Genomic DNA, 144,179 nt, shown 5'->3' on the forward strand with positions numbered 1-144,179 from the left:
ACATTCTGAGCATCCCCGAGGAAGTACCATTTGTCTAAATCTGGAATTGTTATTGGTAGAGCTTTGGGATCCGTTTTTTACTTAATATTGGTCCTTTTCTGCGTGTTTTGATTTGGAAGTATCCTGGTTGGGGAGGCGGAGGAGGCTCTGGGGGGCACCTGGTATTCAGAGTTCAGAGGAGAGGAGGGCCTTGAGGTTGCTAAGAAGCTAAGAGACCTGTCCTGAACTGACCAGAGGAAGCCTAAAGCCATGCATCCCAGGGCTCTAGAAAAGCATTTCTGGAACCTTCTCTAACCGGTCGACAGTCTGAACTTGGCCTGGCTAGTTGCCCGGCAGAAGTGCTGTAAGAGGTAAAGGGACCTAATGAAGAAAGATGCCATATTCTGCTTTGTCCACTGGGTGGAGCATTTTAGCCAAAGAAGGACCTCTGTGATGCAGTCGCGTCCTAGGAGGAGCTGCTCAGCTTGGAGAACTGGCAAGCTTGGACGTGTTCAAAGGGCACACCCTTCAAAACCCTCCTCTGCAAATAAGACACCAAGCTTCCTCAAGCCTGAGGGCTGTGCCAAGGCCTATTCTAGTAAAACAAAATTCTCTATGGGGGTAACAAACTTTCAAACTTTTAAGTCCAGAATGGAGCCTTAGGACATCAGCGGTTCTGACTCCCTTTTTCACAAGTTGGAAATGTGAGGGCAGAAGAGGTGAGTGAACGGGGTAGCACAGGGAGGCTGTGCCAGCGTCAGCCCAGGGGCCGGGTCTCCTGGCCTCAAAGCCGACCAGGTGGATTCCTGTGCTTTAATGCTCCACGGATCGGTCTGAGCACATGCGTTTTATCAAAAAAATAAGAGTCCAAGTGCGCAAGCCACTCTTGACAGGAAGAAACAGTGAAATCCCCTCGGAAGCAGAAGCACCCGCCACTTCTCGCTGGGACCTGCGTCTCTAAGCAGCTTGCTCTCAGCCTTCTCCTTTGCATCCTTTGCATCTCAGCTGCAAAATCCCCGCCTCACAGAGGCTTTCCTCAACCACCACCCAAGAGGGCCGCCCACCCGCTGCCCCTCAGCCTCCCCTCCCCTGCCCAACTGGTCGTGGGAATGCGTTCCTCAACTTGACATCGTCTCTCACACACACACGGATTTTCTGTTTGTCTTATTATTGTTTTTCTCCCCTTTAGGGCATAAGTTCGAAGTTTGCAATGTAGGCCTGGTGTTCCCAGAAGAGCCTCTGGTACCTAGAAGATGCTCAATACATATTTGTTTACTTGATAAGCAAATGAAAGATTGTGCCTGCATATCCTGGTTCATATGTAAATTGGATTTTTTGGTTTTTTTTTTTTGTGATGGTCAAATTAAATAATACACACAAAATCGTTCTGCTCATCAAAGATAAATAGATGAAAGGGGCTAGGCTCAATTAAGGGACCTCAGGGGGTGCCGACTCACTGAGTGAGGACTGGAAATTATTAGCAAATCAAGGGGCCTATATCATACGTCACGATAAAAATGAACATTCATTTGTATGATTTGTTTTTGTTTTATACCTTCTTGCTCAACAGAACAACACAAAAAAAGTCCTGATAGTGGCACATAAAGACACATACGCTTCGGCAAGACGACAAAAATTGGAAGCACATGACACACGGGCTCGGGCAACAGCTAAAACTAGAATGAGACAACAATTCACAAGACGCAGCGAAAGATGACTCAAAAATGTGTGAAGCTTTCACTGTTCACACACAAAAAGTGGCAAGCAATAAGGCAAAGAAAAGACAAAAACCAGAAAATAAAAGGCCACCAGAGAGAAGGCTGGTACCTAGGAAGTTGACCATGGAAAACTATCTCCTGGTAAGAATAGGGCACCCACTTAGACTTTCACATCTACCGGTGGACGCACAGAGGGAATCCTGGTCACAGCATATGGCAGTGGCCAGACCATCTCAAGGCTGGGCCACAGGGCCCCATCTAGGGTCTGGACACAGGACATTGCCACACGTGGACTGTTTCGTGTTGTTCTTAATGCACTTTTTTGGTTGTAAGCTAGACTTGGAGATTAAACCAAGTCTTAAAAAATTATGCCTTTCCCTGGTTGTTTTCTTCAGTTGTAAGTCAGTAGGAAATTTATAGACTCTGACTTTAAATATCTCCTAGGTTTTCAGTAATAGCAACAACAACAACAAAAAATTTAAATATTAAGAAAGGTGGAGCACATTCTAAAATAACCCAATGAGATTGAGACAGCTGGGAACAGTTTTGGGAAGCTGACCTTGAAAAGACAAGACATATCGTTCTTTCACTTGAAATTTTTTTTTTCCTTAAATTTTCTGGAGAAAGCTAAGATCTTGCATGCTTGCCGGTGACCTAGAAAGCTCATTGCACCTCAGGATGGCTCTTCTTGGCTCCATCTTTAAAAAATATAGTCTACACCATTAGAAAGAACTAAATGCATCAAGGCTTCAGGTGATGGACTCTTCAAATTTCCTGGGACCTGAAAATGTCCTGGGAGGCCAACCCCTTATCAGCCTAATCTCAGCATAAGGCCTTCTGGCTGCAGTGGAGGGTCCTTGCCTCACTTAAGTAGGCCTCTGAGCTTCTCTTCTTCTGTTGCCTACAAAACCTCTGAGTGACAGATACTCTCTTTCTCCAAAGGTGATTTATCAACTGAAGGAAGATTCATAAGATAGCCATAGCCAACTCTAAACAGCAAAAAGACACAGCTGAGCAATTATTGGCCAGGAGATGAGATGGTCAGGGACCCACTTAAGAAAAGGGGTGTGTGCAGGGGAAATTGCCCAGACTTGGAGGCAAAGCAACCAGGAGTACCAGGTCTAGAGGTGGAGTTGGATTCTCATGGTGGCAGTTAGTAACCCTGCAAACTTAGACAAGTTTCTAAATCTCACTGAATCTGTTACTTCATCTGCAAAGCAAGCACTAATCACTTCAGTCCCAACTGCCTGCTGGACTCAAGGAGAAATGAACAGAAAAGGCTTCACAAACTGTAAATATTAGATACTACCAAGTAATTACTATAATAAACAATATTTCACCATCGCCAGTGAGAATGAAATATACTACTGTTTTTGAGCACCTACTTTGTTATAAACAGTATAACTATTTATAACATATAATAGTATAACCATAGTATAACTGTTGTGTAATGGAGCACATTCTACCATTCATATGCTCCATTACACAATAGTTACAATTTCTCCCATTTTATATAGGAGATAACAAGGAATCAGAGAAGGTGATTAACCCTCCAAAGTTCATTCAGCTACTAAAAGATAGAGCGGAAATTTGCACTATGATCTGTTCGGCTTTGAGATTCTCTATACCACTTGTCTCTAATGAAGAGGAAAGGGGCAAAAATGACCACGTTAGGGGTTAAAGTTAAAAAAGCAGTATATCAGGGATGGTAGCAGAAAAGCTAGAAGGTTTCTGAACGAGGCTGTCAAAGTTTTATTCCATTTAAAAATAGGGAGGATTCTTTACCGGCATAGAGTGCAGCTGTGGGCGCCGGTGGCAGGGAGGCAGCGGCCCTGGGCAGGCTGGGACCCCCTGGAGCCCTTTATGTGCTGGACTCGTGGAAAAAGGTGTCCTTACGTTCCCCCTGCAGACTGGCACAGCCGCGTGGGCAGCACGCAGCACAGCCGTCAGGAAGGTTTCTAAGTAAAGAGGACTCAAGGCTGGGAACGGCAGGTACAGATCATACCGTCCACCTCGGGGCTCCCTTTTGTTCTCATGTCAGCCGCAAGCAGGTAGGGGACAGGCTGAATGCCTGCGTCAAGTAATTTAGCCATTCAATAATATGTCAGTGGCATGGCGTCTGTTCTCACCTCTCCTTTGGCTTATTGGCATCACAGACCCTCATCTCTCTCTCCTCTCCTTTTCTCTTCTTCCCTGTCCAGTTTATGTCTCTCCTGTGACCTTTCCAGCCCCCTTAGCGCTCGTGTACTTACTTCACAAGCTCTTCTTTTCCCTCCGCCTCCTCCCGCTCCGCCACTCTGACAGACTGTATCCGAGATTCCCTCAACAGTGTCCTATCTATCTTTTTTTTTAATTCGTTGCATGATTTATTTTTAGCCTGAAACAACTGCCTCCTAAAAATGGAGTTCCTAATGAGCCAGGGGCTGGGCAGAGCTATGTAAGGTATCTGGGGCTTGGCCTCCCAGCTCCCGCACGCCTGCCTCCCATCCTACACGCGCATGTGTGCACGAGCCTCTTTTCTCTTTGTCCTGAGCCCACGATTACAGAGTTGGCTGGACCCAAGGAGGTGAAGAGTCAATTCTCAGATTTGGGGAGGGCCAAGGGGAGAGAGACCCAGCCTCGTTCTGCTCCCCGCCCGGCTCGACAGGGACTTGTTGAACTGTCCTCCGTCCTCTCGGCGCCCGTATTTCTGAGACAGAAAAACAACTTTTCCCAAATGACGAGAACTCACCTGTTTGTGGCGGGGGTCTTCTTGCTGGCCTGTTGCAGGGCGGAAGAGGGTCTGAGCTTCCCCACCTACGACGGGAAGGACCGAGTGGGGAGTCTGACCGAGAAGAACTTCAAGCAGATTTCGAAGAAGTATGACTTGTTGTGCCTCTACTACCACGAGTCCATGTCTTCGGATAAGGTCGCACAGAAACAGTTCCAGCTGAAGGAAATCGTTCTGGAGGTGAGCAGAGGGGCGCGGTTGCCGCATTGCCTGAGTGGACGTGGGCGCGGGAGAGGCATATGTCTTTGGTAAGGAGCGGTCAGGCATTGGGATAGAAGCATGAGCGTGCAGAGAATATATCCCAAAGTCTGTAAATCTGAGAATATTCTTATTGCAAAACTGGGATGTGTCAACCAGGAGAGGTGGGTCCCACTCTTAAAAATGGAGATAATGAAAAGTGTTCCATTGTGAGTGGATCTAATTTAAAGTCTTTCACACTGCAGCCCTCTTGCTTTGACAAGAGCTTGCCCCCTGCCCGCCCCCCCCCCCCCCCCCATTGCTAGTTTTTCTGAGAAGATTAGAATTCTGGGCTGAAATAAAATTGAGGGATTCTTTGTGGATTTCATTCAGTGTGCTCACTCTCCACTCTTCACCCTTAAATCCCCCCATGATCCTGGAGAAACAGGAGTCGTCTGACCTTGCATTCGTTTTTTCATGGCTATTGGGGGTTAGCGCTAAATGTTCTTCCTGTCTCTTGATCTGGTTTTGGTCATCATTATACACATAGCTGGGTGAAGAGGTTGGCTGCACATTCATTAATGGGAATTTTCTTTTTCTCTCTCAGAAAGTTCTTGATGTGAGTTTAGGGCAGATGTTGAAGTCAGTTCCTATTCTATCTACAATACATGGCCTGGTTATCACTTGACCCGGAGGCCCACTTTCTTAACCTTTGAGAATGACTCAGGAACTGTCCCTGCAGCTCTTCCTGGACAGTTTCAAGATCACTTACATTTTATGATCACCTGTGGGTGCCAAGAATTCTAATAGGCACCAGGATCCCTCATCTGTCCCTGTGCCCAGCCCAGTCCAGGCAGAGACTCTGCAAAGGGCTCCTTGAACCTTACAGCCATCTATTCACCAGCACGAAGAGCTCAGGCTAATCAAATACCTTGATTAACAGAAAAATCATATTAAATTTACGTGGATTTGGAGTCTCAGAAAAAAATCTTGACCATAATAAAATCCAGGCAAACTAGAGCGAACACATTAAAATGTCTTTGATGATTTTAAAAGCACTTCAGGGGTGGGCCACAATGGCTCAGCAGGCAGGGTTCTCGCCTGCCATGCTGGAGATGCGGGTTCGATTCCTGGTGCCTGCCCATGTGAAAAAAAAAAAAAGCACTTCAGAATCCTAGGTGTCTTTGATGATCATACAAGTACCTATGTTTAAAAGATTTGCAGATGGACGTGTGGTCATTGCAGAGAAGCTTGGATAACAAAATGCTAAGCATTTAAAAAATGTCACCAGGATGGTTACATTTTTCCTCAAGCTCCGCCTTGGGGGCTGGATGTGAAAGTTCGGTTCCCTCTGTAGGTTGCAAGAGAAAGCAGGGACACTTTATAGGTCTTTGCAATAAATAAATGGGAAAACCTCATATCCATCTTAAACCACAATACTCAATTATTGAAAGGTATTTACATGAAAAGTTAACTGAAGACATTAGGACTTTATCCCATATACTCATTACTGTCCAGTTAGTCAAGGTTTCAAAACTATGGATTTGGATGGCCAATATAATGGCACAATTACCCAGTCTCTGATTCCCTGTCATATGTATATATCCAACCCAAAGACTAAGTTCTGGGCCCCGAGCAAAATCATGGGAGGAGATGTTCCCCTGAGCTCACCAAGCCTTCAGACAGTCTAAGAACACTTTTCCCTTGTGGGTGCCTGAGAGTTCAGTACAGGACATTGTCCAGTGCCCCACAGGCTCCTAAAGTTGGAATGGAGAATCATTAATGGGAAAAGAACAGGGAATTTGGAGCCAGGAGATCTGGACTTAAGTTCTGGCTCTGCCTCTTCTAGGCACATGGTCTAGACTACTTAATTTCTCTGAACCTTATTTTTTAAATCTACAAATAAGATGATATGATAACTATCATACAGACTTATTGGATGATTAAATAGTAACTGACATTTATTGAAGGCTCACTATGCACAGGCTCTGTTTTAAGCACTTTAGATAATAGCTGGTTTAATTCTTACAAGAATTTTTGTGGAGTACATAGAAATACCATCTCCATTTTACACTTGGGTAAACTGAGGCACAGAGAGACTGCATTGCCCATGGTCACACATCCAGTGCTGGTGAAGGCATTCTTAGCTCCAACAGACATTGCGCTACTCCTGGAATCAAATGAGACACTGTGCAAGAGGCTGCTGGGGGCCCTGTTTAGGGGCATTGTGAGAGTCGTGATTAAATAGAGTCCCTCAGCTCTGGACACAATGATACCAGCACTAAGAGGACAGAGAAGCAGAGCGCTCTGGAGGTACTGCTCCAGCAACGTCCATACCAGGGAGGAAGCATGGGCAGGGGGGTATTTGTCCAGCTGCCTGTCCAAGGTACAAGCTCTGTTTCTTAGAATCCAGGACATAAATGGCTCCTGGCATCCCATGGGTAGAGAGAGAGTATGGGTATGAGCCATGGTGAAAAACAACAATTTTCTTCATGGTGAAAAACAACAATTTTCATCCTCTTACTCCCCTGGGCCCTGCACTAAGAAAACTATTCTACCGGTTCCAGGGGCTGTGGTTGTGCGGTGGGTACAGACAGAAGAGCTGCTATCCCCGGTGCACAGCCGCAGCCAAGGTTGGGGCTCCTCTCCTAGTCGTTGAGGGAGGTGGCTTTTGACAACTGTTTTTATCGTAACACACTGTGACCCAGTGCACATGCACACACACTCACACATACACACATACACAACAAAAGTTTCATTGGGCAAGACTCATCATTATTACGTGGGGAATGCTAGATTAAAAAAAATTCTTTTCTATTTTATTCAGTTCTGTTCTATATTGGTTTCAACCCATCAGATTGGTTTCACTCTCCAATGATGATTTGCCACCTTCAGTTTGAAAAACATTGCTTTAGGGGTTAGAAGTTCCTAGCGAGGGCGATCCCATCCCGATAAAAATCCAAAGACATCTATGGTCAGTTAGGTCTCTATTATCTCATCTAAGGGACGTTAACGAAAAGACCCAGACAGAGCCCCGTCCACAGTACACGGAGGTCACTGTCACACTAGGAGGCCTCGACATCCTATCCAGTTAGTCATACATTTATTTGTCAGGCATTTACCTAATGCTAGGCCTTGGGGCAGATGGTGTGGATACAGGGAAAATGAGGGTCCAGTGGCTCGTAGCCTAATATGGAAGAAGATGCACAAACAAAAAGCTATGGTGCAAAGGGGTCACTGTAATAGCAGAGCTATTTATAAGATTCTCTGGGAGTGCAGAGGAAAGAGGCAGTGAGGTGGAAGGCATGTCAGGGAAGAGCTGATCTGTGAACCTGAGTAGGAATTTACCAGGCAAGAAAGCAAGGGGAGGGGAGGGAACTGCATGAGCAGAGATTCTGAGACCTCTAAAATGTTTATGCTTTCCCACTAATTAGCATCTTCTCCAAATTTAGCCATGAGGGCCTTTTTCCTCTAGGATAGGATATGAGCCCTCTGTGGGGAATAGTACCATACTATACTATACTATACTGCACTGTACTATACTATACCATACTATACTATACTGTACTGTACTGTACCGTACCGTACCGTACCATACCATACCATACCAGGCTGTCATTCACACCTCCACGTGACTGAGTTTGAATTCTGTGGTGAGTTCTGTGGACAGGTGGAAGGGGATAAGGGAGAAGATGTAAGTTCACTAAAACTTTAGCAGAAAAGGGGCATGTATGTTAGCTCCAGGAGGCACAAAACTCACACTTTGCTTTTCGATTTGGCCTGGATCTGTCTCGGGGGCTGGTTTATGGTATACGGTCTTCTCCAAATGTTCTATAAATGCTGGTGGAATGGATGATTGAGGGTTAGAGCTCATCAAAGCCTTGGGAATCATCTGGTTTGTTCTGACCCCACCCTCCACCCCATCTCATTGATATGGTCTGTGATGGCATGACTTGCCTGAGATTACATCACTGGTAATCATGATCCCTGCTTGAGCAACCTTCAGCCACAAAATAGTGCATTCTCATTTAGAAATTTTAGAATATATGGACAGGAATAAGGAGGGGAATAAAAATAACCCTCCAGAAATAAACATGTTTAATGTTCCAATAGATTTCTTTCCAGTATTTTTTTCTACACATAACATACATTTTTCAATTGGGATTATAGCATTTATACAGCTTTGCTTCCTGCTTTTTTTCATTTCCATTGTATTGTAGGTGCTCCTATGCCATGACATAGTCTTATTTTCTTTGCATATGTGATTTTAATGCTAGGATGTTATTCTAGTGGCTGACCATACATATTTTCAAAATAGTTTCTCTATTTTTGGGTATTGGCACAATTCCTCAGATTTATTGCATGTCTCTGCTTATTTAGATTTTCATTGTTGTTTTATTGAACATTTCTTTGATGAACTAACTACATTTTTTTTTCATAAATTATTTGCCATTTACATTTTTTCTTGAATGAGTTATTTTTCCATGTCTTTCTCCCATTTTTCAATCAGGGTGTCAACACAGATTATAAAAGGAGTTGCAATTTTGCATGCCATCTCCTATAGCTTCAGCTAAGACAGTAAATTTAGTCACACCACAGTGGCCAAATCCTATTAGCAAAACCAGCCTCAGAGATACAAGATGAGGTATGGGCAATGAATTCAATTCCTCTTTTCTCCTTTGTTTCCTGTTTCCTCTTTCCCTTTGACATGAGCCACTGCTTGTGTCAGGTTCTATGACTACTGTCAGAGAAAGTTTTCCAACATCACCAATGTTTTCTCTGGTTGAATGTTTGAAAGATGGTGTATTCTGAAATGAGTTTCCAAATCTGATAGACCTGGGTTCAATTCCCAAGTAATTCCCGAGTTACATCCAGTTTCTTTATTTGTAAAGAGGAGCTAATAGTTGTGAAGACTAAATGAGGTAGCGTGGTAAGAGCATAGCATTTAACATGTAGAAGGAACTCAACAAATTTGGCCCCTTCCCATCCCACACTCCCCATTTCAGTCTGGATTTTAGATACCACCCAGCCTATCCCCTCCTTTTCCCTTTTCTTCTAGAGATCATTTTATGGATGATGCAGATGCCATCTTGCTTATTCATAGCCAGCTGTGCCCCTTAGAGGGGGAGTAAACTTCTCCACAATCACTGCTTCTTAACGCCCCCAGCCTCAGCTCTTCAGTCCTCCAAGGTTTTGCTCAGTTTGTGCTTGGTACGTTCAACCATCTCATTAACACCATTTTTAAAATTAGGTCCCTTCCATATTTTCAATCACAGTTCAGTCTCACTTCCTTTGAGAAGTTTTTCTCTTTTTCTTCAGGTTCCTTCTAACTTACTTTCTCCCAATGGAGTCATGTGTGTGATTCCCCTCCCCACCCAGAGATTGGACGCCTCCTGAAGGCAACCAGAATTTAAAGCAAACTTGGTGATAGGAGAAGTGAAAAAAAACACCAAAAAACTCAGACTGAATCAAGTGCACATTGGGCAAGTGTCCACTAACTGCGTGTAGAGCAAAAATACAGCTGAATGAATGAACTGGTGATGTGAAAAGGTGGCAGGAAGCTACCTTGATGTCAGAAGGACACTGAGCTGGCTGCACATAAATAATGTTGCATCCACATTATCAGTTGCTGAGATCTCTGGAAATGGCATCACCACTCTCCAGAACATCTAAGCAGGAGATGGGGGATCAATAACTCCTTCCACTTCCCTCCCACCTTCACACAGATCTTATCTTTAACTCCAAGGCTCATATTCTTTCCTCAGCAGCTATCTTCCTCTAGGAAATCAGCATTCCAACCAGAAAAAGAAGGCAAGAAAAAGAGGAAGGTATCTCCATATTCAGTTTCACACTTACATAGAAATAATTTCATGGCAACTTAAGCCATCTCCAGAAGAAAAGGGGAAAGGAGGAATGCATGGCCTTCAGAACTCAGTTTTAGAATCTCTAGCAATATACATCACATTTCACATTAAAAATTAATGCTGCTTACTATGTTTGTGTGTTTGTGGGGTTGGAAGGTGGGAAACAATTAAATAGACCAACTTGTTGCCAATATATATGTTAGATTAAGGAAAGTTACAAAGTTTTTTTTTTCAGGATCAAGTTGGTGAGTGTTTTATAACATGAAAATACTATTGTGAATCCATGAATAGACACATGCATTCTTTCATTCATTCATCAAATATTCATTGCTCTTTGCTAACACTCAATAATTTTAGCATGAATAAACAATGGAACAAAGCTTTCCACATTGTGACCAGAAACAGCATTATCTGCTTAGATGATGCTTTATAATGTTTACTAGGGCAGATGAGGCAGTTCCTTGGACTGGCAAGCAATCTGGGTCCTTGGCACAAAAATAGCCACATCATAGTTGCATGCCAGGCTGACCTGCTGCTGCTGTTGTTTTTCAGTGGCACTCAGCTGGAGTGCAAGGTCTGAGGCTGCTCCTTGGTATCTCCCCAAAGGGTACCTTCTATTCTTTCTGCTTAAGAAGCTCCCACTTTAGCTCACCAGATATGAGCTGTGGGGATACTCTTCTGTCATCCACACATGACTTGCCTTGCCTAGGGGTTTCCTGCCAAGCCCTCTTGGACATTAAATGACAGGACCACCACCTAAAAACTCTTGGCCTGTGTATCTGCAGGAAGGGTGATTCTTAGGATCAACTTTCCAGTACTGTAGTAAGGTTTGTTTTTTTTTTTTACACTAGTTTTTAGGTGGTATTCCCAGCATGGCTCATCCATTGGAGGGGAGAGTGCTGGTTTCCATCATCTGTGACAGAAGAGGTCTGCAAGGCCCCTAAAAGGCTGTAGTCTCTTATTTGTTTAGGTCTTAGTCTCCTAATCGATTTGTATATCAAGTAATCTTTGGCTGGGAGTGATTTCAGCCCCCTCAGATTCAGCAATGTGCCCCAGCGTCGTAAGCAGCATGGCTGTTGTGTGCTGTGCAAGGTCACGGCCATCCTTACACACTCATCCTCAGATGAGGGAGCAGTGTCGGGAATAGCCAAGGACTGGAAGTCAGAGAACCTGAATCGAGGTGTTTCTCTTCTACTGGCCCACTATTTGATGCTGAGCCACTCACAGAGATTCAGTTCATTTTACTCGTCTATAAAATCAGCTGTGTAGTTTCTATTTTAATGAGTTGACGTAATTAAATGAAAAGTGGATGAATAAGAATTCTTCGTAAAATTAAAGGTGTTGTAGAAGTGTCAGGTGTTATTATTTTAATTATGTTGGTTGCTATTTGAGAAGTGAATGTATGTGAAATGCCCAACTGAGTGCCTGAAATATAGCTGATGTTTGAAAATTGCTAATTTCATTCACCTGACCCTTGAAAAGTAATATAGCAGTTCTCAACCCTGGCTGCATATTAAAACCACCTAGGGAGTTTTTGTTTCGTTTTTCTTAAACTTTATATTTTGAAATAATTTCAAAATTACAAAGCAGTTGCAAAAACAGCACAAAACTCATACACAGAGCACCAACATATCTCCTTGCCCAGCTACTCACATCTACCGATTTTAACATTTTGCCACATTTGCCATATCATTCTCTCCATCTACCTGTCTATTTATCTATTTTCTAAACATTTCAGAGTAGATTGTATGCATCAGACTCCTTGAGCACTTAATAGTTTCTGTGCATTTCCTAAGAATAAGGATCTTTGCTTATGTAACCACCTTATAGTTTAAGAAACTTCACATTGATATAAAGCTTAGAGTCTATATTCTATTTTTTTCATATGTCCCAGTAATGTCCTTGTGAGCCATCTATCTTCCAATTTAAGATCATGTATTGCATTTAATTGCCATTATCTCTTGAGTTGTTCTTTTTTTAAAAAAAAATTGTGGAAATACATATGTAGATAGATAGATAGATAGATAGATAGATAGATAGATAGATACAGCATAAATTTCCCCATTTCAACTAATCCCATGCACACCATTCAGTGAGATTGGTCACATTCACAATATTGCGCTACCCTCACCGCTATCCATTACCGGAACTTTCCTGTCACTTCAAATCGAAGCCCTGCACACAATGTACATTAACTATTTTCATTCTTCCTCCCCATCTGCTACGTCTGGCCTTAGGTACTGTATTTTGCGTCTCTATGAATTTGCATAGTCTAGCTATTTCATATACGCGAAATCAGACGACATCTGTCCCTGTGTGTCTCACTTCTTTCACTCAACATCATGTCTTCAAGGCTCCTCTGTGCAGTGGCATGTATCAGAGCTTCATTCCCTCTTCAGGCTGAGCAATACTCCATTGTATGTTGGAGTATTTCCTTTGTTGCTCAAACAAATACCATGCAAGGATTGGCTTAAGCAATGAGAATTTAATGCTTCACAATTTTGAGGGCAGGTAAAAAGTCCAAATCAAGACATCAACTCCCTCAAAGGTGCTCTGCGCTGGCTGCCAGTCATCCTTGGTCCTGGGCTTCTCTGTCGCATGGCACTGCACGGGGCAGCATCCCCTGGGCTCTCCCTGTTAACCTTCAGCCTCTTGCTCCCTGAGTCTTTTTCTCTCTCTGTCTGAATTTTATTACGCTTATAAAGAACACCAACTAATAGGCTTAAGACCCACCTGATTGAGCTGGGCCACACCTTAGCTTAAGCAACCTCAGGTTCTACTTAGGATGGGTTCAACCACACAGGAAGGAATTAAATTTAAGAACATGTTTTTCTGGGGTACATAGAGTTCCAACCCACCACATAGGTATATACCATATTTTGTTTATCCATTCATGTGCTGATAGATGTTTGGGTTGCTTCCACTTTTTGGCTATTATGAATAATGCTGCTATGAGCATTGCTGCACAAATACCCTGTCCAAGTCTTCTTAGGGAATTTTAAAAACCCTGATGTCTGGGCCCCATCCCCCCACACTCTGATTCAGTCGGTCTTAGAGTGAAGTGGGGAGGTCCAAATATTGCAATTCTTAAAAGCCTTCTGGATGATTCTAATGAACAGCCCAGTTTGAGAACACAATAGACTGCAGAACAGCTGCAGTGGTTTCAACTGGGTGCTTGCAGAGGTGCAGAATCTCTGCATCTCAATCCAGACTCTACATTTAATCCAGATGGCCAGGTGATTCGTAGGCATGTTAAAGTTTGAGAACCAATGCACTTGTCTATTAGGTTGGAAAATGTTTCCATATCATCAGAACCATGTGGCACCTGTTTGATCTTTGGTCCATTGAACCACCTAAATGATATTTGACCAGCCAGCATACCTCTGATTGGGAGAACTGCTGTGATATGAAGTTGGTTCTGGGGCTGTAGGATTTCAAGTCAGCCAGATTTCCTGGGGTCCTTTCCGCTGACAACTCACTTACACAGTCAGAGATTAATATCTTGGATCTCCTTAGAGGAGGATGAGCTGGGGCATTGGGAAGTGTGAACCTACTTGAGAGATTTCCAGTTGAGCTGCCCACTTTTCTGAGGTCAGACCAGAAGGTTCCTTTATAAGTACCATTAGGAGCCAGGATTTACCTTCAGACAGGAGGAAATGCATCTGTTTGGTTGCTGCATCACACTGTCCCTCTCCCCAGAGGAGATGGTGAAGCTGAGAGTCCTGAAGGTATATGAATGTGGGATGCTAAGATGTTACCATATTTAAAGGGAAGCTGTAGGAAAGTGTCTCAGAGCATTTTATAATGTGAAACCAAGTCCTTGTGACAATCTGAACAGAAATATCCGTTCTTTCACTTATTCATCAAATATTCACACACTGCTTACTTAAAAAAAAAATGCAGATGTCTCCTGATATCTAAAGAACATTTCTTTTTTAAGGATGATAGAAAACTACTTCCCTCAGATCTATGCCTAAATATCACCTTATCAAAGAGTTTATCCCTGACATCTGTGTAAATCAACTCTCCAAGCACTCCCTTTATCCACGCTGCCCTCCTTTATTTTTCTCCGTAGCACTTAGCAGACCTGACATTGCATACTTTCTGACACACTCCTATAGAATATAAAATCCACAAAGGTAAGAATTTTGTTTTATTCATTGCACCAACATCAGTGTCTCACTCACAATGGGCACTCAATGGCATTCGTTGAATGAATGTTGAACGAACACAAGGAGAAGGAGGCAAAGGAAAAGAGCACTTATTACAGATTAATCACAAACCCTGCCCAATATGGACACTTTACATATGTTATTTTATTTGATTCTTACAACATATTCTTACATTATAGACTAAGAAATGAACCCAGAGAATTAAGTAAAATTTTCCCAATGAGCAAAGCTACAAAATGGCAGACCATGAAACAGGATTTGAACCCACATTTATTTGGTTCCAAATATCATGTTCTTTTCAAGAAACAGCTAAAATGGATTGTTTCATGTTTGAAAAGCAATGCCAATTTATGAAGGGACAAGCATCTTCCGTTTGTATTCTGGATTTTCATTCATACTTCAGCAGAGTTTAATTGTATAGCTGGACTAACTATGTGAACAGAGTGAGTAAATGGACTAATGTTTAGCATGTTTTGGTATTTAATAATGCTTGTTGGATGGATAGATGAATGGAAAGATGTCTGGATGGAAAAAGAAGGAAAGGCAAAGAGGTACAATAAATACAGTCTATTTTGGAAAAATATTTCTCCTTGATCTCTTTTTAAAATTAAATTAATTTTTTAAATTAAAGAACAGTTCTTTTTACTACTGGGTAGAATAGTAAAGAGTTAGGGCGAATCTCTCAAGTTCAGACACTTGTTTATGATCCTTTCTTAAGCTCAATGAAATGGAAGTAAAACTGTGTTTTTTGTTGTTGCTGTCATGGACCTCTCAGTCGGAAACGTCTTCACAGCCTGGGTAGAAATCTCTGGGCTCCAGGAGGCTAACCCTGCATTCCAAACTATTTAGCACTGGCGAAGTTCCCAGTGGTTGCCGCTCAAATCCTCAGGAGAGGGAGGCAAAATGGAGCTGCTGGACTCAAGTAAATCTACAGATGGAATGATGTGGGAACACTGAGCAGAAAATAGAACTCAAACATGATTTCAGGTATTTTTCTCCAACTGGTCACTGCCCAAACATGGCCCTCTCCAAATCTGCACCTGCTTCGTTCTGAAAAATCAGATGAGGTCAGGCTTATTTTGGTTTGGCTTTGAGAACTAATCCTACATAAAGCCAGTATTCTCTGAGAGAATGTATATTCAGACGCGTTCTTTTTTTTTCTTTTCAGACCTACTCTTAAGTTGCAGTTCTCCATAGAACCCAAGGGCCACTCAACAATCTGATGAGGGTTTGCTATGCATATTATTTTTTAGTAAAAAACAAAAACGAAAAACTGGTGCTTGGGGGTGACACGGTCAAAGGACAAGGAGTGTTGTTGGAAGAGCGCGGATTGAGTTGATAGTAGCTGAATTCTTCCTTCTTCCTATCAAACTAATAGGGAAATAGAGATGTTACAAAGTAGAAATACACTCTTGATACAGAAGCTTCTAGACCACTGGAGCCTTCTTTTCTCACTACTCCTATTCCAAAATGCCCTGCATAGTATTCTAGCCCAAATAGGATATCTAGTCATCATATCCCAGAAAATCTCCCTTCCAAAGTTGTGCATTTTTAAATGGGGACATGAAATACCATGAAATTACTATTATACATCATTATAAGGACTATTATAATGTAAAGCAGTAAAACAAAAGTAAAGTTAAAAAAAAAAAGATTAAAAACAAAGATTAAAAACAATTTTTTTTTCCAGAATCACACTTTTCTTTAAAAACATTAGCCTTGCTCTCTGGCAATTTCAGCTTTACTGAAGGGTACAGGATATTTCTGTATAATTATCAGGTCAGCTTTTGCACACCTCTAAAACGGTTTGTTCCACCAACAAAGGCATCCCTCCAAAGTCCTGAGACTATTCAAAGAAAGCTCTGAGTCCCCCCTCTCCTACAAACTGGATGTGGTGGGCCAGGATCACGGAGATTGGCTGTTTCTGTTTGGAGAGCCACACAGGAAAATGGCCAGCATGCCATCTTGCAGCGTGATGAGCTGGGTGAGCCAGAACCGCTTCTGCATGCCCAGAGTGCCGATTCCAGGAGCGCCCGCCTGCTGCCTGGGTGCCCCTGCCAAGCAGGCTTCTTCACCATCTGCTACATGCTGGACAAGGAGATGGGCCAGGAAGGGCAACAGGTGCCCCTTGCACACTCACCTGCCTCTGCCTTACACAACTCACATAACCACCCTGGCCAAGGATACCAAATCTTTGTAAGTCAGACCATGATCCCCTGATTTCTTTATGAAGGAAATGGAAGCATACCCAGGACTCAGAAGAATAAGTGAAAATAATACATAAATGTGCATGTGCAATATTTCATAGCAGTGTGAGTAGCATGGGTTTTGGAAGGTAGACCAACCTGTTTCTGAATCCTTGTGCTGTCACTAGCTGTGTGAGTGCAGGCAGTTCCCTCACTTCTTGAGGCTGAGTGCTTTCCTTTTTTGAAATGGAAACCAGAATCCCTTCCTCACAAGGTTCTTATGAAGATAAAAGAGACGACTTCTAAAGTGACTGGCCCATGTTTAGTACTCAGTAATGAAAGGGCCATTCTTGAAATTAGCCTTATGTGAAAGCACGTGGACACTCTCAGATCTCCATGCATGCTAGTGATGCATGATATTTGTTGTCATCTTAAGATGGCGTAAGAATAAACACTAGTCAGTCATTTTATAAAGTTCACCCACTGGTGGGAGAGAAGTCCAACCTTGTCTTCTAGTCTTCGTGATCTCGGTTTAGGAGTTCTCTCCATGAGCAGAGCCACCCCTCTGCTTTTTTTTCAAAATGAAGTGCACCAACCTATGGGAGACTGAGCAGTTAGAAAAGGGATGGTCTCTGCAGCTCCAGGAAGGCAGTGACTACTGTGTGAGATTCCTTTCCTGGAGAGGGTAGGGCTTACTAGAGGGTGCTGGGGTTTGGACTGCCAGACTGCATATTTACAGGCAGTCAAACATAGAACTCTGTTGAGAAAAATTAGAAAACGACATGGCCTAGCCCCATATCGGTCAAATCCATTTTTGTGAAATCCTTTTGCAATGATATTTTTAGTATTCGTGTATAAATATATAAAACCTCAGCAACAGCCTCCCTCATTTAGTCTGTTTGGAGCCCACCAAACACTGCATTACAAAAGAGTGTGGATCATATGTTAGAGGCAGTGGTAAAGCAGCGGTTCTCAAAGTGTGGTCCCAGGACCAGGAACAACAGCACCACCGGGAACTTGTCAGAATGCAAATTCTTAAAGCCCACCCAGACCGGCTGAGTCAGAACCTCTGGGAGTGGGCCCAGCAATCTGTGTTCTCACAAGCCTCCCTCCGGGTAACACTGAGGTTCCACAACTGCTGCCTTAACATACCGGGGTTTGCCTGTGAAGAATTTATAAGGAACATTCATTCACTAAGTAATGGAGTATATGATACTCCTGCAAAAGAGAGACTTTATTTTTCACATTAGGAAATTGAGGCAGGAGAAGTTGTGACCTGCTCAGAGTCTCACAATTGATAAGTAGTAGAGCCAGCTTATGAGCTTGGGCTGTGGAGCCAGAGTACCTGGGCTGGAATCCTAGCTTTGTCACTTCTGCACTGTGTGATCCTGGCTAAGTTGGTTAACTTCTCTGTGCCTCCTTTGCCTCATCAGTAAATCTTCATGTGAAGGTTCAGTAAGTTACTCTAAGTAAAGTTGTTCAGCAAGTGCCCAATATTTGCTGATTTTTATTGTTATTGTCGTCTTTCTTGTTATCAATCACTACTGAAGTCAGATCACCTTCGACCAGTTAAAAGTCCCAAAAATGCCTATAAAAACAATCAAAGGCCTCCTTCTCCCTTCCCCACAGGCCCTTTCAAAGGTCGCCCACTCCAGCCTCAAGCAGACCCAATATTCACTTGGATATCATACAAGAGCCATTCTGTTCCCTCAGCTCGCCTCCTTCATAGCCACGTCACGTGCCAGCCCCCAGCTCTATATATAGCCCAGGCCTGACTTGAGGGCAGTGGAAAGTGACAGGAGATTACCGGAGATAAAGTCTGTCAGCTCTCCCATTTCAGCGGAGGGCATACAGTTGTTGAATCGCTTGATGTGTCACCAGACGGTAACAGGGACAGTGGGTAATACTCCCGTTTGACTCTTGGCTTACCTGCAGACAGCAGGATTGCAGCCAGAGTATTTTTAATGACTGGCCTGAGGGACGTTCACTTTGAGCAAAAAAATCGGTGACATTTTCTCCCAGGCTCCTCAGATGTCATTTTTTTCAGATTCTTGACCTTGCAGAATGTAAGTCCCGCTTACCTCCTTTCAATAAGAAAACCACTCCTTTTTATTTCTCCATCTCACCCCTTCTCCACTGACCGTGAAGTAGCCTCATCACTTCCATAAAGGTAGTTCTTAAGAAATGGTACGAATTTATCTTTCTTCCTATCTTTCCCTAAATTGGGGCTGATCATTCCAGAGGACGGGACTAGACTTAGGAAAGACATACAATAGACATGTGGGCCCCTGGCATAGTTGATGTGCTGTCCTCTCAGGCCCAGGAGGCAGTTAAGCTGCATGGAGACCGTGCCACCATCCCTGCTGTATTAGCTTACCTCCTCCCACCACTTTGTGGGCAAACTCCTCAAACAACTGATCCACACCTGCTCTGACGTGTCCTTGCCAGCCACTCGAATGTTTAACTTCCAGTGCTCTGGCTTCTGTCCCAGTTCTTCTCTAAAAGGTCACCCACGACTTTCCAGCCCTGAAATGTGAGAACTCATGGTGGTCCCACCCCTCCTTGACTCCCAGGAACATATAATATGACTACCCTCTTCTTCTTGAGGCTGTCTCCTCGCATAATTTTGGAGTCATGGCATCACAATCCTACTTGCAATAGCTTGTTTACTGCCCCTCTGTGCAAGCTCTGCTTCTCCCCCTGTGCAAGCTCCACTTCTTCTACAACAAAGCCAGTCCTTGACCCTATGGTTTTCTCTGTACACCCTCCCCCTTGAAGATCACCCACTCTCATTCCTTCACCTCTCATTTCTACAGCTCTTTCCCCCAACACAAGGTTGGCACCTCCAGTTCTTGGCTAGGCTTGCATTTACCATGAACTCATTGCTTGAGAATCTTGGCCCCAGTTCTGAAATGTCCTCCCAATGCCAGTTTTGTCCTTTACTCTGTTCCCTGGCTGGAGACCCTTCAATCATCTTGCCTCCTCTCCCTCAGCTGTCTTCCCTCCTCTCACCAAGGCTAATGAGGGGTTCACCAAGTCTGACTGACTCTCTCTTTATAACATCACCAGCATAAATTATTTCTTCTCCACCCACAGCTACTGCCTTTGTCTGAGACCAGAGTCATCTTCTACTCTGACAATGACATCAGTCCCTAACTGGCCTCCTTTCCTTTCCATTCTTTTTTCTACCTGTCTGGGATTTGCTATGAGATCAACCATGCCAAAACTCAAATTAATCATATCACTCTTCTACTAATATATCTCCCACAGCAGAACTTCAAGTCCTAACATTCAAAGTTCTTCTACCTTAAACACACTAGTACTTTCAGCCCCCAAAATAAACCCTCTGCTCACGGGAGCCAGCCTGTTCTTCCACACCCACCTTGCACATTTGCACGGTCAAACCTTTGCTTATGCCATTTCCCCCTCCTGGGAGGCCGTTGCTGCTTTCCTCTGCCATCCATATGCTCCTCTTTCAAGGAGTCCCCTTTCTCGCTGGCTGCCCCTCTTCATACCGCCTTCCTCTCATGTGTTCATTTATTCAGGTAACTAATATTTTTTTTTAGATCTACTCTGCCCAGGTTCTATGTTGGGTGCTAGAGATTTCCTGGAGAGAAAAGTAGATGTAGACCCTACCCTCATGGAGCTGATAGACTATTAAATGGATGGTTGATAGACAAATAATCATAATCATATGAGCGGATATCTAATTATGAACTACAAGCAGTGTGCTCTGAGCAAGTGTAAGAAGGGATTCTGATTTAGATTGGGAACCAGCGAGTGACTTTTGAGGAAGTGACATTTAAGTGAAGACCTCGAGGGCAATAGGAGTTGTCAAAGAACGGAGGAAAGGTCTTGAAAATACAGGGAATGGCATATGTGGAAGTAGAGCATGCGTGGTGTCTTCATGTGAATTACAGTAAGCTGCTCTCTTCAGGCAGCTGTAACCTGTAGCAGGGCCCAGGGCTTGGGAGAAGTGCAGAGACTGACTCTCACCTTTCTCTTGGTTAGGGACCTGTGCAACTGAATGAGGTGATCTTGTGCAAAGAAAAGGCAGGAAAGAGCTCAATGTTTTGAGGAACTAAAGAGTATATTGAGTAAGAGGGAGAGTGGTACTAAATCAGGTTGGATAGGTGAGTGGGGCATGGTCAGCCCTATTGGAGAATTGAGACTTCATCTGGAGTGCAATGGAAATTAAAGCCCTGGTACTTAGTACAGTCTTCTGGACTCTGCATGATCTCACTTACCTGCCCATGGGGCGCACTCTCTCTCTCCCCATAGCACGTATTTTCTGTCTTAAATCCTTTAGTACTTACCAAAACCACTTTGCATTATTGTAATTTTTCATTTGTTCCCCAGATGTCCATGTCATACCTCCCTAATTCAACCATAAGTTCCTTGAAACTGGGACGTGTTTTCTACATTTTTATTTAGCACATTATCTTGTATGTAGTAGGCCCTCAACTGATAATTCTTGTTCTCTTTCCATTCCAGCCCTTTAAGCTTTAGTATATTGAATTGGCATAAGCTCCAGAACCCTATCCAGTTGTCATAATATTAAGAACAACATCTAACATTTATTAAGTGCCTACCACATAGCAAGAACTGTGCCAAACACGTTACATGCATTAACTGATTTAATCTTTAAAGAGCTCTATGAAATAGATATTGTAACTGCCCACATTTTGCAGCTGAGTTACAGTACAAGCTTATGAACAAGTCAGGAATTGAGGTCTCTGATTCCAAGACATGTGCTTTCAATAATTGGAATATACTTACTACCTCTGGGTCATTTACTCATTTAAAGATGAGATATACCTGGAGCCCATCACCACAGAGGTAGCTGTCAAGTGAAAATACATACACAGTGCAATATAAAAAAGAGAGAGTGAGGATGTGCTACAAATATCCTCTCCATTACTATTTGAATTATGCATATTAGCCACATAACTTTTTTTTTTCAAAAAAGCTGTTTAATCCAGGCAGTAGAAATTCATATTTTGTTCAATTGATTTGGAACCCCTAACCACCTAGCTTTATTTATTTATTTATTTATTTATTTATTTTTTATTAATTAAAAAAAATAACTAACACAACATTTAGAAATCATTCCATTCTACACATACAATCAGTAATTCTTAATATCATCACATAGATGCATATTCATCGTTTCTTAGTACATTTGCATCAATTTAGAAAAAGAAATAGAAAGACAACAAAAAAAGAAATAAAATGATAATAGTGAGAAAAATATAAAAAAAATTAAAAAAGAAAAAAGAAAAAAAGAAAAAAACAAGAAAAAAAAACTATACCTCAGATGCAGCTTCATTCAGTGTTTTAACCTAATTACATTACAATTAGGTAGTACTGTGCTGTCCATTTCTGAGTTTTTGTATCCAGTCTTGTTGCACAGTCTGTATCCCTTCAGCTCCAATTACCCATTATCTTACCCTATTTCTATCTCCTGATGGTCTCTGTTACCAATGACGTATTCCAAGTTTATTCTCTAATGTCGGTTCACATCAGTGGGACCATACAGTATTTGTCATTTAGTTTTTGGCTAGTTTCACTCAGCATAGTGTTCTCTAGGTCCATCCATGTTGTTACATGCTTCATAAGTTTACTGTGTCTTAAAGCTGCATAATATTCCATCGTATGTATATACCACAGTTTGTTTAGCCACTCATCTGTTGATGGACATTTTGGCTGTTTCCATCTCTTTGCAATTGTAAATAATGCTGCTATAAACACTGGTGTGCAAATGTCCGTTTGAGTCTTTGCCCTTAAGTCCTCTGGGTAGATACCTAGCAATGGTATTGCTGGGTCATATGGCAATTCTATATTCAGCTTTTTGAGGAACCGCCAAACTGCTTTCCACAGTGGTTGCACCATTTGACATTCCCACCAACAGTGAATAAGTGTGCCTCTTTCTCCACATCCTCTCCAGCACTTGTCATTTTCTGTTTTGTTGATAATGGCCATTCTGGTGGGTGTGAAATGATATCTCATTGTGGTTTTGATTTGCATTTCTCTAATGGCCAGGGACATTGAGCATCTCTTCATGTGCCTTTTGTCCATTTGTATTTCCTCTTCTGCGAGGTGTCTGCTCAAGTCTTTTTCCCATTTTGTAATTGGATTGGCTGTCTTTTTGCTGTTGAGTTGAACAATCTCTTTATAAATTCTGGATACTAGACCTTTATCTGATATGTCGTTTCCAAATATTTTCTCCCATTGTGTAGGCTGTCTTTCTACTTTCTTGATGAAGTTCTTTGATGCACAAAAGTGTTTAATTTTGAGGAGCTCCCATTTCTTTCTTTCTTTCTTCAGTGCTCTTGCTTTAGGTTTAAGGTCCATAAAACTGCCTCCAATTGTAAGATTCATAAGATATCTCCCTACATTTTCCTCTAACTGTTTTATGGTCTTAGACCTAATGTTTAGATCTTTGATTCATTTTGAGTTAACTTTTGTATAGGGTTAAGATACGGGTCCTCTTTCATTCTTTTGCATATGGATATCCAGTTCTCTAGGCACCATTTATTGAAGAGACTGTTCTGTCCCAGGTGAGTTGGCTTGACTGCCTTATCAAAGATCAAATGTCCATAGATGAGAGGGGTCTATATCTGAGCACTCTATTCGATTCCATTGGTCGATATATCTATCTTTATGCCAATACCATGCTGTTTTGACCACTGTGGCTTCATAATATGCCTTAAAGTCCGGCAGCGTGAGACCTCCAGCTTCGTTTTTTTCCCTCAAGATACTTTTAGCAATTCGGGGCACCCTGCCCTTTCAGATAAATTTGCTCATTGGTTTTTCTATTTCTGAAAAATAAGTTGTTGGGATTTTGATTGGTATTGCGTTGAATCTGTAAATCAATTTAGGTAGAATTGACATCTTAACTGTATTTAGTCTTCCAATCCATGAACATGGTATGCACTTCCATCTATTTAGGTCTTCTGTGATTTCTTTTAACAGTTTTTTGTAGTTTTCTTTGTATAGGTCTTTTGTCCCTTTAGTTAAATTTATTCCTAAGTATTTTATTCTTTTAGTTGCAATTGTAAATGGAATTTGTTTCTTGATTTCTCCCTCAGCTTGTTCATTGCTAGTGTATAGAAACACTACAGATTTTTGAATGTTGATCTTGTAACCTGCTACTTTGCTGTACTCATTTATTAGCTCTAGTAGTTTTGCTGTGGATTTTTCAGGGTTTTCGATGTATAGTATCATATCATCTGCAAACAGTGATAGTTTTACTTCTTCCTTTCCAATTTTGATGCCTTGTATTTCTTTTTCTTGTCTAATTGCTCTGGCTAGAACTTCCAACACGATGTTGAATAACAGTGGTGATAGTGGACATCCTTGTCTTGTTCCTGATCTTAGGGGGAAAGTTTTCAATTTTTCCCCATTGAGGATGATATTAGCTGTGGGTTTTTCATATATTCCCTCTATCATTTTAAGGAAGTTCCCTTGTATTCCTATCTTTTGAAGTGTTTTCAACAGGAAAGGATGTTGAATCTTGTCAAATGCCTTCTCTGCATCAATTGAGATGATCATGTGATTTTTCTGCTTTGATTTGTTGATATGGTGTATTACATTAATTGATTTTCTTATGTTGAACCATCCTTGCGTACCTGGGATGAATCCTACTTGGTCATGATGTATAATTCTTTTAATGTGTTGCTGGATTCTATTTTCTAGAATTTTGTTGAGGATTTTTGCATCTATATTCATTAGAGAGATTGGTCTGTAGTTTTCTTTTTTTGTAATATCTTTGCCTGGTTTTGGTATGAGGGTGATGTTGGCTTCATAGAATGAATTAGGTAGCTTTCCCTCCACTTCAATTTTTTTGAAGAGTTTGAGCAGGGTTGGTGCTAATTCTTTCTGGAATGTTTGGTAGAATTCACATGTGAAGCCATCTGGTCCTGGACTTTTCTATTTGGGAAGTTTTTGAATGACTGATTCAATTTCTTTACTTGTGATTGGTTTGTTGAGGTCATCTATTTCTTCTTGAGTCAAAGTTGGTTGTTCATGCCTTTCTAGGAACTTGTCCATTTCATCTACATTGTTGTATTTATTAGCATAGAGTTGTTCATCGTATCCTGTTATTACCTCTTTTATTTCTGTGAGGTCAGTGGTTATGTCTCCTCTTCCATTTCTGATCCTATTTATTTGCATCCTCTCTCTTCTTCTTTTTGTCAGTCTTGCTAAGGGCCCATCAATCTTGTTGATTTTCTCATAGAACCAACTTCTGGTCTTACTGATTTTCTCTATTGTTTTCATGTTTTCAATTTCATTTGTTTCTGCTCTAATCTTTGTTATTTCTTTTCTTTTGCTTGCTTTGGGATTAGTTTGCTGTTCTTTCTCCAGTTCTTCCAAGTGGACAGTTAATTCCCGAATTTTTGCCCTTTCTTCTTTTTTGATATAGGCATTTAGGGCAATAAATTTCCCTCTTAGCACTGCCTTTGCTGCGTCCCATAGGTTTTGATATGTTGTGTTTTCATTTTCATTCACCTGGAGATATTTACTAATTTCTCTTGTAATTTCTTCCTTGACCCACTGGTTGTTTAAGAGTGTGTTGTTGAGCCTCCACGTATTTGTGAATTTTCTGGCACTCTGCCTATTGTTGATTTCCAACTTCATTCCTTTATGATCTGAGAAAGTGTTGTGTATGATTTCAATCTTTTTAAATTTGTTGAGACTTGCTTTGTGACCCAGCATATGGTCTATCTTTGAGAATGATCCATGAGCACTTGAGAAAAAGGTGTATCCTGCTGTTGTGAGGTGTAATGTCCTATAAATGTCTGTTAAGTCTAGCTCATTTATTGTAATATTCAAATTCTCTGTTTCTTTATTGATCCTCTGTCCAGATGTTTTGTCCATTGATGAGAGTGGGGAATTAAAGTCTCCAACTATTATGGTAGATGTGTCTATTTCCCTTTTCAGTATTTGTAGTGTATTCCTCACATATTTTGGGGCATTCTGATTCGCTGCGTAAATATTTATGATTGTTATGTCTTCTTGTTGAATTGTTCCTTTTATTAGTAGATAGTATCCTTCTTTGTCTCTTTTAACTGTTTTACATTTGAAGTCTACTTTGTTGGATATTAGTATAGCTACTCCTGCTCTTTTCTGGTTGTTATTTGCATGAAATATCTTTTCCCAACCTTTCACTTTCAGCCTATGTTTATCTTTGGATCCAAGATGTGTTTCCTGTAGACAGCATATAGAAGGATCCTGTTTTTTAATCCATTCTGCCAGTCTATGTCTTTTGATTGGGGAATTCAGTCCATTAACATTTAGTGTTATTACTGTTTGGGTAATACTTTCCTCTACCATTTTGCCTTTTGTATTATATATATCATATCTAATTTTCCTTCTTTCTACACTCTTCTCCATACCTCTCTCTTCTGTCTTTTCGTATCTGACTCTAGTGCTCCCTTTAGTATTTCTTGCAGAGCTGGTCTCTTGGTCACAAATTCTCTCAGTGACTTTTTGTCTGAAAATGTTTTAATTTCTCCCTCATTTTTGAAGGACAATTTTGCTGGATATAGAAGTCTTGGTTGGCAGTTTTTCTCTTTTAGTAATTTAAATATATCATCCCACTGTCTTCTTGCCTCCATGGTTTCTGCTGAGAAATCTACACATAGTCTGGGTTTCCCTTGTATGTGATGGATTGTTTTTCTCTTGCTGCTTTCAAGATCCTCTCTTTCTCTTTGACCTCTGAAATTCTAACTAGTAAGTGTCTTGGAGAATGCCTATTTGGATCTATTCTCTTTGGGGTGTGCTGCACTTCTTGGATCTGTAATTTTAGGTCTTTCTTAAGAGTTGGGAAATTTTCAGTGATAATTTCTTCCATTAGTTTTTCTCCTCCTTTTCCCTTCTCTTCTCCTTCTGGGACACCCACAACACATATATTTGTGCACTTCATATTATTCAATTCCCTGAGCCCCTGCTCAAAATTTTCCATTCTTTTCCCTATAGTTTCTGTTTCTTTTTGGATTTCAGATGTTCCACCCTCCAGTTCACTAATTCTAACCTCTGTCTCTTGAAATCTAACATTGTAGGTTTCCATTTTTTTTCATCTCTTCTACTGTATCTTTCATTCCCATAAGTTCTGTGATTTGTTTTTTCAGATTTTCCATTTCTTCTTTTTGTTCATCCCTTGCCTTCTTCATGTCCTCCCTCAATTTATTGATTTGGTTTTTGAAGAGGTTTTCCATTTCTGTTCGTATATTCAGATTAGTTGTCTCAGCTCCTGTATCTCATTTGAATTATTGGTTTGTTCCTTTCACTGGGCCATATCTTCAATTTTCCTGGTGTGATTTGTTATTTTTTGCTGGTGTCTGGACATTTAATCAGATTTCCCTGAGTGTAAGACCCAGCAGGTTGAAAGATTTTCCTGTGAAGTCTCTGGGCTCTGTTTTTTTTATCCTGCCCAGTAGGTGGTGCTTGTCTGTCTGTGGGTCCCACCAGCAAAAGATGTTGTGGCTCCTTTATTAATGCCACTATTGGTGTTTGGTTGGACCCAATCCTTGCCACTGTCGGAAACTCCCTCCTCTCCCTCCAGGCAGCCGCCTGTGGGGGGGGGGTGGCGCTGGTCGCCGGCCGCCGCAGCCCGGGGAACTCGCCACCGGACCGGGAAGCCGCCTGTGGGGGAGGGGCGCCGGGCACCGGGCGCCGGCCACCGCGGCTTGGGGAGCCTGCTGATCCGAGACTCGTAGCCAGTCCAGGAAGCCCCCCACAAAAGAGGGGCGCCGGCCGCCACGGCTTGGGAAACTTGCCTCTCCGAGACTCTCAGCTGGTCCGGGAAGGAGGGAGGGAGGGGCCCCGGCCGCCAGCCGCCACGGCCTGGGGAAGTGCGTGCCGCTGGGGGAGCTTGCCACAGTGGAGTCTCGCTGATGGTCTAGCCAGTCCAGACTGGGGTACGCTGTGTGTCCGTTCCCTGCCGTGGCCCCGGGAGCTGTTCTGCACTGTTTCTGGTCACCTAGTAGTTGCTCTGGAGGAGGAGCCACATAACTTTTTAAAGGTTCTTTTTGTATTTGAAAGAATCAACAATGATCAAAGCAAATCCTAATGTTTCTGGAAAGAATGAGCACTGTGCCAATGCCCAGGAACCACCCCATACCCATCCATAAGAAATGAACCTCATTCCGTAAGAGGGAATGACCACAAGTAAGAACATCTTGGAAGTAACCAACTAACCAAACAAGCAAAATCAGCAGTGGAAAGATTAAAGTCAATAGAAGAAAATCGCAATCAGATCTGAAAAGAGTATTTCAATTTTCTGGGAGTTCAGGATGCTGATAATGACTCTACCTTTTCTTCACCTCCTCATATTTGCAACTCTTAAGTCTCTGTAATTGGTTGCAATTGCAACATCAGCTTTTGGCTCATATGCCCTTGGAGTGTGTGAAGTACTCAGGGTAGTCCATCCATTTGTCCACAAGTATGCTGAATGTCTCCAAGAAACTGTGAAAGACACAAAAGAAGCACAAAATGGGGCCCTCCTCCTTAAGAGAGGAAAGATTCAAAATGGAAGGACTTAATTCACATCTATAGAGATTGCAAAACAAATGCCAGGGTGCTGTGTCCCTTTTGACAGGCTATTGGAATTCACAGAAAGGAGAAATCCTTGGAGCCTGCATAAAACATGAGCTGGAGCTGGGCTTTTGCAGGGTTTGGATTGCAGGAGAGAGGAGAAGAGAACATTTGGGTCGGAGGATCAGGGCTGGAGCACGGGCAGGAGGCAAGTGTGAGAGGCTGATGATATGATGCCTGCAGCACTGGCCCAGCAGGGGATCCTGGTCCTGAGGATGCTGGAAAATGTCTGGCATCAGCCCAGCAGGCCCCAGGCTTTCATCACAGTCCTTTTGCTCCCACACAGTCTCAATGCACTCTCTGGTCGTAGGCTGCCCTGGCCACCCCTGGCTTAAGCCCATGAAGGGTGCTTGCTAGGGCTGCTGAAAGTGATGACAGAGCTCAAGTAGGCAGGCTTCGGCCTGGTCAGGGTGGGAGACCAGAGTGACGGGGGTGCTGCAGTGGTTGTAAGAGTGCCAAGGAGGCAGGCAGGTCTCCACTAGCCTCAGCTCGGCCAAGCCAACCGTAACGGAAGACAGCAAATGGTTGTACTGAAACAGGAAATCAGGGAAACAGAATTGAGTTCATCTGAGCTAGTGCCTTCCACGCATATATCTTCAAAAGTCACATAAATATCAATAAGGTAACTAGCAAGGTCATGCTTTATGTGCCTACAGGAGGCACACAGTTCGCATCTACCTAAAACCAAACAAAGCATGGCTGTGCATGCCTAGGAGACGTCAGGGTTAAAGCCTCTGTTTACTTATCAGAGTTAACTTCTTACTTTCCCTTTCATTTCTTATATTTTTACTGTTATTCATACTTCTATGCCAAAGGTCAAGGGGTCAAGAAAGCCAAGAGGTTCCATGGTTCGCAGTTAGAAGAACACTAGACCATATTACTCTTGGATGAAGTCATAGTATTTATAGCTGTGTTTTCCAGAATGGGGTATGAGATCTGCTGCTTCAGAATCATGGGGTGGGGTAGTGTGGCTTATAAAAACATAGATTCTTGAGCCCCACCCAGATTTTCTCTCAACTCTCTGATGCCAAAGCCCAAGAATCTCCATTTTAACCAGTGCCCCGCTGAAGTTTCCGCTGTTAGAAGATCATACCCTGGAGTAGGAAAACTTATCAATAACTCAAAGTTAATAGATAGCATCACTGACTTAGAATGATATACCAGGGAATGTTTAAGTTTTTGACAACACTAAAGAGGACAGAGTGGCTTACATTGGAAATCAGAAAGCTCATTTGAAAATGACCTTGTTTGATAAGTTATCTAGATTAAAACCAAAGGAGTTTGCAGAAAGACTGGCATGTATAGGCATTGCAGGAAAGCCCAAGATGAGTCACAACATAAACACTGATGAAATGCCTTTCATCCTAAGCCTTCCCTAGTCCCTACTGGAATCCAAGAAGGGAGGGAAAACTGCAGGGGACAGGGGTGTTTGTCATGTGTTATCTGTGCTCTCTCCCCCAGCCACCAGAGATACTCTGCAGAGCCGGTCTCTGGGCTCTGTCTGGTACTCTTAGCCTTAGGGGAAGGAGGGTGGAAAGGAGCCTGAGAGAAAGAACCAGCAGGGGCAGGTAAGAGGGCAAAGAAGAGAAGAATGAATAAGAGAAGGAAGACCTCAGAGAAGTTACAACAGGGGAAGAAATCCAAGGGGAAAACTCACCAATATAGAGAAAATGAAGGAAAACATGGGAATGAGAGGGATGAATGGAGTAACTATGGAAGAGAAAAGGAAAAGAATTTATAGCAAGGGTTGTAGGACCAATAGACCCAGTCTCTAATGCTGGTTCTACCATTATCTACAAATTCACAATCTTTTATCCACAATTCCAAAGCCCAAAATGTCCTGGAAACCAAAAGTCATTTAATAAGTTTGCAGGAAGCTTATTTGGTGGCGAAAACTAACCTGAATTTTTAATTTTCATATATCTGCTTAGTGTGAATATGAGTAAGTTTTGCTTTAGAAATGTTAGTGTGCTTGAGAATTCCTTCTCAGACCATGACCAGAGCTATGTAAAGTTTGATATTTGTATCCTATTACCTTTGTAAAATCTGAAAAAATAAAAAAATAAAAAAATAAAACCAAACTCTGAATTCCGATATACTTTGGATTCTGAAGGTTTTGGATAAGAAATTGTGCCTCTGAACTTGCATGGTGTTGAGCCATAATTTTACCCTCTATTCTGTAATTTTCTTTTCTGTAAAATGGGAATAATAATACCAACTCTAGGGCTGGGGCTCAAGTGTGGCAAGCAAGAAAGACAGGATATTCAGCTTAAGGAGGCACTCACTCTCAGGTGTCACTCCTGCACTTAATTTTGCACCCTGGGGACCTAGCTTGCTTTACCTTAAGTCCCAGCCCTGCCTAACTTAATAGGATTATTGCAGTGTTAAATGAAATGATGCATACCAAATGCTGGACATAGCAGCAGAGGGACTTGACTGTGATAGTTATTATCGTCATTCTTCTAAAAGCAGGCACACATACGCTCTCTGCAAGATCAAGAGAATGCCTTCCACTCATAGTGGGTCTGTCCCTAGCCATAATCAGAACCCTTTCATGGCAGCTCATTTTGCTTGCCTGTCATCATGACTGCCCAGCCTTTTCCCTCCACTTACATCCATACTGAGCACGCACCTGCTCCAGAGCCCAACCAACACCTATCTCTAAAACTTCTCATGCTTAAGTCAGAGAGCCAGAGTTGCTGACTACAGTTAGTTGCAGAGCATCAGAACTTGGAGAAGTTATAAAGTTCTCTCCCTCACTTCCCAAACAAGGGCAATGAAGGACACAGATTTTGCCCAGGGTAGCTCACTTAGGTCCAGGCTGCACTGATGATCTTTGACTCTGTCTGCAAGCTGAGGGAAAGAGCAAGAGGCTCTAAGTGAAAGCTAGTGCCACTCAGTCCCAAATGCTGCCCAACCAGATGGGCTTCGCTGACATGGAAACCAGCTGATTCAATTTTCTCAACCCTTACTTTGCCTAATCTCTAATTTCCACAGCTAATAAATGAGGGTTCCCTTCAAATTAAGAAACTATTCATTAATTTAGTACATATTTTCTAAGCACCAACTAAGTACCAGGCAATTTCTCAGGGAACAAAACAGACATGATATGGTACTCAAAAAGCTAATATTATAGTGGAGAGAGACAGATAATAAATTTTTAAAAACCAATAAATAAAACTATTTTACTTATAAATAAAAGTTATAAATAAATTTTATGATGTAGTACATATAGAAAAGTATGTACTAAGAAGAACAAAGCAGGAGTAAAGAGTAACTTCAAAGAAAGTGTCATTTTATATGAAGTGATAAGGGATGGCCTCTCTAATAAGGGACCTTTGAGCAGAGGTCTGAAGAAAGTGGAAGGGAGAGCTAGGTAGATATCTCGGAGAAGAGTGTTCAGGCTAGAACAAGTAGTGCAAACACCTCGAAGTAGGAGCACGCTTGGCATTTTGAAGGAACAACGGGGAGGCTAGAATGGCAGCAGCAACGCGTGCGTGATCAGTGCGTGTGGTAGAGAGATCAGCCTGGCAAGACATTATTACCGGCATAACTTGCCAAACCCTAACCAAAACCATTCCTGCCAATCCTAAAGAATACCTAGGGCAATAAATAAGATTCTGCATAGGTTCCATGCATTAGGGTAACTTTCCAGAAATCTACAACCTCCAGATGGGTCCTTGGGCCAGAGAAGTCCTGAAATGCAGAGGGACCAACCTTTCCAGAACATCAACTAGTTCCATCCCCTATCCCATACTATTGACAGCCCCTTCCAACATGAAAAATTTAGAATGGGTATAGGCCAAATACACCTAAAGAGTGGGAGAAAGATCGAAGGTGATGGTGGAGATATACATGTCGATACCCTGGTTATGATATTGTACTATAGTTTTGCAAGATGTTACTATTGGGAGAACCTGGGTAAAGTGTACAAGGGATCTTTCTGTGTTATTTCTTACAACTGCATATTAATCTACAATTATCTTAAAAATGTTTAATAAAAAAGGGCAATATTAGTATCTCATTATCTCTCTAGTAGGTTCTCCATTCTATTTCAAGCCCCATTCAACCAGATGGAAGGAAGTAGATCTCAGTTATTGAGGGTCTTCCTACCTCCTCGTGTCTAAGTTTCAATTCAATCTTGTGCTTGATGTCTCATCTACACTGGTGTCTACCCAGAGAAGTTTTCAGCCATCTGTTCATGGAGGACATTGCTGTGTCTTCACCTTTGGGGCCAATGGCTCTCAATCCCCTCCTGCCCCCACCCCCTACGCTGAGACTACATTCCCTAGATATGTCACTCTTGGTCACCAGGGAGATCTTTTGCTATCTCTTCTTTTCAGAGGGTACAGAAATCCTTGAGAAGCCACGTCAGGTCTGCCCGTGAGAGACACACAATGGGCATTCCTCCTCCACAGGCATAGGGGCAGCAGGACTTGAGGACTATGCTGAGATATCAGGAACACAAGCCTTCATTATTCTAAGATCCCTCAGCCTATCTCATATCCTCTCATGCCCCACCCCATTCCAGGCTCATCAGGTGGTTGGAGCAGGACTTAGGGCCACTTCTCAGGTGTCCATGGGTGTCCAAGTATTCTTTGCTTCTAGTCAGGTCCAGACCAAGCTCACACAGAACCCAGGAGGGTGAGGTTGCTAGACCAAAACCACACCAGCACAGAAGTGAACATGGGTTTATTGGAACTTATGGACAAGAGAAGTTTTCTGGTGACAGCTGGCCAGATGTCAAGCACCCCACAAAGGGAACAGAAATGTACAAGGCAGTATATGATTTCAGAACAAAGACATTCCATAGAGGACATCGAATCTCTAGTATAACAGTCATTAAAGGGGCCTAAGACCTGACGGTTACTAAGGTTAGTGCTTAAGATTAAGATATAATCAATGCTGTTTTTTAAATCTGTAAATACACTCTTCCCCCTCTGAGAAAATTGCTTACTTTCTTGACCTTTGTCCTTGGCTAAAGCAGGTCTGTTATGGGTTTTTAGCGGGGGGCTTGGGCATCGGGCCACCACATTCTATCACCCCCTTGTAAAAGGCTGTGTTAACTATAGGACAGACATTGCATCTATATACCACAGCAATATAGAAGACAACAGAATAGTAATAATCCAACACACCGGGTGGACAATCCTATAAAGAAATGCCACTAAGGTTGAGTAAGAGAATTAAACCAAGTTGAAAGGGGGGTCAGCAGATAATTGATCAATACTGTGTATGTGCTCTTGCATATGATTTAAAGCTTGTGAAATATTACTTGAATGATCAGGAATATACACACAATTTTGTATGTTTAAAAGGGCACAGGTTCCGCCTTGTGCCTCAGTTAAAATATCTAAAGCCTCCTATTTTGTGAAAAGACTGTGCTGGTTTGAAACTATTATGTATCTCAGAAAAACCATGTTTTAATCCTCATCAAATCTGTGGGGCCAGATCTATTGTTTAGGCAAGAAACTGTGACAGGATTGTTCCCATGCGGATATGACACGCCCAATTGTGGTGTAACCTTTTGATTACATGGAGATGTGACTCCACTCAAAGTGGGTCTTGATTAGTTTACCAGAGTCCTTTAAAAGGGGAAACATTTTGGAAAAACCTCAGATGCAGATGCTTGGAGAACAGAGCTGACAGAGCCAACATAAGACCCAGATATTTGGAAATGCAGTGCCCAGCAGATGTGGCCATGTGCCCTCCCACAAGGTGCTAACCAAGCCAGAACCTGGAGAGAGCCAAGAGATGAGACCCAGTCCCAGAGAAGCCAAGTGAGGAGCCCCACAGGACACAGAGGCTGAAAGCAAAAGAGCCCAGGAGCAAGGGACCAGCAGTTGTCAGCCACGTGCCTTCCCAGCTGACAGAGCTGTTCTAGATGGCATCAGCCTTTCCTGAGTGAAGGTGACTCCTCATGGGTGCCTTAATTTGGACACATTCATAGCCTTAGAACTGTAAATTTGCAATTTAATAAATTCCCTTTTAAAAAGCCATTTGCGCTGGTTTGAAAGGAAGTATGCCCCCTAGAAAAGCCATGTTTTAATCAAAATCCCATTTCATAAAGGTAGAATGATCCCTGTTCAATACTCTATGTTTGAAACTGTAATCGGATCATATCCCTGGATGATGTGATTTAGCCAAGAGTGGTTGTTAAACTGGATTAGGTGATGACATGTCTCCACCCATTTGGGTGGGTCTTGATAAATTTCTTGATAAGAGTCCTATAAAAGAGGAAACATTTTGGAGAATAGAGATTCAGAGAGAGCAGAGAATGCTGCAGCACCACAAAGCAGAGAGTCTGCGAGCCAGTGATCTTTGGAGATGAAGAAGGAAGACGCTTCGTGGAGAGCTTCAGGAAACCAGAAGCCAGGAGAGAAAGCTAGCAGATGATGCTGTGTTCGCCATGTGCCCTTCCAGCTGAGAGAGGAACCCTGACTGTGTTCGCCATGTGCCTTCTCACTTGAGAGAGAAACCCTGAACTTCATCAGCCTTCTTGAACCAAGGTATCTTTCCCTGGATGGATACTTTTGATTGGACATTTCTATTGACTTGTTCTAATTGGGACATTTTTTCAACCTTAGAACTGTAAACTAGCAACTTATTAAATTCCCCTTTTTAAAAGCCATTCCGTTTCTGGTATATTGCATTTCAGCAGCTAGCAAACTAGAACACCATTCCATTTCTGGTATATTGCATTCTGGCTGCTTTTAGCAAACCAAAACAATTATTTTCTGTAATTGAGTGGTCTTGTCATTTAACAATGATACTGCCAATCTAGATTCATTAAGTGCCTGAGCTGTGTGGTTAATTAAGGCTGTTATATGCTTTTCAGTAACCATTGCAGCTCCTCGTGGGACAAAAATAGCTAAAGGATAGGAGGATGTAGTAAAGAATCATATAATGTGTCAGGACGTATAGCTGTCCCCATGTATAGCATCCTGTCCAATTGTAAGGCAATTAGGGCCATCCATATTGCCTACAGGTCCATAGCCACTCCACAGGGGAGGCATATGCTTCATGTCTGTTCATTTTGTAGTTTAATGGTAAAATTACATGCTTCTGAGGGTAACCATCCCGTATCTTGGTTCCCATTAAGATGTTCAATGCAGACAGGGGTAACATGGTCTAAAGTTACTGCTTCCACAGCTAGCCATCTTATTCCATCAGGTACAGCATGCTCTGCTACAGGCTGGAGTTTATTGTTCCCTCCCAAGGGAAAAGATGTAAGCCTGCATCTCATTATGAGATGGTAATAGGATTTAAGTCTTAGTAGAGAAAGTATCACTCCAGATTTTTTGGTGTGTTAAATTCTGCCACGCCATCAGGGTGTTCCATGTAGTCCAGTAAGCAGGAGCTATGGTCCAAGGAAGGCTGGTATCACCTGAAAATGGCAAGTCTGTGCAAACCCAACAATGGGCTCAACTGTCGGCATTAGCTACCACTGAAGCCCACTGTAGAAAGGTGCTACCAGGGTGTTATGGGAGAAAAGGAAGATGTTTATGGGGAACAATAAGTGGTAAAACTTGTTGATCTAGTAACATACATGCAAGAGTTCCATTGGTAGATAGTAAGGTACAAGGCAGAGGGAATTGTGGGGAAGTTTTATATACCAGATATTCTTCGCCTGTAAATCCTGAGAGTCCTTCACTGTGACAGCCATCATTAGTCTAGGCATAAGAAGAGTCCACATAGTTATATAGAAGATTCCCGTGGGAATAGGATTGGTGATAAAACTTTAACAGGCTTTTTTTTGTATAAATGATGATCAAATTATTTTGGATAACTCCTATTCCCCAAGGCTTAAGATTCCCAACCAACATGGCTGAAAAGGCCAGCACCAAGGCCAAAGGACCTCATTCTCCCCCGTTTGGCATAGGCAACAATAAATTATTATCATTCCCTTGTTTAGGCTATAAAACAGCTGGCCATTTAAATTTGTATTCTCAGCACCTGCATTGGTCCTCCTGTTAGCATTTCAATAGGCGCTGGGGCTGAAGCTTGAGGTGCAGCATTTAAAGACACCCAATAGTGGGCAGCCTCCTGTATGGACAGCTGTAGCAGTACAACCCAGTACTGACACCATAGGGTAGGAGATTAGTGGTAAGCAAAGCAGTTGATGGACTGAGTTAAGAACTATGTGGATTGCAGTAGTGCATGAGACAGGAAACATGCTAACTGTCTATGTCAACAGTTGGGCTGTTCATATCAGGTTAGGGCCTGATATATCCTTTTAGTACATTGTGATAGGGATTTCTTATACTCTTTCAAATGTTCCTTTTATAGGCCATTCATTCTTTCTATAATGCCTGTGAGTGGGGGGTTATGGGAAGATGAAAAGACCACATTATATCATAGTCCATAGCCTATGCTTGGGTTATTTGTTCAGTGAAAGGGATTCCCCATTCACTGTCTATTTGTGTAGGTATTCGGTGGAGGGTGGTCACCCTTTCTAAACAGTGTAAAGTGACTCTCCAATTAGCTTTCCCCACTGGAAAGGCTATCAGAAGTCCCATGGTAGTATCTACTGCAGTGAATGCATACTTACCTCTTCCAAGAGTGAAAGAGGTCTTATGTAGGCCACTCGCCACCAGGTTAATGGAGTCTGTGGTCAGCAGATATTTCCCATCTGATGAGGAAATTGGTGTGGACATCATAGGGAGGACGATGGGTGCTCTAGTATGATGTCTATATGTTGTTGGCATATGATGGGTAGCTGGAACTGCTGGGCTAAACACCGTAAAGTTTGATATCCTTGGTGTCCACTTTTTTGATGAAACCATATCATCAAAATGCTTCTTGATTTTCAGTAGTGTGGCTCCAGATGTGAGTGAGGGCAACTGCCTCAACACTGCCAGGTAGTGTGCTAGGAATGTGGATGGAGACATGATAGATAGTTACCTTTTGTTACTGGCAGGTGTCCCAGCTCTCATCCCCACAGGGGTTGACCTATGACTGTCCATTGTTCTTTTTCCAAGTAGCCATCCAGATTGTGAGGCCTTTGTAAACAGTCCAGCTGTTGACATAGACAATTAGCATGTTTCCTGACTCATGCACTACTACAATCCACATAGTTCTTAATTCAGCCCATTGACTGCTTCTCATACCACTAGTCTGCTATCCGTGGTGTCAGCTGAACTGCCCCAGCTGTCCATATAGGAGGCTGCCCACTATTGGATACATCAATGCACCAAGCATACTTGGGAATTGTTCCTGGGCCCTTTGTAGTGGGCAGTTCAACAGCTATTTCAGGTGCAGCAATTTTAGCTATTGAATCTTCTACATGTGACACTAGTCTTAAAATTCTGTGCACTTTGGCACTAACAAGGCTGGTATTGAAAACACTTCATTGCAGCAAGGAAGCTTTTCACTTGCTAAGGTACTTGTGCACTGTCCGAGTGTGGCTTATTGGCTGTGGCCATAATCTACCCCTGTGTAGGGAGGGCAATCCTCAAGGTGAAGGACATTTCTGAATCACATCTTCCACTTATAATAGAGTGTTATATGTAGAACAGTTACTTTTCTAAGAAGCTGTATCTTAATTCTGCATCTTTCCAATATTGTGACCAGAACTGTAGGATGCTCATCTAGAATGTTGCCTCTGCAATAAATCCCACCCAAAGCCAATGTCGATGCTCAGCTATATTCAATTCACAAGAATAATTCAGAATCTACCCCCTCAGTGCTTGTGCCTATGCTACTTCCCTTTTTGCTTTTCAAAAGCAACCTGCGGTAGGCCCTCCCATTCTCAAGTGCTACCTTTTCTAATTATCATATACAATGGCTTTAATATTTGAGTCAAATGGGGAATGAAAGTTCTCCAATATCCTAGTAGTCCTAGAAAGGCCATTAATTGCTTTGGTATATGTGGTGTAGGAAAACATTGTACCTTATCAATTACTGCAGAAAGAATAATTTTTGCCTTACATTGTACCTTGACCATTCAACACCCAAGAATTTGACAGAGCAGCCAGGGCCTTGCAATTTGTCAAAATTGATTGCTCATCCTCAGCTCAGGCTATTAACATTTCTGACACCTCTTTTAGTTCTGAAAGAGAATTTCTGGTTAACATTAATGTCATTAATATAATGAAACAAAAGCCACAGATTTGGGTTTCTCCCAACTGGCCAAGTATTTTGCTGCTAGGCCCTGGCAAATGGTTGAGCTATGTAAATAGCATTGTGGGAACATAGCAAAAATCCTGTTATCCTTCCTGGGTGAAGATGACAGCAGGTTAACTGGCCTTATCTAAGGGACTATCAAAGAAAGCATTAGCTAAATCTAAAATAAAGTGATAATGACATAATTGAGTGCTAATCTCTTGTAGTGAAGAGGCAATGTTTGGAACTGCTGCGTACAAAGATGATGCTACTTTATTTAATTTGTGGTAACCCATTGTCTTGTACCAGTTTTCATCAAATTTCCTTATAGGACTCACAGAACTATTAAAGGGACTATGGGTTGATATTAATATCCCCATTCTTTCTAGTTCCTTAATGGTTGCAGAAATCTCTTGATGTCCTTCCCCCTCCCCCCTCCTCAGAAGCTTATATTATTTATGGCTGCAGTCCTCCAAGATTACTGTACTTCTTCAGGGGACCATTTTGCTTGCCCCTTTTAAACCACTTTCAGTATTCTATACCAGAGGTGGAATTCTCCTATGGTCATCTGAAATGTGAAATTTAAGAGAAGATCAATTCCTAATATATATTCAGGTACAGGGGGAGTATATAGGTGGGGGTGGGAAGTCTCCCAATTTGCAAGATCAAATTATGCTGTTGGCTCTGATTGTCTTTTCCCCATACCACCTATGGCCAGCATGGGTCCATTAAATCAGGCTATGTTTCCATAAATTAAAGTATAGTCATCTCCCATATCCACTAGTGCCAACATTATCTGCTTGTTAGTAGGGGACCAAAAAATAGTTAATTCTACATATGGTCTCTGATCCCCAGGGTCCCCAGTAATGCTTGACCCCTCCCATAGGGGAGGGGAAAGGGAGATTACAAATTATCCTCCAGAGGTGCAGAGGGTTCTTGTGTTTTGAAAGGGGGTTTCTTAGCCAGTTTATTTTCTCCTTCAGCTTTTAGGGGATTTATTAGTAAATCTTTTGCCTTTTGGTAATTTGCTACACAATTTAACTAAAACAGCATTTGGTTGTTATCTATGGTTTCTAGTCTCCATGGCAATTAGATCAGCCCACATTTGCTTATGTTCACTGAAACCTGATTAGGGGAGTTGTTCTCTTGGTTTTTTTCCCATGGCCCTCACCCCTCTTTTTTCAGAGCCTCTCAGATTCTCCAATGTCTGCTTTGCCTTGAGTATCTCTCAACATGAGCTGTCCCACTAGAGGATCCAAAATGGACATGAGGGGTCCATACAAATGGTTACGAGTGGTGCGCAGGATGGTGTCTTTCATCCCTGCTGTAAAAGTTACCTTGTCAGGCCTGCAAACATTTGCAGACTATATTGCATGTTTCATCCCAAGATCCTGTAAACCATCTTGAAGTTCCTCCATAGATTGCCACTGCAAAGTAGAGTGTGGAATATCTCCCTCATTGGACTAGGAAGTCTTGCATGCAGCTATTAACCAGACTAACAAAGATACAGTTTCTACAGTATCTTTATTGTAGATTTAGGATGGCATATAAGTGCTAGCACAAGGATGGGTATGTTGTGATAAATGCTAATTTACTCATTTCCATCCCAGTTAATATTATACCCTCAGCTATTGTGTCCCATAATTGTAAAAGCTAATCAGGTAATGACTCCCTGGCTTTCTGTCTACAATACTGTCCAAGGTCCCCTAATTCCCCTGTGGTATAATCTCTCATGATAACATGGAGTTTCTGCACAGAAGGTTGTAAATTCTGAAGATCCATGCTAGCAGGTCTTTCCTGTGGTGTTTTTTACTTTTTTACTGGAGCCTTGGGCATACCTGCCGGGAGTTGCTTCTCTTCCTCTGATTCCCAAACCTCTTCCTTTTCCTCATCAGATGAAGAATCTCTGAGATCCCAAGCTTTGGGTCTCACCTCAGATTAGTAAATATTCTCTGGACTTATACTTTGGGTAATTTTCTACTATGGGCTTGAGCATATCTACAAGTTAATGTTTCTAATTGATCATCCAGATGATGCAAGCACTTGGTTAAGGCATCTTTCATGTCCAATTGAGCAAGCCATGTGTCCCTCCCTAATTTTAATTCTTCTTTTAGGTGACAGGCTATTGTTCATGCCATCTGTTCTACCTCTGTGGCCACACATAAACTCCTAAAAGGGGCTATAGCTGCCACTACTTGTTGTCCTGTTTTCCTTTTTCTAAGGTTTAGTTCTCCTGGTTTCTATTGCAAAGGAATTAGCAACCCCACCAAGGGTTGGCATCCCCATATTCTCATGGTGATCTCCATTCATTCAGGAGGGCAGCCACCCTCTCCACATGCATGATATAGGCCAATTTTAGATTCCCACTGTGAATTCTTCCATCCCCAGACCCATGCCTACTGCTGCTGGCAGTGTTTCGGTCTCCTGCCTGGCTCGCCAATTGTTTGGGCCCAGACCGAGCTGACATATAGTCTGAGAGAGTGAGGCTGCTAGACCAAAAAACAAAACAGGCACAGATGTAGATATGGCTTTACCAGGACTTACAAACAAGAGAAAATTTCTGGTGATGGCCAGCCAGACATTTAGCATCCCACAAAAGGAAAAGAAATGCAAAGGCAATATATGATTTCAGACAAAAACATTCCATATAGTATGAGAACATTGGGTCTCTAGTATAATCATTAAAGGGGCCCAAGACCTGATGTTTACTAAGGTTAATGTTTAAGACTAAGACAATCAATGCCATCTTTTACATCTGTAATTAATCCCTTCCTCCTTTGGGGAGACTGTTTACCTTCTCGACCTTTGTCCGTGGCTAAAGCAGATCTGTTATGGGCTTTTAGGAGGAGATCTGGGCATCAGGCCACCACAGTTTCTTTTCTGGTTCTGTTCTCTATCAATTCAAATTTTATCTACCCCAAGGGTAGAACAGTAGACAATGTATGTGACAGTGAACATATTCTCCCAAATCTATTATCTTTGGTTTCATTCTCAAATTTTCTCTTCTTGGTGCTCAGCATTCTCCTAAGTTATCCTTCTCTGAGGCAATAAGCATAGAATTCCTTAACTGATGTTTGACTTGGTCACAGAATTAATAGGAAGTATGGAGAAAAACCCTCCCATTAACATCAAAATATTGTCTTATGATATTTTCTACTATCTTTCTACCTCAGCCACTTACCCTTCTTTATGTCTTTCCCTTCAGCTTGTGGCCCAGGTTCTAGAACATAAAGACATAGGCTTTGCAATGGTGGATGCCAAGAAAGAAGCCAAACTTGCCAAGAAACTGGGTAAGTGTAAATTTTTTTTTTTTTTAGATATATCAGTAAGAAACAAAAGTCTTTTTTGCAAAAAAAGTACAATTGCATTTATTCCTGCATGATAACTGGACTATTTTCAGTAAGTATAAAATCATCCTGCATATCTTAGCATGGGATGGGGAAAGAGTTTCATAAAAGTAAATATAGACCTGAATTGACACAGCTTCACATGAATTATCTGATGTATTTTGGCATCAGTACAACAAAGAGCATTTCTTCCTATAGAAACTGATGCTAAAGATCCCAGCTTTATTTCCATTTCCCAAAGCAGGCTGTAAAGGCAACCTTTACTGTGATGACCTCCTGAAAGAGGTAAAATCTCTTCTTCCAGCACCTACTATTTCCTTGCCTCTTGGCTGAAGCAGCTAACCAAGATAGCATTAACTGTAGTAACTCCAGAGTCCCAGTAGCTTCTAAAGTTAAGGCTAAACCCCAGCTGGGCACTATCACCAATGATGACAGAGAGGATTTAGGTGAGGCATGGTTAAATGACTGCACAGTTGAAGTTATAATCTCCTGTGTCAATATGCCATGCTCGACTGAAAGTGCACATTAAGGTTCTTACATCTGTAATCACTAACAGTGAGAATATGTGTAACTCCTCTAGTTCCAAACACCCCCACATGAGTACTGGTCAATGGGCTTTTCTGCATGGCTAGCAAAGAATGGACATTTAAAAATAGCAGGAGGTTATAAAACAGGACCTTTGAAGAAAGGTTAATTGGATCTGGAATCGTAAGCACCAAAAAAAATATCATTAGTGGTGGTTCAATAAATACCTCCAGGTACATGAAAGTTCATTATCCTAGAGAATTACAGACAAACTGCTTTCTATTTTATTTTCAGGAAGATGAATTTTTAAAAAATATTTAAATTATGAGACACAATATTTAAATTAGACAAGGAAGAACTCATAGCTATAAAATGATAATGAATTATTAAGAATGTCTGGTTATCTCATTCCCTAGAGATAAATTAAGGACTATTTTTCCTGGGGGTGGGGGAGAAAAGTATGTTAAATTCTTTCCCTAGCATCCAAAGCAATTTAATGAGTTCTGCCTCTTCCCCTAGCAGTCTATTGATTCCCTCATCTTCTCTTTTCCCATCATCTTAATGAGAAATTGAATTTGGGAAAATTTCTAGTAAATTTTATTGGAGGAAAACCTAGTCTTCCAGTGACCTAAGAGTTTAGGGAGGACAACCTAGGGTAAGCATTCATAGGAATGGAACAGGGATGTTCTCCCAGCAGAGGGTGTGATGGGGCTACATATCAATGAAACTTTTTCCAGGCACAGCTTGGAAGAATTGAGGCAGGTTCTTTCTGTTTTTTTTGATCTTCACATTTACAGTAGAGTAATTGTATTTTGTGAACCTGTTCTTCCATCTTCATCCCCTCTCCTATTTGCCTTAGTTTGGCCTTCATCAGGTTCTGCCTAAACTAGTTCAATAGCCTCCTAATTGGTTTTACTCAGAACAAAATCAAATAGCAGAACACTGGCTGATGTTCTCTATGGTACCTTTTGAGAACAGTATCCCTGATTTTAAGGATACCTGGCACATCACTCCTTTTGATTTACTAATGATGCTCCCCAGTGTGCTAAGGACTCCTCCTCAGACATTCCTGGGGACGCAGCAGACAGTAGTCCAGGAGTCTCCCTTTCCCTGGAAGTTCTGCCTAAGAGTTCAATTGGAGGAGGCATTCTCCAGCTAATAGAGAGGTAAAGCAATCTAAGGAATTACAGGTCCAGTCCTTTGAACTAAATGCCTATTTAGCATTCCTGAAGGGGGGAATGCAGTTTTCCAGCAAACATTTCTTAAAGTACACAACATTGTGCCATGGGAAATGGAGAGTAGAAAAGGAGAAGAGACAGAACCTGTTCTTGTAGTGTTTACCAGCTAACTGGGAAAGGAAGACATGCAGAACTCACATGAATAGGAAAACAAGCTATTCATTCTGTTGACAAACATATATGGAGTGTCCCTTGAGTCCAGGCTCTGTGCAAGGCACTGGAGTACCATGAAGACAGTGGTCCTACCTTCAGAGAGCTTGCTGTTATAGTGAACACCCGTAAATGGAGCTGAGGGGATTCCAATTAAGACAGGAGTCCAGTGGGATTGGAGTAGCCTTCTTAGGAAAAATAAGTCCTAGGCTGAGACTTGAAGGAACTGACCAAGATGGGAGGGAAAGAGAGGTATCACTCCAGATGTGGGGAACACAACATAAGTGTAAAGAATCATGCTCTGTGACTTTTCCTTTACTTGCCCTTCATGTGAACATATGGACAAGAAGTAAAAGGAATGACACAAGGGATTAAGAGTGTAGTTCTCAGAGGAGTGCTGGTCTACCCAAGGGAGCATACAAGAGATAAAGTTGAAACTAGATTGTGGAGGAACTTGAACACCAGGCTAAGGTGTCATGTGGGCAGTAGAGCCATCATAACTTTTAATAAGGAGAATGACATGGCATCAGCAGTGCTTTTGGAAAATTGAAGCAGTGGCAGAATGGACAATATATTTTTTAAAATTGAAGCTCAGTGAAATTGTTGTTTCTTGACTATTTCAAGTTCAATTTCTACTCTAGGAGCTCCTCAGAGGTATTTTTTGAGGAAAATGGTCCCTAGGTTAATACTAGCTCCACTGATCCTGACCTCATTGTCACCTGGGAACTCTCAATCAGATTTTGTTGAACATGATGGCACTTCCTACATCAGGGGTCTCATTGTTTCTTCCAGGTTTTGATGAAGAAGGAAGCCTATATATTCTTAAGGGTGATCGCACAATTGAGTTTGATGGCGAGTTTGCAGCCGATGTCCTGGTGGAGTTTCTCTTGGATGTAAGCATATATGCACAGTGGCCCTAAATTGGAATGATTTGGGTTCAAATATAAGGGGAGATAAAACTGCAAATTAAGAATGCAGAAGCTGGAGGATCTAACAGGATCTAAGACAGATTTCTCGGACTTCACATAAAAGCAAAAGCACACCTACATCACAGTATTATTTACTTGTACTGGGAGGCAATTTTATTTTAAAACAATCAGATTTACATTGTATTGAATATAGCTATTGACATTCTTTCTCAATATTCTTGGCTTTTTTCTTTACTCATTCTTTTCTTAAATTGGTTTTATTGACAAATCTTCACACACATACCAGTCTATGCATAGTATACAATCAATGGCTCAAAATATTGTCACATAGCTGTGTGTTCATCACCATGATCATTTTTAGAACATTTGCATCATTCCAGAAAAAGAGATAAAAAGAAAAAAACTCATACATTCCATACCTCTTATCCCTCCCTCTCATTGACCACTAGTATTTCCATCCACCCAATTTATTTTACCTCTTATTCCTCCTATTATTTGTTTATTTTATCCATATTTTTTACTCATCTGTCCATACCCCGAATAAAAGGAGCATCAGACACAAAATTTTCACAATCACACAGCACATTGTAAAAAGTATATCATTATACAATCGACTTCAAGAATCAAGGCTACTGGAACAGCCATATTTCTTGATGATGATTGTATAATGATACAGCTTTCACAATGTGACTGTGTGATTGTGAAAACCTTGTGTCTGATGCTCCTTTTATCTACCTTGTCAACAGATGAGTAGAATATATGGAATAAAAATAAATAATGGGGGAACAAATGTTAAAATAAATTTAGTTTGAAATGCTAGTGATAAATGAAAGCAAGGGGTAAGGGGTATGGCATGTATAATTTTTTTTTCTGTTATCATTTTCTTTTTCTGTTGCATTTTTATTTCTTTTTCTGAATTGATGCAAATGTTCGAAGAAATGATGAATAGGCAACTATGTGATGATATTGAGAATTACTGATTATATATGTAGAATGGAATGATATGTTAATGTTTTTGTTTGTTTGTTGTTAATCTTTTTAAATTAATAAATAAAAAATAGCTTATTAAAAGGCAACAGAGGGCGGGCCGCGGTGGCTCAGCGGGCAAAGCGCTTGCCTGCTATGCCGGAGGACCTCGGTTCGATCCCCGGCCCCAGCCCATGTACCAAAAACGGAGAAACAGAATACAATAAAAACAAGAAAATGTTTAAAAATGTTTCCCTTTCTTCCTTCCTTCCTTCCTTCCTTCTCTCTGTCTTTCCTTTAAAAAAAAAAAAAAAAAAAAAAAAAAAAAAAAAAAAAAAAAAAAGGCAACAGAAAAAAAAGAATTAAGGCTACTGGAACATAGTGCAACAATTTCAGATACTTCCCTCCAGCTACTCCAATACACCATAAACTAAAAAAAGCTATCTAGATAATGCATGTGAATAACCTCCAGGATAACCTCTTGACTCTGAAATCTCTCAGCCACTGACACTTTATTTTGTCTCATCTCTCTCCTCCCCTTTCTGGTCAAGAAGTCTTCCTCAATCCTATGATGATGGGTTCCAGCTCATCCTGGGAGTTCTGTCCCACATTGTCAGGGAGATTTACACCCCAGGGAGTCACGTCCCATGTAGAGAGGGAGAGGGCAGTGAGTTCACCCACAGAGTTGGCTTAGAGAGAGAGACCACGTCTGAGCAACAAAAGAAGTTCCCTGAGGGTGACTCTTAGGCATAATTTTAAGTAAGGTTAGCCTATCCTTTGCAGGAATAAGTTTCATAGGGGTAAACTCCAAGCTCACAGGCTCAGCCTACTGATTTGGTTGACCCCTCTGCTTGTGAAAATATCAGGAATTCTCCAAATGGGGAAGTAGAATATTTTCTCCTTTCTCCCACATCTCCCAATGGGACTTTGCAAATACTTCTTTATACACTGCCCAAATTATTCTGGGATATATCAGGGCATCACACTAACCTAGACCAACAAGATCTCATGCACTTTTCAAGATTCCATGTACTTAATGGTGTTCAAATAAATTGACCACACAAATTAAATTAGGTAATGTGCTACCAAAATATAAATTTTGCACCAACTAAACATCTTTCCTTTTGGTCTCACATAGAAGTTGAAGTTTTAAAATATGGACCAAAACATCCTTTTGCCTATATTCTGAATCAGCTTCATTCATGTATCTAGTTGAAGTCTGATCCATTTTTCAACTTTTTAAACAGTTCCTATATGGGGTACTGCTGACTTTCATAGCTTCAGAGCTCTGACTCTGAGTCTCAGGTGTCACATAAATACCAAAAGTTTCTGGGAATGGCCAGGTTTTATACAAATAGTTCAGCATGTCAAAATTTACAGTTACAACTCCTGAACTGTAAGCTTACAATCTAGGACCCTTTACAGCAGACCTTAACCTGATAACCCATGCTCTCAACTTTAATTCACCAAGTTTTTATATTATAGTTAGTCCATATGAGTGAGGCAGGATAGTATTTGTCTTTTTGTTCCTGACATTTCATTCATCACACCATCCTTGAGGCTCATACACCTGACACATGCCTCACAACTTCATTCCTCCCTGGGGCTGCTCAGCAGTCCACGTATGTATATAACACAGTTCCCCCTTCCATTCCTCAGATGTTGTACCCTTAGGCCACCTCCATCGATTGTGAATTGCCTTAGAAACTATTAGTCACCTTTGAAACTATTTTATTAATGACAAATTCCTTTGGCTGTGTTCCAGTGCTGCTGAAGAGGAACTAGGAAGTGTGAGAGGTAGATAATCACCTGAAGATAGAGTAGGGAGAGGAGTAACCATTAACTGGGTGACCCTGAGTCACCTTCAGAGGGAGATAAAGAAGAGGCAGGGCTAAAGAACCCTCCAATATCACATTGTCTCTCAGCAGTGGAGATACATACACCCTCCAATCCACAGACACAGAGAACAACACTTTAAATTAATTTATCCATAGATAAACTCACACTTTCAGTAATAGCTGTGAAGCCAAATGCTTGTGGACACAGAACTCTGCACAAATAAAGAACCTACTGTTGAACATCCACATTGATTATTCTTTATTTACCAGCCAGTAGCCAGTGATCTATTGCCTTTTCTCTATAGCACTTAAAACCCAGAAGGGGGTCAAGAGTGAGTTTAAGATGGTCTTTTACAAAAAAGTGCCCATAGACTCTGCTTGGCCATCTCAGTGACCCAACCCTGAGCCAATGTGGTGCTGTCTCAACCTGATTAGCTAAGAGGAGACTTTTAGATGCAAGTAGCAGAAACAAAACTCTAAGTGCTTAAACCATAAACAATATGATTACCCACTTAAATGGGGGATCTGAATTAGAGTAGTTTTAGATTTGATCATATCAGTGCCATAGCTCCAGTTCTCTATGGAAATCACAGAAAATTCTATTTTCAATATGTTGCCTTTGTTTTCATGCTGTATTCTCAAGTTGGTTCCAAATGGTCAGAAGCAGCAGCTAGTACTTTACTATATCCTCATTCATACAGTGGGAGGAAAAACACAAACAAAACCTGGTTACCAAATTCCTTCTTAAGAATAATGAAGCACTTTCCCAAGGCTTTCAGCAAATCTAGCCTAAAGTCTCATTGGCCAGAATTGGGTCAAAAGCCTGTTCCTGAATCTGAAACTGGCAGGAGTATAACTCACTGACCAATCAGCCCAACCCCTGAATTATGGTTGATTCCTGAAAAGATGCTACTGCTCAGTAGGGGAAGGCAGGGATGGAGGCTGTGACACCAACCATGAAATCCACAACTTCCCTCCAAAGCATTCTATTTATGTGCCTGGCTTCCCCTCTGGGGAAGGGATAGTTCCTTTAATTTAATATGTGTGTGTGTGGCATTTCAGCTAATTGAAGACCCAGTGGAGATCATCAATAACAAATTGGAAGTCCAAGCTTTTGAACGCATTGAGGACCAGATCAAACTCATTGGTTTTTTCAAGAGTGTGGATTCAGAATGTAAGTTGTCTGTCAAGTCCAGTCTATAAGTCTAAAGCCAGATTCCCAATGAGGTATATTATGTTATCCCTAAAGAGGAAGGGTCATCAGCATATTCTGGGCTGGATAGAATGGAGAGAATCCTCCCTGTACCTGTGCCATGAAAACCAGGTGAAGAAATTATGCAAAACAGGTGGGGGGGAGAGGGTGCACCAAATGAACATTAAAGGTGGGCCATGTTCTCTGATCTTTAAGCGAGGTGAGTATTTTACAGAAAACAGAAAAGCTCTCCCTTCACTTTTCCCACCTGCCCACCTCCCATGAGAGCTGACATTGGCAGCTTCTGTGGTCACTAGCTGGAGAGCATCTCAGTTACTTGGAAAGTATTTGAGGAAAATTTGGGTAGAGATGGGCTCAGCAGCTGCCGCACAATATGGAAAATTGTTGGCCAAGACCACAGCTGACCCCCAAGGCTGCCTGCCATATCCAGGCACACCCTTTGGCATACTCCCTTTGAAAGCTTTGTGGTCAGGTTTTGGGTGTACACAGAAACATATCATAGCATCACCAGATCCTTTGTTAGAGGCTAGTGGTGGGAGTCAAGAAGAGCGAAGAGAAGGGATCAGTAAGGGTAATTACTTAGTCCATTTTTAGAAACTGCTTGGGCAGCATGTGTCCAATGAGTAAATCTTTTGCTGGTTGAGAGAGGACAGTCTTAGAGGAAAAGGTATAAATATAATATAAAATAGATATAAAAGGGAATCTGGTAGCATGAGTACATGTGGGAGGAACAAATATGGGCTGCTTATGACTATTTCTGGAAACTCCAAAATATTTTGAATTATCTTGCAAAGCTGTTTCTTTACCCCATCTGCTAACTAGCAACATTAGTTGACTTACCAACAACCCACCAGTTCACTCTCTTTCATGCCCCAACTTGACCATCTTTTCATTTGCTTCAACAAGACCTCCATTCATAGTGGTTAAAATAGGTATGCTGCGGGGTTGTAGCTAGCCAAGGAATTTTGTCTCATTTCAACTTTAGGTGCCTTAGTTTCAATTAGTACATTTCTATATAAATGCTGATGAATCTAGGGTGCTTCTCCTGCCCCTCTCTACTTTCTCCTCTTTTATTTCTTCTGTTTCAGTCTCCACCTGTCAATTTGTTTCCATTCTTTCCCAACCTTAGGTTTCTCTCTCTTCCCCATTAAACTCAGGATGACAGATAAGAAGGAAGACAGAGCCAGGATCAGAAGAGAAAAACCCTTTCAGTTCCTTTTTCCTTCTACCCTAAACTGAAAATAATAGTTCCATTTAATTAGCATATGTCATATACCAGAAACCATGCTTGAACTTTATGTGAGCGCCTTAATTTAATTCTCACAAGTCTGTGGGGTAGTTACCATCATTGTCACCATTTTAATGATGAGGAAATGAAAAAACAGAAGATTAAAAATAGGTTACCCATTATCACAAGGCTAATAAATGGGAGTCAAGATTTAAATCCCAGGAATCTCACTTAAGAATTCTTACACTTAACTATAGTGCTATACTGCCAATACTTTACTTACTTTGTGAGATTGAGACATGCATAAAATGTGATAATGTTTTTACAGGTCATGGTAGTAAACTAGAAGCAATTTGGGCTTGGTGAAAAATAAATTAAAAAATTTCTTTATTATGTAATAATGTACAGACACATATATTGTTATATAATAATAAAATACAAAAATAATAGAAAAGATATCAAACATTGCATCGCAAAAAACTTCCAAATAAAGTAATTTTAGATTTTGTAGTGAGAATCTTGTGCTTACATCCAAGAATGCATCTTTTTTAGATTAGATTTCAAATAGCAACATGCAATTCTTGATCAAGCAACTTTACTTGCACATCTAGATGGTGGGAAATTTCGGGACAGGACAGCATACACCACTTTTTCCTTGATTAATTCACATGCTTTTTTTTTTTTCACCTTTGAACAGACTTCAGATAATTCACTCTGAATTGTTCTTCATGAGTGTGATTATTCTTTCAGTCTTGCAACTATTACTGTTCTTTTCATAGACAAATGTGATGCTGATATTTCTTATGATAATTTGAATGTCTTAAAAATCCAATTAAACTTTTGCACCTTCCGAGGAAGTTGAGCATGAAAGTTCATATCTAAGTCGAGCAGATAGCTATGAATGCAAGTACTGAGAGAACATGACAAAGGACTTCTTGGGGGAACTATATTCATCATTAAGGATACACGAAACTGGGGGAATTTGGAGCTACATGAAAAACCTGGAGAGATGGAGAAGAGGATGAGGAAATGCAAAGATAAGTCTATAGTGGCTAGAAGTTGGGGACTAGAATGTACACGAGTCTATTTCCAAAGAGGAAAACGGCATCAAGGGAGCTGGCAGGTCAGGCTGGGGAGAACCAAGAAGGAGCTGGTCAGCATCAAAACAGGACATGGGGGCTAGAACAATTTGGAGACCACATGAGATTAGACAGAAGAGAAGATAAGACCAGTTTCGTAGAGGGCAACTGCAAGCTTTAGTGAAACTAAAGAGCAATCACATGTTGAAGCACTAATCTGGGGAGTCACCTTTTCCACTCTTCTTCACCTTAATAGGGATGCAGACTGGCTGCCCAAGAGAAGAGGGGAGGCTCTTTAAATAGAACTAACTACTCTTACCATCAGGTCAGAGTTTGTGAAAGTGGAGGGAAAGTCATCATAGACCTGGAGGACAGGGAAGGGGGGTGTGGAGGGTGGAAAGGAGCCTCAGACAGAGCCCACTGTTGCTTTGGGCAGGAAGGGCTTAGGTGATGCTTTCACCATTCTTCCTCTACTCTTCCCCCTTCTCTCTATTCTCCAGAATTTCCCATCAAGCACCACTGTGTTCCCCTCCACTCCACCCTCTACCCCAACTATTAGGCTATGTGATATATTTTCTGACTACCCAATTACATTCATGAGGATGAGTTTGTGTAAGTGTATACCAGTATGTGCGGGTTTCTCATTAATTCTAACCCTCTTGTCACCTGGGCGAGTTCCCTCGCCACTCTCATAGTAACGGTCACATTGCACTGAGATCCTTTTGAGATCAGTATCCTTGTCTTACTCATCTTGGGATCCACTTAATGAAAAATACTATTCGTTAAATATTTTTTGATAGAATATTAGAAAAGTTTACATGCCACCAGAATTCTAGCACCTAAGATGATGAAAGATAAGGAATTTTATAAAGTGGGAAAAAAAAACACTAGTCTGTTAAAAAATGAATGATGGGTCATTGACTCTTGGGATTATGGAATTTATTCAGAACAAAGCCTTCCCTCTCCCAACCATTACTGCCACCATTACCTTTACATCTGAAGCTTAAATATGAATATCTTTACAGGCACCTATCTAGGTGTACCAAAGCACTGCATTGCCACACTCACGTGGTCTCATGCCTATCTTGGCCAATGAGGGCTCAAGTTTGGGACTAACATTAAGCTTAGGTTTGATTAACATTGAGTCATCCTCCTAAGGGTTGAGAATTTAAAAATACAACTTAAAAAGAGGAAGGGAAAAACTAGAATTCACCAATAGGAATATTGCTGCGAAAAAGTGTAAAATACTTCCGTGGTGTAATTCTGATTGTGGTTAGTTTGCATACTAAAGTGAATTTTCTTCTTACTAAGGTCTCCTTTATGTAGCAAATTATACTGTCTCTGCAGGGCACAATTATAATTAGCACGAGTTTGAGTGAAAGGGGTCTTTTCTTTTGGTTTGGTGTTTCATACTTCTTTTTCTCTCCTTTGTCCTCTCTTGCTTTTCTCAGTAGACTCCTTTCTCTCTCCATTTCCTTAGTTTTCTCTTTTCTGTCTACCAGCTTCAAAAAAGTGTGGTAAAGAGTTCTTTTCTTGGGTAAATGAATGAGTCAACTCAAATTCCTTGGGGGAAACTGTGGGTTTAAACAATAATAAATAATTATCCATCCTGAATAGTATCTACTAAATAATTATCCAGTCAGGATTAATTGGCTTTTGAGTCTCTCTACATTATTTAAAAAGAGAAATTTCTGGAGTATGCGTATTGAAAATGTTTCCTACTCTCATCTTTTCCCTTAGATTATAAGGCTTTTGAAGAGGCAGCTGAACACTTCCAGCCTTACATCAAATTTTTTGCCACCTTTGACAAAGGGGTAAGTACCTATGAGACTCAAATTTAAATACTTTAGTAAGCAAAAATTATTAAATTTTGGAGAATTTCCTGTCACATTTTCCATTTTCTTTTAGCAATATAAATCATCTCCTTTGACTTTTTCCCCAGATGTTTTTGAAATAAGGCAATAAATCACTGTTGAATGAGATAGAACAAAGATGATTAATTCAGACAATGTAGGGATATTTCTAAAAAAAAAAAAAAAAAATTCGACGAAAACTCATGACCCATCCTTAATCTTTGCATACACTAAGAATGGGAAGTGTTTGAGCCCAGAGGATGCCAAGCCACTGAGCCACAGCTCCCGTTTCTCTTAGGAGGCACCCTCTCCCTCTCTGGGCTTTCCTCCCTCTACTGGATTTAGATGGGTGATGGTATGAGGACGGGTGTTCTAGTTTGCTAGCTGCCGGAATGTGATATAACAGAAACGGAACAGCTTTTAACAGTGGCAATTTATTAAGTTGCTAGTTTATAGTTCTAAGGCCATGAAAATGTCCCAATTAAAGCAAGTCTATAAAAATGTTCAAAATAAGTCACCAACAAAAGATTACCTTCACTTAAGAAAGGTCATTAAGGTTCAGGGTTTCTCACGCAACTGGAAAGGCATATGGAGAACAAGGCGAGGTCTGCTAGCTTTCTCTCGTCATGAAGCTCTCCTGGAGGTGTTTTCCTTCTTCATCTCCAAAGGTCTCTGGCTGCGTGGGCTCTGGTAGCTCTCGTGGTTATCTTGTCCTTCTGAAACTTTCTCCAAAATGCTTCCCTTTTAAAGGATTCCAGTAAACTAATCAAAACCTACTTGGAATGGGTGGGGTCACATCTCCCTCGAATCCAAGGTTAATACCCACAATTGGACAACCCACATCTCCATGGAGATAACCTAATCAGGTTTCCAACCTTTAGTACTGAATAGGAATGAAAAGCAATGGTTACTCCCACAAGATTGGATCAGGATTAAAACATGGGTTTTCTAGCCATAATCCTTTCAAACCAGCACTAGGAATGCTTGCTGTCTTACCTTGGGTACTTCAGAAGGGTACCTAACCTTCCGAAGATGTCACTGACGTTCTCCTCTGTAATTCAAATGCTCTTTATTTTCTGGTTGTAGCAAGTGCTTTTTAAGCCACAATTTAGCAGAATAGAAGAATCTTGCATCAATGGGTAATTTATTTGGAGCTACTTTCTCTCCTGTTACTATTGAAATGATTATTATTCATTGAGTACTTTCTGTGTGTTGGGCACAATTCAATATATTGCATCTATGTTATCTCTAATCTTTTAAATAACTGTGAGAGAGAAAAAGTCTCACTTTCCAGATGAGAAAACAGTCTTAGGTTAAGAAACATCCAAAGTCTCCAGAAAATTAATGGCAATCTGGGCCCCAAACTCATGCCTTTCCCTCCATATCACATTAAGTAGTAGACCCTGTCCCTGCCCTTGAGAGTCAGAGTACACACACACACCAACTGGAGAGCCCCAAATCACTATATTTTTCTGGAACAAATTAATCTAGGACAAAGTAAGTCCTTAATCAAAGTCAGGCAAAGGCTAATTGGAGAGTGGCCTATTGAAGAGCCAGCAGATGGCCAGCAGTGCTACGGGCCTTTATTCTAAGAATTCAGGTATTCTGTGACAAACAGGAGGAAACCTCTAGGGGCTATAGCAGGAAAAGGGCACAATGAAAAGAGTTCATATTCAATTCACCTATATATACTGAACCCCTTTCATGAATATGTTCCCTGTTCTTAAATCTGTAATCCAGAATAGAGGTCTGTAAATTAAGTACTGTTGAAGAAAGTTTACCCTAATTGGTTGGATCAGAGTTGAGAGATATCTTTAGCGAGAATACCTAAATGAATAATATCAATAATTTATTAAGTACTTATTATGCACCGGGTTCTATGCTAAGAGCTTTACATAGGTTTCTCATTTTTCCTCCCAACACCTCTGTAAGAGAGGGATTAGTATCCTCATTCTATGGAGGATAAAACTGAAAGCACTGAGAGATTGAGTGATTTGCTCATGGTCACAGTTAGCAAGTAGGGAAATGAGTTAATCCTAGGTCATCCTTACTCCAAAGCTAATGTATAAGCACTCAGTAAATGTTTGCTGGCAATTATTAGAATTGTTATTAATAAGAAGGCAGTCATCTAGGTCTGGTGGGGTGGAGGGTTGGGTTAGGGTATCAGTAGAGAAGGGGAGGTCCAGAGAAACCTAAACCAAGTCCATCACTGACGTTTAGTCATGATAGGCCAGGAGTGACCAAGTTTGCTTCTGCTTATGAGCTCATCTGAAGGGAAGAGAATGTTAAGCTGACCCACTTGGTCAAGCAACAAAGCCTTAGTTTTCAGAGGGGTGGTCCAATTCTGAGTTCAGGGTGGTGTCTACTTTCTGGAAAGCTCCCCAGCCCAACCATATGGCTTCATGTCTGTGGCCTATGACGAAGGTGAGGTCAAGCTATAATTAAAAACTCAAAAAGCAGCTTCACTAAAAACTCTGTAAGACACTGAGTCATAAGTGCCAATGTGCATGTAGCCTTGTGGGATTTCATAACATTTTGAAAGAGAAAAATGCACCTTTTCTACCTCTATATGGAACACAGAGGGAGGGGTTGTTGCATAGGGAGGATTCCGGTACCATTTTGGAACTTAAGAACTTGCACTGACTGGGGAGGGGGAGGCCAATAGTGCCCAATGGGGGATGGTGAGATCTGGAAGGCTAATTGGAGAGTGGCCTATTGAAGAGCCAGCAGATGGCCAGCAGTGTTTACGGGCCTTTATTCTAAGAATTCAGGTATTCTGTGACAAACAGGAGGAAACCTCTAGCAGGAGGTGCTAGAGCAAAGAAGGAAATAAGCAATGGAAGCCAGGAGATGACTGGGAGGACCCGTTTGAGGGATATTTCCTAAGGAATCCCAGAAGGACTTCGTGGAGGGGAGGTGCTCGGTAGAGGTTTGAAACCAGGTGCAGCAAGGACCAAGGAAGTATTAGTTACAGTGACAAAGATCAGAAAAAAAAAGCAACCAGCAGAGAATGAGATGGTGAGAGGATCTGACATTGGTGAGATGAAAGAGGAGAGAACATTAAAAAATTACTTAACATTGCAAATCTCACTTTCAAAACAGCAGAGATATGAAGCTAATATAAGCATCAGGAAATCTAGGGAGAAGAAGACTGTCTGGAAGAAAGCAAGATAGTTTGATAACTCCTATTTTCTACAAGTTAAGAGGATATTCAACTGAAGGTATCTTTCATTTATTTATTCGTTTGCCCAAAAACATTTAGCAAGTGCCTTTTGTATACCAGGCAGTCCTGTAGATGCCCCACAACACTGAACAAACCCGATTCCTCCCCTTTTAGAATTTAGAGTTTTATGGTGGGGCAGGGAGGAGAGAAGGAGGGGCAGAGAGGAGGGGAGAGACAGAAAGTTACTAAGTAAACAAACCAATAAACTGTATCATACAAATTGGAGGACCGTGAATGGAGTAAGATGTCAGGGCTGCTGTGGATTTGGGAATTAGATTCCAGCCACCATCCCTACTGCTGTCCCTCAGGGAGCTTTTAAATTGGGGAGCCCTGGGACCCACCCCGGAAACGTGGGAACCTTAGGGTTGTGACAGAGCCCAGGAATCTGTATTTTCTAAAAGCTCTTCCAAGCACTTTTATCAGGTGCACAGGACTGGCACAGCGCTGATCTCCTGATCCTCATTCTAAGTAAAGCCACACAGAGGCCCTCCCTCCCTGAAGACGCGATTGGAGCAAGAGAAGCTCAGAGGGCCAAGGAGGGTGCCCCTCTGCTGCACCTTACAGCTTGAATCATGTTGGCTGTAACTATAATGCCATCGCCCACTGGCCCATTTCTTTCTCTGTCTGAGTAAACTGTGAGAAGCACAATACTTTTCTCTTTTGAACCACATTGGGGGTAAAGGAAGCAATGATAATCAAACCAAAGTTATGGGGAGATAAATGTTGAGCTGGCCTAAATTCATCTGAGTGGGTTCCATTTGTAAAAACTGAAATGGTTTGTCAACTTGTAGGGGGACAAACATGAGTATCAAAAGTCTTAACATGTGCAAATGTCAGAAAAAAGGGTCTTTGTGGTTTTCTTCTATTTACCAAAATCTATCCCATCAAGTTAAAAAAAAAAAAAAAGTTGGAAGGCCTAATTTATAAGGACCTATTCATCTTCAATAGAATAATCGATTCTAACATAATTATAACACCCGTGAGTCAGATCTGCTTGTAGAACAGCAGGATACAGTAGGAAACAGTAGTTCCCACTAAATATATTTTGAATAAATAGCTCAATCAAATCTCCTTCAGTCATCAACTTCAGTTCCCTACCATCCAGGACTCAATTAAAAGAAGGAAAGAGGGCTGTGCAAGGGTAGTTCAGTGGCAAGAATTCTTGCCTCCCATGCGGGAGACCCAGGTTCGATTCCCAGCCCATGCACTTACCAAAAACAAACAAACAAGCAAACAAACAAACCAAAAAATTCAACAAATGGTGCTGCAATAATGGGCTATTCACATGGAAAAAGAAAGAAATGTGACCCCACCATTCAGCATATTTAAAAACAAAAAGAATGAAAGGAAAGATCCAAGATGAGGGCAATCTGGAATGTTAGTGATGGGGTATAAGGGAAGAAGCCTTTGGAAAATCGTACTCAGGATTTCCAAGTCCTAAGCCCCAAAATGTGCAATTGAACTTTACATTCATGTACTTAACACTGCAGATTCTGGTATTCAGGGACCAGAGACCACTCTACACACCCATGCTCACAGGCACGGGCACACTGCTTTCCTTGATATATGGTTCCAATGAGCTCATTCTCAACCTCAGAAAGAACCTTAATTATAGCAGGCTCTGATGGGGATGAATTGATGAGAGCAGGTCACGTTACAAGAGGAAAAAGGAAATACCACTGAAACATGGTGGAGTGTCAGCATCTTATTTTCAGGGACAGATATTCCCTTCTTTACGGTGTCAAGGAAAATGTAATTTTCAAATGAAAGGGAAGCTGGAATCCAAGGAATTGGTAAGAGAATGCTCCACTGCCTGGGTCTGAATGCTAGCTCTACTCCTTCTAAGTATATGATCCTGACAAATTACATACCCAAATTGTGCCTGGGGTTCATCATTTGTAAAATAAGTATAATAGTAGTTCTTACTTCATGTAATCAAAGTAGTAATTAATTAATTAACTAATTACATGACATACATTATATTACAGAAAACAATACACCTGAGACACTTTGCACCTGTGTCTGGCTTATAGTAAAGACTCTCTATGTGTTATTATTATTGTTTTTGTTTATTCAGACACCCTCCACCACTTTATACAAGCACAGTTTCCTGGTTTCTAGAATATGCAGTAAGTCAATTTAAAAAAAAGTCAGAATCCACTGTCATTTTTAAGCCCACTCTGCTATAGACCCAGCTTTCCATAGAAATACGTGTAAATCCGGACTGTGCCTGCATGCGTTTCCTTTCCCTACTTTCAGTGCCTTTGCCCACAGTCCCCTCCCCCTAACAGAAGACAGACAAAAAGAAAGAAGAAAAACCACACCTCCTTGTCCCTCAAAACAAAATCAGTATGACAATGAACTCTCTTTTTTTCAAAGATAGCTCTTAAACATGACCTGTTTTCTTTAACTCTGAGTTGGATGCTGGAATCTCTGTAAGAAATGCTGTTTTTTAAAGTGTTGTAACCGGGCATTAGTAATAGCTGATGACAGAAACCAGGGGGATATCAGGGTTTCATAGGAATGGACCTCTTTTGTAACTGCTGTGTAACACCTAGCCTCCTCCCCCTTCCAATTAGTCATGGTCCTGCTGGGTCACTGCACCTTTGGTTGCCACCACAAGGCCTCAGCTCTTAGGCAATTCCTTTTTAGCTTCAAGGGAACCACTGTTCATCTCTGTGCTTTCTTGGCCCACAGCTCTGCACTAGAGAAGAATGGCATTTGGTTTTTTATAGAGCTTTGCACATTCCAAGCCTCTCAGATCACTCCACAAAGAGAGGTCCTGAGTTCAGCAGCTCTGCAGGCAAACACAGCAACAATTCTGCCCTGACAGGACAGCGTGGTCACTTTAATCAAGAGAAGAAAGGTCTTCCAGGCTATGGGGCTGGTTCCCCAAGCCTTTCATCTGGTGTAGGTTGACCAATTGATCTAAGACTTCCCTAGTTTTAGCACTGAAAGTTCTTTGTCCTGGGAAATTCTTCAGCTCTGAGCAAATTGGGACTGTTGGCCACCTTATGACTAGTAACCAGAGTTGTTCAGCTGCAAACTAGGTGGTTCCCAAGGCTGACAAACCACCAAGCAAGGGAGGTCCTAGGAGATTTCACCCTCAGGCCAGGGCTTCAACCTCAAAAACAATTAGGATCTACGGGCTAGTCAAGGACAGTTTAATGATTTAACCTTTGCTTTGAATACCTGTGTGCTTTAAACGGTCTCCATCAGTTGCCTCTTCTATCAAAATTGGTTCTATCAGTTCTACACATCCCAGGACACTGAGCATGCTCTGTTAACATTTGCTTCCTCCTTCAGCCCTGGCATATATAATGGAGTGGTGGTGATTTCTCAGTCTCCATTCTGACTGCTCTTTTCCCATGCATAACCTTCCTTGCCAACTATATCTTTTTCTCCCTGTCTCCTTCCTTGTTCACAAAAGGAGATTGATCCAGTCCAGGCCTCAGGTGGTGAGTTCCTAACACTTCAACATTTGAGTCAAAACTGTCCATACTTTCTCATGGCTTTGCTAGAGAACACACATACTTCTCTTAGATAGGCAACCCATTGATATGTAAACTACCATTCAGGATACTTATTTGTAATCATTACAGGTTGCAAAGAAACTGTCGCTGAAGATGAATGAAGTTGATTTCTATGAGCCATTTATGGATGAGCCCATTGCCATTCCAGACAAACCTTACACAGAAGAGGAGCTTGTGGAGTTTGTGAAGGAACACCAAAGGTGCCCAAGATGGCATGCAGGGGCTTGGGTGGTCCAGGGTTTAGAGAATGAAGAAGAGCCTTAGTCCTGACATCTCACACTCACCAAGAGCAGAGTTACTATAATTAGTACCCCAGCAGGACCAAAGTTAGTACTATGGCATTGTTGGTCATTGATAAATGTCAGAGATGTTGCTAATTCTGATTATGGATCTATGACTGCCGACCTTGTTAGAACACCTCCTAACAATTGGCAAATCCCCTTGGTGGTGGTTGGATTTCTTAAATCTTGGATCTACTAGTTTCACTTGACTCCCCATTCTAGTAGAGTACTGTGAAGGGTGGTTGCCTGCTGGGCCTGCAAGGGTCTTGGAAGTGGGTTGACATGATAGGCAGGTGAGAAGGCCTGAGGATCTTCACATATGAGTATTCAGCATGCAGCAAAATCATGGTTCCAAGCTCTACCTACAATAAAGCTATCCACTATCCCTTGGCTCAAAGTCAGAGCCAGATATGAGCAAAATTCTGCCATAACTAGGGATGGCCTCCTATACCCCAAGTGCCATGCTGGTGCTTTCTGGAAGCTATTTTATCTAATCCTTAGACTTATGGGATAGTTACTATTATCCCAATTTTAAAGATTAAGCAAGTGGGCTCAGAGAAATTAAGTAACTTATCCAAGGATAGGCATTCTATTCATAAAACTTCTGGGAGAAGAAAGTTCAATACTACTTAGAATAGTTGTAGCCTGGGTAAGCAAACATTATTGTTAAGGACTGAAGAGTAAATATTTCAGGTATTAGGGATCAGATGGTATCTGTTGCAGCTACTCAACAAATGGGCATGGCTGTCTGAAAAAAAAAAAAAAGCTTTATTTACACAAACAGGAGAGGCTGGCCAGATGTGGTCCATGGGCTATTGTTTGCCAACTCTTGTTCTAGAGGGAGGGACAACATTGGAACATGGAACATGGTAATAGGTTCACTAACCCATCCATCCACAGTCCCGTGCATACGCACACATATGTTCACTGAGCCTAGAGCACTAGGATCCTATCACCAGGACAGTCCTGCCCCCTGCAGGGAGTCAGAATTTGGAGGAACAAATGTCAACTCTTCTTTGAATGAAGAGCTTCAAGCAAAACTTACTGCCATTCGGAAGGAAATGAAAATTTGGGCCAACTATAGATCCTACCTATTCCAACAAACATCCTCAAGGGGGTTTGATGAATGACCCTGCAGCTCTGTTCTCATTCTGACCTTGCTCTGGGCTCTCAGCAGTGGCGTTAGTCTGGCTTCTTTACCCTTGCCCTATGACCCATTGTATATAATACATTGTATAATCCTTGGATCAAATGGATCTCTGAAAAGGCTGAGAAGAGGAATTCTGCAGCCTGAGTGTTTGTAGGCCCAATACTGTGTGATGCAACAGAACAGAGCAGCTCCAACCCTTGGGGGTGGGGGTGGAGTGGGGGGGTGGGGGGGTGGGAAGTAGGTTTCTGGGGGTCTTCTTACACATATAAATGAACCATCTGGTTTTGCATATTACTATGCTGAGGCTGTGAAGTTTGTCTTGGTGATGCCTGCTAAAGGAAGTTTCTCCTTTTGTTTTTTAGACCCACTCTACGTCGTCTGCGCCCAGAAGATATGTTCGAAATATGGGTAAGAAAGTTTCTTATTTTTTCTGCCTTGGAGAGATAGATGTATTCCCCAAGAGGAGTGTTTCATTGACTAAATCCCAAATTAAGTCTTATTCTATTGGGGTGAACGTCTGGATAGTGGAGTATTTGAAACATGGACATCATACTCAAAACCCAATTCTCCATGGAGCCAACCTCTTTGGTACTACCCATTAGGCAAAATGACTCCATCTCTGAGTTCATTTCCCAAAGTGACTACTATCTTCAGTTCATTGGCGATTCTGGGCATAGTAGAAGGAGCTCAGGCTGTGTAGTTATAGGAATTTGGGCTCAAATGCAGAATCTGCCACCTTACCTTATGTTCTACATCAAGTCATACCATCATTCTGGGTTTTAGTTTCTCATCTAAAATTGGAGCTTTTTATAAGGATGAGTGGTATAGAGAGCCCAGGACATGGTAGATACTCAATTAATGAATATTAGCTGTTTTATAAATATCAATTGAAGTTACTAGAAAGCTGCTGAGTCAGTTGTCCTCTAGGTTTATATCAGGGAGATTGATTGGTACAGGGAAAGAAGGCCTTGGAGACATCACCTCTTCCAACCTTCATACAAAATCCTATAAACAATAGCAATCAAAGTCTGTGGAGCCATTTTCAAAGCATTTCATATGTCCTTCTACTTGGATCTTTCAATAACTCTAGGAAGTGATGTACAACAAGTACTATTTTAGCCTTATTTCACAGATGGGGAAACTGATGGTCATATGGATTTGGTTAATTACTCAGGGATTCATAGTTGATAAGTATTAGATCTTGGGATGTAAATTCAGTTCATGGGGCATCAGATCTCCTGCTCTTTCCAGTATGTCTCATTAGAGTGGGCCTGGTTCCCAAAAGGTATCATTTATCAAGAAAGGAAAGAGATTGACATGGAAGCATTTACTTGTTAATTCTTTCATTCAGACTCTGAAGTGATGAATGAATGAAACCGTAACCTGACACTGTTTTACTGTCTTGTCTCTTACTTGGATGTCTGAAGGTAGAGCAAGCCTTTCACAGACATGGAAGGGCAAATCTATTCTAAGCAGGGGACTACTTAAGAACAACTCAGCACAATAGAAATAAAGTTTCTTAACATTTAAATCTTTCAAAAAATTAACCTTTAAAGGGTCTTGTCATTATACTTGAAAATAATAGTAAACGGTATTACAGTGCTTTAAAAATAATATTCTTTTTTATTTTTAATTTTTTACTTGGAAATAATCTCAGACTTACAAAAACAGTAAAAGGAATTCATTGTATCTCTACCCAGTTTCCCCAATTGTTAACATTTTATTACCTTTGCTTTGTCTTGCTCTTTTTCTTTATCTATATTCTCTGAATTGTTTGAGAGTAAGTGGCAGATACAATTCCTCTTTATCACTCAATAAATCAGTATTACCTAAAAAGAAAGACTTTCTCCTCATAACCACAGTACAATAGCCAAAATGATCAAAATCAGAATATTAACACTGACACAATTCTACTGTGTAATCTATAGACTTTATTCAGATTTGCCAGTTGTTCCACTAATGTCCTTTATAACAAGGGAAAAGGTTTGTTGTTTTTTCCTGGCTCAAGATCCTATTCTGGATGGCCCAGTTACATTTGGTTATTGTGTTACTTTAGTCTCCCTTAACCTGGAGCAGTTTCTTGTTCTTTCTCTGTCTTTCACGACTCAGTGTCTTAATCTTCCATCTTCTATTGTCAATACCACACAATGGGTTGGCTTTACGAAAAGAATTTATTCTCTCACGGTCTCAGAGGCTGGAAGGCTTGCTTCTTCCCCGGGTCATAGCAGTCTGGCCAGCCAAATTCCTTGGGTTCCTTGGCTTTCCGCATCACACGGCAAAGTCCTCTGCTTTCTCTCCCAGGCCCTGGTTCCGCATCACACGGCAAAGTCCTCTGCTTTCTCTCCCAGGCCCTGGTTCCACATCACACGGCAAAGTCCTCTGCTTTCTCTCCCAGGCCCTGGTTCCGCATCACACGGCAAAGTCCTCTGCTTTCTCTCCCAGGCCCTGGTTCCATAGACTCTCTCTCTCCTGGCTCCTCCCTGTAGCTTTCTTTACAAGTCTCCAGTACTAGGATTAAGATCCATTCTAATTGAGCTGGTCATACTTTAACTAAACTAAATCTTCGAGAGATCCTATTTACAATGGGTTCATACAACAGGAATGTGGGTTAAGAACACGCTTTCCTCTGCAGTACATATCTCAATCTGCCACATGCAGGCACCGTTTTAAATTGAAACGGATTATGGCTGTTCTGCAATTTCTTAATCCTTGGTTCTTTTCATTTTTCTTTTCCTCCCTAAAAGATAGCTTTCAGTTTTCTTGGCTCCTGGAAGGGAGAGGATACAAAATTGTGGACTTGTTCACCTAGGATTTTTCCCACTGACACAGCAGTCTCATACCCAAGGCCAAGATCTGATAGCTAGAGAACCTATGTCCTGTCTCCCTTGCTCCCCACCACACCCCCACCCCCGCCACCCCACATCGTACTGTAGAAATGTTCCCTCACATCATCTCACAGCAGCACTGCCAATTGCATTGAGAACAGATGTTCAAAAAGAGAGCTTGTCGTCTGGCTTCATTGCAACTCCTCTGTTTGCTTTTCACTTAATGAATAAGATAAGTTACAGCCTTCTGCGATAATGTGAAATAGCAATAATGGCTCATATTTTCCACATTATTAAATATTCAAAAATTTCTTTTCTAACTGTAGAAGGACCATGTACTGAATTTAAACAAGTAAAGAAAAGGGCAACTGGAATGGTTTACTCCTTCCCCACATCCCAGCTAAAGCACCCACATGACTTCCAGATGTCGTAACCAGACCACACAAACCCCCTCATCCAAGGCTCCAACTAGAAGGGAAGGTAATATAGCCTCTCCAGGGCCATCTTCACATCTTTAAGAAGAAGTAGCAGAAATTGATCTTTCTGAAGGACGGTTGAGGAGCCATGCTTCATGATCCCTCCCCATTCTCCCAAGTCCACGTAGGAGGGCAGTTCTCCAAAGACCACACTCTCTGTGGGTTGCTGGGGCCGCAGCAACTCAGAGCACAGATGTGAAGAAAGTAACCGGTCAATGAACTTAAGAATCTTTATCTTCAACACCCACTTCCCAGACATTGCAAAATATTTAAATAAGATAAGAAAGCTAGCTAGGACTAAAACAACTATTTACCTTTTCCTCTCCCCAATTGTGCAGTTTCTTAAAGCACCAAACCATAGAAAAGGTGTCATTATTACTGGAGAAATCAATGCATAGAAATATTTGCTGCGTGCAAATTAAATAGCTTTTTATTTTGCTTTTTAGTAGAATATTCAAAGAATGTAAAGGTGGGGCTAGGCCTCGTGCCAACCTGTCATTCCCCTTGAGACTCTACCTTCCAACCCAGTCTGCATCCCAGCAAGCAGTCAGCCAGGGTCCTGGGCAAAACCCACAGGGGATGGGAGTTGGCAATTCCTTCTCAAATAATCCTGTCTGGTTGCAACAGCAGAGTAGTTTCAGGAAAGGGTAGGACACACCCAGACAAGCCCTGGGGTCATTCCATTGCATCTTAATCTGGGAGTCTGCTAGTTTTAGCTGCATTTCTTTTCTTTGTATCAGGAACAAACATTTAACAGACACTGGAAGGAACTAAAGCAAAATATTAACAGTGGTTATAGCTGGATAGTGGCTAACTGATAAATTTAGTTTCTTTTCTCATTTTTTTCACTGAGTATGTAATGTTTTTTATCTTCACACTCCTTTTCTTTAAGTCAATAAGCAATAATTGTGCTGAGCACTGAGGTTATGAAAATGGAAGTTGCTATCCTAGGAGATCAGGTTGAGTAAATGGTCTCAAAACAAGTACTGCCAGCCAGAATACTTGTTGCTCTGACAGAGGAACACCAAAAAGCTGGGGAATCTGGAGGAAGTAACTTCCAGCTCTTCAGTTCTTTTGGGGGATCTGGTGCTTGGTCACTTTATATATCAGTCTCTGCTCAGTCTCTTTCAGCTTAAATAAGAGCCACTGACCTGAGTTTGCAACATCTTCTGCAAACCCTGCAGAGTGACAGGAGCCTGTTAGGCTGCTACTAGTGAAAGATAAAGAGGCTTTGCAGGCTTTGGGGCCAGGCAAAGCTGGTATAAATCCCATTTAGGTCACTAACTAGCGCTGTAGTTTTATGTAAGTCATTGTAAGCATTAAATAGGAATAGGGCTTTCATTTGAGATTTAGGAATACTGTACCTACAAATGGCAGATATGGTTATTCTAAAGCAAACCTCTTTCCTTAGAGAGCTTACCATCTAGGTGAGGAGGAGAGATTCATGCAATTAAAAAGGCACTTTCCAAGGCAATATGATCTAAAAACGAAACGGGTGGTCTGGGCAGTAAAGCCTGTGGGTTCAGAGAAAGCCCCCAGGGCTGTGCTTAGTTTGGACAGTCAGCTCTGCTTTTCCTCACCTGCGCACATTTGATTCTCATCCCCACTTGCGGGCTCACCTGTGGATTCTCCGCTCTGAGTTTATTACATGAAAGAACTTGGCCCCTCGCAAACGTCTACTTCTTAGCAGGTGCTCAATAAAAGTTTGTGGGTGGGCCACGGTGGCTCAGCAGGCAAGAATGCTCGCCTGCCATGCCAGAGGACCCGGGTTCGATTCCCGGTGCCTGCCCATGTTAAAAAAAAATAAAATAAAAGTTTGTGCGCTGACCCTCTAAGACACGTAAAGAGAGAGTCTCTTTCCCTTGGTTACCATGCTGCACAGTGGGATGGTCTCAGGACTGGGGAGTATTATGACCTGCCGCTTAGTAAAACGAATATGGATTTTTAATTCTAAAATCAATTGCCAAATGCATTCTAGAAGGGCACAAAGAAATGAAGCCTGCTTCACAGAGTTAACACCACTCACTCCTAATGTGACGGCAGGAGACAGAGACGCAGGGCAGCCTAACAACAATTGAGCAGGATATTCTGTCTGGCAGTAATAGCAAACGTAAAACAGTGAAACCTCAGACTCCCCTTCTGTTCACTGTCTGATTTATGTAATAAACACACACATGCACACACACACACGCACCTGCAAAATTCAATTCCCCAGAGAATATGGCCAAGGCAGCTGCCCACTCTCTTATTTTTAATAATAATATTTTCCATTTAATCTCTCAGAATTTGGGGAGGTTTTTATCCTTTTCAAACTCAGAGGAAAAAATTAGCATTTAGATAGGATTGCAGCAGCATTAAAATCAATTGAAATGGAAACGGGGATCATGGGAGGGTTGACATGCCTGGAGTTTTTATCCATAGGGTGATTCTGATGTGACATTCAGGTCGCCCAGGGAGCGCCTCTCCCATGTCTACGATAATCAGTTTTCACTCAGCTTTGTCCCTGGGAGCCTCGTCCTCACACAACTTCCACTGAAACTCTCCTGAGGGTCACATTTCTTATAACAGAGGCCCCTCCAAGCTTTCTCTTCCCGTTCTCCAGGCATAATCGATTCAAGGGAAACACAAGGCATACGATTCTTTCTGTCTAGGACATGGAAAGATGAAATGGCCCTTTGTTTGCCTCACAGATTTGAAAACCGTCTCTAGTGTCTTTGCCTTGCCCTCCCCTCCCCTCCCCCAATACCACAGCTGCACCTATGCTTGCTGTCCTCCACCCTCCACCCTTCCTCAGCCCAAGTTCCAGGTGGTTCCCTGAGTCTCCCACACTCACAGATATGCCTCGTAGACCCTGCCTATTCTGCAAGCTCTGGATCCAGAGGCAGAAAGGACCCCAAGTAAAGAATCTGGGCCCCCCCCCCCCCCCACTTGCTATCTTATCTAGGTTTTCTTTGTTCAGCGAAAGGGGCTGATGAATCTTAACAGAGAAGTGCTATGCTTGTGCATGATTCTTGGGTGAACAAAAAAAGCCTCACATCCTAATTTACTAGAAAGATTACTATCTGCTGTCTGTTTGGGGATAGTTTCAGGATCTGTATCCAGAAGTTTCTATGACCTACTACATCACCGGTTATTGTTGCTGGGGATGAATTCCTGAAACAGATCCTGCCAGCCACATTCATGGAGTTAGCCTGGGAGCTTGCTGCCCTTAGGAACTCCTGACAAGCCAGAACCACGTTCTTTCTAATTGTGCCTTTTTTTCCTGCTGCTTTCCTGGACCCTCTAGACCACAGGAGTGAGACTTATTTAGTGCTAATGTGTTGCATGTAGATAGCGTTTTCCTGTCTCGTTAAACCCATTTCTCCAAATCCCTTACCAAACCCCATGCATTCCTCCCGTTTACACTCTGTCAGCATCCCCTTCTCAAGTGTGTGAACATCCAGCTCTGTTTCTCCCGTGCCTGGGACACCCGGCCTCCCCTTCCCTTGCCTCCCCTCTTACCCTTCCACCCTCTCAGTCCATGATCCTGAGTCACCCTTCTAAATCTCCCCACCTGGGTATAAACTGATTTTTTTTCTTCCCCAGGAAGATGATTTGAATGGGATCCACATCGTAGCCTTTGCAGAGAAGAGTGACCCAGGTAGGAACCCCTCACTCTGCCCTTTTACACTGTAAGCAAGGACTGACTTCTCACCTTTTGTCATCCCTTGGAAGCCCTCCCTATCCGTAAGGCAACAGCACAATATCGGGCACCCCTTGGTGAGCCTGTTAGGGATAGAGTCAGATGTGTGTGCACACGTGTGTGTGTGTGTGTGTGTGTGTGTGTGCACGAGCGTGAACTTCTTTTCACATTGAAAGTTTACTTACCTTGTGATCTAGCCTATATAAATCTCAGTCTTATCTTAAAATAAAAACAAGTCTACCCTTTGATCTGTAAAATGTGACCCATGCTCAGGAAAATGAATAGAAAATATTTCCTCAAATAAGGAGAACTGGGCAAAACAAGCAGCTTATTTCTGGAGTGCAAGATGACCCTATAAATGGATGAGTAACTTTGTTTTATTTCTGGAACTTGGACAACTTTTCCCTGGTTTCACTATTTTTTTTTTTTAACCACTGATGGGGAGTGAAGTGTAAAGTGTTGGCTCTCTGCGAGATAGGAGGTCTGCTAAGAGAAAGTGTTAAGTGGAGATTACAAAGTGGGTTTTGGGAGAGCTGGGACAATCCAGAGTATAACCAGAGAAGGCATCATTACTTCATTTAGGATGGCTTAGCAGCCAGGCCTTTGGCCACAAGATGCTTAGGCAGTGGTTCAAAATCTGACGGTGCATGGAAGTACAAGTGTCAAAGCCACCTCAGGGTGACGGCATCAAAACCTTCAGCTGGGGGGCCTGGGAACCTGGAATTTTATGGAACTCTGAGGGAAGTTCTGAGGTACCAGTTGGTGTTCTGGGCAATAAAGAACTAAACAGTATTTGCCTAGGACTCAGCCTCTGTACATTCAGAGGAATCTAGAGATGACTCTGCTGGCCAAGAGGAAACTGAGGGTCAGAGAAGTTAAACATACCACCCAAGAGAACACAGTGAATTAGTGACAGACCATGAAGGAGGGACAAACTATCTTGTTCATTAACATATACCTGATTATCGCACAGTGCTTTGACATCTAGCAGGTGCTCAATAAATATTTGTGAATTGATTAGATGGGCAGACCATCTGAACAGACCAAAACTGAGCACCAAATTCTTTGCTGTCAACTAGCTTTCTTTTGGTAATACATTATGTAGCCTCCATAGTTCCTTACAGATGCAACCAATCCCCAGTTTTTCTCATACAATTTTTCTTTATTGAGGTGTAATTTACATACCCTAGCATTCATCCTCTTAAAGTAGGCAATTCAGTGGTTTTTAGTATACTTCCCATGTTGTGCAGCCATCGTCATTATCCAATTCCGGAGCATCTTTATCTTCCCCCAAAGAAACCTCATACTCATTAGTGGTTACTCCTCATTCTTCCTGCCCCTAACAACTATTAAGCTACTTTCTGTCTCTGTGGATTTGCCTATTCCGGACATTTCATGTAAATGGAATCATAACTATATGGCCTTTTGTGATTGGCTCCTTTTACTCAGCATAATATTTTCTAGGTACATCCATGTTGAGGCATGTATCAATACTTCATTCATTCATGGTTGACCAGTACTCCATTGCATCAAATCTAAATTTATGCTCCCAATTATCTGAGAGCTTTTTCTACCCATTTTTATTCAGTTTTTCTAATACCCATCGACGTCCCAGATCCTTGTCATACACTCACAATGTCGGAAAAATGCTCCAAGGATATCTAGTCCTTGTCCAAAACAAGCCAGTGTGGTTCCAGCTTCTTTCTACTGACTCTGGCTATCCCCTCTACCCTGGATCGGGTAGAAAATAGCAAAAGAAGCCAGTTGCCTAAGGTTGACAAGCTATACTCAAAAAGAATCGGATGCCCAGTGTTGTGTGAACAGAGATGAAACTGCCGTTCTCAGCAGCCTGCTGGCCACAGTCCAAGGGGCTTCCTCCCGCCCCCACCTGCCCCGCCCCCCACTTGCCCCTTCCAGGATTGTGGGAAGATCTGTCTGGTTCTCAGGAACAATGGAACAAAGTGGCCTCCCTGAAGTTGCAGGAACCTGTTTGACCGAGATTGCTGCCATAAGGAATCAAACTCCTGAAACTACTTCCACCTCCTCCTTGCACAAATATCCCTGGGCCCGAAGATGTGCCTTTTCCCCAAAGAGCCCAAGCTAGGGCTTGTTGCGGGGAAGCTGTAAGAAATGTATGGAGATGGGGGTGGAGCAGGTGGGGTAGGTGCCTGAAAGGTCTCCTTTCAGCGAGGCAGGGCCTTGCCCGCCTTCCCAGGGCTGGGAAAGGGAAAGGTTTTTCAGCACAACTCCCTGACTCTGCAGTTGGTCAGTCATTTGCCCGCAGGTCACTGATGTGTCACGTGGGGTGGAGGGGGCTGGCTGCAGGACTAGGAATTCCGCTCCTGCACAGACAACAGTTTCTTGTTTACCTTTGCTATTGCTGACAGTTATACACTGCCTATTGCCCCAATCAAACTCCTACCTGCCCCCAAAGAAAGGGTGCAGCCAGAAAAATAACACAGTGCTCCGTAAAGAGCCAGCAGCTATTGAGGAATTGTACTGTGAGCTTTATGTAGATTATCTCATCCAATCCCTAAAGCCATACTGCAACATGGGTGTCATTATTATAATGCCAATTTCAAATGAGAAAAGTGAGTCTTAAGAGGTTAGATGGCTTATCCCATATCGGTCTCTATATCTAAGCCAGGGTTCAAGTTCAAGTGGGCTCTCTGCATCTCTAAAATCATAATTGCGATGGTGATGATGGAAATGGTGATGGCCATTTATTGTGTGCTAATGTGACACAACTCCAGGTGGGAGGTACTATTTTTTACAACTGAGGAAGCTGAGGCTTAGACATGTGAACTTTCTGGAAAGCAGTGGGAGCTGGAATGAGGCTGAGAGCTGTCTGACTTCCCAGCCCACACCACTGTCCACATTCCCTCTGCTGTCCCTCACAGCCCCCTCCACCTCCAACATTTGAAAGACAGGAAACTGAGACCCTGAGAAGTTCAATGGCATGCTCAAGAAGTCATAGTTAGTTAAAGGCACAGCAGAAATATGAATTTAGAGGCACGGTAGAAAACAATTTCAAATTTCCTGAAAACTTGCTCTGGGAAGCCTCCACCTCATCCCACCACCTCAGGGAGAGTACCCTAGCCACCTGGAGTCTCTGAGCGCAGTGCAGTTCTGTTGCAAAGTCAGGTAGGGGAAGGGGCAGGTGCAGGAAGGGTAGGAGGAGGGAAGAAGAAAGTGAGAAGAGGGTGGAGCCACATGGAAGCTTGAGCACACAACTGATGGAGAAAAATCAAACTTCCTCCCCACTGACCAAGAAGGTTCCTAGATTTGAAATAAAAGATTATGTGATGATGACAACAAGAAAAATCTGTCCCCCATAGGTTTCTTTTCTCCTGGTAGTTCTGACATTCAAAGCCAAGAGTTTGCAATCACTGACCGCAGAAAGCTGAGGGCAGGCAGTCTTCCCTGGGAGCACGTGTGAGTTCTCCAGGAGAGACCTTTCTTGGCCCTGGAGCCCTATCACCAGGTCTCTTCCGCTAGAAGCACTCATCCCAGCTGCCTGGAAAGCCTGGCTGGGGAGGACATTTCCCCAGCTCTCTGCTCTTGCCCTTTGCATGGCGATGCTCCCTTATCTTCCTCCTCCAGAACCTTCCTCTCTGGCTCCTGCACTCGGAATGCCAGCTGGAGGAAATGCTCCTTTGACAGGTTTGGAAATGAATGACTTACTTCCCTGCAGCCCCCAATATGTGTCTGCATTAGGCTGACATCTTCTTCATAAGACTTGATGAAAGGCTTGCAAAGTGGTGTTTCTATCTGAGCGCGCCCAGGATGAATATCCTCTGAATGCACCAGGAATATTAGCGCTAACAAGCTGGAAATGCAAGGGCGGCTGTTGTCTGTGCATACGAAACAGAATTAGAGATGAGCCCCGCAACAAACAGCTCCAAGCCCCGTTCAAGCTTCAAGAGCCTCAGCTTTTTATAAAATGTTCTTGTGACAAATTGTCTCAAAAAGGAGCATTAAGTGCTTATTTTAACAGTTGCTGTGAACTAGGTGCCGACTGTGGTTCCAAGCACTTAACAAACATCACTGCATTTAATCTTCCCGACGACCCTCTGTGGCGGGTACTGTTACCATCATCATCCCTGGTGTATGGATGAACAAATAACTGAGCAGAGAAGTTAAAAACTTCTCAAGGTCCCCTGGCTAACAAATGGCACCACCGGGATTCAAATCCGAGCAGTACAGTTCAAACCTGGCTCTTTAACCCCCACCTGAGGCCGTTCTCCATCACGAAAACATATCATTTGACTTTCTCACTGATTCTGGGATCCTGGGTCTAGGAGAAGATGGAGCAGGGAAGGAGCTCTGTGGTAAGGAGAGGTGGAGGATTCACACTTCTCAAGGGCCATCCCAGGGCCACGGGGCCACACACTCTCCTGTTCTCAGTGGATGTCTGTCTTCCAGGTGACTTCTGGGCAACTCGACGGAATCAGGGTAGAACTTCTGGCTTGGTCTACCCTCCTGAAGCTCCCCGAAGGCCCAGGATAAGATATTATAATGCTGCTTTTTGAGAATTCCGCACTTATGAGGTGGAGTCCCACTGAGCCTCTCTGAGGGGAACCTGAGGGCAGTCACCTGTCCTTCCCGCCTTCATGTCCCAGCACCTGGACCTGCACCTGAGAAGCTGTGGACACTCAATATATTCCTGCCTGATGAAATATGAATCATTCCCATAAATGAAGGATGAAAGTGGTGAAAAAATTTAAAATGAATAAAAGTTGATGGGGTTGGGGGAGGAAAAGGAAGAAGACAGGGCAAATCTTCACAGACCCTTTTGCATATGCCTCATTATCTTTGCATGATAACAATAATGTATCATTGATACAAATGAGCAAGTAAGGTGAATGAGGCCATTCTCTCTCCATTTCTAGACAAGGAAGAGGAAGTTGCAGAAAGGTCAAGTGCCCTGTGCTAGGTGCTCAAACTCCAGGCCTGGTGCTCTCTCCAGATGCAACCTCCAGGCTGCAGGATTCCCTACTTATCTACATTCACCTGATCACACACAGGGGCAAGACCCCCTCTAAGAACATGGCTCCTCCAAACCTAAGCCTCCCTTCCCATGAACGAGAGACCCCTAAGTCCCATAACACCAAGTGGGATGGAGACAGGGAGGATTCTTTTCTATGCCTTTATGGAATGAGCACACCCGGCTCCCTGAGGAAGTTGAGTCATGAGGAGGTGAGGCGAGGGCAGGGTGAGCAGTGTTCTATGGATCTGTTGGCTCTTGGGCCATTCCTAGGTCTGAGACACATGTGCCTCTGCCAGATGCTCCTGAAATGGCTGCTACTGGACTGGAACTGATCCCCAAGGGCTTGGTGCAGTCTCATTCCCACCAGTCTCTGCCTGGGAAGGGTATAATTGCAGGTTTAACCTCCCACAAGATGTAATTCCCAGAGGCCACTTGCTCGCTGTAGGAAACCTGACTGAATGTGTATCCCTCATCCATGGGTAATGGAATCCCAGGATCCACTGGAAGGAAGGAATCTCAGTTCTCACAGCTCCACGTCCCTCTACTTTTTTTAGGTAGCATCTGTGTTAGTTTGCAAGGTGCCGGAATGTGATATAGCAGAACTGGAATGACTTAAAAAGGAGAATTTAATAAGTTACAAGTTTACAGTTCTAAAGAAGTGAAAGTGTCCAAATTAAGGCACCAATAAGATGTTACCTTCACACAAGAATGACCAATGGGTCAGGAACAGCTCTGTCAACTGCGAAGTCACGTGGCTGGCATCTGCTGGTCCCTTGCTCCTGGACTCCGTTGCTTTCAGCCTCTGTTCCTGTGGGGGTTCCTCACTTTACTTCTCTAGAGCTGGCTTTCATCTCTTGGCTTCCCCTGTCTCTCTCCAGGTGCTGGCTTGCTTCACATCGCATGGTGACGTCCTCATTCAGTATTGTTGGATGGGATCTTTTTTAGTGTTTCCATGGAGATGTGACCTCCCCAGCATCTCCAAACACCCGTGTCTCTGTTCTTCATGTGTCTGCATCTGTGTCTGCTCTGCTGTGAAGTTCCTGCCAGCTCCGAGGCTTCTGTCGTTTCTGTGGTTTTGACTGGTGGCTCTAAAGCTTTTTCCAAAGTGGTTCCCCCTTAAAGGGCTCTAGCAAGAAGCCCCTTGAATGGGTGGAGACACAGCTCCATGGAAACCATCCAATCAAAAGTTACCACTCACAGCTGGGTAGGTCACATCTCCACGGAAACAATAAAGAAGATCCCACCCAGCAATACTGAATGAGGATTAATGGACATGGCTTTTCTGGGTTACATATTAGTTTCAAACCGGCATAGCATCATTGGGTTAACGAACCCACCCCTCTGTGGCCATGGGGAGGAGAGGGCTCAGCAGCCTGGTTAAAGTAAAGGAAGGGACTGTGTCCTGACTGCTGCATGGGAAAGGCAATGGCCTAGCCCCCCTAAACCCCCCAGTATTGAGACTGCACCTATGGACTGTTTCCTAGGGCCACAGTCCCTGCTTCTCTGACGTTGAAGCTTTTACGCTGGGCTTAGGCATCTCAAGTACAGATTTCCTTAGCAGCAACATTTGCAGGGGTGTGAGACCTCAAATGAAGTATGGATAGTGGAAATGGCTCTAGACATATAAACAGAAGACCTGAGTTAGACTCCCGGTGCCACCACTTTGCTAGAAAATGGTGCTGGGCAAGACACTTTCCCTGTGCCTCAATGCCATCCTCTTTAAGATGGAGATAATAAATAACAGTCTCCTTACCTCCATCCAGAGGTAAAGATAAAATGCAAAAGCACTTGTCATCCAGTAAGCACTCAAAAAGTACTCATGAATTAAAGGTTGGAGTGGCATGAATACAAACTTCCTGCATATAAAGGGCAATGCTTTGTCTCTCTAAAAGAAGAAAATTGGGAAAATGTACCTATTGTGAAAAAGGAGGTTTCAGTTGGACGCAAGAAAAAGACTCTCACCAGTCAGGATTTTCAACTCAGTAATGGGCCTTAAGGGAGGTCAGAGCCCCAGCCCTGGAAACATTCAAAAGAAAAGACACACGAATGTCCCAGGGTAAGGAGATATCCATCTGCCTAGCTATCTGGGATGTTTGGGAACTCCTCTGGCTTTAGGAACTGATGCTTCTCTGGCTAATAACCTCAGGGAATAGTCCTTACGTTGCTATGTCTAAATAACTACTAGCCTACAAATTTCTAAATAATATTTTCCCCTTTTTCTCTACCTACTTTTTGAATTATGGCCACAATTTAAAAGACCTCTAAGTTCAGTACTTCACTAATAAAGGGAGTATTTATTCATTTCAAACTCATTCATTTGTTCATGTAATATCAGCTGTGGACTAGTCCTGCACTTAATATTGAATTACAAAAGTGAAGCATGGGGGTTGGCCATGGTGGCTCAGTGGCAGAGTTCTTGCCTGCCATGTCAGAGACCTGGGCTTGATTCCCTGTGCCTGCCCAAGCAAAAAAAGAAAAAAAAAGGGAAGCATGGCTTCTTACACGTGTCCTTCCTGGTCAAAAGGGGATGATCCACAATGCGTGTTTCCCTTTTCAGGGATATCTGCCCTGTTTTAAAAAGAAACAGAAGTCTTCCCTGGGGGGAAATGGAGCATTTTAGCTTTTTCATTTTAACAACCGAATACATGCAAGACCAGTTTAGCTGCCTTAACCAAGCTTTTCCAGATGAATGAGGATCCATCCAAACCAGTCTACACTGAAGGCTGAGGACTGAAGTGGGAAGGACCTGTGAGACCTGTAAGCCTCAAATCAGAAATATCCACATTAGCTTAATGACTTAAAAACAAAGGAAATAAACCTTGGTCTACTGCATCTACTGAAGCAGGGTTCTGAGAGTCACACAATATGGCACAACTAACCACAAAGCCTTCAGCGTCACAATCAGCAACAGGAGTCGGAAGGAAGCAGCCAATGATACACTGCCTTGTAGTGTGCTTTTCTGTGAACATATCCGAGACCGTATCTAATTCACCCCTTGTGCCCAGTTCACTGCACTTAATACACGTGTGGAACGAACAGCTTCAGAAGGTTTTACCCAGTTCCTTGCACTCAGGCAGAAGAACAGCAGACCGTTTAGAAAGAACTATGGCTACACCTTACAATGCACACCTACACGTGCCAGGCACTGCCTAGAGCTTTAGAGATGTTGACTTGTTCGACTCACAGCGACCCTAGGAGGTAGGTACTGTTATCATCATCATCCCTGTTTTACAGATGAGGAAACAAGACGTTAAGCAATTCACCCTAAGGCACACTCCAATTAGCAGAGCCTGCTTGGGACCAAGAGTGTTCAACCCCAGAGCCCTTACGCTTCAGCATCATGCTGTGCTGCCTCTGTAGGGAATGGGGCTCTGTTCTGCTCTTGGAAATATCCAGGGGCACAGTCTGTTGTCCATTATGGAATTCATCACCTGAAAGTCAAAACGCTGCCCTTGGATCTAGATAAAACTTATTTTTTGTGAATCCCTTTTGAGCTTTCCTTGTTTCTTAGCAGATATAGAGAACATTCTCCTCACTAAAACCTTTCGTATTCTTAAAGATGAGAATGAAGTCATACATTTGACTTCTCTTGTTGATGTAAAGATGCCAATCCATTTGATTTTTAAATCCAGCAGAACCCAACTTCAGCCCTTTCTTCAGCCTTTTTCTTTTTGTCTCTGAACCTACTCCAGAAAATAACCTAGTAAAGGTTCTTGTATGATATATGACTTTCCTTTTTTAAAAATCCCAGCATTACGTGGGCCCTTTTTTTTTTTCCATCAGAAAAATGCAGCATTGCCTCCTACTCAGTGTATAGCTCTGAGGGCAGATCTTGGCTCCCCTATAACACTTGTACCCTTCCCTTTGTGTGAATTAGTCTTTTGAACCTCAAGGTGCTTTCTACTTGAATTTGCCTCTGTATTGTGGAATTTCCTCCTCTCCATAAATTTCTGTTTAGTCAAGGCCACTTTTACATTTTACTCCCACCTTTGATCTTCTGAGCCACACCTACACCTCCTAGCAGCAGGTGTGCTCCCCACCCCAGGCCCCTGCAGTGGTAGATTAATGGACTCTAAAGCGCAGAAGTTGGATCTCAGGTGTCTGTCACACAATCTAATTTGCAATATAATTCAGAGCAAAGATGGAAAAGATATCACCTAGGCAGGAAGGGGCCACAGGCCATAAGGCCCCTCTTCTGCATTAGAGGTCACTCTGCTTTCCAGCTGCGGGGGGGTCCCTGTCTGAACCTTTTAGATGGGTGAGTAGCTGACCCAAAGCAGAGATGCTAAGAAGAGTATGCATTTGCCTGGGCTGTATTAGAGATGAGGAAGTATAGAGAGAAATCTTGTACCAAGAGGCCGAAGGCACCAAACAAAAACTAGCACTAGTGCCAGGGGAATGGAGGGACTTGTCAAACAGAGGCCCCAGAGAGGAGTTGGAGTTGGCTGGAATCCCAGACAAAGAAAGAAAAACTTTGCAAAGAAAGCACAATCATCCCAGTAAATTTCCAGGCGATTGGTGAATTGCTTGTATGGAAGGTATAAATTTCAGGCCACAAGTTCAGGAAATATAACTTTCTTTATTATCTAGAACTGAACCTGAATTTCTATTTTCAGCTCAGTAGCACTGAATGGGAGAAAATGTATCTGACAACTAATGCTCCCCCTCCCCTCATCATCCTAGGGGTCCAGGGTCTTATTGGTTCCCAGGTGTAGGGGGCTGGAGTTTACATCTGCTCACTCATCATTGTCCACCCGCACTGGCATGCAGAGCCGTCTGTCGTTCTGCTGGACTCTAGACCTTATTGCCAGCACCTCACCGCTGGTCCTCTCCATTCCAACTGCATATCTGCCTCTCCTCTCAGCTTCTTCCAAGTTCTGAGAACCACAGAGAACTCGCTGGGGCATCTAAGACCCCTTACTACCTTGGTGCTGCGGCTTGTGCCTTTCCCAGGGGTGTAGGATCTTTATGTGGTTCTCTTGGGCCCATTGCCAAAATCTCCTGGCAGACTTTTCTAGCATTGGGTGGTTCTCCGAGGTATTTTGGGGACTTTTTTTCCTGGGTTCCATTCAGAAGCAAAGCATAGGGGCCTCTATACACTAAGATTCCCTGAAACTGCGGAGTTCCCTCCACATTTGCACATGGCTTGTATTGGTGCCCATGCATACAACATAGGCAGGCACAGAGCTTATTCTCAGGACCTACCAGAATCTAAATTCTTTTCTCAGTTTCTAGGTGGGGGTGCTGAGGGTTTAGGGTATGTTTTCTTTCATTAAACATGCTTCTAAAATTTTTGCTTCTGGCATAAATTCTATGCTCCTAGTCCTTCAAGTTTAGGTTTTTGAAGTTAAAAAGTCTGTGTTCTTGATATTTATTAGGCTCATCTAGGCTTTTCTTCTGAATCATCCTTTCCCTCCCCAAGAATGCTGCTAACTGAATGGGGCAGGCAAAGAATACAAGGAAATGGTGAGAGAATGGGAAACCCAGTTACTATCTCAAAGTATTATCCAACCACACTTGGAAAGAAAAGAAAGCTGTGAAACCGGCTATAAATCAGAAACTCACTTAGTCGGAAGGTTTTAGGAATCTCAGGTTGCAGAAAACTAAGGGTCCAGTTTAAATCATCATATAACAAGTGGTCCATAAAGCAAATGGTGTGGGGAACTGCGGGAGACAGTACATTATCCATTACAAGAGATGGCACAGGGCAAGGTGGACCATGCAAGGCTTTGAATTGAGCCTCCTGACCCACGACTGATCAGTTTATTCTTGCAAGCACATTAGTGAATGGAGCTTGACCTTCAAGACAAGAACCAGCCAGTTCCCTGTGAATTTTCATTTCTTTATTTAAAATTTATATTGTTTCCTTTGTATTAACTGCTGTTGGCTGGAGGTCTCATCTGACTCATTTCGTAGAATAATCCTATAATCGAGGACATGCACTAAATGGGCCAAGAAACCCCTGTAGGACAACTGCAGTTTCTGCTCTCCGTGTTAGAAGCCAGGTGTGTGCAGGCATCACTCAGCCATCTTGAACCCTCTTCCAGATGGCTATGAGTTCCTGGAGATCCTGAAACAGGTTGCCAGGGATAATACCGACAACCCTGACCTGAGCATCGTGTGGATTGACCCAGACGACTTTCCTCTGGTGAGTGGCCCCATCCTGGGTCCCATTCGGTATAAGACCCTGAAGTATGAAAGACAATATGAACTAGGTAGGGACATGCAAGCTTTACTTAATATGGTCAGCAGTTTTCCTGTTCTAAATGTTTGCCTGGATTTGTCCAAGGGAGACATCTTCAGACTGTTCTGATTTTCAGATTCCTGACTATCCCCAGCCCCGATCAGGCAGGGTATTTGTTTGGGAGACTTTTTACCTCTACATTTCCATTTGCTTAGCATCATGGTCCTTTAATTTCTTTAGTCTTGCCAAAGTCAGGGATTTGTCCCCATGGGGCCTGTTTTAGTTTGTTAAAGCTGCTGGAATACAATATACCAGAAATGAAATGTTTTTTAAAAAGGGAATTTATTAAGTTGCAAGTTTACATTTCTAAGGCCAATAAAATGTCCAAACTAAGGCATCCAGATAAAAATACCTGGATTCAAGAAAGGCCAGTGGATCTGAAACACCTTTGTCAGCTGGGAAGGCACAAGGCTATGTCAGCTAGCTTTCTCTCCAGGCTTCTGGTTTCAAAGTACTTCCCCGGGGGCATTTTCTTTCTGGGTTTCCAGATGTCTCTGGCTGCATGGGCGCTAAAGCTTTTCCCAAAGTGACTCCCTCTTAAGGGCTCCAGTAAGTGACACCACCTTGAATGGGTGGGGACACATCTCCATGGAAACCACCTAATCAAAAGTCACATCCACAGTTGGGTGGGTCATATCTCCATGGAAATAACTTAATCACCCAGCAATTTTGAATGAGGATTAAAGAACATGGCTTTTCTGAGGTACACAACAGTTTCAAACCAGCATAGGACCCATCCCTGGTGAAATGTCCATGTCTTCTTCTTATTTATATATACCAATTTATGGCAGATAATTGCTTTCCCAGCAATCTCTTGTAGCACAGTGGCACAAAGTAAAGTATTTTTAAATGGGACATTGAAATAGAGGTAGAGGGAAGTGGCTCTTTCACCATACATAAACTATAAAACAGCCACAAGTAATTGGGGAATCAACTTTGGGCTATCTCTGCAATATTCTTCCTTATAGCCATGGAAGCTTTGATATTACATGTTTTCATGGTTTGTGTTCTGACATCTCTTTTTAATGTTTGCTTAACGTGTGTGAAGGCTGGGGCCAAGTCTTCAATTTCTCAAGTGCCTACAGCTGTTTCCTTTAACTGACGGTGACCTAGTTTCTGTGAAGGAGTCACAGGTGGGTCTAGCCACAAAAAGTGGCTTGAACTGGAAATACACTCTGCCTGCTGTCTGATATTATTCTTTGTTGCTTTAGCTCGTTGCCTATTGGGAAAAGACTTTCAAGATTGACCTATTCAAGCCGCAGATTGGGGTGGTGAATGTGACAGATGTGAGTAACCCCTGCGAAAGTTTGCCTGGGCTCCCTCGGCCTAGACTGTGAGGTCCTGGATAGGAGTCCAGCCCCTTTCGAGGGAGCTCAGGAAACTCACCAGTGTGGCCCACACCTGGCCTCTGTCCCTCATCCAATGTGTGATTCCACAGCTCTCAGCACCATCCTTTGCTTATGCAGCCAGTCTGACATGATTCACGGACTATTTGGAACTTCCTATCCAAGTAAACTTTACTATTATTTCTTCCCAAAGCCCCCACAATAAGATTTCTTTGCAAGGGAAATCCACACCTGGAGCTGCCATTGCACCCTGAATAATAAGGCAGTAGTGCCCTAGAAGCATATGCAGGCAACCACCCTACAGCCAAGACTCCAGGAGGAGGCCAGGCCTACAGAAGGAAAGGAAGAAAGTCACTAAGGGGTCCAGGGTAGGAGAGTTTTCCCCACCATTCAGGTTGGGAAAGGCTGGTAAGGTGGGCTGGCAGAGTGTGAGGACTTTGAGACCTCTATCGCCACATCTGATGCAACTCCACCATAGCAAACAGAAATGTGTCACATGCAACCAGGGACCTAATGGACCGAATGTGATGGTCATGGAAGATCCATTAGAGCCATCATTAATTGTGAAGGACTCTCTTGTGAATGTGAACCTGTTAGCAGTTTCCTTTTTCTCTCTTAGTAGGAGCTCAGTCACCTGGGGAACATTATATTCATTTATTTTGTAAATTGCTTTATAAATTATTATTGTTAATAATAATTTGCTCCAGTAGATTAAACAGAACTGTATTTTAAAATAGAACTGTAGGATATAGGTGAAAGGAAAGGTGTTTCCCTCTGCTCTGATTCCATCCCTAGCCCCATTCCCTAAGGGAACCATTTGTGGTAGTTTCATGCGTGTCCTACCAGAAATTCTATAATGGAGCACTCATTTCCTTTATATTACACAACCTGGAGACTCTGTATACCAGTCTGCAACTTGACATTTCCATTTAATAATGCATACACATGCCTGATAAATATAAGTGATCTGGGGACCACTCATCGGAGCTGCTCGGAACCCTCTTGTGTGGCTCACCCTTTCCCCCCTCGCTTCTCTCCCTCACTGTAGGCTGACAGTGTCTGGATGGAGATTCCAGACGATGATGACCTGCCGACAGCCGAGGAGTTGGAAGATTGGATCGAGGATGTGCTGTCTGGAAAGATAAACACTGAAGATGATGATGACGATGATGAAGATGATGATGATGGTGATGACAATGGAGACGACGACGATGATGATGAGTCTGATGAAGAGGATGATGACAGTGATGATGATGATGAGTAGCCCCAACTCCAAATGAAAGCCCTCTCATATCAACTCCTTGCCATACCGCAAAAGGGGGCAGCATCGACCCTGCCCTGCACCAAGCCAGCACCTTTCCTTTTTCCAACATCTCTTTCCCATCCCCTTTCATCAGGAGCAGTACAATTCAGCAAGTAATGCCTTCCTAGATCCTGCAGTCCCACCCAGGATTATTCCCATGGTCGCCGTCAGGGTCATGGCAGTGATGGAATCTGGCAGTCTGGGAGGAACATGTCCCTAATGCCTCTACTCAAGTTGACTATTGTCTTTGACTTTGACAGTAACCGAATCGACAGCTTACTAACTCATAAGCATGGTGTGGCCTTATCATCAGTGCCCAGGGGAGATACATGATTAGCCCATCTAGCCCCTATGCCTAGAAAATAAATTAGGCTCTCTACTCAAGCCACAAGGATCCTTCTCAGGGAAGGCTTGGCATTGGAACCAAGTTATGAATTGGCTTCATTTGGTTTTATTAAAATGATTAATTAAAATGTAGGTCAAACCATGATGAACTCAAATCCAAACGTTTGGATGGCTATTGAGTGACCTTGAAACACACGTGTATGGGTATCACCATCATCATTTCTAGTATCATAGGTTACTGAGATGGGAGCTTGATTTGCTCTCTGGACTTCTCTCTAGATGACATCTCACATATACACACAGGAGCGGGGGAAAGCTAGAAGGATTAAAGCTTTTAAATTTTCTGATGGGTTCATATTTTGATTAGGACAGCTGAGCTGGATACCCCTTCTGACATTGCTAGTGAGCCTTTTCATTTAGGGTGAAGTTTGGTTTATCCAAGAGTCAGTTAACTCGGTTTATCTGCACTCCTACTGTTGACCAGTGCAATGATAACTGGAGTTCATAATGATGGCCAAAAAAATATCCCAAAGTGCCTTCTGAACTGTCATGAAAGTTATACTGTAGTTTTAGTATTAAGTGTGCATTATAATGGTCTAATTTAATTTTCTCCTTTCAACACATGTGTAAGACACGCAAATTATTTAAAATTAAGATAATCCTTTTTATGGAGTAGGAAGCAATATAACACTGTCATTAAACTCATATTTTGAAAATACTGAAACTATCTTCAAGTGCCTCTCTTGATTTTCTGATTCTGGTCGTTCTCTCTTGGCACCTATTCTGTCTCTGATCATTCCTTCTATGTTTTCCTTTCTGGTCCCTATTCCTTTGCTTTCCCTTCACATGCTGTGTTTCACAGGTTCTCTTTCAACTCTATTTACTCTTCCAAGGCAATATCATCCATACCCATCAAGTACCACCTATGTGCTAATAATCTCCAATTCTGGGTCTCTTAACCTTGACCTCTCTCCGTAGTTTTAGACCTACTCATTCAACTGCCTCTAGACATCTTGGCTTGCGTGTTGCACAAGAACTTAAAAATCCACACACAGAACCTGATTTATTGCCTTCTGCCCTACGTTCATTCCTCCTGTGTTTGGAGTCCCAGTTTGAATGAGTCATGTCACCATCCAACCATTTGCCCAGGTGACCTGAAGGTGCCTCCAACTCTTCTGTGAACTATGGCACTTGCTCAATTTATTACATTTATTTACATGTCTGCTCTTTCACTAGGCTGTCAGCTTCCTGGGGCAAGGGATTGTTTATCTTCATATCCCCAGCATCCAGCACTTTGTCCAGTATAAAACAGATACCCATTTGCTGAATTGGTGGATGAATAGTTGAGTGACCATAACATGGATAATTGCCCTGCGCTGTGAGATAATAGCATGTACAGTGCCTCAGTAACCATTCCTTCCCATTCCCAAAATGAGGCAGATGTTTCCCAAGCTGGGTTGTGTTGCCATGCACCCAGGCCCAGCTATACCTCAAGTAAGGTCTTGAAGAGGTAAATCTTCAAAGCAATCTTTGAAGATAATCTTTTACATAGCCAAGGTATGTGTTCCATCATGAAAGCGGTCTGCTTCCCAGCCTTGGGAATTGTTTCATTTTCAGTAATATGCATGTAGTTTCAATTGTGTCCTGGTGGTCCATGTTAGAAGTACTGAGTGTTAAGCTGCTATATCTGTAAGTTTAGTTGTTGGTCTAAATTTTTTTAAGATGATATTTAGTAAACATTTGTTATGTGCCTGGAGCACTGTGCTAAGCTGTTGGAAATGATCATAGGAGGTGGATCTTATTTTCTTCATCTTACAGATATAGAAACTGAGATACAGAAGGATCAAGTAATTTTCCCAGGACCACAGAGCACTTCTAAGGAATATAAATATAACCCTGTTTTTACACTTAAATCAAGGCAAAGGATTCCTTTTCTTCTTGTCAGATAGTGTCTTAAGATGGACTCAAGTGAATTTTCCGTAATTCTCTTTACTGCTTGACCTAGGACACCCTTTATTCTTCATTCTGGAGGCCAAATCAATCTAAACAATGTTGGAGAGGTAGGCTCATTAGAACCACAAGATTTGGCTGTCCTGTTTGGAAAAAATAAGATTGATTGGGTTATCAAGAATTTATAATCATTTTTTATATATTTCTGTTAAAAAATCATAACATAACTTAAGGGTACTTGTCCTCACTGTAAAAAGGTTTTGTCCTGTCCAGGTCCTGGTTTGCATCACACCTGGGAAGCTGACTATTTGTTGAATGTTAGCAGTGCTGCCAGTCACGGATCATTATCAAACGGCTTTCAATAAACAATCACTGACACACCTAGATATACACATCCTTGGGAAGTGCTTGGTGGTTCCTGCAGCGCTGCCCTTGAATGCCTCTCTTTCACCAGGGCTTCTCAACCCTGGCTGAATGAGCATCAGAAATCATACCGCAACTTATTTTAGAAAACCTAGATGCCTGCCACCAGCCCAGATCTACTGATGCATCATCTCCAGGGCAGGGACCTGAGCTTCTGCATTTTAAAGAGTTACTGGTGACTGACATGAGCCAGGGATGGGAATCACTGCCTTTCCACTCCCCTGGGTCTGTGCATCCCACTTGAGGCTTCAATGCTATCAGCATGTGGTGACTCATCCAGCTATGTCACTAGCCAGGACTCTCTCTTGAGTTTCAAGCTCCTAAAGCCAACTGTCTACCCCTGGACAGCCCCATGTGCATGTTCCATGGGGACCTGAGGCCAACAAAGCCGAAGGGTTCTAAAAGGATGCCCTTAAGAAAAGCACCCACCTTTTCCCTGAGATCTGAACCAATTGTGAAACTAGGTCAGAAAGAGTCCAAAATATCATCATCATTACCGAAAAGCAATAATTCAGAGACTAGCACTTAGCAGAAAGGACTTTCCAGTTTCCTTTCTCCCAGTGCAGCCCACCCAAGGGAATCAAGTGTGCTGTTGCCTCACAGTGATTTAAGGTGCATTGGGGAAGAGGAAAAGACTGGAAACTCACACACAAAACATGGGACTTTTGAGAGACTAACTTCACCCTAAGATGTAGGGACAAATGGCTTATCAAAGCAGAAGATGGGAAGAGCCAGCGCTCTCCAACAGAGTTCCAGCTAAACACTTTAGTGCCATTTAGTTTTCTCCCACTCCCATACCTAATGGGGAGCGAGTCTCATCCCCTTCTCTTCACCCCACTGCTACTGTTTGTCAATGCTTTTACAATCTCCCGTCTGGGTTACTAACGCCTCCCATCTCCAAATCCAGTCTGCACACTACAGTCAAAGTGATCTTTATAAAATAAAAAAACACTTCCAATTCTTCATTCCCAATGGGTGTTTAACAACATTTTTTTTAAAGACTAAGAGGTCAAAGGGTGAGCACTGAGTGTAAAAGTTTTCTTCTGCCAAATTTAGAGTGTAGGCTGTGGAGTTTGAAGTTGGGAAGCACAATTGGGGGAGGTCTCATAAAACCCAAAGTCCTTGAACTGTCTTTCCTTCACATGAGGAAAGCAAAGTCTGAGTAGTGTTGATTGGCTGGTGTTATCTGGGCTTATTGATTAGATAAGCACCCAACTGGCTGGAGGTGATTTCTGCTGTATACACGGAGCACCCACCTTGGTGTCCATCTTTCTCTGCTGGACACGTGAGGTGCCTCCTTTGGAATTACGGCGCCTAGTTGCTATTTTAGCAGAAGTCTGGTCAGCCCCGCCATCAATAAGCTAGGTGGCCAGGTCTAGCTTTGTTAGGAGATCAAAGTGAATTTCCTTTGTAGGACACTTAAGGTCTCTGTGAGCTGCCTCTCTACATGACCATCCTTGTCTCTCATGATGCCTCCCCACCACCTGCCCCTTGTAATCTTAGAACTCTCAGTTGGTGAAAGCTGCTTGGCTGCCTAATGCCTCCAAATCTTGGCTTATGCTGTTTGTCTACTGGAGTGCCTGCCCGTCCCATCTGTCCCTGCCTGGCAACCTCCCCAACTAGCTTACCTTAAATGTTATCCACTCTTGTGACTTCTATCATTCTCCCAGGCAGAGTGACCATCTCCTCCTTGGACCCCTCACTGCAGCCTGTGCAGAGTTCTGTATTGAAGCCTACAACATATTGCACATTTACTTGCATGTCTTCTTCCCCCTTTAAGTCTGAAAGCAACCTTAGGTAAGAGCTGGCTGATTCCACTCTATCTTCAGTGCCTACATTGCGGCAAGTACTTAATAAATCATGTTTGACTAAAAATTCCCTAAGCACTTCGCAAGGCTAATTTGACAGTTATTATTCTCTGTAAGAATGTGCAAAAACAAATCTAGAGATTATCAAAAACCAGTCTTCTCCTGAGAAGGTTTTGGTGACATAGTGTCTGTTCAGACTTGCTTAGGATAGCCAAATGTTAAAGAAATAGAACACAGAATTTCCTTGGCTCATGGAAAAGTTTCCAACATGGATGGCTTCTTTCCTTAGATTAGCCAAAGCACCCAGAAATATAGCTGTTATATGATGGGAAGCAATGTAGCCTGGGATGATAAGAGCAGTGCCAAGCTGCAGTCTCTGAGAATGGAACAACCACAGCCACCCAAGTGCCAAGTCATTTATTCCAATCCATCCTTAGATTCAGATGTCCACAAGGTGAATTGGGATGTCTCTTTTTTTGACTAACATGTTCTTTTATCAATCTGAATTGCTAAAAGGGCAGCGATGACTAGGAAACTGCAAAATCCCAATGATCCCTCTAAGATAATTATATATCATAGGGTTATAGCTAGTAGTTTAGAATGGAGTGGACTATCACATTCTCATTCATTCATTCATTCAAACCCAAACCTTCAACTGACATACCCTCAGAGTTTGCCATGTGCAGATTCAAAAGGTGAACATGAGTGGGTAACACAGGAGAGCTGAGTAGGAAGCTAGAAAAGGAAAAATGTTTGAAGCATCTTGTACCAGTGCTACAAGTGCCTCCTTACTTTGCATACAATATTAAAAATGCTTGGAATGGCAGAAAAACATTCAGATGTAAATACAGAGAATACACCCCAAAATCAAATATGATTTTGGATTATTCAGGCCAACCTTAACTTTTTAATGAGATGTTTGTGACACCAATACAGAGTTACCAAGTCTCTCCAAAGTAAGGCCACTGGCCATGCCAACACTGCTGGAGGGTCTGCCTCTGGTGGGCAGTCAGTGGCCTGACCTGGTACCACCCTCACCCAGTGAGGGTACAGCCCTCACTCCAGTTCCATAATCTGAAAATTTGTCAATGATTTTCTCAAAATTCTTTGAAAATTCTACAGCCTTATCATAGGAGATGAATGAAAAGAAAGTCTATGAGTCTCCTAGTTTATGCCCGCATAAGACTTTACTTTTCTCTCTAGTAGGATTTGCTTGTGCAGATTTATAAATTCTGTATTTTGGATGACCCATAGAAACAGAGCTTATCAACAATCTATACAATGACTCTTTTCAAATTAACTGCTTTCTCTGTTCCCCATTTATGCAAAATAAAGAATTTATGTTCCACCAGTACTCTATACAGGTAAAGTTGAGCATAAGGCAAGTTCTAAAATTTCTTTGTCAAATAAGCACATTCTCTTTAAATAGATTGATCTAAAATAAATTGATAATTTAAACTGAATTCCAAATCACCCACAAAAGCAACAGTCCATAACCCTTACCCTACCTCCAAATGTGGGGATCTGACACCTACCTCCCACACCAATTTACTCAAAGATGTTTTCTCACTGGATGATTTACTCCAAAGGCTTGTTTCACCTCCGAGTTTTAGAGCCTAAGGTTTAATTTTTTTAGTGATCTACTCATTTAAAATATTTTGATCACAGTCATTCTGACAATTAGTTTTTGTTACAACAATTCCACTTTTCCACTCAACCTGTGACTACAGTTGTCTTGGTTTTTATAGGAAATGGATAGGCAAGCTTTAAAAGGTTGTCAAAATTATGCAAGTGAAAACATTCCCTGAAAAGGGAACAACTTTTTAGACTGAAATAATCACATAGAGAGTATAAGATTTGGGATTTCAGTTTATTTTCCAGTATAAAAAATGTAAAGTGTAAAACATTTTACAGTTAATTGGGATGGAGGGAAGTTGTGACTAGAGAACCCAAAAATTAATCGAATACATCAGGTACATAATGTGTCTGTCACAGATACTGATCTTGTTACTAATGTTACAATGAGAAGAGGTTTCAGAGCATAAACCTTATGACTCTAAGTAAATATACTTGTGCAGTTGGTTGCTGGTAGTGCAAGTCATTCATTTATATGTATATGTGTTTTAAAATGTCTCAATAGAACCCACCATCCAGTTTATGCAGGAACTCACAGTTAGGCTTTGTCATAAGCATATGGTGACTGTGAATGGAAGCTGGTTACCTGGTTACAAAGGGTCGTGTTCATTAATTGGAGAGAACACCAAAGGTCCCTGCCACAACTTTGCACAAAGGGTTGTGACTCCGTCAGATAAGAGATAAGCGGTTTCATCACTGACCTTTCAGTTTGACGCTGGGTTCTAAATCCAGAAATGTAAAGTCTTCTCTCAAACAAGACCTGACCCAGGTCTTTTTGGCCCTGTCCCTAGCACCTTTGTTGAAGAAACTATCCATCCACAAGGCAAGTTAAACTCACCACCACAGTAAGCCAATATCTTCCCTGCCCTCATCCTTGCTGGCATAACACCTGGACTTGTGTTCTGCAACAGCCGCAGTCATGAACAACTGCCTAGAAATCAAATTTGGTTCATCATGTTGTAACTTAGAGGTCCCAGAAAAATGCACCACTGAATGGAGTCCTGCAGTGAATCCATCAAAAAAATAAGAAATTATCGCCAGAAAGCTTGGACTTACTGCTTTTCTCCAGTGATTACTTCCGTAACTGAAGGATGCTAGCAAATGAATGGCAACTGCCCCCTCTTTCCACCTGGCCCCTGGAATGGCAGAGCTGTGCATCAGTTCTAAATTCCGAATCCACATGGGCTGAACTAAATATGTCACCTGCAGCTAGATGCCCGAAGTCCCATTGCTACTTCCCTGAGCAACAGTATCTTGTCCTCAGAGATGAACCTTTCACGTGCTAAGGTCTTATTAGGGTTTATAAACTCTTACATGATGAGTTCCTGCAGAATAAAAGCTCACGTCCACAAGTGGAAGCTTGGATAAATATAAGCAGCCTACACAACTTGACAATCGTACATTCAAATATTTTTTACCGAGCACTACTTCGGTGCCAAAAGAAGTGCCAAAGACACTCTTCATATTAAAGCTGGGCTTGTCACATCTGCCCTCAAAAATTAGGATAAAACTGTTTTATTTCACCAAGACACAGGACAAGACATGGCTCAACCGACACAGGTCTCTGTGGACTCTTAGTGCCATATGGGAGGTAAGGTGCTACTTCAGGCTTTAAAAAGCTATTGTGTTGGGGAAACTCCATTAAAGAGATGTATTTTACAGGTGAAACTAAACAAATTGATTATCTAAGTAGAAAGGGGGCGGGGCCTGGTAAAAGGTACTCTCAAAGAGTCCTAAAATCTGTATTTCAGTAGTTTTTTTTTTTTTTAAAGTTCTCACACACCATTTGAAAGTTTGTCTAAATCCTGATGAGCAGCAACCCTGAAGGAGGTGAGCATGATCTTCTCTTCCTTGCCCTCCATGGAGAGCAAACCATAGGAAAGAAAACTATAGTCCACGCACGATTGGCTCAAGACACCGGTGCAGAGAAAAACACTGCAGTTCCAGAGTCTTACTTTGTGTCTGTTCTATCAAAACTCCTGGGGCAAGTGTGGGGAAAAGGGATGATGGGATGCAAGCTTCCTGCAGAGGACATTAATTTAAAGAGGTGGACCGAGGGCTCCGTTTCCCAACTTCTTCCATCCCAACCAGGCTAGGAGGCTGGCATATGACGTAACGTTGCACCAGGGAGTGGCTTCTTCATCACAGGAAGACGCCAGGTCAAGCCCTGGCACGCTTTCCTGCATCCACCACCCAAGGATGGTATTCCCACTGCATGCCCCACCCAAGCCTGCAGGGGGTGGGGGACAGAGGGCGGGAGAGGCACAGTCAAGGGTGGCTGCGGGAACAATGGCACCCCTGTGTCTCACATCAGGTACGACCCTGGAAGGGCTGGGTTTGCCCCGGGGAAGGGGGATTCTCACAATGTTTCAAGTGAAATCGAAGATATTTTCTGGCACAGTGGGAGAAGCTTCCCCTTGGGTCTTTCCCTGGGAGCAGAGTGGAAGGACTGAAGGGCTCCACCTCCAAAGAATTCCTCAACCTAGGGTCTGATTCAAGGGCAGTGTGCCTAGGTCCCTCCTCTTCATCCCCAAATGCCAACTCATGTAGATGCTTTAGTTCAGACCTCAGGGTCTACACATCAGACCCAGAGTCTCAAATTAAACACAGAGATTGAAATTCCACTTAACTAGCCATGAGACCTTGGGCTAATCCCAACTCTGGCCTTAAAAAACCATGAGACTAGCAGGGCTGGACACACAATACCTGATGAATGTTTAGTGCTTGCCCATTTTCTTCCTTGACCCAACTATAAAGTTTTGTCAAAAATGTGACCCGAAATCTAATTTTCTGAGCATCCATTTGGATAAAGCTCAGTACTGTGACTTTCAATGGTGTGTCTACACCCAATTCTCTACTGCACTGAATACCATTTGGGAACTGCACCGTGGTTTAAGAACAATTCGTATCCACATTGGGATATGACCATGAGTTTCATGTAGTAGTAAATTCACAGTAGTGACTTATTTTTCATAATCTGATCCATTAAAGCATAAGCACTACCCCGAAATACTTAAATCACAGGGTCCGTGTGCAGGGCTATTTAAATAAAGGCATTAACATTTCTGTGCTATTTTTAGCAACCTTTTTTTTAAAAAAGAAGTCCCGATAATTACATTATATCATGAGATTATATAGAGTAAGGCTTCTAGGGTAGGGCAGTTTGAGCAGTAATTATCATAGAACTTGACCTTTTTTTATGTTCCTATGTCTTAGAGTCTCGAAGCAAAAGGAGTATATTATTGGACTCGCAGGCTCATCAGAAGACAATTCTGTGCTAACATCATTTACTTCTGGAGAGAAGCCAGTGTAACTGAGGAAAAGGAAGGAGGGGAAGCAGGAGTAACTGGCTTTAAACTCCTGAAAGACAGGTGCTGTTGGGAAATCTCTTAAACTTAGGATACACATAGGAACACAAACATATACTCTCACACACTCACCCAAATATCTGCTGACACACCCCCATTTACTATAGATAACACAGATGTTAGGGTGCCTTAACATATAGATGTGTCACCCATCGGGTAACATGCCCTCAGAGAAATGTTCACATATATGGAAACAAATATCCATAATCAAATACATATCTCCTTTTAGAGAGTTGAACAAAGCAGAATCTTGATTGAAGAATGCAAACCAAGGAGCTGATTTTGTCAGTTTCATCAATGACTGATGCACACCCATGCAGCTTGTGACTTGGGGGTTAGAGTGGTAGATAATTTCTGTCAGCCCAGTAGGCTCACGGCATCCCACAGAGCTACTGCCACATGTAATGCATGTACTCGAAGATGAAGATGAGACATGAAAATTCAGAGTCGACCACAACCAACTACAGTAAAGACAAAGGTCCAGCATCTAAAACCCCGATCCGACACTCAACACAAACAAGGTCTCCCCAACAGAAAGGATTTCCGAGCTCTGGGGAATGAGCTGCAAAACAGACATGCCAGGCCACCTACCTCTTACCATTTTCTGTACAGAATTTGTCTCGTATGTAGGTTTTTAAGGAAGAAGGACAGAGAGAAAGGGAGATAACAGTTGGGCAAAAGCTTGGTAGTCAAGGATAACAGCTTTTAATTTTTCTCTGGGGCTCACTTTAGCAAAGGTACTATGCATTTCGGCTTAACTGATAATGCAAGGAGTGGATGAACTGAAGATTTAAAAAAAAATCTCTTCCAACTCTAACGCAGACTTTTGTTTTTTTAACACTCAGTTCATGGACTATTAAAAATGGCCACATCTCTAAAAGTACACTTAAGAACAAAAAAGTTATCTACTGGTTAAAACACCGCCTGGGAAGAGAACAATCTCAGACACTCCTCATTAAGATCTTCTATTCTTTAACACAGCAGTCATACCTTAATAACTCAGGTTGAACGTTACAGAAAATCTATAAACATTTGCAGCAAATGAATTCTGTCTCCTGTAATGTGGACACATATTCCACTGGCCTTAGGGCACAACTTACCCCCTTTAAAAAAAGAACCCCCTATTGGTTCCAAATAATGAAATAAAAATGCACTGTGTTTGATTGTGTGAAGCTTTCTGAAACCTTAAATCTTGTAGTGCCATTTAAATGGTTCCCACTGCACCAGTAACTTAGACTATTAAGAGTTTGAAAGTGCAAAGCCTTTACAAAGATCCTGCATTTTATTTTGTTATACTTTCAAAACAGGACTCAATACAAAGTCAGTGTAAAAAAAAATCGATACTCAATTTAAAACAAAAACAATAATTTCAGAAAGTCTGACATTCTCCTATGCAAAGAATGGGAGAGAGAGAAAGCGGGAGAGAGGAAATAAATTTCTTAATTTAAACCTTACTTCACCATGCTGGAAACGCACATGTCAGCAGTGAAAGTGAATGAACCGAACTTAACCCCTTCCGGACTGGTAACGTAAGACAGGGTTTGGAAGCACGGTATTTTAGAATACTGAACAGTGTCATTAGTAACTACATGTATATACATTTCTGGCATTTCCAATTGCAGCTAACGACACATTCTATAGCCTGGGACACTATAATCTTTATGAAGCCAAAGTCTCATACACAATTACCACGTTCTACTCCATCAACCAAAAGATATTTCCTGAGAAAGACATCATCATCAGGGATTTCCAGTTTGAAGGGACCTAACGGCAAAAACTAAGAACAAAAGCCCCGTGGTTAGGTGGTATAGGAGTTCCTCATACATGAACCGCATACTTAAAAAAAAAACAGCACATCTTGGCTCCATGCCATGCCCACTGGTTTCCCCTTTCTGAGCTGAAGACTGCTGATTCAAGAACGCTGTTTACTTTTTCAGGTACAGGTGTGTTACAGATATGCAGAGCCAGTTTTAATTTGAAAAACAGTATACAAGATACTGTCCCACTTCCAGAATGCATGAAACAGTAAGGGCACACACGCACACAAAGAGCATTTTGAGGGTGTCATCTTTACTAAAGCAAGGTAACTGATTACCTTAAACATCTGGCAAAAGCAGGAGGGTGAATACTTTCCACAAGTTTGTTGTGGATATGGGAGGGCAAACGGAGGCTGTGAAAGCAGCTCCTGCAGCAGGGCTCCAGCAGGACGGCCTTCTCTGCCCACTACAACTGGGGTCAATGACCCCCAGCACCAGGGGCAAGCCTGCTGGCACCAGGGTGTTTAAGAAACAGATGCTGTGTGGATCATTTTGGACAAAAAGGTTGGCTCCTGACTTTCTTCAAACCCTACAACTTGTCCATTTTCTTTCTCCCTGCTTTATCAACTACTGAAAGTAATTTCAATGTCGGGGGCTAAACAAGTTCCTCCACTGGAAGTAAGTGGGAGAGGGTCTGAGTTGCACAAGACGATGGTCAGAAAATACAGGGAGTGGACACGACTGGTTGCCACGTGGCAGGCACTGTTCGGTGTCTCTTGGCGGGGCAGCTTGGGATAAAGCTTCGTGAGAATTTGTCTCCCCAGGAAATCAGACAGCACTGAGCTGTACCTGCCAATCCCGATGTCACAGTGTGTTAGTCTTTTCACCCTGGTTGGTGCAGAGCAGGGGAGAAGGTTTGGGGGGGCTGGAGCTCCTGCCTCAGCTCAGAACGGACATTCCTCCTGGTTTGCTTGGACTGGGTCTCCCTGGCGGGTGCTCCCCATCTTCCCTTATGGAAACAACCCATGGGACCCACCTGGGCTGTGCAAAGCGCCCAGGGTGCAAATAAAGAGTCAGATTCCAAACAGCTCTGAAAGACAGTTTCCTGGTCAGAGCTGCCAGGCAGGTTAGGGGTGTGTGTGTTGGGGAGGCTGGGATGGAGTGGGGGTGAACTGGATTGTCACAAGGTGAGGAAAGGGCCAGTTGTTTCAAGCCTAAGGGGAGTGAAGTAAGAAGCAGGGCAGGGGCGTTTTCTCTTTGGAGGAAATAATCAAATCAAATCACTTTTTTTGGCTGTAAACTGTGGTACACATTTTTTGTTGTGGTTGTGATATTCCTCTGAAGAACCTAAGGCAACAAAGAACAAAGATGAAGGCAGGCACGGCCTGAACTGCCTGTGGCGCTGGAAGGGTGACTGAACATTTACACACACAAATACACGTGCAGGCATGTAGTGTTTGGCTTTCTGACACAATAAAGATGAGTCCCCTAGACGTCTACGAGCGGGTCAAACAGAAGCAATGCGAGGATGTGGTCATGGAGGAAAGACAGGGACCAGTTGTAAGGCAAGTTTCCCAAGAATGCACCAGCTCCAATTTGGTTTACAGCTGTCAAGGAAACTCCAGGGAACGGCTTCTTGAGAAGGTCCATCTACAAGACTCAGACGTCATAAGTCATTATTTTCAGGGCAGACGTCCCCTGCTTCCTTCCAAATAAAGTGCAGATGGTCAAAGGATACTGGTCTTTCATCTGCCAGTTTCAGTCAGCAATGAAGAAATTAAAAAAAAAAAAGACACCCCTCTGTTATACATATATATATCTCTTTAGATTCTTTTATAAATCTATAAAAGCCACAATATAGAACTTTCAAACCGATGTCTCAGACTGTAAGCGAAGGACAAATTTGTGTGATTTGGGGTCTATGAACTCTTCCGAAAGTACAATGAATGGAATCGTCTTCACATTGACAACGAGGCTGAAGTCCAAGCATTTAAGGACAAAAACGACTCCGTCCCTTAACCCGTTAGTCACCGCCTCATCACTAACAAGTCTCCACTGCATAGACAGCCAGCGGTCCTTGTCGTACTGCAGGGTGGGGCCTGCGTTGAGGTAACGTTCCAGGAAGGCCTGAAAGCAGAGAAGAAAGGCAATTAGGGGAAAAAACACCAGTTCCAAGGGAAGTCCTGCCTCATTCTTTCCAGGGGGACATCCACACTCATGCCCATGAAAAATGTTTTCCAAATAAACCCAGGCTTGACACCAGAGCCCAGCTCGTCACACTGACTTCCCATCAGGCCTCCACAATGGGAGTTATTACTGGGGAGGGAAGACTTCTTGGATGTCCTTATTCCCGTCTGTCATTTTCCAAGCTGAGGACAGGAGGTGGTGTTATCCACAGACGTGAAGGAAGGTAGACAGCTGGCACGGATGTCTGCCTGGGTGCCATGTCTGATCGACCAGCCTTCTCCTCCCAAGGGTATGAGCCCCACTGTACACATCACCACTTCTACGTGTTTGCAGATCCACCTCCTTTTATTAACTTGAAACTTTCTTGGAGCAAGGACAAGGGCAAGTGCCTGGCACAGAGGAGCAGTGAGTAAATAGTAACTTATGAAATAAATGAAAGTACTGGTAGACACAGAAGTGCACACTCGACCACACTGCTTGTGTGACTTTGGACAAAATGTGCAATCTCTCTCTGTGCCTTGGTTTCCTCAGCATTAAGTAGAGATAATAACAGTACCTGGTTCATAGGGCTGCTGTGAGCGTTAAGTGGGAGAACTGTTATAAAGCAGTATGTCAATGCCTGGCACATAGCACATGCACAGTCAGTGTGCACTTAGCTGGGCCTACAACACACACGCACGTCCAAGGGATGGCAGAAAGCAACGTTCATCTTCCTTCTCACGAATTCTTTGCTCCAGTTGCGCTTAGCTCTTGGAGTTTTCTCTGACTTCTCTGAGCTTTCACTTCTGCTGTTCTTCCTATCAAACGTCATTGTTGAACAAACTCCTACCGACTCTTTAAATCTTCACTCAAACCACCTCCCTGAGCCTCCACTAAGCTGCTGTAATTACCGGGCAGAACTCCAGTGTGATGTTTAGCTTTCTGAATAATTACTGCTGATTTGCTTGGCTGCCCCCAATACTAGACTTTATTCTTTTTGAGAGTAATAACTATGCAGTTTTTTTGTTTGTTTTGTTTTGAATTTTGAAAGTTCCTGCTACAGGAGGGGCAAAACAAAAATAGTATCTGTGTTAAAGAATAAAAACACTGATTCAGGTTTGAAAAGATGAAGGAAGAATAAACCAGTAAGACAGAAAAACATTGAGATCTATCTATCAGTGTGGTCCTAGATACAGGTTAAGGGCCATTTGCAAGTGGAATCTCCTTTCAGCCTCATCTCACTATGACTCCCAGGTGTACTAGTTCTGATCTGTGGGGCGTATATGGTGAGGTAGCAAGTAGAGCAGTGTTTTTTCGTTTTTTTTTCTCCCTATTATTCATCTTTATTCCATATATTTTACTGATCTGTTGACAAGGTAGATAAAAGGAGCATCAGACACAAGGTTTTCACGATCACACAGTCACATTGCTAAAGCTATATCATTATGCAATCATCTTCAAGAAACATGGCTACTGGAACACAGCTCTACATTTTCAGGCAGTTCCCTCCAGCCTCTCCATTACATCTTGAATAACAAGGTGATATCTATTTAATGCATAAGAATAACTTCCAGGATAACCTCTCGACTCTGTTTGGAATCTCTCGGCCATTGACACTTTATTTTGTCTCACTTCACTCTTTCTCCTTTTGGTCAAGAAGGTTTTCTCAATCCCTTGATGCTGAGTCTCAGCTCATTCTAGGGTTTTTCTCAATCCCTTGATGCTGAGTCTCAGCTCATTCTAGGATTTCTGTCCCACGTTGCCAGGAAGGTCCACACCCCTGGGAGTCATGTCCCACACAGAGAGGGGGAGGGTGGTGAATTTGCTTGTTGTGTTGGCTGGAGAGAGAGGCCACATCTGAGCAACAAAAGAGGCTCTCTTGGGGGTGACTCTTAGGCCTATATTTTAAGTAGACTTGACCTATCCTTTGTGGTGTTAAGTTTCATATGAACAAACCCCAAGACTGGGGGCTCAGCCTATAGCTTTGGTTGTCCACACTGCTTGTGAGAATATCAAGAATTCAACTTGGGGAAGTTGCATTTCTCCCCATTCTCCCCATTCCCCGAAGGGGACTTTGCAAATACTTTTTTATTCACTGTTCAAATCACTCTGGGATTCATCGGGGCATCACAGAGCAGTGTTTTTAATACAGGACACACTTCTGATATATAAATCTTATGAATCAATAAGAAAAAGAACTCAATGCAGAGATGAAATTAAAAAGATAATTTACAGAAAGATAAATATTGATGGTAAATAGACACATGGAAAGATGTTCTCCCACATTAATAATTGAAGAAGAAATAGAAATTAAAATTTTAAAAACCTCTATTTTTCTCCTGTCAGATGAGTAATGATTAAAAAAAAAAAAGTTACACCCCAATGCCGCCAGCGTGTGGGACAATAAAGTCTCGCGCCCCAGGGGCAGAAGAATAGAAAGGTGACAATTTGGCAGGGTCTTTACCTTTGACCCAATAACTCCTCTGCTACGAATTTATCCTTCAGAAATACTTGCACAAACGCTGAAAGTTTTACTATAAATGATATTCACCATGATAGTTTTTTAGACTAGTGGTCGGCAAATTTTTCTCTAAACAGCCAGACAGTAACTATTTTAGCTTTGGGTGCCATATGCTCTCTGTGACACCTACCCACTCCGCCTTTGGAACACAAAGGCAGTTGCAGACAATACGATAAATAAATGGCTGTGTTACAACAAAAGCAGATTGAAAAAGCAGACGCCTCAGTGGCTGACCCTTGGTTTGGACTAGTAAGAAGTCTTAATCCAAAGGTCTACTGACAGATAATGCAACAAATCACGTACTCAGTGGAGTAAGATGCAGCTATTAGAGAGAATGGGATTTGTAAGATTGACATAGAAAGACAGCCCACAGATAGTAAGTGAGAAAAGCAAGCTACCAAACAATCTATGGAGGACAATCCCATTTTTTCATTCCATATTTGTTTTTAAAAACAAAAATGCATGCACACAGTCACCGGAAAGAACACACACCAATTCCTTATCAGTGAGAATTCCTTCCCTTTCTACATTTTACTTTTCTTTAATGTTAGGTTTTTATACCATGCATATCTATTATTTTTAACTCAGAAAAGTATAAATTTAAATGCCAAGAGACTTTAAAAGTCTCAAAAAAAAGGAAAATGTTTCAGTTCCACACGTACCATCACTGCACACGCAGATATATTTTCCTTATTTGCAAACATAGTATTTATTCTCTTTTGTATTCTGCTTTTTCCAAGTTAATATTCTAACAACTACTTTCCCACCTTTCAATAGGTGATATACCATCATTTATAGGCCTCTGCCCTAGGGTTATATCCATTTTGGGGTTATTACAGATTATTTTGCAAAAAGAACAGCTTCGTGCATATTTATGTATCTGACTGTGCTGAATACTGGCCTTAGGAGGAGTCCTAAGAATGGGATTCTACGGAGTCAAAGCACACAAATCCCATGTGGTTTCTGACTTGGCATTTCTGTATGGCCATCCTAAGGGTTTGCTAGCGACCGAGAATGCTCGCCTCACTCCACCTGTGAGCGTGGTGCTTCCTTTGACCACGGTCCTTATGCCAAATGCTGAATGTGCACTGCATGCCAAGTCATTCATTCTCTTCCACGTGATTACAAGGCAGGCTGCCAGAGTTGATATAACCCCCACACAACCACCCTAGCAGGCAGATACTATTAAAGAAGAGGAAAGAAATGCAGAGTAACTTGTTTAAAGTTACAAACCCAAGTGGTGGAGCTAAGAGCTGAAACCTCCTCTGCTCCAAGTGAGGTTATTTGCTAAACCCTTACTCTATCTGCCTCTCTGACCACACCCCTTAATGGCTGTTCCTTCTAACAGCCCTAAATGTATGCTAATACCATAACACAGAAGAACATTCAGTAAAACGAATTCCACAACATTCAAAATGCCTCACCAAGGGCTGAGATCATTTCTTCCACGAAGAGTAACAGCCACTTATTGAGTTCTTACCACACGTCAGGTGCTGTTTTAAGAACTTCACCTGAATTGACTCTTTTATTTCTCACAACAATGGAACGAGGTAGGTATCAGCATTATCCTCGTTTTATAGATTAGGAAACCGAGGCACAGAGCCATTAAGCTGTCTTCCCAAGGTGACACAGCTAGGGGGTCCGTTAACCTGTTTCCAGAGTCCACACAGTACCTCTAATCACTGCACATACTGTCCCCAAATGAACTGCATTCCCCTGTCTGCATCTAGGGGTGTCTGGAAGGCGTGCTGAAAAAAACTGTACCAAGATCATGCACAGTAAGCGAGATCACCAGTTCTCACTAACTAGTGAGAAGCCTTTGCATTTCTCCCCTGCAACAGGACGTGCCGAGGTCTGTGGCCGAGGTGGGCAGAGCCCGCGGGGAGCACCCACCTTTGGGGTCATGCTGTTGGTGATGCAGAAGGCCAGGTGCTGCAGGATGCTCTCCATGCTGTGGTAGTGCTGCTGCCGGGTGGTGCGCAGGTACTTCTGCAGGGCCCTGGCCATGGAGGGGAAGATGGCCTGGGCGGCCTCCCTGGGGTCCATCACCTCCCCCGGGGCTTTCTGCTGCTCCTCGGCCTGGAGACGCTGGATGTGGAGGAAAGCCTCTTCCACGGCCACCACCAGCCTGCGAAGGTGACGGGCGACACGGCGGTCAAGACGGTGCCCGTGTCAGGGCTTGACGACAAGGACCGAAGGGGCCTGGAGTGATCCTGACCCCCCCCACCCCAGCCTGTCACCCAGTCACCCAAGGCCTGACTGCGCCCCTCGTGCCCTGAGCTGTCACTGCCGATGGCTGAGAGGGCAGCGAGGGGAGAAGGGACGGGAACGGCAAAAGGAGCACGTGGAATGGGGGCTCCATCCCATTGGGCGTGGTGCAGAAGGAGCCCTGGGACTGCGGACTCTGTTCTCATTTCTACCAGCTCTACAAGGAAGAGGTTAGACGAAAAGAGTTACAGAGTACTTCAAAACTCTGGCAGGTTCCAAGTCTATGGGTGCTAAAAAAGCTCTGCACTCACTGCGAGGTGAATGGTGGTGCAAAAGCAGCTTTATAAGGGAACCAGAGTGCATTCTCCTGGCACTGCCAGTCCCTGGGGGAAAGGAAGGAAGAGGCACAGTGCTTCAGACGCTCAGACCCTGGAAACCAGAGGACGTGGGCTGATAGGAGACGGGTTCTCAAAGAATGGGCTGTGAACCAGCAGCTTCAGCATTAGTTGGGAATTTGTTGGAAATGCAAATTCTCCAGCCCAAGCCCTGACCTACTGAATCTTTGAGGATAAGGCCCTGGAACCTGTGATCTGTGTCTTCTCCAACCTTCTAGGTGACGCTTATACCTGCTGGAAGTTTGAAAAACACTGCAGTAGGGATATCAAAGACTCAAGGAGATCATGCTTGCAAACCAGTACTTCTTTCATGTGGTTAAAAAAAAAAAAACGGTATACAAGAGGGGGCTGATGTCCAGGAAGCAGTGGGCAATATACCTTGCTCTCCGCTTTTTAACCCGACGCTCGTGTTCTGCTTCTTCGTAATACAATTCGTTGTGGCTTGAGTCCCTGCGCCGAGCAGCAGCAGCGATCATTGCCCGGGACTGGCCAGTGGCATTGTTACTGGGGCCTTTGGGGAAAGGACAGTCAAGGGAGAACATATTGAATATACTGGGCTGAGAAACAGGGCAGGAGACCGGTACCACAGCCTTAAGTCACTACCCTCTACCCACCCCCCATGAAGCAAACACAAATCCCAAAAGTAACCTCCCAGGAGAATGCACGGTCCCCAGCTCTTCATTCAAGATGCCCAAGACATGAGAGCAAGAAAATCTTCCTAAACCTCAGTGTGATCAGTGGAAACAGAAAAGGAACTCGGAAGGGGATGAAGAATGCTCTACAGTTAAAATGTTGGCCCAAAATAACAGCCAGTGTGTGTGTTGGAGATATTATTTACCATCTGTTACATAAAGTTTCAGCTTGGCCACAAGGCCAGCTGGGACATCACAGTTCAGCAACAAGACAATGAGAAGGAATGACGGGGTGGGGAGGACGAGGACAGACAGAGAAAAAAGAATGTCAAGACACACAGAGACACCATACACATGGGAACACAGGCTACGGTGGAACACACGGCAGCCACGACTCTTACAGAAGGCACCGACACTGGAGGCCAGGCAAAATGGTCTGTTTGTTAAACCAGACTTTTAACTCCTGGCCAGACTTTTAACACCAATCATCTTAACATCTCAGAAGGACAAGGCAGATTTCATGTTCTCTAAGGTATCACCTACTCAGTGACTTGGCTTTGCTAGTGGGAATTTTATGCTACGTTTTCAGAATACAGGTGGAATTGACCAATATTTCAGGATTCATGAGGGACTAAACACCTCACAAAGCATCCCCGACCCCCTCAACAAACAGATGAAGGTACTGTCTCCAAAAACTGACACTGTCTATAAATCACTTGTCTCAGCTGACAACATGATCCTCTTCTAGGATTTGCAAAGCTCTTGCCTTGACCCGAGGTGCCCAGTAAAGACGTGACACCGTGTTCCGTTTCTTGCACTCAACCATCTGATACCCTGAAACACAGCTCTGTCTTTCCTGGTCTGGCCTTGGATTTCCTGACACCCACTGGCTACAGCTACCAGCCAGGACGGAGCAAAGCCTGTGAATGCCCTGCCAGATGCCTCACCGACTGAGATCTCTAGACTTCACTGATTTGGGTAGCTTTCTGAGTCTTGAGTAATTTATCTGAATTTTGAAAAGCAGCTCTTTCCCAATAGCTATCATTATAAGATGTTCCGGGCAGAAGGCAGGAAACACACACCACCACTGTTTTCAATCAGAAAATCCCCAAATGAATCAACCTCCCAAACAGATAGGCTGTCAGTCAACATTCCTCTTCAGATAGGTTTGCCGACAAAACCCACAATTGCCCTGACATGAGAGTGTACCATAAAGACAAGCGCTGAGAGGAGGCAGAACCAAACGGACCGTGAAGTTTAAGCTGAAGAGTCACTCAAACTGTGCCCTCTACACCTCTCCATCCTCCGGAAAGCACTGGAAGCACATACCATCCACATTGTAGACCTTCAGTCCAGCCATGTGCTTGGCTGCACGGAATTTGGAGGCTGTTAGGAGGTTGGGGTTATAGATGGTGAAGTCTTTGTAGTAATTTTCCAGGACCACCAATGCTGCTCGCTGGATACTGAGACAAAAGAAGGCAACATTAATGCAAAGCTTTTTCACTGAATCAACAGGTCCTAAGGGAACAATCCTCTGAGTCTGGTTAATTAACAAAACAGCAAAGAGTCCTCTGCATAGAAGGCTTCTGGGTCTCTCCGCATCTCTGTCTCCAGGATGAGAATTTAAAGATGAAACCAAGTCCTGATACAAGAGCTTCCTATGCCCTCTCTCAGTCTATATTCTCAGTCATCTATATCACTTCTGGCCAGTAGTTGAGAGAGAAAGAAAGTATGACTGATAACTTACATATGTATAGATGACTCAGAACTCGCCTATTTTTCCTGGTTTATAAAAGAAGAAACCGAGGCTCCCGAACAGGCAAGAAGCTTGCTGAAAGTTGCAGAGCTAACAAGAGAAAGAACAAAGTGCAGATCCAAGTTTCCTAGCTCCTGGTTCAGTGTTTTCTCCTCTATGCCTCATCACCCCTTAGTGTCAGGTATCTTGGATTTGAGGTTTTATACAGCACGGAACAGTTAATTCCTCACTGGGCAAAGTCCACTTCAAAGAAGATAGATTCTGACTGACGTTAATCTTGCTTCCTCTTCGTTCCATCCTGTCTACCCCCAGTCCAGCCAGAGCTCCCCCTTTCCAGCCTCAGCTGAGATCCCTGAAGTTTCAGCTCAGACTGTCCAATTGCTCTTGGTCGCCAAGGCCTCCCGCCCCTTGGAATATTGTCTCTGGCATTCAGCAGAGGTGTGTGAAGAGAACTAATCCTGCCCGAGTATCCTATGATCTCCCCACCCCATTACCTGCTTGGACCCTTGGAGAGCAGTGGAGAAGCTAGAGTATAGGGTATATCCCACAGGGGCAAACAGGGTCATATCTGTAAACTGATACTTCATGCTTATAAAACCGATGCTGCCTCCTCTCATTTGTGGGCACCCACACTCCGGACTCTGGTGGCTCTGGTCTGGATGCAGCTGCTAGTCAATTCTGATGGAGAACAACCAGAGAGGTTCCCCCCCACCCCATGAGTATCACCAGAGGGAAGAGATGATAAAGGAGCTGCTTGCCTGGAGAACTGAGGGGTGAGGAGGTCAGAGAGGAGCCTGGGGTCAAGATGCTCAGAACTGAGAACAGCAAATGGCCCCTACCTCACACCATGTCCTATTCAGAAGGGCATTCCCAGCTCTGTCCTCAGGCCCCCCTGTCCACTGCTCAGACAAGTGCCAGGCTGCCTTCAGGATGGGACAGCTTTGAAGCTGAACCTCGGAGGCCCCCAGCCTGGGGTCAAATGCAGATGGATCCTGCTCACTCTCCTGCAGCCAAGGCCCTCATTTGGCACCACATGGAGGAGAGCTCTGGGTCAGCAGGAAAAGACTTAAAGTAAACTGGGAGGAGAGTGGACATGGAGAGGGCAATGAGGCCAGTTAGGCCTCAGTCTTGGATGCAGGACACTCAGCACTTCAAAGAGTGCCCTGAAATGACAGCGAGGGTTTTTGCATCTATTATCTCATCTGACCTGGTCCATTATTTAAGGCAGGTTATCGTCACTCCCATTTTGCAGATTAGAAAACTGAGGCCCAGTAATCTGCAATCTGCACAACAGCACACATTTAATGAACAGCAGAGCGGAACTCCAATTTGGACTTATGAACCTCCAACCGGCGTTCTCCCCTTTAACATGAGCCTCTGTGTAACAGCATGTGTGTATCGACATCCCAGCTCTCTAAGTTGTTTCCACCACCACTGCACTAAGCACTACAAATCTATTTTTATCTTGTCCTTTGGTGTTTCCTTCTTAGTTCCCTACTGAGTAGATGAGCTTACAAAAACTACATGCAAAGCTGGTTTATAAGAGCCAATATAACGCTGCCTTTGCTTTCTAGATGACCAAGCTGCTTTCCATAGAACATACTGTGGCTCCACGATCTCCTCTTCTCACCAACACAAAGCAGCCCCTAAAGTATTGGCTGGACCCTTTGCCAGTGTGCCTCGTCAGCAACCCTTGGGGCTCTGCCACCAGAGCTTAACACATGTCTAAAAATGCTCTAGAAGTCAGTCAGCTAACCTTCTTGTAGCAAAGTCATGGCAAAGCTTTCTTAGGGATATCCCCAGTAGTGCCTTTATTAGTGAAGAGCATTCTGCTGGTGCTTAATATCAACCTCGGCATGCATGCTTGTGTGCGGTTGGTCACCACTGTCAGGAGAAATCTGGTGGGCCAACCTCACTTAGATTCCTAACTTTTAAATCCATCATCTGAAAGTCCTAGGCATTCAGCTCTCCACTGCTCACTCATATTTATCATACATAAGTAGCTATACCTACCAGGTGAGGACAGCACCAAGGTAAGCTGGAAAGAGCACCCGTGGAACATAAGCTCTGTGACAACATGTGTGAGGGTTGGAGAAGCACAGAGAAGAGCCCTGAAGAGCCAGGGATGGGGACAGAACGAAGGGCGGGGTGCTTCCCTCAGGAGCAGCTTCTCTTTAGGAGGCAACCTTTGAGTTGAGGCTTGTGTGCCTACCTAGGGTTCTGCTGGCTCTCGGTTAGCTCTGAAGGCCTCAAATAATGGATCTGCAGCTGTCAGTGCAGCCCAATCTCCTCCGTCATGTTCCATGGTATTTTCTCAAGTGGGGCACGTGCCACTTCATCTCCTCCTCCACCCTGGGACTTGCCATTCCTCTCTCTCCGATGATACACACAAACGTACTCTCCTGCGTGCTGCATTTCTACTATGACCACAGCAGCTCCGCATATTGCTTTGCTGGAGCCTCTGGTCTTTATTCTCACTTTATATACACAGACATGCTGGGGTTCAAACAATTTCAACCCATGCTTGTACACTAACAGGGAAACCTCGGATGCCAACAGGGAGCCTGGATTCCCAGTGGGAAATTATTTCCCTCATCAAACATTTAAAAATAAAAGGGCACTTTTCCGAGGTTATTCTCAGGTCTGTCTTCAAAGCAAAATTAGCTTGTGGGTGGTGGGTCCTGCTTTTCTGTTCAACCAGGCCACAAGGAGGTGCCCAGGAAATCCACATCAGGGCCTGTGAGGCGGACCAGCGAATGGCTGGATCCACACCTGGCACCTGTCATTCTCAGCCTCTCCAGCCTCACAACCAGAGACAACGAGCATAACTGCGCTCGTTGCCTGAAGGGGTGGCTTCTGCTCATGCTCACCTCTGGCAAAGCTTCCCCTGCCCAGGTGCTCAGCGTGCACTCCCACCTCCCTGCAGCAGGGGCCTCAGGCCAGCCTGCAGCCCGTGGCCCAGTGTGGCTCAGACCAAAGCCTCAGCGTCCCCTGGCCAGTGCTCAGGGAAGGAGGGGCAGGCCACATGGGACGGAGCCACGGATGTGATGGGCGAGGGTCTCTCGGGGCTCCCAAAGCCTGAGAATCTTTGCTCAGAAGAGCTCAACAAGGGAAAACCTAGACCTACTTCTTTTCCTCCAGCACAGTCACCTCAACAGAGGCTGCGGAAGCACCTGGAAGGAGCGACGGGCCTGGCCAGCCTCCCAGGCTGACAAGCGAATGGCAGAGCTGACGGGCTCTCAGGGTGAAGTCTAGAAACACCTCTAAGAGTCATTCACACGCTTGCTACAGAAAATGGTCTGTTAATGCCTGACGTATCCGGCAATATCACGGAATGAGAGGTTCTGCAGAGGTGGAAACAGCATGTGAGTGAAGCGCCTACTGTAAAAAAACCAGAACGGTTATGCCATTTTGGATTAAAATGCAATACATCTTTCTTCATCTTTTTAAAGCAAATAAATGACTTGAGATGATTATCACACAACTCAATTACTGAGCTCTGCTCTGTTGATCATCAAGACATCTGATCCAATTAGAAGTCCGAGAACTATCTGACCCCATTCTCAGTGTTCCACAATGCAGCAAAGTCTGAGTGCTCAAGTCTGCTTTTTAATTTTTTTTCCTGGATTTTCTCTTATTATGGGCTATCAAAGTCATGCTTAATTGCTGTCATTCTCCCTGCCTCTGGCAATCTTCTTTGTGTTCTCATACACCCTCAACTTGGATAAAAACAGAGAACATGGGCAAGCCACACACATGAGGAGCGCTGCTCTGGCTAAGTGATACCAGCTTTAGCATAGGCGTCTGATGTCTTTCTCAATCCGTCTAAGGTCTTTTTCATTTCTATTCTGGCTCCTCATCCACAGTTTGCATTGGTCGAGTTTGTTAGATAACCTCCTTAGGATAAAAAAAAAAAGCATGAACTAGTAATATATGCTTCGACTTCCCAGTAAAAGAAAGAACAATTCAGCACCTCCTGGGTGACACCCTTTGCAGGGCCTCCTGGCACTGACCTCATTCCTAGCTCTCTGAGGCTGGGATGCAGGCAGTCCCCTTTCCCTCAGCTCATGTCAGGGGTCAGCATTCTTCTTGCCTCTATTTCTTTGCATCCAGAACTTACTTTTTTTAGGAGGCCTTTTCCAGCTCTTCACTGACCTCTCCCTAAAGCCACAGCGCCACCAGCCACCACCCTGGACTCTGTGATGTCTTCCATCGGCCAGTCTTGCCTCTTCCACAAGCTGATCAGCGAAAGTTCCTCTCGGGAAAGCAACACCTCTCCTTTGATTTCCCCACAGGCACATATACTTGCTGGCTTCATTTGTTCACTCATGAAACCCTAGAATTCTATTGGTTGAGGGCCATTCCTGAGTATATATTTCATAAAACCAGGAATTTCAGAGGCCAACGGGGCTTCATGATGAACAGATGCAAACCCTTCCATTTCCAGCTCTTTAGACCAGATGATGTCTGGAGAAGGAGGGAGACAAAAGAACCCAACTGGTGAGAAACTTGCCACTTCTCTTACCGCCCTTACAATCAAAGACAAAAGGCAGTAACCTGACTAAACTGTCCGTTTAGTCAGAAACTAAACAAGTATATGTGCCTGCAGGGAAATCAAAGAAGAGGTGTTGCTTTCACGAGAGGAACTTGCACTGATCAGCTTGTCAGAAACCCCGAGGTAAAGACCGCGGACAAGCCCTGCTGAAAACACACGGCAAGGAACACTCTCTCAATTAATACCACGTTTTAATCCATCCTTCCATGCACCGCTACAACAGAAGTGCCCTTGAGACCTCCCTTACAAAACAAAATTACAGGTATCCCAGATAAACATAAAAAGATAATACAGACAATGATTATTCAGGATGAGAAGAAGCTCCTGTTGTCACCAACAGGAAACCAACCACCTGAACTCTCTTTGCGTCCAGGCCAATCCAAACTTGAATCATGGAAGGACGGGACAGCAAATGACTGAGGGAATTCAACAGCCGCATTTTAACTTCAAACTCACTGTTGGCCATGCTGCCTTACTGATCCATTTCCTTTTCAGGATAAAGTGGGTGAATATGAAATGTCCTGTTCTTTTGGGTCTAATCAGCCAGAAAAACATTTCCACAGTCACTGACAACCGTTATATGGCTGCCATGGCAGCAGAGAAGAGGGGCCCACCTGTGTGTTACATACAAACGACTGGAGAGAAGCACCTTCAGATACAGTTGAAATTTTGTTCATAAAAATTTGAAAGACAGATTTTTGAAAGATAAATTCTGAAACGAAAAATTTAATACCCTACACATCTATACCTTCCTATGGTCTCATCCATGTTCTATAGACGTCTGAGTTCATTTCTAAAGATTGTAGGAAAAGCATGCACACTACAAATTGGTTTAGCCTTTGGCCCTACATCACATGACTTCTGGCTCTGTCATTTATTTTGCGACCTTGAACAAACTACCCATTTCTCCACACCACAGGTTCTTCATCTGTAGGATGGGAATTACAACACAGAAAACCGTGCTATAACAAGTAAGTAGGCTCCAAAAACCTCAATTGTATAAAATGTACTATGAAAAGTTATTGTAGGTAGCTGTCGGAAGTTCCAATGACAGATGACAAGATCGAAACATACCCAGGCTCTGCTGCAGTTGTCTCCTTGGCTTAAGTATCGATGGGGAGGATTCTGAGTCCTATGACTTTGAGATTTCAAGGTTAGTTGGTATGTAGGCCAGGAAAAATGCTGGAGACTTGGAAATGCTTCCTCCACTTTCCTGCTTCATAAGGAGTTATGTACTTGGTTCACTACCTGATTTAGGCTTAAAGATTAAATGAGGTAATATACTTTAAAGTGTCTGGCCTAAAGTACATGGCAGATAATGGTTATCTACTGACCCTATATGGCCATATATGTTGAAGAGGCAGCTCCCCAAAATGCCAAACTGTCCCCTGTGTGCATCTCCATCAATCTTCCCACCAGTGGTATGAGTCAAGACGGGACCCTCTCTGCAAAGTTTTCCTTAGGGTCTTGGACTGTAGCTATATGCTGCTCGTTATGAAGTATTTACGATTAACTCTCAGCCTCTTGAAAATCAAACCTAGCATAGGGATGCATTTGTAGTTCACAAAGTAAAAAAAACATTAGCTTTAGAGTCAGAAGGTCCAAATTCCAGATCTAATCCAGCTACTTACAAGCTGTGTAACCTTGTTACATTTCTCTGTGATAGAGAGATAACACCGACTACCGCATATGGTTGCTGAGAGCAGCAAGTGAAATGATGTCAGCATTTATAAAGTGACAATGCTTTTCAGAGGTGAAAGTATTTATAAGCTGGGAGGCATTCATAAATATAAAATATTATCATGTTACTAGTAAGGAGCATTTTGCAGGAGGGGATGGAATTGGTTGCTTGCGAGAATATTCATACAGTCCCGGGCATAAAAGTATGTTCCTATTTCCATGTACTGTGAATCACAAATTTCAGAAATGGAGGGGATATCAGTGGTCACCAAAGCATAGACTCAAGAACTGAAGAAATCAGAGTCTATCTAGTTCAAACTCCCAATCTATCCAGTGACACCCTTTTTTTTTTAATTTTTTTTTTTTTGCATGGGCAGGCACTGGGACTCAAACCCGGGTCTCTGGCATGGCAGGCGAGAACTCTGCCCCTGAGCCACCATGGCACTGCCCAACGCCTTTTTCAGAGCAACCCAAATGACACGCAGCCTCTGCTTGAACAGAAAGTTCATCCGAGTGGTCCACTTACTAGCTCCTTCAGGATTCCAAATGTCCCTCTTTCTTGAGAAAGCCAATTAAATACTTGAAGAAAACCATTTTGGCCATAAGAGCACTGAGGCCCAGACAGGAAGGTGACCTGCCTGAAGTCACAGGGTTAATCACCTGCCAGCCTCTCAGCCCAGGGCTCCCTCTACCACACCGTGTGAGTGCCTACACACATGCGTGCATGCATACACACACACAGAGTTCTCTGCTTCCTAGTTACCCATTTTCCTCGGATTTGCTTATGGCTTCTATAATCGAATTGGCACATGCCCTCATGCTTTACAGCCTTTGACATTACCCAGACAAAAGAGAAAGAAGCCCTTTTCAAGTTTTCACTATTTCTTTCCAAATATCAATTTAAATCCCGTTAGCTCCACCAACAAAAATGGCTTTCTTCAGAGGTGAAATACGTGAAAACACATTTTGCATGCTAATGTCCCACCTAGAAACCAGTGGTCAAAATCTCTGTGATCCAACGAGGGATACTGACATTCATAAAAAATCCTAGCAAACAGCCACCCCAATCCACCCGCAGGCACCTATGAATTATGAGCGCTGCTAGGTCCCAAGTGCTGGGATGTGATGTGAACAAGCGCTCCAGGGGAGCTACAAGCCAGTGTGAGGTGACAGCCACCCGAACAATTACCTACCATCTGGGGGCTGTGGGAGAGCACCTCCCGAGGGTGGTGTGAGTGTGTGGCGGGGCTTCAGCGAAAGACCCATAAAGGAGACCAAGTCCTTAAAACATGAGTGATGGTCACCCTGGGACAACTAGCTGTAAAGGTAATGAACGATTTCAGGCGAGGAAGCAGCGTGAGCAGAAACAGTCCGTGTTAAAAGAACCCTCCTAAACATCTAGAGTAAGAGCAGCGGGGTTGGAGCTCTAAGACACCTGTCTTCAGGAAAGAATGGAATAACAGGCAAGGCTGGTTTGAAGTCAACAGAAACAGGCTCCAAATAAATGGAAGGGATAATGACCAGGAGGAGGAAAGAGGGAGGGTGAGCAAGTAGGAGGGAGCGGATGGGTCCAGGGCCTTTATAGGTGTGGATAGGAGAGAGTCTGAGCAGGAAGGGGAGACCCAAAAGCTGCCTGGATGCAAAGGTCACCTTCTCTCCACCCCCCTACTGGGTGTCTGCATAGACAGCTGCATGTTAGGGCCTGAAGCCCGGTCTTAGGAGAAAACTCGAAAATGCAGGACCCAAACTGAGTCAGTTCAGCTTTTTGTGAAAATGTGCCAATCTCTGTTTTATCTGACTCGATCTCTCCTGAAGACGAGTCAACAAGAGCTGAATCTGCCTGGATGTGCAGGCTTCACCATTCCCTGGACTTGAAGATAAACTGATTTCTGCCTGATAAAAGAGTCATGGAGTATTTGCCAGCAATATTCATGGGAGCCCCAGAGCAGCAAATATAATTACCCCTGGACGCCAACGACCAGGTACATGAGTGTTTCCATCTTCCGACGAGCCTGCGTTTTAATTAAAATGTGTGTCCCACAGCTGCGATTGCAAGTCCACTGAACAAGTCCCACACAAACACCAGGCACTGATCACCTTGGGGAGGAGGTTGAGGGACAAACACTGGAATTAGCTTGTGCTGGCTAACAGGTTTAGGTTAAATTGCAGAAGAGAAAAACGCTGGACTTTCTGGGACCTTCTCACTGTAGAGCAGGAGAGACACAAATTGCTGCCTGAGCTCTTGAGACGTAAAGCGGGCCGACCATTGTCAGAGAGGAGACACACAAAGGCATCTCTGCTGGTGGCAAGAGCCATGGGCCGGCCTTTCTCAAGCGTTGCTGGCATCTCCACACAAGTTTGACCGTGAATGGGAATGCATTGGCTGCTGACCCTGGCCTACTTGGAGGGGTAGCTTCTTAGGGACCTGGAGACTTCCATGAGCAAGTTCTTTTAATCAATATTCACAAGCTTAAAAGTGTCCCTGGCCTATGCGTTGAATATCAGGCTGTGGATAGCTCTGCAGGGTATCCCCATGGAGCCCAAGGGGACTGGAATCCCCATGTCTCTAATTTCCAAAGCTCGACGAAGGAAGAATCAACAGCACTTGTCATCATGGAATGGGCTCCAAAGTGCAGACTGGAGGAGAACCATGTCTCACAGCACTTCTCCATGCCTCTGACTGTACCCTCTTTAAGTTCCTAATAATAAAAAAGAACCCCGGAAAACACTCCCTCTAAAGTCATGCCCTGAGAGTGCCAGAGAAGACCACTCTCAACCAACACTGGGAGGAGACTGAGACTGGCAGTAGCCAGCTGCTACTTGCCATGACCTGGCTCTTTTGGTTTTAGGCACTCAACAACAAAAGCTGTCAGATGTGCGTGTCCCTCTCTCAGCCCTAACACCATGATCCAGTACAATTACCAGGATGGTTTAGCACGCGGTGTCTGTCCTAACGGGTGACATTGGCATGGCAGCCTCTTTCCAAGCAGGTGATGCAGTGGGACCTGGGACCTTCCCCACAGCAGAGAGATGCCAGCAGACCTCCCTTTGCACTGTGGGTACCTACAAGAGATGCCTGCCCTCAGAGATGGCAGTTTGTCTGTTCCAGCCTGTCTGGAGAACGCGTAACCCTGTTTCCAGGCCATGCACAGACCCCACCACACTGCCATCTCCTTGCACCTCCCCAGCCTGGATGGGATCTTAGCTTGCTCGAAGTTTCAAATGACTAAGCAGAATCCCACAGAGATAAACATCACAGACAAGAGCATCAAAGACAACCGCCTGTTCTTGAAGTTGGATGATGTGGGTTCTCTAAGAAGTATATTTATAGGGCCTAAAGGCACCTCTAGACCCACCCAGAATGCTCACCTGACTCCTCTTATCCCTCCTCACGTTCCTCCACATCAGTACCTCTGGCCCTGGGAAAAGCTATAAGAGCCCACAACCAAGACCTTGGGTCCTGAGGGTACCCCTCCTCGGCGGCCAGCCTGTCTAACTGGTCAGGGCAGATGCAGAGCAGAGATGGACCAAGGGACAAGCAGAGGGGCCCACTGCCCATCTGCTTCCTCAGGCAAGTGTGAGCACTCACCGTGCCCTGTACCAGATCACACCCACTGACGGGGGTATGTGGGCCCAGCCCAGATGTGAGGACTTCAGGGAAGGGAACACCCCACTGGGGGTGCCCAGTCCACCTCCCGGCGCCTGCCTGCCCCGGGGCAAGGCGATTTAAACCCGCTTTCTTTTAACTGGCTCCTCCTTTCCACAGCCCACGCTGCGAGGGGGGCTCCTCTCTGCCTCAGGGAGAGGCCTGCGGGCAGAGGCTGTCTGAAGGAAGCCGTCCCAGCTGCGGCCGCTGCCAGGAGGCAGCTGTACAAACACAAGGGTTCAGTGTCCAGCCCCTTACACTCTCATTAAAGCCACTTTTAACAAGCACCACAGGACCAGACCACAAACGGCAGCCCCGTCCCTGCCTTAGAAAGTCTCCCACAGCAAAGCAGAGCCGGAGCAAAAATCTTAATGCACTGAGTACTTTTTAGCTCTTATAGGGTTTTTTTGTTTAATCCTTTGCTTTTTTTTTTTAAAGGGGTAGGGTTGTATGTACAAAATATCTTTACTGAAAAATCAGTTCTCCAAATAAAAATGTACACTTCTCAAAATGCGAGTGTATTCAAACCAGGATTGCAAATAACATGCACCTAAAATGCTCCCTGATGTCACAGCCAACGGCCCTGGACCCTCCAAGATGCTGGTCTGGACCATGGCAGGGAGGGGCCCACAGCCCCAGCAGAGTCCTCACATGGGCTTGACCATTACTTGATCCGGAATCACAGGCACAAAATTTCAACGTGAGTTCGGTGCACCCTAGAATCACATGGGTAACTTTAACCTGCCTAAGAGATGCTCTCTTTCTCACTCATTACTAGAAAACTGGGGTGTAGCTGTGAGAAGCAAATCCCCCCAGGCAAGCTGGGTAGATTCATGGTGAGGCAGAGTGGGGTGGGGGGAGCTGGGAAGATGCATGGTGAGCCAGAATGGGGGGTGGGGAGCTGGGTAGATGCATGGTGAGCCAGAGTGGGGGGTGGGGAGCTGGGTAATGCATGGTGAGCCAGAGTCGGTGGGGGGAACTGGGAACATGCATGGTGAGCCAGAGTGGGGGGTGGGGAGCTGGGTAATGCATGGTGAGCCAGAGTGGGTGGGGGGAGCTGGGAAGATGCATGGTGAGCCAGAGTGGGGGGTGGGGAGCTGGGTAATGCATGGTGAGCCAGGGTCAGTGGGGGGAACTGGGAAGATGCATGGTGAGCCAGAGTGGGGGGTGGGGAGCTGGGTAATGCATGGTGAGCCAGAGTCGGTGGGGGGAACTGGGAAGATGCATGGTGAGCCAGAGTGGGGGTTGGGGAGCTGGGTAGATGCATGGTGAGTGAGCGGAGGGGACAGTCTGAGCTTTGTTCATCAGGGCTTGAGCTGTGCTTATTGACCCCATGATTTCCTGGGGCTTTGGGAATAAAAATTACAGTGTGCATAATGGGCCTTTATCAACACAATGCCACAATCACGCAGTCATAAACTTCCACTGTTTGAGAAGCATTCCAAGAATTGCTTCTTCAAAAGCACAGGGGAACTGTGATCAGTAACATGACCTTTGATAAAAAGGTCTGTGGTCAATGCCTATTTATAAGATATTCTTAGTCTCAATGAATAAAGCATGCCCAAAACCCAACTAAGCAATTAAAACCAAATAGTTAAAACCTGCTGGATGGATTAGATGTGGTGGCACTTTAGCCACACGAACATCTTACAGAATGGACCACTGTTTGCAGATAACTTTCCTGGAGGACTGAGTTATGTCAGTTTTGCACTTAATCTGCCTTTCTCCTTGCTCACCACTATCAGCTATCACTTTTCACGGACGCTCGTGTGCCTCCTTACAGCAGCCCCCCTCCCCCAGCCCCTTGCCGTATATTACTTCTAGACCTTTTGTGGTATGGAAAGAATTAAACTTGCTAGAACTTTATGCAGAGTAAAAACAACAGAGACCCTGAGAAGAAGATCCCGAGGAGGATGCAGCAGGCTGTCAGACACAGATGGCCCCAAATGGACAGTATCCCCAACCTGTGCCATCCCCTCTCCTTAAGTCTAGCTTGGGCCTGTGACTTGCTTTAACCTAGGAAATGTGGCGGAAGAAACGCTGGTCCAGCTCCAGACCGAAGCCTTAAAAAGGCCCGGAGGGTTTTTTGTGCCTGTAGGAGCCCCTGAGTCACCATGTGAGAAGTCCAAATACCCTAATAAAGAAACCACAGGAGAGGTCATATGTGGGGAGGGAGAAAGCCTCAGAGTACATGAGAAGAGAAAGCTGCCCAGCCCCCGATGACTCAGCAGGCGAGTTCGATCACACAGTGACCAGAGCGAGAGAGCCTCCCAGCTGAGCCCAGCCCAGGCCAGAGAACCGTGGAATAATAAAATGGTGGTTGTTTCAAGCCACTGCATTTCGGAGTGGGTGTAATACAGTAATAGTAACAGAGGCCTGCTGTATGACAGATGAAGTAGGTAAAGTTAAAAAGGCTGCAAGACTAAGATTGTTGACCATCAAGGATCAAACCCACTCCTGTGGTTATAAGTACTAGGCTTTGTGTGCTGAACAAGGGAACCAACAGAGCTAAGGAACGAACCTCTTCTTTCTAGCACTGAAGTCAAGGAGTAAGTGGATTACAGTAGCACATGCAACATTAGCTAGCACCCAGCCTGGCACACGGCAAGCACTCAGAAAAATGCTTACACGTTTGCTCATGCATTTTGTTGTTGCTGTTTGTGCATTTTTGCAGCAGGGACCAAACGTGAACACATGGATTCAGAGGCAGTAAATGTGGTGACATGGTTAAGGTCACCCCGGAACCAGACAACCTGGTTTCAACCACACTCCCACATCACTAACTGCGCGGCCTTAGACACCTTACTTAACGTCTCTGCATCACAGTGTCTTCATCGGATAACGGGGATACTAGTACCGACCCCACAGGGTGGCTGTGAAGATTAAATGAACTACACGGCAAGAGCCGAGAAGATGCCTGGGACACAGGATGGAGCCGCTGCCAGTTGTTAAGGTTTCTGTCCTTGTCCTTGTTCGACATCCCAGATCCTGTCTTCTGAGCTCCAGGTCACAGTATTCCCCTTTAAAAGTTTCAAAACTGAGAAATTATTATTAGGCTAATGCAATGTCATCCTTTACATCTCTTCTCTCTGTTCTTTTGGGTTTCTTTCCCCTCCTGAGCACCGAATAGTCAGATTTCTAACATGTGTGCCAACCACTTGTCCTACATGGACGGTGAGCGAGCCAACGGGAGAAGGGGGCCAAGAAAAGGGGCAAGTGAAGGTGTGTGGAGAAGGACAAACCAGCAGTGGTGCACGGTGGAGGCACAGTGGGGCAAGGAGTGTGACGCCTTATGACCCTGAGCAGGTGCCCTAACCTGCAGCTCAGGCCCCTCAACTGTAAATGGGGACACCATTCCACCATCTGCCCTAATTCCTCACGGGTGCATGCCAGGTACCAGGTGCTGGGGAGCGAATGAGGTGGAACACATGCAAAACCTTTTGTAATCCCTGAGGCACCGTGCAAAGGTCAGAAAGTAGCAATCTATTTATGGTATATTTCACTTTCCACAACAATAGAAAGTTCTCAAATAAACCCCAAATTCCATTCCTGCCAACAAGACAGGCCCCAGAAAGTACCCATAGGAGAGCTAACGAGAGGCATGTTTCCAAGAGACTTAAAAGCAGGCATCCTTTTGATAGCTCTCAAAAATAGCCTGTCAGTTGAAAAAAATCATCTTCGCAAACAGAAAAGAGAAAGTCACTCCATCAGCGCAATAGGTCACTGCTATGGGGAGGGCCTCTCCTGAAGGGTAGCAGGGGATGGCGTGTGATTCCGGATGGGTCTAGGTGGAGACCTGCTATTCGGATCCCCGAGACTCTCTCTTTGTCTTTTCGGATCCCCCATCGCTCCTGTCTGTTTCTACAGTGCACAAAAGGCACTTAGAAGTTCCATTTCCTTCCCAGTGACTCTTCCAGTCACTGCTGTGTCTGGACCAAATTTATCCCAAAGATCTGCAGGTGACCAAGCCCTCAAGATCCCAGGAGGGGCAGATGCCGAGGCTGCTCCGGCTTTCAGAGACAGGCTGCCACACGGGCGTCCGGCCCTGCCCGAGGACCCCGTCTGTATAGACTGAAGCCTTCCATCCTTGCCCAGCTGTTCTTTCACCACCTACCCCGAGGTCTCGTGAGGGACAAAAGGGGCCTTATTACAGGGCAGGGGATGAAGAAAACAGACAACCCTAAACAGGAGCTGAATTAAGATACATCTCAAAATGTGGCCCCCCTCCCAGGGCTCTTGGCCACTGCTGCTTTCTAGGGGAGCTGGAGTTAGTGGTTGGACTGGGCAGCAGCTGGTTCATGGTGAGGACAGACCAAGAGGTGTGCAACAAGCCTGCAAGGGATGCAGCACAATCAGCCATGTCTCTCCTACTCAGTTCTACCTTTAAACAGCACCGTGGTACGGTGGGACTCCAGGTCTGCTGCCAAGCAGTATTCTGAGCACACCACTGGCATACTCCCCTGGGGCTGTTTCGTTTGTTCTCCCTCGTGCCCAGTCCCACACCCAGCTCCTGTGCAGAGCAACCTGTCTTCGAGGGAGGAGCAGAGTTCTCATCCCAATAGTGTGGGAGCCCATGCAGAGGAAGCTGGATTTCCCTACCACCCCCAACTACCAGGTGAGAAGACCACCCTTTCCTCTCCCACCTCGATTCACACCAACTAGGGCTGAAGTTCAAAACACACACACACACAACAGACTTCCCCCCTGGCCAGCATCCTGGCTACTGACATTTCCATAGACTCCCAAATATCACTTATCTTTGCTGTCTGTGACCAGAGCTGGTTTTCTCCCCACTGCCCTCAACTTCTAGCAAAGTCTGTCCTGGGAGAGATTGTTTCCCACTGGGTTTTATTGCAGCCACTGCCTGAAATGCACTCCTGTGTTCCCACACCCTGTCCGTTAGCCTGTCTTGGCGATTATTCCACTTGACTGTGCTGTCCTTCTCTTCTCTCCAAGTGACTGCAAGCTCCGTAAGTTCAGACTCAGGGCTTCAGAGGCAGCCATCCTTGGGTCTCTACAACCCCAGCACGGAGCTCTGTACACGGTGCACGTGTCATTCAAATCTGCTTGGTTATTCTCCAGCACACAACATGCCTGGAAAGAAAGCTGTCTGAGATTGCTAAATGTCAGTGACTCACTGGTCTTCAGAGCCCTGCAGACATCTGCGAAGGACTTGAAACACCAGATTTTGTTGCACAGAGCATGCCAGTCAGAAACCTATGCCCTGTGTGGCTAAGTCAGGGTGGCAGCTCCCCTGAACAATAAAGCGCCCAGTCAGTCCCCAAGGGCTGCAAGCTGAGCTAGAGGAATGCAAGGTGGCCTATGCTTGTACAGCAGCACGACCTGACCTTCCAAACTGGGGTTGGGCTACCTCCCTGGGTTCCAGCCCAAGCCATGGCAAAGACAATTGTTCTGATACCCACTAAAGTGCCCTGGTTGATCTTGGCTGCCTTGCCAGCTACAGTATCACTGCAGTGATAGCTACGATTTGCTAGGCACTCACCATGTGCCAAGTACATGCTATGCCACACCTAAGAGCATATATTGTTTAAGGAGTCCTGGGAGTCAAACATGCCAGCGTATCCCTTCATCCAGTGACTATCAGAGTGCCGGCTCTGTGCCATGTTAAGCATGGAAGAGGCAATAAAGAGTAAGACGCATCGCATCCCCTTTCCCCAAGGAGTTCATAGCGTGTGAAGCAAAACTGAAAAAATGGGCCAGTGGATACAAAGGGAAAGATGCCGGAACGGGAGCCCGTAACTTAGCTATTCCTTGACATCTGCATGAATCCTAAACAAGGCTAGCCACTTTATTTTGTACACATTACTTAAAACCCCCAAGGGTCAGTTTCCTCATTTGTAACAAGGGGATTAATAATACCTACATCACAGGATTCTGCGAAAACTAATCTATACAAAGTGTAAAAGGTAAATAAGAATAAATGATGAGTATTACCTCTAATTAAACACAAAAACAACAATTGTATTTTATACACAGATTTAAAGCATAACATCCTAATCTACCTCTAAAGCATGTATTTTCAAAACACTCATCCTTTAACACTTTCCGAGTCTCTATTCTGCACTTGATTCCTCACTAGAGAAATACCAGGGTGACTATATAGTTTACTGCCCAAACCAAGACCCCTATGAGAGTGGGGGGAAAAAGGGAGCAGTTAATAATTACACTGGGGCCACAGGGCATGCCAGGTGTTGGGTGAAACAGAGCTGTAGACATACTCATTGTCACAGGCCGATTTCAGGGGCAAGGGCAGCAGCGGTCACCAGCCGCAGCTTCCCTCCATGACTCTGGGGAGCCGCTAATGACTTCAAGGACAGGTACACAAAAACCTCAGTCTAGGTGAGAGCCAGCAACCACTCAACCCCATTCAGAAGGCAGGACGGTCAGCGTGCGTGGACACCCCACCTGCACAGAGCCCCTGCTAACACCAGAAAGAAAACACTCACACCCTTCTCCTGGGGCTGGGCATCAGTCATCCCCTCCCACATGCTGAGGACCCGCCTTCTACTAACGAGGGATAAGCGGTCCCTTCACAGGCCCTTCTCCCGCCCGATTCCCCTTACCTCAGGTGTCCCAGACTGTAAAACCGAGACTCGCCGTCGGTGGAGCGGACCACCTGCAGCGTGAACATGGGCTGCAGCTGCCTGAGCTCCAGCAGGACAATGGCCAGGTAATGGATGAAGAGGAGGGCGTCCACAAGGGAGACGGCGTACTGCACGATGCCCTGGTAATTCCGGTCCCGAGAGTCTAAAACGCGGACCCCATAGAAAAGCCAATAGGAAACCACAAAGAGAAAGATGAGGATCAGCAGCAGCGCTCGGAACACAAACACCCGTGGCACGTCAGCTCTCGGCTTGCGGAAGAAAAGCGCCCAGGTCCCAATGAGCAGGATGAGAAGTTTGAACGTCACCGAAATAAAGAGCCCCTCACAGATGGTGCCGCAAGGCTCCAGCTCTTCCCTCCACAGGATTGGGGGTAACAAGACGAAGGCGATGGGGGTGAGGAAAACTAGAAGTCCAAGAAACGAGGCCACTGTGATGCCCAGGTAGCGCCTGCAGTCCAGTCCCACGCTGTCCTCCATGTCCTTGCTGATCTGGGCAATGTCCTCTTGGGATATGCTGTGCTCCGAGGTGCCCGTGATGGCTGTGGTGGTCTCTCCCCAGTTGTCGTCCTGACGGGGGAGAAAACAGGAAGGGTGAAGAGCAGCGTGTGGCGCAGGGGACACCTCCTCTAACCAACCCACAATCATGGGCTTTCTAGAAAATGGAGGTGGAACCCAAATCGGAGACTTGTTCATGAATTCGTGTTCATGGAAACTTCCCAAACGCATAGTTCTCCACTTGGAAAGTTAACAACGATCACGTACCAACAAAGAAAATTGCTGTCTATGATAACCGCCAGATACAACCGGGTGTACACTCACACCTTGGGGGCAGAAGTATGAAATGGTACAACCACTTTGGAAAACTACTGGAAAGTTTCATGTAAGTTTAAATATGCATTCACGGTATGGCTTAGTAATTTCATGACTAGGCTTTTCCCCAAAAGAAATGAAAAGCTGTCCACACAAAGACTTGTACAAGAATGATCGCAGCAGTTTTATTCATAATAGCCAAAAGTTGTACAACCCAAATGGCCATCATCAGGAGAATGGATAATAAACTGTGGTCCAGTTATACCATGGAACACTACTCAGCAAAAATATAAAAGAATGATCCATGCCAAGATGTGGATAAATCTCAAAATCATTAGCCAAGATATGGCTAATTCTCAAAATCATTATGCCAATGGAACCAAACCCAACACAAAAGAGTAAGATTCCAATTGTATTAAGTTCTAAACCAGGCAAAGCTAATCTACAGTAATAGAACTCAGAGCAGTGGTTGGGGTAAGGCTGAGAGCAGGGATTGCCTGGGAAGGGTATAAGAAAGCTTTCTTGGGTGATGGAAATGTGTGTCTTAATAGAGGTATGAGTTATACGGGAGGTCACATTTTTTAAACTTATCCAACTTCATGCTTAAAATGTGTTCATTTCTCTAGGTGCAAATTTACTTGTACAAGAATGTTCATATTTACATAGTACCAAAGGTTCTCAATTTATTAAAAAAAAAAGGAAAAAAATTATCAGTAGGGAAAAACTCAAAGCTGTACAATAGTCTAGTATGAAGTGAATTTACAAGCTACATAAAATTTATTTATTTATTTTTGGGGGGAGGGGTGCATGATCTGGGAATCGAACCCGGGTCTCCCACATGAAAGCTGGGCATTCTATCACTGAACCACCCATGCACCTCATAAAATTTATTTCATAACACTGCTAGGGAAGGTAATTTTGGACTCCATGTTTTGAATTGGGTCTAGCATTCACCTGACGATCAGTGCTGAAATAATTATTATAGTATCTGGTGGTCATTTTGTTGACCACCACACTGCTCTGATCTATCTATCTATCCACTCACCATTTTATTCTGCTCAAAGAGCTGCTAACTAAATCCCCCGCCTATTTTACAATTTGTGCACATCTGTGTGCCTAGGAATGTAGATGTCTAGAGGGTCCTCTTAAGATCGAAGACCTTAGAACAGACGTATCTAAGATCCTCTAATCCAATATCCTTACTAGGGTTCCTCAACAAAGAAATTGAGGCCCATAAAGGTTGGGCTGCCCAAAGCCAACGAGAAATATAGCCACCAAATGCCAATTTCAATGCTTTTCCTACAATATCATGTTGATGTAAACACCAATAATTACTTCTCAGCGAGCTACATGCATACAGATGCTGCAAAGAAAAAAATGCCTTCACAGTGAGCCAAAAGCATCTCTGAATCCACATCTAACAGGAAACTGACCCCCTGCAGCACTTACGGATGGTTTAAAGACCTATGCTCCAAACACACAATCCTGGCATTAGCCCCACCCATCTGTCCATCTGTTCATCCATCCATCCACCCATCCGTCTATTCATCCAGCCTTTCCTTAGTCAAGGCAAGGAAGTGCAATCATTTAAAGATTTTTGCTCAATGCTGAACGAACTTCACATTCAACCCACAACTGCAGCTCTGGACCTGAAGAGCAACTCCTCTGAGGAATTCCCATCTCAGTCTACATACCTGCTTATAAATGCAGTGTGTACTTTCAGGTGCATTTACATATGCTTATCGATAGTCTTTAACTTTACAGCTGTGTGTGCACACATTGCTTTGTTTATTAGGGGACAAGTCTGGACATGTATACATTTCAGCAGCTGTGCAAACGTGTTCCTGAGTCCAGCTCAGATGTTTATTTAAATCTGGTGGGCTGGCATACATTTGGACTCAGAGAGAAGAACCCACGCAGTGTTTTTAAAAATGAATACATTGCCAATAGTTAAAAGTTGGGTAGTTTCTGGTCCTTCTTAAAAATTGCCGGACCAAGTAACAATGTGCTTCATTCCTAAATGACAGCAAGTACCTGGAGCTGAGGAGCTGCTGTTCTTTTTACAGAGGAAATGCATTCTCTAGTTTGCCACAGACCCCATCACTCAAAGCCAGGTCTCTGATACTGAGTTGCAGTAGGATTGTGATTCATCCTCAAGCTTGCTAGCCATATTCCTCTCTTTTTTTGACCCAGGGCCTTTTCCATTCATTTATGTTTCCCTCTCAGCCATCTAAGTTTGCAGCCCCTGATTTATTTCATACACCAAGACTGATGCTCAGTCTGGGCTGTCCGAACCTCTCTTCTCCTCTTTCCAACACTGACTTAGATACTCTGGAGAGGGAGTTTCCTTTCCTCTCTTACACTGATCCATTTTGGAATGAGTCTCCAGAAACTCCAGCCTGCAACTTCTCCCGTCCCTGCCCAGTCATCAACCTCCCTGGCTTTTCTCCAATACCATTCAAAGCAGGCCACCCAATCACGCTGCAGAAGACTCCCCAAGCTAGCCAATGGCAGGGCAGGCTTTCCTTAGACCAACAAGAAACCACAGGACACAGATAAACTAATTAACATGTTAGAAAAATAAAGACTAAAACCCAAGAGAACCCACTGCAACAAGACTTAGGAAAACATCTGGCCCAAAGGCGTCTTGATCAAGTGGCACAGCATGCTTCCAGACATTCTTTGATCCCTACCTGAACTTCTTCTGTGCGAGTAGAATCATTTGCCAACAGGGGCTCTCCGGTGGGAGCCTGGATAGTGACAGATTTTTCTGACCCTCTGCCATCTTTATTCCGGGGTGATTTGTGTCTTTCTCTATTTCTCTCCCTGAAAGAAAAAAAAAAGACAGAAAAAGATAATCAGCCAACACATGTAAGCCACATTAACTGACTCTCTGGTTCATAAAAATACATTGTAAATTTTGTTTTGAATTTATGAAGCTTTATGAAACACATGAAAATTGTATGAAATGGATGAATTTATAAAAATTCTACATACACACCATGCCAACATCTACCTGCCACCATCCCTCTGCAAGAAGTAAGCTGATCTCATTCCCTACTTAGTATTTTCTTCCTGCCATTCCAATATCTAAAACACAGTCTAAAATTGTGAATGTTCGTTTTCTGTAACTAAGGCACATTTTGTTGTAACAATTACTGACTTGATTTGGTTATCTATCTAAACTAATTATCTAAGATTTTTTCATTGGGACAATGCTGTAGAATACTTAAGCTTTGGTTTGTCCAAAAAAATCTGGGACACACTGTTATCCTACACTTTTGGACAAGAAGAGAAGAAAGGAAATTCTAAACCAGTACAGAGAATCATTTACTTTTCATTCCCACAAATTCAAAACTAAAAGACATCCCTGCTGGGTCCTGGCTGCACTCAAAGACACCCATGGGAAGAAAGAAAGGGAGGACAAATGACACCAAAATAGGTGCTTGTGTGTGTGTGTGTGTGTTCACACCTCCTAAAGAAAGCAGATTCCTGCATTCTTTTTACCCCAGATGAACTTTCTGAGTGGTTTTCTCAGGTAACTGTAAAGCACCGTAGTGTGAACCATCCTGACATGGGTCAATCTTGAAATTACAAAAGCAACCAAGCAGGCTGACAAAGCTTAGAGGCTACAACCGAGCATTAAACACCCCCACCCCCAGCTGCCAACAGTGAATCCAGGAGCCCCTCAGTTGCCAAGAGTCGGTTGGTGCCCTCTGCTGTCCTCCCAGGTCGCTGTGACATCCTTCCCTGAAGCACTTGCTTTCATTCCCAAAGTCTCCTAGGCAGGCCAGAAGCAGCATTTCGCATGGAGACTTTGGAGACAAACCATCAAATCAGCTCTGCCCTGACTAGTAAGTTGAGATCTTGGGAAGGCTATTCAACTTCTGAGAACCTCAGTTTTCTCTTCTGTGAAATGGAGATAATGATAATACCACACAGGTGATCACGCAGTGTTCCGTACAGGGCTGTGAAGCACTCAAAACATCGTAGATGTGATTGCTATTACTATTGGCCAACAGCAAAGAAGAATGATTTTGCTTATTTTACATTGTGAAGCAGAGTAAGTGTACCCTGGGAAAGATTTAAAATGGAGCTAGTAACAGATCATCTGTTTTAATTTGATAAGGCTGCCAGAATGCAATACACCAGAGACGGACCAGCTTTTATAAAGAGTGATTTATTTAGTTTAAGATTTATAGTTCCTTGGAGGAAAGGCAGCCAGCTTTCATCTAGGTTTCTCTGGCCTTCTCTCCTGGCTTCTAGGTTCAAACAGCTTTCCCCGGGGCATTTCCTCTTTACATCTCCAAACATCTGGGTCTATGTAGGCTCTGAGAGCTGAGCTGAGGTGTGCTGAGCTGTGCTAAGCTCCTTCTCTCTCTTCTGACTCTTCCTTTTATGCCTCCAGATAATTAAACTAAATGCCACTCACTGCGAAAGGCACTCCCCTTGGCCACCCACAGATGTAATCACATGCTGATGGTTTAAGTCCACAGCAACAGAACTGGGCACCATCACCTGGCCAAGCTGACAGTGAACCTAACTAGTATACCATCAAACCCCCTTCTCCTCTATATGCAGAGCTCCTGTTCACTTACTACTTAGATACTCCTTGGGGAGCAAAACCACATGCAGATTTCCTATTGTCCAACTTTTACCTTACTGATCCCTCTCTGGGATTATCACAGCCTAACTCCTTCAAAGAAAGAAGGCTCTCACTGCCCCTTGATAATCTTCCAGTGACATAACCTTATCTCTAGGTCAGAATTTATCATTATAACCTGTGCTAAGTGAGAGTCTAGTTATAGATGTGTTCTTGTCAACTTAGGAAACAGGCCAAAGAGAGAATCTGGTCAAGTTTACCCAGACTCACCTTACGATGCCCACCGCCCTACTCCCTATCTCAATTTATAGGGCACTGTGCTAAGTGCTTTCCTGTATTAATTTCATTCAACCCAAACAATAACCCTTTGAGGCCCCATTTTACCAGTGAGGAAACCAAGGCTCACAGAGGTTAAGTGGCTTCCTAAAGTCATAGGAAGTGGCAGAATATGACTGTTGCCACAGCCTCAAATCACAGCTACCACGCCACACTGATTTGAAGAGCAACCAGAATACGTCACAGCAAAAACATTCCTATTAGGTTCCTATTAGATTCATCTTCACACTCTTAAGCTTGACAGCTATGAGATATGCCCCTGAACCTACTGGTAGGAGTCATGACTTTAGATAGCACCAAGCTGTGTACCCAACACTCTGGGTTGCCAAATATAATCATCCCAAAAGGCATTCGCTGTGAGAAGTGCACAATCTTCAGAATGAGCATTAGACTAAGTCTCCTTCTGCCACACAGAAGAGGTTAGTCTCCTCTGTTTCACTGTGCTTCCACTTTCCCCAACCACGCCCACATTTATACTCTACCATTGCCAAGTCACACGGTCACCTAAACCATCCCTCTCTTTGCTAGTCCTATGAGGGCAAATCTTGTGACAGTAAAAATTCTGCTGGAAATAAAAATTTTCTCACTGAGTGCCAATTCCTTGAGCCTGAACACTACCAGGGCAGCAGCTCATGTGGGGGGCCACCAGCCAGGACTGAAAACAGCAACCCTCCAGCACCAGCCATCCCTCTCAAATCCCAATGCAACCAGAGCTGGCTCACAAAGAGCTCAACAGCACCCAAATAAGAAACACTGTTTAATAATTTTCCCGGTGACATCTGAAAGAAACCAGATAAGACCAATGATCTGATAACTACAGGTTTCTCATCTTTTAGAGCTTGAAACCCTAAACCAGTGCTTAGGTTTAACTGCAAACCTGAATATCCAGATAAACCACATGGGATGCCCATTCAAGAGCAGATTCTATGCCCAAAGAACTGGGAGACAACAGGAATCTGCATTTTTCTGCCACCCCTCCAGGGGATTAGGATACAGGTGGTCTAAGAACCTTCCCCAGAGCTCTCCCACACAAATACACTTGGAGGAGGGCACTGCTGGCATGGCTGCCTGAGAAATCAGCCTGATTGTAAAATGCACAGTGTCATGCCCTGTACACAGAAGGGGCTCAAAAACGGGAGCCACAAGCGTAATGCTGACCTTTGCAATGCCACAGGGCTCCTTTATAGGAATATTATTAAGTGTATGAGGTTGGGAGAAAGGCTCAGTATGCAATCATGACTGAGTGACACCAGAGCCTGGAGCCCTCCATACACTGTCGAGTGAGATGCAGATGTAAGGTATGTCCTATCAACTCAACACCACGGAAGCTGCTTGCTATACCGAGCCTTGTTTTCAAGGGAGCAAGACCAGTGAGACAGCTTTTATAAAAATCACTAGTCCTGCATTACTGCTCCAGAAATGTCTTTGAGCCAAGCCAGGACTTATGAGTGAACTCCAATAAAAATATTGCTATTTAGAGCTTTCCAGTTTGCAGAGCTACAAGTCATCATATGGCCACTTAGCTGTAACAGGTATGCAAATACACATCCCTGTAGCTCCAGATGCTGTAATTCATAGCGCCCTCAGTGAGAGGGTTGCGCAGTGACGAGGACAATCAGTCCAAGGCATCTGAGAGCATGGAAATAGGAGACCAGAAGAGCAACTCAGCCACCAAACCATGAAGGGGGTGCTAGAAAGCATGTGCATACTTGTGTGCTTTTTTAACAACTCTGCATAAGTGGTGTGAATCACCTCTGGCATGTGTGTGTCGGTCATGGAATTCTAATCTTTATCTTTACATCTTTCCCCACTTAACATCTGCCCGTATACATCTGTGCGTGCATATATACGTGTGTGTGTGCATGCGTGCGAGAGAGATGGGAGGAGGGAGAGGCAGCGCGTAGGTGGCACGGGCATGTGTCTGTACCTGCATGTATATGTATAAATGTATCTATTTAGGCGATTCTACAGCCGAGTCTTTAGATGCTGCTATAAATCCCCTTTTGGCACGCCAGAATCCCCATCAATTCCCATGCTGTTCCCACGTAAGATCAGCATTTCCTGGGAAGATTATTTAGTTCTGTTTCTGTTGTTTGTCTGCTTCTATTTGGGGAAAGCCGGCCCCACCGGTTACTCCTCCCTTTCCTTCTCTACCACCACCCACTGCCCCTGCTTTCTCTCTGCTGCTGGGGGCCAGAGGGAGAGCTGAGCACAGCACCGACTGACGCGGAAGCGACCTCTGAACAAAAGCACAGATTCCTCACCCTCACAGGAGGCCCTTTCTTTTGGATAAGGCATGTTAGCACATTAGTCACATGAGTTACTCTTCATTTCCCTTTTCTTTTTTCCTTCCCCTACAAGTCACTCCTACTGCTTTCCATCCCACACAGCCAATGGAAAAAAGCATGGACTTTCAAAGAGGCAACAAGTCTGACCTGCACCCTGCCTGGGGCACCTACTAGCCTTGGAACTTCAGGCAAATAATGCACCCTCTCTGGGCTTTGGTTTCACCCTGTCAAATGGGTATAGCACCACCGACCTTCTACGACTGCAGTGAGGACAGGAGATAACACCAGCGTGCTAGGAAGGGTTCCTTAACTTTATGTTGCTGGCAGCTGCTGCACTGCAATCAAGGAACTTGGGTTCAACCTCCAGAGGTTACGAGAGGTCTTCTAGAGTCTGCACCATTTTCCCAGCAAGCTAACTGGACACCCTCTGGAGACTGCAGGCATCACAGAACGAGGCCACTCACCTCTTTGCTTAGAAAAGGGTCTGCTGTCATCTGCCTAGCACCTCCAAAGACGATCAGTGTAACTGGGCATATCAAATTTGGTGCAATTATTCCTCCCTGAGTTGGATGCCTACTAAAATTACCGAAAAGCACGCCTGCCCCTCCCCCCTTCCTATCGTTCTACTGAGATCCCTGACATTCATTAAGCAGAGCTGCTTTCACTCGGTGATGAAAACACTTAAGCCTGTGACAGGTACTGTTACTGCTTAATATTCGTATGCTCCGACAAAATACTCCACGGCACATACCACCCACTGAATAGATCTTCTGCCTCACAACTGCTACATCCGCATTGCCTGGATCAAACCCTTCAGCCAGATTTCCTCACATGTGGGGGCTGCTGGTTTTTTGTTTTCAAAGAATGCAGGGAGGAGTTTTATACATCTCTAATGCCTATTCCTTCACCCCGAGTTTTGCTCAGAGCAGGCCAAATGCAGTAATATTCCTTGATTAATTTATTAAAAGTCTCAGTTTGTGTTATCATTTGCCAAGTACTTTCCACATGGGTCCAAGAAGGTACCCACGAGTTCTGTGCGTTGCTTTCATCGAAAGTTATAGTCTCTTAAAGTGACCACAAAAGCATGGGAGTATCAATTTCTGGGTGTGTGTGTGTGTGTGTGTGTGTGTGTGTGTGTGTGTGTGTGTATGTGCAGGGGGAGGCAAGAGGCCTGAGGAAACAACAGAGTGTAGCAATAGACCCCAAAGCGTGACAGCCAAGACGTACAGCAGAAAAAGGGACCAGAGAACCCTCCAAGTCATCCTCTACTCTTCACTCCCAACGCACCAACAGCACCCCAAATTCCTACTTCTGTCACCGTGGCGTGGAAAAGTGAAGCTTGGCACACTGACAAGGTAGCTGCTTTCACCAGTTACGTCCAAAGAGTTGATATTTTAACTGTTTAACAGCTGTTTCTGGTACTCTATAATTAGTCTGATAGATTTACTCAATGGTTTAAATTTGTGGTCAAATTATCCCCAGAGTGTTTCTAACTTTCTCTGAACCCAGGCTCTGGCATGGTACTTGAGGCCCTCTGACACCCTCAGCGTTGCCTAATCCAAAGCTCCTCTGTTTCCCATCATGACAAGAAAAGCTTACCAGGACTCAGTACAAACTTATTTACATCTTTTTTCAAAATTTTTATGATTTTAAGTATAATCCTTGAAAATTTAGAAAATAATGAAAGCTAAAAAAAAACCACTCGAGGCATACCAACTTGAGTTGATACTCATCTTATCACACGTGTGGATGTAACCATCATAATGTGCAAACTGTGGGGTCCTGGTTTTATAACATGGTCTCATGAACATTTTCTCATGTCACTAAATGATCTTTGAATCCCCTTCCTTTATACATTTTTATGCCATTCATTTTTTTTTTTTTGAATTACAAAATACATACTTGTAAAACACTGAACCAGCACAGAAACAAAGCCCACAGTAAAAGTTCCCATCAGTCAACTCTTCGGCTAAGCCCCTTCCCTGAGGGCAAAACTCCTGGCAGCATGAAGAACTGTCATCTATGGGAGTACTTTTTTAAAACTTTCCTGTGTATTTGTATACACACAAATAAATAAGCAAGTAAATAACATACATAAAAATTCTATACATACGCATTTATGTGCATTTGTGTGTATCTGTGTGTGTGTGTATACACACACTCCCACACACGTATATGTACATCTTACTGCTGTTTTCCAAAACCAAATCCTACTAAACATTCAGCTGCTTGTATGGAGATTTGCTCAGTCAGGGAAGCGCCACTGCAATCCCCATTCCCAACCCTGCCCTGGGTTGTGGGCACAAGTGGGCCATGCATGGGCTTGACCCTTTGGGCTGGGGCCCCCAAACAGTGTGCTAAAGTGTCAAGGTCATTAACAGCCTTCGTACACCCACTGTTCAGTGACCTCCTACTGTGTGCGGTGTTAAATGTTTTATCTGCACGGTCTTATTAATCCTCTCAACAATCGTGTAAGGAGGGTGTCGCTGTACCCATTTCACAGACGAGGAGACTAGGTAAGTGGTAGCAACTTCACCACCTGTATTCTTTTTTTTCACATGGGCAGGCACCGGGAATCGAACCCGGGTCCTCCGGCATCACAGGAAAGCATTCTTGCCTGCTGAGCCACCGCGGCCCACCCCCCACCTGTATTCTTAACCAGTTCAGTACCAACTATTCATTCATTCACTCACTTCCCTCTGTATACGTGTAATACAGCAGGCACTATAAATACCATTGCAGACCTGTTCGTATTACAGGGGAGAAATTTGGCTCCAGAGCTAGAGTTGGCTCCCATCTCCCAGGACAACTTTTTCAGAAACCCAGGCCCATTTGCCAGGAAGACGAGTCAGACAGCGGTGAGGCACCAGGCCGATCCCACTGGGCTGGGGGCATAAGCTTCATACCAATGCATAATGGACAAAAAGTCAGCAGCTTGGGATAAAAAGTAATACAGGGACAATCTTTTCATAAAAAACTTTCACTTGCATTCTTGGGAAAGCTTGGGGAGAACTGTCATGTGTGGGAGTACTTAGAATTGAAGAGCATTGCAACTGCAGGGAGAAACTTTAATTTAAAATCAATTGTGAGAAATTAAGGTCATCCACTCTAAAGGCAGCCATAAAATGTAAATTGGTGGCATGGTCACGCCCAACGCGTGTTAAATGCTCTTAAAGCTCAGCTTCTCACACACCAGGGGACTCCAACCTCCAGCCCTGCAAACTGGAGTCATTTGCAAAGTATGTTTCAAAGTCCTGCCAACCTGCAAGTTTCCCCCAAACGAAAAGTAGAATAATCAAAAGCTTACATACCCTTGTCTGTGCGATTTTTTCGAATGACTTGAATAGTAAGAATATCCAGAATATGTAGATTCGGTATCCATAGCAAAGGAGGGCTAGCTCTTGAAGAAGGAGGGGTACAGCTTCTCCTTAGAGGTAGAGAACTTGACCTGCTAGACTTGTAAAGGGAGGCTGGGAATCAGAAGATCCACTCTTCAACAGGAAAAGATTCTGAAGGGGGGGGGGTAGGTAAGAAAAAAAAAAAGAACGATATCAACCTTCAAAGTCAACCAAAATAGGGCTGGAAGACAAGTGACAGAAGCAGCATCCCTAAGCAGCAACCTCCTCTGAGGTCTCTGTTATGGAACAATGACTGCGGGACAGAAGCATCTGAACTCTAAATGCCCCACTCATAGCGACATGCGTCCCAGGTTCTGGAAGGGAGTCAGGCTGGGTGTGGAGAGAGTCAATTCCCTGTCGCAGCAGGAGGAAAATGGGAGGTGGTGGTAGCCTCGGACCTGTCCATTTCCTGTGCACAGCCTCGCTCCCCACTGGGTTTAAGCTGGGGGAAGTGGCTTCTCGCCCTGCCAGCCGCAGCCATGGTGTCCTGCTACCCTCCTCCCGCTTGCTGGGTTATCAAAACAATGTCCAGTGCAGTACCTTTTGAGGGATTTGGTCATAGTTTCCAAAAGTCAATTTAAGAACAAAAAGTTCTGAGTCTCTTTGATCCAGGAATCCGGACTTTTTAGAATTTACCTTAGGGAAGTAATGCCTTTTTTTGAAGAAAAACCATTACCACATTGTCTATAATAGAGAAACCCTGGAAATGATCAAAATGCCCCCAAACCAGAGGAACATAAAAGATAAACACAGTTCATCCACCTAAAGAAATACTATGTGGCTGCTTAGAGTGATAATTAGGAAGAATGAAGATTTCTGTGATACAACGGTAAATTTTTAAAAGCAGGAGGTAAGACTGTTAAATTTAAGTTAGTTACAACCATAAAAAATCACTTATGAAGGGTACATGGGTGGTTCAGTGGTAGAATGCTCGCCTTCCATGCAGGAGACCCCAGTTCAATTCCCAAACCCACCCCCCAAAATCACTTATTTAAGGACAAGGATTAAAGGGTACATCAGAAAATGAAAGCAGGTGATTTATTAGTTGCAGGATTCTGAGACACCCCCCTCCTCCCATTTTCACTGGGTACTACTTGCTTTGCAATAAACATAAACTGGAAACATTTCCAAGTACATTCCTTTCACCTGAGCTCCAGCATGCTACATCTTTACTTCTAAAAAACTTTAGATTCACACATTCTGTCTCTCCCTGCACCCCGGCTCCAGAAATGGTCTCTGCCCAACAGAGCTTCCTTACCCAGTGCCTCCTGGAAGCTGACACTGCAAACACAGCCAGGGAGGTAAGTGTGAAGAGAAAACAAAGGAGCTGCAAAGGCCAAACCCTACCCCTGCTGGGAGGAGGTCAAGTTTGCCTGACCCCAGCAGCAAGGTGCCCAGCCAGGATGTGGCTCAAGTCTGCAAATGACGCCCCGCCAGCAAGGCCCTGGAGCCCTCAGGCACTGGCTAGGATACCTCTGCCCTTACCATTCATTCTGCTGCAAAGTGAGGTGCCTTTGCCTAGAAGGTCTGGGTGACCCAGGGCTACCTTCCCTTGTCGTGGATGCCTGACTCATTTCATTTCTCCTCTGCAGGCGGAAGCCCAAGGCTACCGTGGGAAGTCCTGGATTCCAGCCAGAGATCTGCCACAGGCTCATGCAACCATCGATAAGACAACCTATCTTCCTGAACCTCAGTTCCTCATTTGTAAAACGGGGATAAATTAACCCGCCATTGTTCTCCCAGGATTATCCGAAGATACAGGGAGATAAGGAATCCAGAATTGGGTTCCAATCCCGTTTCTACTCACTTATTAGCTACGTGACCACAGTCAAATTATTAATAGGCCCCTCTGAACCCTCACCTATAAAATGTGAATAACAGGGTTGCTATGAGGATCAAACGAGTGTACAACTGTGGAAGGGCCAGCACCAGAACCTAAGAGTACCTTTGCAAACACTTCATGTTTTAACCTCTGGATAAATGAAAGCCGTGATATCTGAGCCCATACCAGATGCTCTCCTTGTACTTCTTTGGAAAAGAAAAGTTTGGTAGTGAGCGGGGCAGAGGAAGTGACTGCAGCCACCTTCCCACCATCTGAGGCTGGCTGACCCACGGGCTTCTTGCAGTCAGGCAGAACTGGGCTCATATCTCAGTCCAAGGCTTACTAAGTAGCTGTGGACTTGAGCCCATTGGTTTCTCCCTCGGAGCCTCAGTTTCCTCATCCATAAAATGGGAATAAAGGCTGCCCACACCGTGGGACAACTATAAAGACTAAATGTGAAAATAAACATAGTGAGTGTTTAAAAAACCTTAGTTTTATTCTTGGACTCATCTTCGCTTTCCGAGAAGACTGGAAAAGCTGGCTCATTTCTCCCAGCTCGGCTCCCCACCCACACACATAATTCTGTCTCCCATCACTTTCACTAGCAGCTTCAGGAAGGATACTAATGGGCTTTCAGCACCTTAAATTCTCACTTCCCTTTGTGCCGGGCTTTGCTGCTTTTTCATCTGCTTCCTACCTGGCAGACATCAGCATTAGGAGGCAAGTCAAGATCTCCAGCCTGCCTCATCCCCTGGTGGCTTCCTTCCCAGCTCTCAGCTGACCTGCAGATTCTAAAGCTTGGCTTCTTGGCCTAGATAACTGATAGCTCTCTTTTAGATTCATAATAATGAACTCTCCACACCTCCTACACTATTTCCGCCTTCCACCCCCTAACTTTGGATTCTCCTTTCTACCCTAATTTCTAGCCAATTCTTTTACTTTTGCACCTCTGGCTAAATGTTGCTGGGGTATCTCAAAGGCAGGTGGCCCAAGGCCCAGGCTGACCGTACAGCACCACTCCCTTGCTATGAGATCTTGGAAGATGCTTACCTCTCTGAGCTTCTGTCTCTCCCCTGTAAAAGGCCACTTAATATTACCTTTTCCTAGGGTCGTGAAGATCAAATAAGACTTCCTATGCAAAGTCTCTGGCACATGTTAACCCAAGTTTCATTCCTCTTTCCTCTCTGCAAGAGGACGTCATTCTTTGCCCTCATTAAAACCTCTGGGCCTCCATTAGGGCAACTCCAGGCATGTCCCGCAAAGGAGAGTCCCAGGCTCCCGGTGCCCTTTGGGGAAAGGCTTTACCTAACTTTACCAACCACCCTTGTCCAGTTTCTCTCCCATAAGTCCTGCCTATTCTTACCAAAGGGTGGTCTGTACATGCTGCCACTCCTTCTCCCCATCCGGCACCTTGAATCCTCTATCCCCGGCATGCCACTAAAAGAAATCTAAGTTGGCCAGAGATGGCTGTTGGCCAAATCCCAAGGCCACAACCCCGTCCTCCTTCTCACAGGCCTTCTTACTCCATTCATTCATTCATCCACATCCTTGTTTAAGAAGCACACATGAGAGACCCTGCTCGACAAGGCTGGGGCACGGCGACGGGGAAGGCACAGGCCTGGCCTCCCAGGGCTTCTCTGTCACTGGTTAGCTTGTCTGGGGACACCTTACGTTACCGCCTCTCTTCCAACACTGCCTCCTCCTGACTCCATCCAGGTGTCCTCTAAGACTCAAAGCTCAGCCTGTTACTCTTCTCCATCCTGTGGATTTACTATAAGCTCCTTGGAGACAGGAACTATGACTTACTCACCCCCGGACACTCTGAACATAAAAGGCACCCGCCAAACTGACCTGCTGGAAAGATACATTCCAAATGCGCATTTCCTCTTCAGTTGCCTCCTGTTCCCCTTGGCCCACCACAACTGCTCTCCGAGTGCATCCAGGCTTATCCTTTCCAATTCCTTTCTCCAGGTCGATATACTCACCCTACCATCCTACAGATCCAGTGCTGGGCCATTTTCACTATTCTCCTCCCCGCTTTGCCCCAAACAGCTGACCGTCACTAGGCTCTCCCAGCTCCCAGCTCCCCACGTCCTCAGGCTCACAAATTCACACAGTGCTGAACCCTATTAAAAAGCTGCCACACCGCCCTAATCGAATCCAGTCTATACAGACCCCTCCACACCATTTCTATCACAGCCTTCAACTCTCGTCCAAGATCTGAGTGAAGATTAAGGAGCAGCAACAGGAGACAAACAATAAAATCCAGGGTGAACGCATTTTAAGAGGTTTCGAACCCAAGGAGGTAACAGCTTCCATATAGTTAATAGAAAACACACTCATTCTGAAGCATATCACTGCAGTGATATAGTTACCAGAGAGCTCGACTGTATGCAGAGGAAATTAAGGGAACTTAGATAAGGGCCAAGGCATCCTTATCAGGACAGAGAATAAAGTAACGAAAAGGAACCTGGTTCCCTGAGCAATAAAGCCACAGGCTGCGGCACCGGCCTGCACGGGACGAAGTGTGAAAAGACGTAACTACGGATCCTGAGAGCTGGCACTGTCAATCATGCAGACCACTGGCCTGACTCCTGCTACACAGCCCAGAGTGGGCAGCAACCGCGGTGATCTCTTTAAGTCACAATGCATATGTCACTTCCCTGCTTAAAACCCTTCCACAGCACACCACTGTGCTGCAAAGGAGATACAAAATCTCTCATTGGATCTTCAAGGCCTTGTCCACTTCTCCGTTTCCTTTCTCCTTTTCCAGGCCCAATTCTTTCAAGGCAGAACGTTCTTTCCAGACTTAGGGCCAGTGCCTACTCTACACATGCCCTGATTTGCCTTGTCCTTAAAAAAAAATCCCTCAATCAAGACTGCTTCTAACAAGCAGTCTTCTTCTCTGACCCTCATCTCAATCAGGCCCTTTCTCAGCACCCTGCACCTTTCCTTTATCTCAGTTTCCAATTACACGTTTACTCGTGTGATTACTTAATGTCTGTCACCTGTAAGCTCCACGAAGCCAGAGGCCACCTTCAGGGTTGTCTCTCCCGTTTGGGAGCAGATCTCAGGACATGAGACCTTAGATTCACCCTGGAAGAAACCAGAGGTTAACTATTCGATTCTTCAATTTACACAACTCAGCTACCTGAGTTACTGGCCCTGCTTGGGTAGAGATGGAGCCAAAAATCAGAATAGAGGCTGGAGCTCATCAAACCATGCCATATGAAGTATGAGTGGTGGCATCTCAAATCCTGGAATTTCCAGGGAAAAAATGTCAGAAAGAATATCCTTCACCATGTTTTATTAAAAGCAAAATGAAGACCAGCGGCCTCAAATGGAGTATTCCCCTAAAGTTAAGTTCACTCACATAAAATATACCTGACTACTACTTAAAAGAAAAATACAGTGTTCAGAAAACCAAATGAGGGAAATAATATGTTATGGTAATGATAGTGGTAAACATCAGCTCACCTTCACCAAAAGGAAATTATAAAAACATCAGCTCTGCCTAGAGCTATTAACTAATTAAGGGAGCTCTAGTTTAGAGGGTACAAAGAGCCATTCCTCTCCCCATCTAGAGGATGTATTTCCAAGGGAAAGAAGTTTCTGGTACAAATATTTTCATCTATGATTTGTACCGTGTACATTACTTTAAATATCTGATTTTTATCACACGCAGAATTCTAAAGGGTTTACTCCATTGAATAGTATTTCTATTACATCTGGAGGGTAATCTTTTTCTTAAGCTACCCATTTTTTTATTGGGGGTGGGGGTACATGGTCCAGAAATCGAACCCGGGCCTCCTACATGGAAGGTGAGCCCATTTTTAATTATGTGGCATTCAAACAGAAAATGACAATTTAAATAATTTCACTTAGAGTCAAGCTTTTTTCTTACTACAACTGAGAGCCATTATCACCATTCCGTAAAGTGAATTACTCTAGTTAGGAATAATACCTTATATGGCATATGACTTACATGTCATTTTCACTGAACTTACGCATACTTTTTGATTTATGGCAGTCAGTTTTCTAGTCCACCTTTACCACCTTTAACTATAGCTAAGTAACCTGGTGATTGCCACTTCTTCCTCCCTGGGCCTCACTTGACTGTTCCAAGGTTGAAAGTGAATGTCAAAAAGATTACAGATGCGGGAGACCCAGGTTAGATTCCTGGTGCCTGTCCATGCCAAAAAAAACCGGAGAAAATTGCGTGTAGGTTTTCATGAATTTACTTGGAGGGCAAGGGAGTTAGGAGAGAGGGTGTGGGGAAGTATGACAAGGGTTCCAAAACGTTCTGCAGAACCTGTGGTCTATAAACCATAAAAGACTCACACAGGTCACTGATGAGGAGCTCACCTGGGCCGCAGAATGTTTGACAAAGCCCCTGATTCTTCCACTACAATAGGGCTCATACAAATGAGTGACTCTGGGCCACTATTCACAAGGAAAGAAAATGCCAACCTTATTTGACCTATCTTGCCAATGATTTCAACTCACCTTTCCAGAATAACTCCTCTTGGCCTAAGTCATTTATTACCCCTGAAAGACCCTCAGTGGCTGGGTTCAGATTTCTGAAGAGCTGTGAATGGTTAACATGTCTAGAGTTCTATGTACTTGTTTTCAAGTGACCCCCTTCTCCTCTGCTAGATCTTTAGACTTCAGAAATAAAAAGTTTTTCATGAGCACTACTTCCCTTGTAAATCCAATGGTGCCGGGTCCATTGACAGCTCTGCCCAAGAAATGGAATTAATGACACCACTGCAGACCCCAGCCCAACATGCCTTTTCATCAGGCTTCAGTGAGACCAAGAAAGCAGGCAGAAACACAGTCCAACCCCAAGCCCACTAAACCCACCTTGTCCACTGCACGAAAAATGGCATAGCACAATGCCTAAATCCCATGTCATACACAGCCAGCCACCCTAACCAAAGCTAGTGCACCTCACAGAAATGGTGGCAATGATAAGCTAACAGTGTATTGTCACTGAGTGCTTAGGATGTGTTAGATACTGTTTTAAGTCATTTGTATGTAAGATCTCACTTAGTCCTCAGAACAAGCCACTAAAAGGGGTAAGGGTTCTCTCATTCTACAGCTAAAGTCACACATCTGATAAACTGCTGAAGCCAGGACTTGCATCCTGATAGTCTAACTCCTGGGGTCTTAGCTGCAGAAATTTCATAGCATTGTAGCAATCACCAGAATAGTTTTACATAGAAGAGGGCAGGCCAGGCAGCAATCATAAATTGTCCCAAACCATACATAACCCACAAAGAATTTTCCTATTTTAACTCCTACTCACAGGTTTAGTGTTGTGAGGAGTGGAGAAGCCTTATGTGGAGTGGAGAAGAAAAGAAATGAATCTGAAATAGTCGCAGCTCCTAAGGAGCTCACAGCCCAAACGTGGAGACAATTAAGACACAGCGTGATAACTGCCCATCTGACCCAAACAACTGCTGGGCTGGAGAGAAGCAAATGGGGTGTGAGCGTGTATGTATGGGGGGGGGGGGGGAATATACATCCCTTACCCAATACTTGCTTTATCCTCAACAGACATGAGTGACATCGAATTATTGCTTGGGAAGGAAGCTTTATATTTCCTTTATGGTTTCCATCCTGTTACTCAATTACATAAGACAATAAAAATGTGCCACTTCGGGAGACCTTGCAAATATGCCACTCTCAAAATTCTTCCCAATTTATTTACAAATCAAGTCACAACCAAGTCACACTGACAACACTGTTCCCAGCTAACAGTGAAAACTTCCTATTGAGTGTTTTCACTAATTACATGGAGAGGCTAAATGCTAAATGCTCAAGGATAGGTAAAGTATGTTATTTCTTTGAACTGTAGAATAAGAGTTTCCTCCCACAAACCAAACCCCCAACGAGATCACATTGATTTAATTCAACTCTGGAAACTCTAATTAATGGTTACAGAAAATGGCTAATTAAGTCTCCTTCCATTCAGACAGTTTCTGCCATCTCACTTCAAGGGCCATGTAATCAAGCAACCCACCCACTGGAAGGAGAATGCTAATTAGCATTGTTGATTGGCGACGCAAGTTCCAATATTTTTCAGCAACCCTGTAAAATGTATAAACATGTCAGTGAAAATGCCAGTCTTTACAACTTGCTAGCTTTTGGAACAAGTATCTAAAAATACACGCATTTCCAACCACAGCCCGGGAAGATTTTTTAACAAAACGCACGTGCCAAGCAGCACAATCATCATCATAATGCGCTCTAACACCTCCTAACGAGCAGCTAAACGAGCTCACAACACCTTCGCGGTGCGGGCCTTACACTCGGTTTCGATCTGTGAAAACGGAGCAACAGATCTCACTGCTCCCAGTGTCACCAGCTCGTCACCGAGCCGTCAAGCCGCGGCTCCAGCCCACCCTAGCCTCCACCACCCACGCGCTTACATTTTTATCAGGCTTCCCACTTCTCTGGGCGCACTGCTAGGGGACAGTTCAAAGGCTGCAGGAGGAAATGAGGTCCTGTCGGTGCTTAAGGCTGCCCCGGCGTGGGGAGGTTTTCCTCAAACAGGGACATGTCAGGGCTGGGACTGGCTGGGCGCCTTCTGCTCCACCCCGGCGTTTTTTGAAAGTAAACTCCTACCTGCCTGTTGCGCTCTCCGAAGCGCCACCGGACTCGCTCCTCCAGGCCTTCGGAGCCGGATCGATTCTGTAAAAAGAGGTGTGAACACAGGCTAGCTCTGTCCCGGTTTCTGGCGACGGGCCAGGCGGCCCCCGGGCGCTGGCGGTTACCCGGGTCGAGCTCCACAGAGGGGTGGGCACAACGGTGCGCGCCCAGTGCCCGGGGAGCTTAGGGACGGCCCGCCCCACCTCCCCGCAGCGGCCTTAACCCGGGGTCCTCCAGGAACGTTCGGCCACTCCCAGCCAGCTGGCCCGCCGCGCACTGGGAGTCCAAGTACGCGCACCTCCACGGGGCGCACCCCCAAAGTCCAGCCAGGGGAGGAGGGGGCGCCGAGGGTGTAGGGAGGGAATCCTGAGTCCCGGGGAAAGGGGTGCGGCCCAGAGCGCTGGGTAAGGGCAGGAGGGGCGCAGGCTCGCAGGGATGGGAGAGGAGTAGGGTCCCAGGAAGAGCGAGACGGGGTGCGGTCCGTGGGAGTAGAAGGGGTACGGGCCGGAGGCGGGAGAGCAGTGGCATGGGGAGAGCTGCGGCCGCTGGGGTTTGCGGGAGGTCGCAGGGACACGCACAGTCGGGATTGGGGGTGGTGGGCGTCTCCCAGCGGGAGGTCTGCACCGCCCCCCCACCATTCCCGACCCCCCCTCCCGCTCCCGCCAGCCGCTCGGGGCTGCAGCACCGCGGCGCTTGGCCTCTCGCCGGACTCACCTCCGCGCCGGCCGTGCGGGCTCCGCGGCGCGGGGTCTCGGCTCACAGCGGCCCGGCTCTGCGGCCTGCGCTGAGCTCCGGTAGAGGCAGAGCCCCGCCGCGGCCGCCGCTGCACTGCTGCTTTCCGCTTCCTGTCCCGGCGCCGCCCCGCAGCCCGAGCCCAGCCCTGCGAGCCCCGCGCGGCCGCGAGCCAAGAGCAGCGAGCGCTGCCGGCCCTGCCGCCGGCCCGGCCCACCTGCAGAGGAGGGCGGAGTCCGGCCAGCGTCCCCCCTAACCCCAGCCCCCACCCCACCTCTCTTTCGCTCCACCCCAACCCACCCCAGCCCTGCCCAACGAGACGCGTGCACACTCAACATTCATACACACGCGGGGCCTAGGGACTGACCCCTCCCGGCGCCTCCCCCTCCCCCCCAGATGCATGTACGTGCACCCCTCCCACGCACCTTCACACTCATATACACACATGCACACATCACAGTCCGGTATCAGACCCTCTCCTGGCAGACACACACTCACCACCCACTCGCCTCAGAACTTACCTCACCCAGCCTCCCAAAAGACTTGCACCCTCTCGCTCACACAAGTCACACGCGCGAGCATGCACAAAATCCTAGCCCGTTTTGCCCTCGCCTAAACCATAGCACATTTTCTCGTGAGCCAGGGACCAACGCACACAGTCATATACACACTGTCCAGGAACTGACCCCAAAACACACACACACACACACACACCTAAACCCGTGTTCACACTCAGTCACACACACATTCACACCCAAACTCAGAGCCAGGAAGTGACCCCACAAAGAACCGCACCCCCCCAGACCCCCTGCATCACCACCACAGCCAACTCCCTTCCTCCTCCCCCAACACATGGCTGTCAGGCACAGCCCTGATTCCCTCCCAACCCGTTCCCTGCTAGAAGAGCAACTCTAAGGGCAGGTAGCCTTGGGCTCCATCTCTCCTGGGTTCAAATCCTGACCCAACCAGATGTGATTACTGAAGTCTCTGAACTTCTCTTTCCCCATCTGTAAAGTGGAGTGGATGATAATGCTGAACTTGCAGAATCGTGAGGATTGTGGAAAGTGTCCAGTGTCCAGTAGACACTGAACAATTAGCAACTATTTTTGTGGATATTTGCATGAATATTTTGCACACTTCTCACTTAGTTGTCTGTTTAGTCTGTGCTTAACAGGTAGAGTTAGGTGTTCATAAAGATTCTCAAATCTGGCAGGGATCTAAAGCTGCCTACATGAGAGAATTCTCTAGTGGAGGCTGTGTATGATGAAATGATGAATTGGTTAGGGTTGTCTACTGGAGTATCATGGGCATGTGGGGCAGGGAAATGCATCCCCATCCTGAACTGTCCTTAGTCATTGGACTTTAGCTTCAAGAAGGCTTCACTCCCTGGCACCACCTGTCCCTCACTCCTCCTACCTTCCACTTTCTCCCCCACATAGTGCGATTCCTTCAGAGGACGCCCATATGGACACCTAGTCTCCTCACCCCCACCCCGGGTCCTCCTGCCTCCGTGTCCCATTCCTCGACCTCTCAGCTGACCACAAGTGCCCAGATCCCGAGGGCAGATGCTGCTGATGGAGGTAGCCAGCTCCCTGCACATCAAGCCAGTTGTTTCTCCACCAGCATCAATACCCAGATGGAAAAATGAGGGGTTTACAAAACACATGTCTTCCATTTTTGAAATGTAGACCCATCAAAGTTAAAATAGGCCAAGGATTTCCTATTCTAGTTATGATGATCCTGTATACCTCCAAGGTAATGATCAGATCTTTAATGAAACTTTGTGGAAAGTGATTCTGATGCACTTTAGTTTATTTTGTCTAGCTACCTTACCATGCAATACTTTTGTGATAAAGAGTAGTGCAAAATTACTCTATTACAGAATAATAAACTCAGCTTTAAATACCATTTATTGTTTGTTTATACCCAACAATCTTAAGTATTCCAGCTTGAAAGATAAGCATTGGAAAACTTTTCAAGAACTGAATGGCGGCTGTAGAAACTGGAAGCCTCCCTGGCCAATGTTGCCCATCACAGAGGGCTTCAGGCTCATTCTGGGGTTCCCTGATCAGTAATAAAAGTTAATACTGTGGGCTCTATCTGCCACTCATTTGTCTCACCCATTTGTTCCAAACTCAGGTTAGGAACTGGTTGAGTTGATTTGAGTCTTTTCAAGACTTCAGCATGACTGTACTCTCCACAAATGTATGCATATATTTCTCCCTTCCTAACCAATCTCATAACTTTCCCAAATCCTGAGATGGACCCCACTGAAATTCTCCCTGCTTATTAAGCCCGGACTCAAGTGCCACTTCTTATGCAAAGCCTTCCCAGTTCTCCCAACCAGAAAACAGTCTCTTCCTTCCATTTGAATTCCTGCAGCATTCTGGATTTTATGCTCACCTTCTTGCTTTCCATTGGTTATTTGTATGTCTTACCTTTTTTTTTATCCCAGAACTTTCCACATGGTAGTTTCTCTAAAACCACTTAGCAAGTGAATGAATGACTATAAAATACTTCTTGCCCTGGGAAAGTAAACAGTCTTATCAGAAACAATCCAATTGAAAAGATATGACAAAGGCACGTAAAGTTAGCTATAATATACAAAAGATAAAAAAAAAAAGATGCTAAATGAACTAAAGGCACACTGTTTAAGAAATCACCTATCCAGTCTCCAGGATTCTGATACACCAAAAAAACAAACAAACGAACAAACAAAAAAAAAAACAGGAGTTAAGTGAGAAAGGCCTCTGATCAACAAAATAGGTTGTACAAAGTCAAGGCTTTGAATTCTATGTTTTTTGTTTGTTTGTTTGTTTTTTTAACAATTCAAAGTTTTGATACATACTGAAAGTACACACTCAAAGGAAATGAGCATGGGTATTCTCCCAAGGAAGAGAAGTAGTCTGAGGTTGGGATCCTTGTGTTATAAGGACTTAGAGGGGTCATAGCCATTGTGGCTATGCTGATAAAGGATTGACGAGCTGCGCTTTTCATTGGTTCTTTTCAAGTGCCACCCTGAGTGAGAGTGAGGTGTATGGGGCTAGGTGCATGGGGGCTGGGTGTGTGGGAACTAAATAGATGTATGTGTGCCTAAAAGAGCTTTTTGTTATGGGTCTTAGGGTCACTTTCCCCTTACTCTTCCTTTATCTAACCTGCCTCATTCCCTATTCAGACAATTCAGTCCCTTAGCCTTAAAGGGGTGCTGAAGCCAGGTTGGTCAGTCTTCTGTAACTGCTTCCTGCTGACAGAGGGGGAGCTGTCCTTGCCTATAATGGAAGTGGAATTCTCTGACTATCATATTTAATGATTCTTCTGGGAGGTCATAGGTTTTTGCATCTTTCTTATTCTGGTGTGGACCCTTGGTTGTCTCTTGATGTCTTAGAAGGGTGTCCAATCTGTACCATGACTCATGGTGCTACTGTCAAGGTGCAGTGTTTGGTACAGACGAAGCACTGCTGGTGGCTACCTGGAGTTTGATTCAGTCATAGGTGTGATTCAGTCACTACACTACAGGAGTTATGCTCCACTACATGCTGAATAGAAGGCACGATTGGGTCCCTTAATGGTTGCCAAACTGATGCTTGACAACCCTGGGAGTTCTTGGAGAAATCAAGACCTCAACCAAGAGCTAGCACCATGAGGATTCTTGACTCAGTCATAGGAAATAATTTAAGGACTAGTTGGTGTGAACAGCCAAATAGTTTAATATGTTCAATCCTGGAGAGCCCTGAGATTTATTGGCCAGATGCAGGAGAATTCTGGGATTCCTCAGCCTGATGCTGGAAGCTCCAGAAGTTCTAGGCTGGATGCTGCAGAGCTCCAGGATTCCCTGCTGGACACCACAGAGTCCTGGGATTATTGGCTGGACGCTCAGAAAGCCCAGGGAATTTTCTACTGGATGCCAGAGAGTCCCTGGAATTCTCTGCTGGATGCCGGAGAAGTCAAGAAATTCTCTGCTGGATGCCAGAAAGGCCTGGGAATTCTCAGGGAAGTCAAGACCTCAACCAGGAGCTGACGCCGTGAATGTTTGTGACTCAGTGACAGGAAAGAACTTGAGGACTACTCAGTGTGTACAG

At 44.0% G+C, this 144,179-nt stretch overlaps 2 protein-coding genes and 1 long non-coding RNA gene across 4 annotated transcripts; 2 read left to right on the forward strand and 1 right to left on the reverse strand.

Moving 5' to 3' along the window:
* The first annotated feature begins 4,291 nt into the window (after nucleotides 1-4,291).
* CASQ2 (calsequestrin 2) lies at nucleotides 4,292-83,050 on the forward strand. The gene is made up of 11 exons (XM_077119789.1): nucleotides 4,292-4,647; nucleotides 41,774-41,858; nucleotides 44,621-44,721; nucleotides 48,624-48,735; nucleotides 52,822-52,895; nucleotides 59,760-59,890; nucleotides 61,484-61,529; nucleotides 68,008-68,062; nucleotides 79,142-79,242; nucleotides 80,550-80,624; nucleotides 81,733-83,050. Exons 1-11 carry the CDS (start codon nucleotides 4,414-4,416, stop codon nucleotides 81,946-81,948), a joined length of 1,230 nt encoding a protein of 409 aa, XP_076975904.1. The 5' UTR covers nucleotides 4,292-4,413; the 3' UTR covers nucleotides 81,949-83,050.
* Nucleotides 55,574-56,976, forward strand: LOC143649808 (uncharacterized). The gene is made up of 3 exons (XR_013159196.1): nucleotides 55,574-55,705; nucleotides 56,037-56,155; nucleotides 56,581-56,976. It is a non-coding gene; the product is annotated as an uncharacterized LOC143649808 (long non-coding RNA).
* Nucleotides 83,051-95,087: 12,037 nt separating the features above from the next.
* Nucleotides 95,088-140,189, reverse strand: VANGL1 (VANGL planar cell polarity protein 1). 2 transcript variants are annotated; one of them, XM_077119786.1, is made up of 9 exons: nucleotides 140,083-140,189; nucleotides 139,345-139,410; nucleotides 130,806-131,003; nucleotides 122,961-123,093; nucleotides 119,417-120,024; nucleotides 102,525-102,658; nucleotides 100,942-101,074; nucleotides 99,854-100,088; nucleotides 95,088-95,400 (listed from the first exon to the last, which is right to left on the reverse strand). In XM_077119786.1, exons 3-9 carry the CDS (start codon nucleotides 130,874-130,876, stop codon nucleotides 95,140-95,142), a joined length of 1,575 nt encoding a protein of 524 aa, XP_076975901.1. In that variant the 5' UTR covers nucleotides 130,877-131,003; nucleotides 139,345-139,410; nucleotides 140,083-140,189; the 3' UTR covers nucleotides 95,088-95,139. The 2 variants fall into 2 exon arrangements, with proteins under 2 accessions (XP_076975901.1, XP_076975902.1); XM_077119787.1 differs by lacking the exons at nucleotides 139,345-139,410; nucleotides 140,083-140,189 and adding an exon at nucleotides 135,185-137,091.
* Between the last annotated feature and the right edge of the window lie 3,990 nt (nucleotides 140,190-144,179).

The sequence above is a fragment of the Tamandua tetradactyla genome, chromosome 11 (assembly GCF_023851605.1).
Source record: "Tamandua tetradactyla isolate mTamTet1 chromosome 11, mTamTet1.pri, whole genome shotgun sequence".
Taxonomy (NCBI): domain Eukaryota; kingdom Metazoa; phylum Chordata; class Mammalia; order Pilosa; family Myrmecophagidae; genus Tamandua; species Tamandua tetradactyla.

Bases quoted from the DNA above. Each gene is read 5' to 3' on its own strand.
- CASQ2 (XM_077119789.1), top strand. From the start codon at position 4,414: ATGACGAGAACTCACCTGTTTGTGGCGGGGGTCTTCTTGCTGGCCTGT. The intron at 61,530-68,007 runs GTAAGAAAGTTT...TTTCTTCCCCAG, and splicing joins AAGATATGTTCGAAATATGG to GAAGATGATTTGAATGGGAT. The intron at 79,243-80,549 runs GTGAGTGGCCCC...TTGTTGCTTTAG, and splicing joins ACCCAGACGACTTTCCTCTG to CTCGTTGCCTATTGGGAAAA.
- VANGL1 (XM_077119786.1), bottom strand. From the start codon at position 130,876: ATGGATACCGAATCTACATATTCTGGATATTCTTACTATTCAAGTCAT. The intron at 102,659-119,416 runs GTAAGGGGAATC...CTTTTGTCTCAG, and splicing joins TACAGTCTGGGACACCTGAG to TATCCAGCGAGCAGCATTGG. The intron at 95,401-99,853 runs GTGGGTGCTCCC...CTCTGCTTTCAG, and splicing joins CCAACAGCATGACCCCAAAG to GCCTTCCTGGAACGTTACCT.